Source organism: Trichomycterus rosablanca, chromosome 25 (genome assembly GCF_030014385.1).
Source record: "Trichomycterus rosablanca isolate fTriRos1 chromosome 25, fTriRos1.hap1, whole genome shotgun sequence".
Lineage (NCBI taxonomy): Eukaryota > Metazoa > Chordata > Actinopteri > Siluriformes > Trichomycteridae > Trichomycterus > Trichomycterus rosablanca.
In genome coordinates, this window is record NC_086012.1 from 6856596 (window position 1) to 6984370 (window position 127775).

Below are 127775 nucleotides of genomic sequence, written 5' to 3' on the forward strand. Positions count from 1 at the left end.
AAAGTTAATATCCCAAAAATAATACAAAATATAAAAACAATTAATTAAAATTCAATAATTATTACAAATAAATAAATACATGTTAAACTGTCCTAATAACAAAGACATAAATTGAAAAGGTTAATCCCTTAATAAATAAATAAATACATAAAGCATTAACCACCAAAAATAAAAAATTAAATAAACAAATGAATAAATGTATAAAGGATAAACCACCAAAAAAGAAATAAAGAAGGTTAAACTGTCCTAAAAATACATACAATAATTAATTACAATTAAATAATTATTACCAATAAATAAATAAAGTTTAAACTGTCCTAATAATAAATACATTCATTAAAAAGGTTAAACCCCCAATAAAAAAGAAAGAAAGAAAGAAAAGATAAATAAATAAATAAAGCATTAACCATTAAAAAAAAAAATTAATAAATTAATGTAAAAAGGTTAAACCACCAAAAATAAGGTTAAACTGTCCTAAAAAATAATAAAAATACAAAAAAATTAATTAATTAAAATTAAATAATTATTACCAATTAATAAATTAATGTTGAACTGCCCTAATGATAACTCTATTCATTAAAAAGGTTAAACCCCCAATAAATAAAAAAATAAAGAGAAAAAGTAAAAAGATAAATAAATAATGGTTTAACCACTATAAATCAATCACTCAATAAATTAAAAAATGTTAATGACCACCAAAGACAAATAACGAAATGAAGCAAAAAATTAATTAATTGATGAATTAAAAAAAAGGTTAAACCACCAAGAAAGAAAGAAAAAGTTAAACTGTCCACAGTCAAGTGAGCTCTACATTGCAACTAAAGAAAGCACCTGGTTAAAATTCCTTCACCAGAATTTGCTCTAACAGTTTGGGGAAGGCCCTTTTCCAACATGCCTGTGCCCATATGCACAAAGCAAAGTCAGTAACGCCATGATTTGACATGTGAAGACCCCCACTGGGATACTGGGACATTGGGATAAACTGCAGTGTCCGACATCAGTTCCCAGAAGAATAGAAATTGTCCATGTTCAGTCCATCCAGCTGTAGGTCTGCTGAGGAGCAAACTTATATGACACTGTGAAATCCCATACCCAGATGCAAATCAGATGAATCCAGGTTGCCATGGAGATCCTAAATTTTTTGACTGTGCACACACTCCTACGCTCTTTTGCATACTGAGACCCCAACGTTTCCAGATCGATATCTGAGAGCTGCCGGCCCACGTGCTCGTACGCGCTAACACCCGGGTGTCGCTTTGCCCTCGCTTCGCTGCTTCCGCTTGCAGAGCGCCGTACAGCACAGCACAGGCAGACTTCAGGGCTGTCACCCAGAATGCACTGCGGTGAGCGGCATGTGGTCTGCAATAAGCGGCTGAGTTCCTGTCTTGCTTTTAGAGGAAGCTCTGCGCCAGCACCACAGACAGGTAGGAGCAAAACTCTGGTGTACGATGGCGCTCTTTTAATTCGGGATGCTGTTTAGTTTAATTCCGGCTGTTTATTTACATGTTTTGTTCTGTTTAACGGTTTATTATTTGAGATCTATGCATAAAACAGAACTTAATTAGAATGTAAATTTTATTAAAGCTTAATAAAGCTTAATTAAGCTTAATAAAGCTTAATAAAGCTTAATAAAGAGCCACAACTTTTTAAAACAGTTATATTGTAGATGAATATGTGCTGTTTTGGTTGGGCACATAAGGCTGCTTTTATGTTCCATATATCAGTTTGCCATCTAAGAAATGATGATCACTTCCTGCTGGCTTTCTTTGTCTTTGTGTATGAAAATAAATAAATAAATAGATAAATATACAAGGTTAAACCACCAAAAATAAAGAAGGTTAAACTGTCTTAAAAAAAATAAATAAAAAAAATAATTAAAGTTAAAGAATTATTACCAATAAATAAAAACTGTCCTAAAAGGTTAAACCCCCAATAAATAAAGAAAGAAAGAAAGAAAGAAAGAAAGAAAGAAAGAAAGAAAGAAAGAAAGAAAGAAAGAAAGAAAGAAAGAAAGAAAGAAAGAAAAGATAAATAAATGAAAAAAGCATTACCCACCAACAATAAAAAAGTTAATAAATAAATGTAAAAAGGTTAAAACACCAAAAATAAAAAATATATAAAAGGTTAACTGTCCTAAAAATAATTAAAATAAATAAATTATTTAATTAATTAAAATTAAATATTTATTACCAATAAATAAAGTTTAAACTGTCCTAAAAATAAAAACATGAATTAAAAAAAGGTTAGACCCCAATAAATAAATAAATAAAGAAAGAAAGAAAGACAGAAAGAAAGAAAGAAAGACAGAAAGAAAGAAAGACAGAAAGAAAGAAAGAAAGAAAGAAAGAAAGAAAGAAAGAAAGAAAGAAAGAAAAAAAAGATAAATAAATAAAAAAGCATTAACCACCAAAAATAAAAAAGTAAATAAATAAATGTAAAAATGTTAAACCACCAAAAATAAAAAAAATATAAAAGGTTAACTGTCCTAAAAATAATTAAAATAAATATATACTGTTTAAACTGTCTTAATAATAAAAACATAAATTAAAAAAAAAAGTTAAACCTCCAATAAATAAAGTAGGAAAGAAAGAAAGAAAAGATAAATAAATAAATAAATAAAGCATTAACTACCAAAAATAAATAAAAAAGTAAATAAATAAATAAATTTAGAAAGCCTAAATGTGTTTATTATTTGAGATCTATGCATTAAACAGAACTTAATTAGAATTTAATTTTAATAAAGCTTAATAAAGAGCCACAACTTTTTAAAACAGTTATATTGTACGTGCTGTTTCGGTTGGGCACATAAGGCTGCCTTTATGTTCCATATATCAGTTTGCCATCAGAGAAATGAAGATCACTTTCTTTGTCTTTGTGTATGAAAGTCTTGACCTGTGAATTATACATTTGCATTTTATTATATAAAAGGGTCGTTTTCACAGCTAAAACTGGTTTTGTTAACTCATCCAGCAGTTTCCTTTAGATGGTGGTATGATTATTTCCCCCGGTACAGTGGTATTGATCAGGCAGTACAGGAACCGTTGTGCTGTGTCATGTTTAGAGCTCTAGTCCTAGATCGATTGAAAGTCAAATCCAAAATAGAGCAAGAACCTAATTTCACATTCAATTTCCTGTCCAGATATTTGGCGGAAGTGGACAAAATACTGGAAACACCACGTTAAAACGACCTTGCCTTCGGAACGACTGTCAGGATGTGAAATCTTACCACAGCTAAACACGACTGAGTTCTATTAGATTGGTTCTAATAACATTAAATATAGGAGCACTTTGTAGTTCTACAATTACTGACTGTAGTCCATCTGTTTCTCTACAAACTTTTTTAGCCTGCTTTCACCCTGTTCTTCAATGGTCAGGACCCCCACAGGACCACCACAGAGTAGGTATTATTTAGGTGGTGGATCATTCTCAGCACTGCAGTAACACTGACATGGTGGTGTTGTGTTAGTGTGTGTTGTGCTGGTATGAGTGGATCACTGTCCACTATTAGACACTCCTTTCTAGTTGGTCCACCTTGTAGATGTAAAGTCAGAGACGATCGCTCATCTATTGCTGCTGTTTGAGTTGATCATGGGCGCTGTTGGCTGGATATTTTTGGTTGGTGGACTATTTTCAGTCCAGCAGTGACAGTGAGGTGTTTAAAAACTCCATCAGCGCTGCTGTGTCTTACACACTCATACCAGCACAACACACACTAACACACCACCACCATGTCGGTGTCACCGCAGTGCTGAGAATGATCCACCACCCAAATAATACCTGCTCTGTAGTGGTCCTGACCATTGAAGAACAGCAAGGAAAAGGGGGTAACAAAGCATGCAGAGAAACAGATGGACTACAGTCAATAATTGTAGAACTACAAAGTGCTTCTATATGGTAAGTGGAGCTGATAAAATGGACAATGAGTGTCAAAACAAGGAGGTGGTTTTAATGTTATGGCTGATCAGATCAAAGAAAGAAAAAATAATACCAAGTTGCCCCAATTCCAGCTACTCAATCCACCACTGAGTGACAACACAAGGTCTTGAATAAGAACAAAAGCAGGGAACCCAGTAAAACCAAAGGGAGCTAAACAGGGTAAACAGCTGACTCCTACTCCAAGACCTTATGCCATTCATGTCAAGGATGGACTCTGCGTGGCAGCCGCGTAATAGGAATGCCACCATGACCGCATTTTAAGCAGCTCGCATCCAGGCCGGATTGCTTGTGGTGGACAACTATTACAAGGTAATAATACATAATAATGCCACCAAAAGAGCCAGTAAAATAATGAGCTAGGCAGAGGCCAGTGCCAAATAAAGAACTGCCTAGTAACGGAGTTGGCACTGTCAGACATCTGAGCCTCCATGCTACCTGCCAGCCTATACTAACAGGGCAGGTAGGCATAACAATGTAATTAATTCCTTCTGCCTATCTATACAATAGACTTAATTGCTTCTCTTGAGTTAAGCTCTTTTTCAAATCTCTCTTTTCGACTTCTTCTAGACTACTTTTACACTTTATAAACACAGCTGTTAAACAACAGGACATCTGTAAAGCAAGTCCATAAAGAATAATTAGAGTCTTAAATTAATGCTTCAGTCTGTCAGTACCAGAGATGCTCACAAGTCACAAAATACGAGTCCGAGTCAAGTCACGAGTCAATATAATTTACACAACATAACACGTGTTAAGGGGGTCTGGGAAAAAATGCTCAAACGCATGGGGGTGGGGGGGGTCAAGGTTAAGAACTGCTGCCCTATATAATACATTTTTATTAATAACTCACTTAAATTAAAATAAATAACAAAAAAACCCACACTTATTAATGTGTCACGAATCAAGCCTCTGTGCACCTGGAGTGTGTTTAAGTACCACGCCCCACTCTCCAGGAGCACATGCTGAAGCCAACGCCCCTCATTATGATTGGTCCCCGCTGCTATATTTTGTGTTTTAGTGTGTTTATTCAAGCCTTAAATTTTTCATATATTTTATGTTGAGAGTTTATTTAATGTTTATTGTTGCACCATGGGTCTGTATGTCCTGTGACGGCACGGTGGCTCGATGGGTAGCACTGTCGCCTTACGGCGAGAAGGTCCTGGGTTCAATCCCTGGGCGGGGCGGTCCGGGTCCTTTCTGTGCGGAGTTTGCATGTTCTCCCCGCGTCTGTGTGGGTTTCCTCCCACAGTCCGAAAACATGCAGTCAGGTTAATTGGAGACACTGAATTGCCCTATAGGTGAATGTGTATGTGTGTGTCTGTCTTGCGATGGACTTGCGCCCCAGGGTGTTATTGTGTGCCTTGTGCCCATTGAAAAGCTGGGATAGGCTCCAGCAAACCCCTCCCCCCGCGACCCTAATTGGATAAGCGGTTAAGAAAGTAAGTGAGTGAGTGACAGTGTATGTCCTGTACATTGCAGTATTGCCAATAAAGCAGACTAATGACCCACAGCTGCACCTCGTTAAAGGGGGATATAAGGAGGCAGTTGGGGACCAATTTTTGGAATCTGCTTTTACACGTACCACTCTCCAGGAGCACATGCTGAAGCCAACGTCCCTCATTATGATTGGTCCCCACTGCTAATTACCCACAGCTGCACCTCGTTTAAGGGGGATATAAGGAGGCAGTTGGGGACCAGTCTTTGAAGGAGTCATCTGGTTTGACTTCGCTCCTGTTAGTTCCAACTAGCTCCTGTCCGTTTACTCCTGTCTGTTCACTCATGTTTGGTTTGTCATGTCCAGGTTAAGTAGTCTTGTTTAGAAGTAGTCTTGTTCATGTTTTGTGTTAGCTAAGCATAGGGTTTAGGTTTGTTCAGGTTCATGTTTCATGTGTTTAGTAATTAGCATTAGCATTTAGCTTGTTTTGTCTTGTCTTGTTATTAATAAACATTTTGGTTTATACATCTCTGCGTGTGTGTCCGCCACTCGTCCCAATTAGCCTAGCCTAGTTCGTTACATCAGGTTTAAAGCTTATAAAACTCTTACTTTGTGTCGATTTTCCTTTAAAATTGTAGCATTGCTAGTTTAAAACATAATCAGTACAATTTTTGGAATCTGGTTTTACACGTACCACTCTCCAGGAGCACATGCTAAAGCCAACGCCCCTCATTATGATTGGTCCCCACTGCTAATTACCCACAGCTGCACCTCGTTTAAGGGGGATATAAGGAGGCAGTTGGGGACCAGTCTTTGGAGACTATTTGGTTTGACTTAAACTTATAAAACTCTTATAAAACTTTGTGTCAGTTTTTCCTTAAAAAATGGTAGCATTGCTAGTTTAAAACATAATCAGTAGAATTTTAGTTTGAAATCTTCTTATGGTTTTACACGTACAGCAGTTTATGTGAAATTATTATCACAGCACGATCCGTGATATGTTGACGCTACTCATTCAACTATAGTTCTGCTCCGTCTCAGTAAACCGACACTGCTAATTAAAGATGGCGGAGCACGAGGGAGGAAGCATGGTTTTTTTTCTGTTTCTTTTTGACTTTGTCACAGTGAAATGGCTTCATACTTCCTCTTGCTTACTTCCTCTCAGTGCAGTGAACTGTTAAAGGTTCTGTTTTTTTACTCTGTTACACACATATTATAACCGCTTTCTTTGTGTTGTGTACGGGTTTGGTTTTTAGGCCAGGAAGTGTGAACACAGAATGTGGAACTACGTTAAATGTGCATGATTTTGGCTTTGTAAAGCGGGTAGCAAGAATATATAAATGCACATCTACACTGATAACTGTCCTGTGCCCACTTTTTCTGATTCAGGGTTGGGGTCTCATGAAGTCGTAGGGTCCAAAAGTCAACAACATCAGATCTTTGAAGCATGTTACCCATAAAAATGCCTGTCATTGCCGCCCAGGTGGCGCAGCGGTAAAGTACGCTAGTGCACCAGAGTTGGGGTTCTGAATGCATCGCATTGAATCTCGACTCAACCTCTCCGACTGGGTTGGGCGGCAACTGTTGTTCAGGGTTAGAGGGTAGAGAGTCGGATCATAGGTCCTCATAACTGGTACAACTGTGGCGCCTGCACAGGGCTGAGGAATAATGCTGATGGGGGTGTGACCCTCCGTACACAGCGTCCATTAGTGTATGAACTCGATTTTTGCAAGTGAAAAATGCAGTCTGTACTGATTGCGTACCGGAGGGGGCGCAAGTCAGTTGAGAGGCGTCCTTAGTCAGCGTTGAAGGGTCGAACCAGTATAGAGGACGCAATCAGGGCAATTTGACACGACTAGAATAGGGGGGGGAAATGGGGGGGGGGGGGGGGGGGAGTGGGGGAAAGTAGATAATGAAAAAAAAAAATGCCTGTCCTTGATTTTTATCATATCAAAATATTTTGGCCACCCCCAACGAATTACAGGATACAGGATCATATGAGATGTCAGTTCAAGGCAGTATGAAGGGCAAGTACTTGTCATACTTGTTTTAAATGCAGTAGGTGTAAAGTCCTGAGGGACTTTGATAAGGACCAAATAATTGTGGCCATTCAAATTCTATTTACATTTAAAGCTTATCCAGATGGCCGCTCAGGTGGCGCAGCGGTAAAAAACACACGCTGGAACCAGAGCTGGGATCTCGAATACATGAACAACGATTGGCCTGTTGTTCACAAATGGGCGGGACTAAGCTGGATGGGGTCTGTCTCCCATGACTGGTGCGATTACGAGCTCTGCTGGCTGATTGATGGCACCTGCACAGAGAAGAGAAAAGAGTGCTCTCAGGGTGTGTCTCTCCGTACACAACGCTAAGCTGCACTGCACTCGTCAAAGTGCAGGGGATAAAATGCATACGGCGTGCTGCCCACGTGTCGGAGGGGGCATGGGGTGGCTTCGTTCTCCTCAATTAGAGCGGGGATCGGCATTTGTGGAGAAAAATAATAATAATTTAAAAAAGCTTATCCAGAGCGACTTACAGAGGTGCTTCCTCAGTAAACATTTTCTTACTCCAGTACATTCACATTTTCGGCATTTAGCAGGCGCCTTTGTCTAAAGTGACTTACATTATACAGTCTGAGCAACTCCGTGTCAACAGTGGCAACCTGGCAGTGGTGGGGTTTGAACCAGCAACCTTTTGCTTACTAGTCCAGTACCTTAACCGCTAGGCTACAACTACAACTAGACACTGGTCTGAGAACACAAATCTGCTAAAAGACGACTGGATGGAGGCATTTTAGAAACAGTCGTGGTTGCTACCTATTGAAAGTGGCCAAACAAGGGTCAAACTATGAACCGTAGGGTCAAATAGTAGCCGAGCCAAAGCTGTCACAATTGGTATTGGATGAATCTGATTAGAGTTGCATTTAATGTTGCTACTGTATCTTCTTCTGCTCTGTCTTAATGGTTTTTAGATTGTGTTCAGTGACAATGATTTTCTGAAGTACCCTCAAGTCCATGTGACTATATTTATTACTCATGCAATGCTGTGAGGTCTTAAAGGTCTCAAAGGTCACACATATTCAACAGTGTTCTGTAGCCTTGTCCTACACAGACTGAAATATCTCTAAAATCCGTGAATCCTTTCACAATATTATGCACGGTGGAAGGTAAAAAGCATAAATTACTTAAATTTGGCCCAAAGTGATCTTCGCTGAGCCTTGGTGGATCCTCCTTAAACACGCAATCAGGACCCCCGGCCCAAGGAGGGTCAAACTATGAACAATAGGGTCAGATAGTGGCCAAGTGGTGTCAACCAAGATTGCAGATAATAGTAACACTGTTTTGACTGCATATGGCCAAAAATTTGGCAGTTTCTGCTAGTACCAACAGGAAACGTGTTCTTGTCACCTGGCACTGTTTTTTCTGGTGTGTGCACATAGTTTGCATCATTCAAACTGACTGTCTTTACTCTAATTAAATTAGTAACACGGTGTGCTTCGGACTTTGTCACCTGATAATGAAGGTTTGCATGTTCAGCACGTACTATACTGTATATACAATGCTTTCTAAGAACACCTGTTCACTCCATTACACTCCATGGCTCAACACATTCCAGAAAAAGTTGGGATGGGGGCAATTTAGAGCTAGTAATGAGGTGATTGTTATCATGGTTTGGTACAAAGCAGCATCCAGGAAAGGCTGAGTCTTTGATGAGCAAAGATGATCAGAGGATCTCCAGTTTGTCAACAAATGTGTGAGAAAATGATTGAAATGTTTAAAAACAATGAACCTCAAAGAAAGATTGGAAGGGATTTGCATATTTCTCCCTCTACAGTGCATAATATCATTAAACCATTCAAGGAATCAGTGCGTAAAGGCCAAGGCCTCAGACGGCACTGCATCAAAAACCGCCACTCAACAATAGCTGATATAACCACATGGGTGAGGGATTACTTTAGCAAACCTTTGTCAAGCACTACAATACAGAGTTACATGCACAAATGCCACTTAAAACTTTACTGTGCAAACAAGAAGCCTTATGTTACCCATGTCCAGAAGCGACGTCGAGTTCTCTGGGCTCGGAGGCATCTAGGATGGACCATCACACAGTGGAAACGTGAACTGTGGTCAGATGAATCAGCATTCCAGGTCTGGGGCTGTGTCAGTGCCCTTGGCAAAGGTCATTTACACTTCTGTGATGCAGCATTAATGCAGAAAAGTACATCGAGATCTAAGAGCAACGTGCTGCCTTTAAGACGTCATCTTTTCCAGGGACGTCCATGCATTTTTCAACAAGACAATGCAAAACCACATGCTGCACACGTTACAAAAGCATGGCTGTGGAAGAAGAGGGTACGGGTACTGGACTGGCCTGCCTGCAGTCCTGACCTGTCCCCAATAGAGAATGTGTGGAGGATTTTGCACATCTTAAGACGTGTTTGCAGGAAGAATTTTCCATGCTGTCCCAACTGATTTGGGGTTGTATAATTTTATTGTCTTATTCTTTTAAAAGTGGATCGGAAATAACCATCAGGACCGAGATACTTTCAATGGAAAGTTTGACTGCTTTCACTCTTTCTCTGACTAAACCCTTCAGTATTTCTGTAACGACTATTATTTGATCTACAGACACGAGCGCCTGGATGAGTGGGAGCTAGGAAATAATTAAATACAGCCAAGAAATAGTTTCCTTGTGTGTAATATTTAAATGAATGAAGAAAGTAAGACAAATGGAGTCAGTAAGGGAGAAAAAACAAAAGAGAGAGACTGTTATTCTTACTCTGTGCTGGATTCTCACCCTTAGTATCGGAACTGAAGTGCGAATTGATGCCGACTTCACACCATGGCAGAAATAGCCTTGCTGAAACCCTAAAGCACATGTGTCAAACTCAAGGCCCGCGGGCCAAATCCGGCCCGCCGCATCATCTGATGTGGCCCGCGAGAGCTTAAAAGACGTATGATTGTTAATTGTGATGGTTCGAGTAGTCACAGAGACGTACTTACAATTTAATGGGACACCTGTGCCTTTAAGAGGCAACCGTTGACATCGTAGTCATGGCAACTAACTTTGGCCTTTGCTAAGAAGCCATGTGACTTTTACGTCTTAGCGGCAAAAGAACACGGGGTAGCATGGGTCAGTAGCGTAAACAATAATAAATAGACGTTAATTCACTTGCAATCCAATTCAGAAGCATCGCTTGTTAGTAGTAGACATTTATAGTCTCAGTTATACAGCGTTTCAGTTATGAATTTACCGTAATTCCGTAATTAAATACGGTTGTTACCGTTACTATAGCAATTACTATGTTTACACAAAAGGCTAGCTTAAATTTCATATTGTACTAGATGTAAACTTTTTTTTTTTTTTTTACCCCTTTTTCTCCCCTTTTTTAGCGCATCCAATTGTTCAATTAGCATCGTGCTTCCTCTCTGTCTATGCCGAACCCTGCCCTGACGGAGGTGATTGAAGCTAACCCGTATCCCCTCCGAAACACGAGCAGCAGCCAGATGCATCTTTGCCACCCACACATTGACGAGTTTGGCGCCACCTAGCGTTGCATGCGGAGAGACACACCCTAAGGGCACCCTCTCCCATCTCTGTGTAAGCGCCTCCAATCAGCCGGCAGAGAACGCAATCGCATTCTGACAGAAAGAGACCCACATCCGGTTCTTTGTCCCACCCCCCACATGAGCAACCGGCCAATCGTTGCTCATATAGCCACTCAGCTTCGAACCAGTAAAGCAAGGCTGGATTCGATACGACGCTTCTCAGAATCCAGCCCTGGTTGCAGCGCGTTTCTTTTTACCGCTGCGCCACCCGAGCGGCATACTAGATGTAAACTTAACTACAGCTATGTGCGTTACTGTATTTGTGTACGTTTTTTCTTGTTTTTACTGTTTGTATTTTGTAGTTTTACTTCATTCTGATGCACAGTGTTCAGTTGGGAAGCAAATAAAACCGACCTAACTGTATTTTGGAGGGAGTTGTCTGTCTGTCTGTCTGTCTAGCTGAGAAAGGAGGAAAAATCTTAGCGAGGGCAGAACAATCGTCTTAAAATACACGGTAAAATCGTACCGCTGACAAATTCTGCTACTTGGGCTCTACAGTCACCGGCTCTGTCTCCTTGGATGAGGAAATCAACTGCAGAATAAGCAAAGCAGCCACTACCTTCAGCAGGCTGACCAATGAGTATGGCAGAACAAATACCTTGCAACAAAGACAAAAACCCAGATCTACTGTGCCTGTGTGCTGAGTGCTCTTCTCTATGCCTCAGAGACATGGACTATCTACAAGGCACAAGAGCGAAAACTAAACTCATTCCATCTGCGATGCCTACGGAAAATCCTTGGAATTAAGTGGCAGGATCATGTGTCCAACACCAGAGTTCTAGAGTTGTCTCACCAATACTCCATTGCAACCATCCTAAGCAAAATGAGAAAGAAGTGGCTTGGTCATATCAAGTGGATGGAGGGCATTCGTATCCCCAAGCAGCTCCTGTCTGGTGCCCTTGTTGGTGGACAACGGCAACGAGGACGTCCCAAGCTGCGCTACAAGGATGTGTGTAAAGTCACATTGAACAACCTCCAGATCAACCCAGATGCCTGGGAGAAGATAGCAATGGACAGGAGCAAATGGAGAGAAGCAATCCACACAGGAGCAGTCTACAAAAGACAACAGAGAAGGAACCAAGAACTAATGAATCAACGTATGAAAAAACAGAGCTGCGTCTTCTTCAACACACCTTGGGATAATCTATCCCTGTTCCAAATGCAGTCGCCCCTGTCTTTCCAATATCGGAAGGATAAGTCAGGAACGGACGTGTCATGCATCCACAAACAGCTGCTAAGACCGTCCGTCAAGACGCAAGAGCCAAAGTAAAATCGTACATAAACTGCATCTCCCACGATGCATGCCGATTTTGACGACATCCCGCCAATACGTCTCTTGTGTTATGAGGCCGTGTCTGTGGTAAAGGCGTACAATATAAATGTAGATATGCATTATAAATATACAGAAAAACAACAAACTGTCCAAGATTTTTTCGGTACACTGAGAATGCTAGCAGGTTGGGTCGCCTCATCCAGTTGGTTTGAACAGCCTGAAGCTAACTGTGTTAGCTTAGCAAACGAAAACTGAGGTGATGTAATCGCAGTAATCTCTGTCTTTACCACTTTGTAATGTTGCCAGTCCTTTTCACCACACTTAAAAGATGTTTTGGCACCGAGGATACCAAGTGATTTAATGTTTCAGCTTTTATTTTGTCCCATTCCCAAACACGTCTTAAGATGTGCAACAGTACGGGGTCGTCGTTGCATTTTTCGTTTCAAAATTCTCCACACATCCTCTATTGGGGACGTCTACTGGGGACGTCCCTGGAAAAGATGACGTCTTGAAGGCAGCACATGTTGCTCTAAGATCTCAATGTACTTTTCTGCATTAATGCTGCCATAACAGAAGTGTAAATGACTTTTGCCAAGGGCACTGACACAACCCCATACCATGACACACCCTGGCTTTTGGACTTGTTCCTGATAACAGTCCGGATGGTCCTTTTCGTCTTTGGTCCGGAGCACACGGCATCCATTTTTTCCAAGAAAGACCTGGAATGCTGATTCATCTGACCACAATACACGTTTCCACTGTGTGATGGTCCATCCGATGCCTCAGTGCCCAGAGAAGTCAATGCCGCTTCTGTACATGGTTAACATAAGGCTTCTTTTTTGCACAAAAAGTTTTAAGTGGCATTTGCGCATGTAACTCTGTATTGTAGTGCTTGACAAAGGTTTGCCAAAGTAATCCCTCACCCATGTGGTTATATCAGCTATTGTTGAGTGGCGGTTCTTGATGCAGTGCCGTCTGAGGGATCGAAAATCACGGGCGTTCAGCTTAAGCTTAAGAGGAGTAACAGGTGGTTACAGAGATTGGGGAGTGCAATTGGTGCAGAGCCAGGGTATGAGGAACCAGGAAACAGGAAGTTTCTGCGACAATGTTTGGTCTGATTGGTTTAATAGAGAGCTGTTTACTTTGCGTTCCACATAGATTCCACTCTCATATTTTGCCAGGCCTCACCTCTAAGTCCGAAGTATTTAGACTTAATACCTAATACAACCTAATACACTGTCAAAACAGCACTGACGCACCCAGACATGGGGTATGTCTGAAAACCTAGTGAGCTCTCTATATATGACCATATTACACCTGTACTGGCTAAGCTGCACTGGTTACCTATCTCTTTGAGAATTAAATATAAATTACTTATACTTACATTTAAAACGCTACATGGCCTGGCCCCGGTATATTTAGCTGACTTACTAACGTATCACTCTTCCTGTCGCAGTCTTAGGTCCTCTGACTCTGACTTATTGGCTGTACCCAGGTTCAAGCGGGCTTCTATGGGTGGCCGTTCATTCACCTGTGCTGCCCCTCGCCTCTGGAATTCCCTTCCTCCGGCTCTCCGCTCTGCGTCTTCCCTCACTATTTTCAAATCTTTGCTTAAAACACTTCTCTTTACTGAGCATTTTTCATAGTTTTTGTATTGTATTGTAAAAGTATTGTATTGTATTGTGTTGTAAAATGTTGTAAAGCGTCCTTGAGCATTGAGAAAGGCGCTATATAAGTTTAACTTATTATTATTATCATTATTATTATATGGACGCATTTTAGGTCGTCCTTTAAGTTGCCTACTGCTGTCTACTAAGGTGCCTTAACTCTAAGCAGTAATCTGACTGAATAACGAGGGAGCAACCGATGCTTCCTTAGTGGTGAAGGCAATCCCAGAATTCAGTGCGGCACAACTTTTCTCACAAAAAATAAGTACAAATATGGGCACCCCCTAGCACACTAGCACTGAGATTGTGAACACCCTGGTTCGAATCTCAGGCTCAATTGGCAGTGCCTGCAGCAGACAAAATTGGCCACCAAGTCTGCCGGGTGGGAAAAGACCAGACTAAGTGGGTGGGGTCTTTAAATCCTTTAAAGGACCCTGGTTAGCAGACCAAGGCACCTGTGCATAAGTGGCTAAACCTCATCCACCTGACTGAGGATAGAGAGTCTATATGGCATTATGGACACTATAAAGCCAAAAGTGGGCTATCGCTCTTCTCTGCTCCCAACGCACCTGACCCAATTTAGGTGCATACAGTGGGGGGTAGCTCTCAAACTCACAAACAAACACACGTGTGTGTTTTATATACACCGATCAACCATAACATTAAAACCACCTCCTGGTTTCTACAAACACTGTCCATTTTATCAGCTCCACTTACCATATAGAAGCACTTTGTAGTTCTACAATTACTGAATGTAGACCATGTATTTCTCTACATACTTGTTTAGCCTGCTTTTACCCTGTTCTTCAATGGTGTGGACCCCCACAGGACCACTACAGAGCAGGTATTATTTAGATGGTGGGTCATTCTCAGCACTGCAGTGACACTGACATGGTGGTGGTGTGTTAGTGTGTGTTGTGCTGCTATGAGTGGATCAGACACAACAGCACTGCTGGACTGAGAATAGTCCACCAATCAAAAACATATCCAGCCAACAGCACCACTTAGGCAGCGTGCTGTGACCACTGATGAAGGTCTAGAAGATGACCAACTCAAACAGCAGCAATAGATGAGCGATCGTCTCTGATTTTACATCTACAAGGTGGACCAACTAGGTAGGAGTGTCTAATAGAGTGGACAGTGAGCGGACATGGTATTTAAAAACTCCAGCAGTGCTGCTGTGTCTGATCCACTCATACCAGCACAACACACACTAACACACCACCACCATGTCAGTGTCACTGCAGTGCTGAGAATGATCCACCACCCAAATAATACCTGCTCTGTGGTGGTCCTGGAAGAGTCCTGATCATTGGAGAACAGCATGAACGGGAGCTAACAAAGCATGCAGAGGAACAGATGGACTACAGTCAGTAATTGTAGAACTACAAAGTGCTTCTATATGGTAAGTGGAGCTGATAACATGGACAGTGTGTAGAAACAAGGAAGTGGTTTTAATGTTATGGCAATTGAGGGCCTAACAGTGGCAACTTAGCAGTCAAGGGGCTTGAACTGACAACCTTTTAAGCACTAGTCCAGAGTGTTATGTGTGTGTGTGTGTTGGTTGGCGTTTACTTTCCAACTGAAGTTTGATATCCAGAGTGACTAGCAGACATTAGTTTGTTTTCACCTTTCTTTCCTTCTTGCATTCTCCCCTCCCCTTCCTTCCTTCCTTCTCTCTCTCTCTCTCTCTCTCTCTCTCTCTCTCTCTCTCTCTCTCTCTCCCCGCCCAGAGGTGCTGTAACAACACTTCCTGGTGCTGCTGGTGGGCGGATTCTGCTTGCGCATGATTGGGCGCTCGTCTGGATGCTCTGCGCAGTACTGCTGTGCAGTCAGACTGCTGTTGCAGATTTTGCTTTTGCACACTCCCTCTCTCTCTCTCTGCCTTTCTCTCTCTCTCTTTCTCTCTCTCTCGCGCGCGCTTTTAACTGCACCGCCGAGGATCTTGGCTCTGGCCGGGGCTCTAGCACATAAACACACAGACACACAGTAGAGCCGCGAGAGAACACACACATGTTCAGCTAGCCGCGCTCTGTCTTTTCCCTTCTCTCCCACTTTGCCCGAGAATGGTCCGGCCGGTGCCTGGGGCTCTGCTGTCGTGGCCTGCTGTTCGCCTCTGATCACTGTATCACGCAAGCGTACGCTGGAAATTACACTCCGAGTCTGGTTGGAGGAAAGCACGATGTGAGAGGTAAGGATTTCCTGTCCTTTTTTTCTGCCCTCGTACCGCAGAGCCCGCCGCAGCACGTCTCTATACAGAAAGCCTGGAGGCAGCGCGGTGGTCGTGTGTGTGTTTGGATTTCTAAGGTTAGGGTGTGTACACGAGAGGTTCTTTCCAGGGTATACGAGTCACTCTGGTAGGTTAACGTTATCTCGCCGCACACACACACACGCATGTACATGTGTGTGTGTGTTTATCAGGAAGCAGAAGGTAGGTGTGACCCAGCTTCTGTTTTTCCTCTTGACTTGCTTAGATAGAAACGAAACGTGTTCGCATGAAGGAATGTTCCAGACTTTCTCCTTACACATCTGTCAGCCACATCTGTAGTGCATGAGACAAGGAGTTTCCAAGCATTGAGTAAATAACGGGAAACCTGTTGACTGTTGACTAGCCTAAAATAATAGCAGATCTGAATGGTGAGATGTTGAACCTCGGACATACTTAGGAATGCTGTGGAGGTTCTTGACTTCATCCTGTTGATGTTCCAATCAATTGATTAGTATAGAATGTGTGGGGTTAAATAATCCAAAAAAGACATGGTGCACCTATATATAATGAATTCCACATAGAACTGACCAGCTGTGATCATACCCATGGTGTTCCTCTCAAGATAGTCAAGGAGATCTTCTCATTTCTCAATAGTCCAGGATCTGTGCTTACTACACCAAGATATGCACCACAGAAGGTTGTAAAATCGAGACCCTATCCTAAATAATGGCATAAAGTTTGTTTAGACTCGGTCATAGAGCAATATGTGCTCTAGAATGTTCTATCAAGCTTCAATAAAGTTTAAATCTAGAGATTATTGAAGGCTGTGGAAGTTCTTCACTTCATCTTGTTGATTTTCCAATCAATCTTGATTAGTACAGGGTGTGTGGGGTCAAAAGAATCTCAAAAAAAGACATGGTGCACCTATATATAATGTATTCTACACAGAACTGACTAGTTGTCAACACATCCTGAGGGTTCCTCTCACGATAGTCAAGGAGATCTTTTCATTTCTCAATAATCCAGGATTAAGGCTTACTACACCAAGATATGCACCACAGAAGGTTGTAAAATTGAGGCCCTGTCCTAAACAATGACATACAGTTTGTTTAGACTAGGTCATACATCAATATGTGCTCTAGAATGTTCTATCAAGCTTGAATAAAGTTCAAATCTAGAAATTATTGAAGGCTGTGGAGGTTCTTGAGTTCATCCTGTTGATGTTCCAATCAATCTTGATTAGTACAGGGTGTGTGGGGTTAAATAATCTTAAAATATGGAACCATCAACAGAAAAACACTAGGTGCACCTACACAGAACTGACCAGTTGTCAACACATCTTGAGGGTTTAAGGCGTACCAATGGTGTTCTTCTCAGGATAGTCAAGGAGATCTTTTCATTTCTCAATAGTCCAGGATTAAGGCTTACTACGCCAAGATATGCACCACAGAAGGTTGTAAAATCGAGGCCCTATCCTAAATAATGACATAGAGTTTGTTTAGACTAGGTCATACAGCAATATGTGCTCTAGAGTGTTCTATCAAGCTTCAATAAAGTTTAAATCTAGAGATTATTGAAGGCTGTGGAGGTTCTTGACTTCATCCTGTTGATGTTCCAATCAATCTTGATTAGTACAGGGTGTGTGGGGTCAAAAGAATCTCAATATCAACATATCTTGAGGGTTTAAGGCATACCAATGGTGTTCTCCTCAAGATAATCATGGAGATCTTGTTTTTTCTCAATAGTCCAGGATTTGTGCTCACTACACCAAGATATGCACCACAGAAGGTTGTAAAAAAAAAGCGTCTTTGAGTATCTTGAAAAGCGCTATATAAATAAAATGTATTATTATTATTAAAATTGAGGCCCTGTCCTGAATAACGGCTTTGTGAGGTTCAGGACAGAGTTTGTTTAGACTAGGTCATAGAGTACAGTTTATTTTTGTAGATATTTTGTGGCTGTACATTCAGGACATTCAGCACTCATCATTTAAAGTGTCCATCAATCCTTGACGTCTGTGAGCTTCAACTTTTAACCAGCATTTCATGACTTTTGAGACTTCCCCATTAAAACATTACATTTCTAAGATTTGGCAACCATTATACATACAGTTCATGCACCTTGGCACTGTATTTCACTTTTTGGAAGTGTGTTGCCTCACTTGCTTTGAACTTTCACTTATCAGAGTATTATTATCTAAGCTCTTTTACTGCTGATACATCATGGAACTCTCAACCACGACAAACCTATACAGCTCTAACTTGCTTTCACTAAGGTTGTATGGTATTTATGACCAATCACAACCTAGAGTCTGCCTGCCACAGGAAGAGTCAGACAGCAGGCGAATATATAATTATAATAACATAGTAATAATATAGTATTGCTACACTTGTAGCACTTTTTATGTATTATTTTATAATTATTATTATTATTATTATAAAAGTATTTTATACGCTCTCGATACCTGTCTAAATTCTTACATGTATTAAAATGCTACCTACTAAGGTGCCTTAATTCTAAGCAATAATCTGACTGAATAACAAAGGAGCATCCAGTGTAAATAAATGATCATTGATTTTTAATTTGTATACAGGTGTACAGGCGTCATTCATTTCCAAATTTGAACTTGTCGGTGACAATTTAGCCATTTTCGGTACACAGATGGAGATGTTAGCTGGCATGCTACCGGGTTGTGCCACCTCAGAATGGCCTGAGGCTAGCTGTGTCACTTGTGTCACTGATCAGCCATAACATTAAAACCACCTTCTTGTTTCTACACTCACTGTCCAAATAGGAGCATTCTGTAGTTCTACAATTAATGACTGTAGTCCATCTGTTTCTCTGCATGCTTTGTTTGCCCCCTTTCATGCTGTTCTTCAATGGTCAGGACCACCACAGAGCAGGTATTATTTAGGTGGTGGATCATTCTCAGCACTGCAGTGACACTGACATGGTGGTGGTGTGTTAGTGTGTGTTGTGCCGGTATGAGTGGATCAGACACAGCAATGCTGATGGATTTTTTAAACACCTCATTGTCACAGCTGGACTGAGAATAGTCCACCAACCAAAAATATCCAGCCAACAGTGTCCCGTGGGCAGCGTCCTGTGACCACTGATGAAGGCCTAGAAGATGACCAACTCAAACAGCAGCAATAGATGAGCGATCGTCTCTGACTTTACATCTACAAGGTGGACCAACTAGGTAGGAGTGTCTAATAGAGTGCACAGTAAGTGGACACGGTATTTAAAAACTCCAGCAGCGCTGCTGTGTCTGATCCGCTCATACCAGCACAACACACACTAACACACCACCACCATGTCAGTGTCACTGCAGTGCTGAGAATGACCCACCACCTAAATAATATCTACTCTGTGGGGGTCCTGTGGTGGCCCTGACCATTGAAGAACAGGGTGAAAGGGGGCTAACAAAGCATGCAGAGAAACAGATGGACTACAGTCAGTAATTGTAGAACTACAAAGTGCTTCTATATGGTAAGTGGAGTCGATAAAATGGACAGTGAGACCACACACACACACAAACTTTGTACGTTTGTGTATCTGCTTTTTGCATACCTCGTGCACCAGCTCTCCACCCCCCACATGTAAACGACTCCTGACATGTTTAGTTGACACTTCCTAATAAGGGATGCGCTGCCTTTCAGCAGGATCCTGCCAGCCACTCCAGGATTCCACCGGGGCGTGCGGGGCGAGGGGTGTGCGCTCGCGTACGAGCGTCAAGGCGAGAGAGCAACGGCGCGTGAGGCGAGAGAGCAAGAGAGGGGGGGAAAGTGGGAGTGATGCAGGGCTTTTTGTTTCTTTTCGAGTGCGTCACACCAGTCAGAAGAAGCCATGTAAGTACTCGCGTCTAAATGCTAAATACGCGTAATGAAAACAAACCCTTGACTTTTCTGAGCGTGCTGTCGGGGATAGATACTGTGTATCTACGTCGTGGACGTGCTTGTGTCTCGCTTGCGTTAGATATGATTTCTCAACTTGGAAAATAATAGAAGAATTTAATACCAGGTAGTGTGGGCACAGTGTTTCGAGAGTATTAATAGTGCTGGTATCTTTTTGAGAGGTTAATCTGATCATAAAGATTAGACTGGGAGTGGTGTTTGTTTTGCCCCGTGCTTTAAGACGGACTGGGAGTGGTGCCTCTGTGTGTGTGTGATTCACACTGTTCAGAGAAAAGTGAAAGTCTTAATGAAGTGCTATCACATGCTCTTACAGGGAGAGGCACAAACGTCTCACTTTTTTTTTTTTTCGAAGGGTGTGCAATGTGGCAGATCATCGTGTTATTTCACACCATTAGGGAACGGATCTTCGGGTCGGATATTCCAATATTGCATGTGTTTGTTGCAGAGGTGGGTAGAGTAACCAAAACACAGTTACCACAGTTAAGTAAAAGTACAGTACATTGACTTCACACAGAAAGGACCCAGACCACCCCACCTGGGGATCGAACCTAGGACCTTCGTCCTGTGAGGCGACAGTGCTACCCACCGAGCCACCGTGCCACCGTGCCACCCCCCATTAATTGCAAATACATGACAAAAAGGTCACAATCCACATGGCGAAATGTTCTTGACAGACTTGGTTTTCCAAGTCTTGAGACGAACGCACTGTTCCATGCACGATGGATCTTCGAAAAGTTTCCGCACTTTTATATTTCCGTTGGAAGCGGCGAGGACGGGAGGAGTAATAATCGGTCGTGTCTGAGAGACTGAGAGAGAGCTTATAGTCCGGATTTAGCGCCATCTGATTTCCAACTTTTTGGCCCGCTCAGAGAAGCTTTAAGGGGAAGAAGATTTTCATGTGATGATTATGTGAAAGTAGCGGTTCATCAGTAGCTATGTGCTCAACCAAATATATTTTTTGCTGACGGCATTAAAAAAGTTGGTACGATGCTGGGAAAAATGCATCAGAAGGCGACCATGTAGAAAAGTGATGTCATTTGTTTGTGAAATTCTTAATAAATAGAGTTTTAAAAATGCGGAAACTTTTTGAAGAGCCCTCGTATTTATTTTTCAGTTGATGAGATCAAACTATTCTTATGCCAATGGGCAAATGGGCACAGATAAATATTTTTAGTATTCTAGTATTTTCCACACCACCAAATATGCAATCAAACTTTTAGTATGTATATTTTTGACCCTGGATGTTTTTAGAGACTTGGTGGTACTGGGGTGGCACTGTTACACAGCAGGTACTGTGTGTACTGTACAGCATCAAGGTTCTGGGTTTAATCTAAGCCCTCAGCCAATGTCCATGAGGATGTGTGTCCGTGGAACGTTTCCTCTGGGTAATCCACCTCTTAAATACATAGTTGTTGGTGAATTGGCAACCCTAAGCTTTAAGGGCTTTTTTCTGGATCCATAGAGGCGAATAAGAACAGATCTACAGGATCTATAAAGAAATCTTCCTCAATGTGTAACGGTTAAAATCAAGTCAATCAGACTACAAAGCCAAAGTTAAAGACAGACTGCACATGGATGGACATGTATGGCTTTTTTCAGGATTCATAGAGGCGAATAAGAACAGATCTACAGGATCTATAAAGCATAGTCACAAAAACACCCCCAGCAAGCTTTAAAGAACAGGACCCCCCTGTTCTTTAACAGGACCCCCCCCCCAGGACCACTACAGAGTAAGTACTATTTGGATGGTGGATCATTCTCAGCACTGCAGTGACACTGACATGGTGGTGGTGTGTTAGTGTGTGCTGGTACGAGTGGATCAGACACAGCAGCAGACAGAGACGATCGCTCATCTATTGCTGCTGTTTGAGTTGGTCATCTTCTAGACCAGACCTGGGCATCGTACGGCCAACCGGCCCGCATGAGGTCCGTGGCAATTAAAAATCAGACGTAAATAAATGTACATCACACATACAATATAACAGGCTTGTTTTGGACGGGAGCGCTATGTCTTTAAATTTCTTTAAGTTTCGTTTTACGTGTGTGCGAGTGTATCAGGCTTCACCGTAATGTGTCGGCGAACAGAACTGAGTGTGATTGACGGTCGAGTTTTTAACAAGACATGAACTTCTGAAGTATTTATTTACTGAAGTCAGATGTAAAGCTGGTTAAGGATCACAATTTAGGCTTTAAATCGCTGTTACGCTACTAAACGGTGAAATAAGAACATGATCGATGCAGAGCGTCACACCTGAAGCTTCACTAACTAAACTGCAAAAGCAACAAGGACTTTTTATAAAGTTTAACACATCCAGAAATGAAGCAGTCAGGACCAGCTTTGTGATTTTAAAAAGAATATCCAACAATAACAAAGGACTGAAAAACAGCAAATGAGGTAATTAGACTCCAAACAAAATAGTGTGAAGTTTAAAAACCTGCACATTTTGTTCACATTTGTTTTTGAAAAATTAGTTGATTAAATAGTGAAATAACGTTGATGTTTTTACTCTGCCTACTTCTTCTGATTGTAACATCTAAATAGTAACAGATTATCAGAACTGTACAATTTACTGCTTTTTATAAAGAGATAAAATTAATATTGAGCAGAATTAAGTTCACCTTATTGGTCCGGCCCTCCACAACAGTCCCAGTTTCTTATGTGGCCCCTTGGAAAATTTAATTGCCCACCCCTGTTCTAGACCTTCATCAGTGGTCACAGGACGCTGCCCATGGGGCGTTGTCGGCTGGATGTTTTTCGTTGGTGGACTATTCTCAGTCCAGCAGTGACAATGAGGTGTTTAAAAACTCCAGCACACACTAACACACCACCACCATGTCAGTGTCACTGCAGTGCTGAGAATGATCCACCACCCAGATAATACCTACTCCTAAACGTTGAAGAACAGCATGAAAGGGGGCTAACAAAGCATGCAGAGAAACAGATGGACTACAGTCAGTCATTGTAGAACTACAAAGTGCTTCTATATGGTAAGTGGAGCTGATAAAATGGGCAGTGAGTGTAGAAACATTTCGTGCTCGGTCCCGTTTAGCCTGCATGATGCGAGTCTGTGGTTTTCCCGCGCAATTGTGCCGCGGTTGAACTGCCGCCAGGCCGCAGGGTTGGGGGTTGGGACTTTTGCATACGTTAGAATGATTTAATAAGGCTTCTGCAAGTCAGATATGAGACTGTTTTTATGCAAACTGCACTTTCAAAGACTTTAATACATGTAACGACTGTATTATACCAGTACTAATGTTGTACCTGAAAATATAAAGAGTTAAAACACTTATAAGGGACAAAAAATAAAGTACATTTTACATTATTTTTGCGTAGTTGTAACGTATTAGGGCTAGATGGGACAAGAGGGGCGGACACACACGCAGAGATGTTAAAACAAAGGGTTTAATAATAATAAAAGACAAGACAAGTGTACACAAGAGGCGGCACGGTGGCTTAGTGGGTAACACTGTCACCTCACGGCAAGAAGGTCCTGGGTTTGATCCCCAGGTGGGGCGGAGTTTGCATGTTCTCCCTGTGTCTGTGTGGGTTTCCTCCGGGAGCTCCGGTTTCCTCCCACAGTCCAATAAGATAATTGGAGACACTGAATTGCCCTATAAGTGATTGGGTGTGTGTATGTGTGTGTGTGTGTATCTGCCCTGCGATGGACTGGCGCCCCGTCCAGGGTGTTACTGTGTGCCTTGCGCCCATTGAAAAGCTGGGATAGGCTCCCCCCGTGACCCTAATTGGATAGGCGGATAAGAAAAAGAATGAATGAATGAAGTGTACTCAAGACAAGACATACAAACACATGACCTATGCTAATGCTTAATATAAGAAACAAGAACCTAAACAATCCTAAACCCTAAGCTAAGCTAACACATGCTAACACACACCTGACTAACCCAAGACAAGAACTAGACTGAACACTAAACTAAACTTCTAAACATGGACTAACAAGAGACATGAACTAACAAGAAGCAAACCTGACGAACAATGACTGGTCCACAACTTCCTTCGTATATGTCCTATGCATTACACCTAAAACGAGGTGCAGCTGTGGATAATTAGCGACAGGGGACCAATCATGATGAGGGGCGTTGGCTTCAGCATGTGCTCCTGGAGAGAGGGGCGTGGCACATGTGCACATGAGGTCCGGGAGCACACAGGGGCTGGATTGTGACAGCAACAAAAATGGCATCCATGGTGGGGCTTTAATGCACAAACCAGCGCTGACCAAGAAGAACACAAAACATCTAGATGACACCCAAGACTTTCCCAACGATTAAACCCTGACTTAAATTTAAGATTCCACAGCAGCACTATGCAGCAAGGTGACTTACAAAGACACTAGGGCTCTAATTTAACCAGGAGTGACAAATGTACTGACATCTCGCCAAGGGCTCAGCGACAACTCTTACAGGAGGTCACAGAAGATCCCAGAAAACGTCAAAAGAGCTAAAGATGTCTTCAGCCTCAGTTAAGGCTCAGAAACTGTAATACACCGATCAGCCATAACATTAAAACCACCTCCTTGTTTCTACACTCACTGTCCATGTTATCAGCTCCACTTACCATATAGAAGCACTTTGTAGTTCTACAATTACTGACTGTAGTCCATCTGTTTCTCTGCATGCTTTGTTAGCTCCCTTTCATGCTGTTCTTCAATGGTCAGGACCACTGACATGGTGGTGGTGTGTTAGTCTGTGTTGTGCTGGTATGTGTGGATCAGACACAGCAGCGCTCCTGGAGATTTAAACACCTCACTGTCACTGCTGGACTGAGAATATTCCACCAATCAAAAATATCCATCCAACAGCGCTTCATGGGCAGCGTCCTGTGACCACCGATGAAGGTCTAGAAGGTGACCAACTCAAACAGCAGCAATAGATGAGCCATCGTCTCTGACTTTACATCTACAAGGTGGACCAGCTGGGTAGGAGTGTCTAACAGAGTGGACAGTGAGTGGACACGGTATTTAAAAACTCCAGCAGCATTGCTGTTTCTGATCCACTCATACCAGCACAACACACACTAACACACCTAAATGATACCTGCTCTGTGGTAGTCCTGTGGGTGTCCTGACCATTGAAGAACAGGGTGAAAGCAGGGTAAAACGGTATGTAAAGAAACAGATGGACTACAGTCAGTAATTGTAGAACTACAAAGTGCTTCTATATGGTAAGTGGAGCTGATAAAATGGACAGTGGGTGTAAAAACAAGTGTATATTGTCTTGTTTGTGTTTCTGACTTGTGTTCTGTGTTAAACTAGTTCGTATTGGTCCTGGAAATGTAACTATCTGAATCTTTATTTTGTAATAAATATTACTTTAAGTAGGTCAGCAATAAAAAAAATTAATGCTAACAGACCTGCTAACTACAACCCGAAACCTTTTCAGTGGCCTCACTATCCTGGAATCATTTGAATACCCACTCGGATGGTTTTAAACCTCTAACCTCAAAGACTTAAAGCTTAAGGACTGAAATTCGAAGCTCTCTAAATGGTTCGTGTCCAAAGTCTCTTTTAAAAGTGGAAAAAGTCTAGCGCTGACTTTAGTGCTGTAATGACTAATTCCACCCAAACAGTCAACAATCTGGGAAACGGTTTCAAATAGCAAATATAATGGCTCCTTTTTTGCAGTCCTGGCAACCCTGACACTCATTACAATGGCTGGTCTGTGTTACTTCAATAAACATTTATTTATCACTGTGTAACAAGTGTAACGTGTGTGTGGTATTAATAAAATATCTCTGGCCTCAATTAGACTGAATCAGGACGTGTTGGTTTGTTAACTACTTGCAGGATTGTGACATTTTCGGTCTGAAAATGCGTAAACAGACCTTAAGGCCTGAATGATACAGCATGTTTTCTCTCTCTCAGTGCCGCCGTCTCTCTTTTTTCTCGCTGTATTTAGTTGTTTTGCATTTTTCTCTCATGGTCTTGGTCTTTAGTGCTTCTGTGAAGTGTGTGGGGGTGTTAATGCAGATCTACATGAGAGCTGTCTGTATGTATCTGGCTGTACATTAGATACATTCACTGTGCATGCAGTGTTGCTTTTTACAGCTAACATTGCTTGTTTAAAACCACCTCCTTGTTTTTACACACATTGTCAATTTTATCAGCTCCACTTACCATATAGAAGCACTTTGTCGTTCTACAATTACTGACTGTAGTCCATCTATTTCTCTGCATGCTTTGTTAGCCCCCTTTTGTGCTGTTCTTCAATGGTCAGGACTCTCCCAGGACCACTACAGAGCAGGTATTATTTAGGTGGTGGATCATTCTCAGCACTGCAGTGACACTGACATGGTGCTGGTATGAGTGGATAAGACACAGCAGCGCTGCTGGAGTTTTTAAACACCTCACTGTCCCTGCTGGACTGAGAATAGTCCACCAACCACAAATATCCACCCAACAGCGCCCCGTGTGCAGCGTCCTGTGACCACTGATGAAGGTCTAGAAGATGACCAACTCAAACTTTACATCTACAAGGTGGACCAACTAGGTAGGAGTGTCTAATAGAGTGGACAGTGAGTGGACACGGTATTTAAAAACTCCAGCAGCGCTGCTGTGTCTAATCCAATCCACTCCACTCCCATACCAGCACAACACACCACCACCATGTCAGTGTCACTGCAGTGCTGAGAATGATCCAACACCCAAATAATACCTGCTCTGTGGTGGTCCTGACCATTGAAGAACAGGGTGAAATCAGGTTAATAAAGTATGCAGAGAAATAGATGGACTACAGTCAGTAATTGTAGAACTACAAAGTGCTTCTATATGGTAAGCGGAGCTGATAAAATAGTGTGTGTAGAAACAAGGAGGTGGTTTTAATGTTGTGGCTGATCCGTGTATATAAATACATAAAATCACTTGTCTGAGCAAAAGTATTTACACCCTCACAATATATGCTTGCACACATACACACAATCACCAATCATATTTTAGAAATACTGAAATGGAATGTCGATGGTGAGCCAGGCCTTCGGATCCAAGATATACATGACCTCACATTTACTTTTAAATGTACAGCATTTGGTAGACGCTTCAGTCCAAACCAAATTGCAATTGTGATACAATGCGAGCAAATGCTAAGGGGCCCAACTTTGGCGACCTGGAGGTTTGGCTTTGGTCCAGTGAGCTAATACCGCCCCTCACGAATGCTATTTTGACTTAATTGGCACAAATTCCCTAAAAATCTTGTGTAAAGCCTTCCGAGTGTGGGACGTCAAAGCCAACAAGCTTATAATCAGGTGTGTACATACAAGAATTAACATGTTTGCTGATCATATATCATCTTATCAAACCACACCTCTGTCCTAAAATGACCTGCGCTAAAACCTTCAAAGCCCATAGCGCCGTGTGTACGATTCCCATGTGTGTTTAATCTTCAAGGTTTATCTTCACCTCATCTTCAAAGATTATTTGCGCTGGAGGTCAGTTAACAGCTCGTCAGCTGTTTATGATCAGGACCAGAAAGGGGGAGATTCCAGATGCCAAGATTTGACTGTTGCTTTTGCAGCTATAACAGGCACTTCTGTGATGAAATGTGTACAGGTCAATACGTGCAATAATGCAGTATAACGGCAACTGATATACCGATCAACCATAACATTAAAACCACCTCCTTGTTTCTACACTCACTGTTCATTTTATCAGCTCCACTTACTATACAGAAGCACTTTGTAGTTCTACAATTACTGACTGTAGTCCATCTGTTTCTCTGCATGCTTTGTTACCCCCTTTCATGCTGTTCTTTAATGGTCAGGACCCCCACAGGACCACTACAGAGCAGGTATTATTTGGGTGGTGGATCATTCTCAGCACTGCAGTGACACTGACATGGTGGTGGTGTTAGTGTGGGTTGTGCTGGTATGAGAGTATAAGACACAGCAGTGCTGCTGGAGTTTTTAAATACCGTGTCTGCTCACTGTCCACTCTATTAGACACTCCTACCTAGTTGGTCCACCTTGTAGATGTAAAGTCAGAGACGATCGCTCATCTACAGTATTGCTGCTGTTTGAGTTGGTCATCTTCTAGACCTTCATCAGTGGTCACAGGATGCTGCCCACGGGGCGCTGTTTGCTGGATATTTTTGGTTGGTGGACTATTCTCAGTCCAGCAGTGACAGTGAGGTCACAGGACCACTACAGAGCAGGTATTATTTAGGTGGTGGATGATTCTCAGCACTGCAGTGACACTGACATGGTGGTGGTGTGTTAGTGTGTGTTGTGCTGGTATGAGTGGATCAGACACAGCAATGCTGATGGAGTTTTTAAACACCTCACTGTGACTGCTGGACTGAGAATAGTCCACCAATCAAAAATATCCAGCCAACAGCGCCCCGTGGGCAGCGTCCTGTGACCACTGATGAAGGTCTAGAAGATGACCAACTCAAACAGCAGCAATAGATGAGTGATCGTCTCTGACTTTACATCTACAAACTAGGTAGGAGTGTCTAATAGAGTGCACAGTGAGTGGACTGCTGTGTCTGATCCACTCATACCAGCACAACACACACTAACACACCACCACCATGTCATTGTCACTGCAGTGCTGAGAATAATCCACCACCTAAATAATATCTACTCTGTGGTGGTCCTGTGGGGGTCCTGACCATTGAAGAACAGGGTAAAAGCAGGTTAAAAAGATATGTAGAGAAGCAGATGGACTACAGTCAGTTGAACTACAAAGTGCTTCTATATGGTAAGTGGAGCTGATCAAATGGACAGTGAGTGTAGAAACAAGGAGGTGGTTTTAGGTTTTCATGTATGAGTCAAAAAGTCGAGTGTTGCTGTATCTACTGGCCGTATGTCTGCCTACACTGTTTTCCCTCACACTTCATATCAGAACTCGCTAAAGCAAGAGCAGCTTTAACCACAACTGTACATTCAGTTTAATAACGAGAGCCTTAATTTTGTCACAACACAAGAAAATAGAGAACCTTAACTTGATCTGCTTACTGAGATGCTTTCTAGAGGACCACACACACAGATTTAGAGCTTGCTGCTACACGACTGTGGCTACTACTGTGAATTTTCACAAAACAGGACCACAGAACATGATGTGCTTCAACTTCCTTCCAGTTTAACCAACAATCCAGATGTTTTCCTCCAAAGTGATGTACAGTACAGTTAGGACCGAATACCATGCAAGCAGTTGAGGGTTAAGTGTCTTGCTTAGGAGCTCAACAGTGGTTGGACCAACTTGAACCGACAGCCTTCTGAATACTAGTCCAGTATTGTAGTAACCACTGCCCTGTGTGAGGTCCATGAAGACATGGTTTGACATCAATGTTGAAGAACCTGAAACCACCTCCTTGTTTCTACACTCACTGTCCATTTTATCAGCTCCACTTACCACATAGGAGCACTTTGTAGTTCTACAATTACTGACTGTAGTCCATCTGTTTCTCTGCATGCTTTGTTAGCCCCCTTTCATGCTGTTGACCTCCACAGGACCACCACAGAGCAGGTATTATTTAGGTGGTGGATCGAGGAGCCTGCGCAGAACCCTGAACTCAACCCCACTGAACACCATTGGGGTAAAACATGTCATGAACCAGGCCTTCTTATACTACTGCAGGGCTTGACTTCACAAGAATAGGCACAAATCTATCAGCTCCATTAACCATATAGAAGCATTTTGTAGTTCTACAATTACTGACTGTAATCCATCTGTTTATCTGCATGCTTTTTTAGCCTGCTTTCACTCTGTTTTTCAATAGTCAGGACTCTCACAGGACCACTACAGAGCAGGTATTATTTGGGTAGTGGATCATTCTCAGCACTGCAGTGACACTGACATGGTGGTGGTGTGTTAGTGTGTGTTGTGCTGGTATGAGTGGATAAGACACAGCAGCGCTGATGACTGAGAATAGTCCACGAACCAAACACGTCCAGCCAACACAGAGCCCTGAACTCAACCCCACTGAACACCATTGGGGTAAAACATGTTGCGAACCAGGCCTTCTTGTACTACTGCAGGGCTTGACTTCACAAGAATAGGCACAAATTCCCACGGACAGGATTCAAAACCTTCTAAAAAACCACCCTAGAACATTAATTCACTGTCTTACACTGTTTTACATTCACTAGGCAAAAGGTAGAAAACACCCTGGACAGGTCGCCAGTCCATCACAGGGCACACACACACACACCTACACACACTCATACCTAGGATGATTTTAGTATCTCCACTTAATCTGACTGCATGTCTTTGGACTGTGGGAGGAAACCGGAGCACCCAAATGAAACCCATTCAGACACTGCACACAAATAGGACCCAGACCATTCCACCTGGGAATCGAACCCAGGACCTTCTTGCCATGAGGCGACAGTGCTACCCACCAACCCACCGTGCCACCACATCCCAGAACAGTGGGGGGTATTATAATTATAGGTGTAAAGCTATTAATAATTAATAATCCACTTGGGTCATTAGAATAATAATGATTTATTGTTTTGGTTGCCAGAGAATGCTTTTTTAAAAGCCAACTGGCAACATGTTTTCGTAAATAATATTATTCACATTGGCTAACATTGTACACACAGCATATGGCATGCCATATATGGTAATGTGTGCAGTCTTCAGTTCCTTTTAGAACTTTTGACTGATGAGGGAACAAAACAGCTATCAGTGACATAGAAAGAAGAATATTAATCATTTGGCATATCAGCTGGTACATATCAGCATGTGTGGGTGTATAAAAGTGCTATACATGGCCAAAAGTATGTAGTTATCCAATGGTTCCTACCATTACTACCACTGGGGTACCTTAAATCGAGCATACAGCAATCCAGTCTCCATGGATTACATTTCACACTACAATGGGTCAGATCAAATAAGGGGAGGCACAGTGGCTCGGTGAGTAGCACCGTCACCTCCCAGCAAGAAAGTCCTGGGTCAATTTGTCTTCCGCTGCTGGGGGATCCCCGATTGCAGAGACGCCTCTCTATCTGCCAATCAGGATTCTTACACAGCATTTAAAGACCCCACCCACATAGTCCGGCCATCCCGCCCTAGCAGAACCAATTATGCCCGCTCGATGGCGCCCAGCCGACCGGTGGAAACGCCGAGTTTCGAACCGAGGAGTTTAGAATCTCAGCGCTGGTGTGCTACTGGAATATCCCGCTGCGCCACCCCTTCTTGTTCACCAATACTTCGACAGATTCGCACATGAGGCTCACGCATGGAGAGTCACGCACTGATCTTCACATTCCTTCACTTCTGTTCGGGTGCTTCGGGCTACTAACCAGGGTTCTCACACAGTGTTGAAGACCCCACCCCCTTTTTTGTCCGGTCTTTTCCCAACCAGCAGACCAGTGGGCAATTTTTTTGTCTGCTGCAGGTAGAGGGCGCCCAGACAACCGGTAACAGAGCTGAGATTCAAACTCGGTGAGTTTAAAATCCCAGCAATGGTGTACTAGCAGAATATCCAGCTGCGCCACCTGGGCGCTGCCTAAAATGATGGTGGAATGGTTTTGTTTTGGCTACTTTCAGTGAAATATATCTTAATGCTATAGCATACAATCACAAAACTCAGCACCTGATGAAACAGAATGCCGACTGTGATCCCGGCTTTAGCACCCAACCTTACTAATGTAGTCAATGGGCAGTTGTAGCCTAGTGGTTAAGGTACTGGACTAGTAATTAAAAGATCACTGGTTCAAGCCACACCAATGCCAGGTTGCCACTGTTGGGCTCTTGAGCAAATCCCAATACCCTTAATTGGTTAGACAATAGTATATACAGTGTATCACAAAAGTGAGTACACCCCTCAAATTTCTGCAAATATTTCATTATATCTTTTCATGGGACAACACTATAGACATGAAACTTGGATATAACTTAGAGTAGTCAGTGTACAACTTGTATAGCAGTGTAGATTTACTGTCTTCTGAAAATAACTCAACACACAGCCATTAATATCTAAATAGCTGGCAACATAAGTGAGTACACCCCACAGTGAACATGTCCAAATTGTGCCCAAAGTGTCAATATTTTGTGTGACCACCATTATTATCCAGCACTGCCTTAACCCTCCTGGGCATGGAATTCACCAGAGCTGCACAGGTTGCTACTGGAATCCTCTTCCACTCCTCCATGATGACATCACGGAGCTGGTGGATGTTAGACACCTTGAACTCCTCCACCTTCCACTTGAGGATTTGCCACAGGTGCTCAATTGGGTTTGGTCCATCACCTTTACCTTCAGCTTCCTCAGCAAGGCAGTTGTCATCTTGGAGGTTGTGTTTGGGGTCGTTATCCTGTTGGAAAACTGCCATGAGGCCCAGTTTTCGAAGGGAGGGGATCATGCTCTGTTTCAGAATGTCACAGTACATGTTGGAATTCATCTTTCCCTCAATGAACTGCAGCTCCCCAGTGCCAGCAACACTCATGCAGCCCAAGACCATGATGCTACCACCACCATGCTTGACTGTAGGCAAGATACAGTTGTCTTGGTACTTCTCACCAGGGCGCCGCCACACATGCTGGACACCATCTGAGCCAAACAAGTTTATCTTGGTCTCGTCAGACCACAGGGCATTCCAGTAATCCATGTTCTTGGACTGCTTGTCTTCAGCAAACTGTTTGCTGGCTTTCTTGTGCGTCAGCTTCCTTCTGGGATGACGACCATGCAGACTGAGTTGATGCAGTGTGCGGCGTATGGTCTGAGAACTGACAGCCTGACCTCCCACGTCTTCAACCTCTGCAGCAATGCTGGCAGCACTCATGTGTCTATTTTTTAAAGCCAACCTCTGGATATGACGCCGAACACGTGGACTCAACTTCTTTGGTCGACCCTGGCGAAGCCTGTTCCGAGTGGAACCTGTCCTGGAAAACCGCTGTATGACCTTGGCCACCGTGCTGTAGCTCAGTTTCAGGGTGTTAGCAATCTTCTTATAGCCCAGGCCATCTTTGTGGAGAGCAACAATTCTATTTCTCACATCCTCAGAGAGTTCTTTGCCATGCATGAGGTGCCATGTTGAATATCCAGTGGCCAGTATGAGAGAATTGTACCCAAAACACCAAATTTAACAGCCCTGCTCCCCATTTACACCTGGGACCTTGACACATGACACCAGGGAGGGACAACGACACATTTGGGCACAATTTGGACATGTTCACTGTGGGGTGTACTCACTTATGTTGCCAGCTATTTAGACATTAATGGCTGTGTGTTGAGTTATTTTCAGAAGACAGTAAATCTACACTGCTATACAAGTTGTACACTGACTACTCTAAGTTATATCCAAGTTTCATGTCTATAGTGTTGTCCCATGAAAAGATATAATAAAATATTTGCAGAAATGTGAGGGGTGTACTCACTTTTGTGATACACTGTATACAGTATATACATACTACATACAGTATATATACGTACATACTAAATATATATATATATATATATATATACACATATTATATATATACAGTGTATCACAAAAGTGAGTACACCCCTCACATTTCTGCAAATATTTCATTATATCTTTTCATGGGACAACACTATAGACATGAAACTTGGATATAACTTAGAGTAGTCAGTGTACAACTTGTATAGCAGTGTAGATTTACTGTCTTCTGAAAATAACTCAACACCCAGCCATTAATGTCTAAATAGCTGGCAACATAAGTGAGTACACCCCACAGTGAACATGTCCAAATTGTGCCCAAATGTGTCGTTGTCCCTCCCTGGTGTCATGTGTCAAGGTCCCAGGTGTAAATGGGGAGCAGGGCTGTTACATTTGGTGTTTTGGGTACAATTCTCTCATACTGGCCACTGGATATTCAACATGGCACCTCATGGCAAAGAACTCTCTGAGGATGTGAGAAATAGAATTGTTGCTCTCCACAAAGATGGCCTGGGCTATAAGAAGATTGCTAACACCCTGAAACTGAGCTACAGCATGGTGGCCAAGGTCATACAGCGGTTTTCCAGGACAGGTTCCACTCGGAACAGGCTTCGCCAGGGTCGACCAAAGAAGTTGAGTCCACGTGTTCGGCGTCATATCCAGAGGTTGGCTTTAAAAAATAGACACATGAGTGCTGCCAGCATTGCTGCAGAGGTTGAAGATGTGGGAGGTCAGCCTGTCAGTGCTCAGACCATACGCCGCACACTGCATCAACTCGGTCTGCATGATCGTCGTCCCAGAAGGAAGCTGACGCACAAGAAAGCTTGCAAACAGTTTGCTGAAGACAAGCAGTCCAAGAACATGGATTACTGGAATGCCCTGTGGTCTGACGAGACCAAGATAAACTTGTTTGGCTCAGATGGTGTCCAGCATGTGTGGCGGCGCCCTGGTGAGAAGTACCAAGACAACTGTATCTTGCCTACAGTCAAGCATGGTGGTGGTAGCATCATGGTCTTGGGCTGCATGAGTGTTGCTGGCACTGGGGAGCTGCAGTTCATTGAGGGAAACATGAATTCCAACATGTGCTGTGACATTCTGAAACAGAGCATGATCCCCTCCCTTCGAAAACTGGGCCTCATGGCAGTTTTCCAACAGGATAACGACCCCAAACACAACCTCCAAGATGACAACTGCCTTGCTGAGGAAGCTGAAGGTAAAGGTGATGGACTAAACCCAATTGAGCACCTGTGGCGCATCCTCAAGTGGAAGGTGGAGGAGTTCAAGGTGTCTAACATCCACCAGCTCCATGATGTCATCATGGAGGAGTGGAAGAGGATTCCAGTAGCAACCTGTGCAGCTCTGGTGAATTCCATGCCCAGGAGGGTTAAGGCAGTGCTGGATAATAATGGTGGTCACACAAAATATTGACACTTTGGGCACAATTTGGACATGTTCACTGTGGGGTGTATTCACTTATGTTGCCAGCCATTTAGACATTAATGGCTGTGTGTTGAGTTATTTTCAGAAGACAGTAAATCTACACTGCTATACAAGCTGTACACTGACTACTCTAAGTTATATCCAAGTTTCATGTCTATAGTGTTGTCCCATGAAAATATATAATGAAATATTTGCAGAAATGTGAGGGGCGTACTCACTTTTGTGATACACTGTATATAGTGGGGGAAATAAGTATTTGATCCCCTGCAAAGACTTGAACAGTCTATAATTTTTATGGAAGGTTTATTTTAACAGAGAGAGACAGAATATCAACAAAAAATCCAGAAAAAAAACATTAAATAAAAGTTATAAATTAATTTGTATTTAATTAAGGGAAATAAGTATTTGATCCCCTACCAACCAGCAAGAATTCTGACCCCCACAGACCGGTTATGTGCCCATGAGGCACACAAATTAGTCCTGTCCCTGTATAAAAGACTCCTGTCACAGAATCAGTTTCTTCCGTTCAAATCTCTCGACCACCATGGGCAAGACCAAAGAGCTATCAAAGGACGTCAGGTACAAGATTGTAGACCTGCACAAGGCTGGAATGGGCTACAAGACCATCAGCAAGAAGCTTGGTGAGAAAGAGAGCACTGTTGGTGCGATAATTCGAAAATGGAAGAAATACAAGATCACAGTCAATCACCCTCGCTCTGGAGCTCCATGCAAGATCTCACCTGGTGGGGTAAGAATGATTCTGAGAAAGGTGAGGTCAGTCCAGAATTACACGGGAGGAGCTTGTCAATGATCTTGTCAATGATCTCAATTCTTTAAAAAAAAAAATTTCTCATTTTTTCTCTCATAGTTGAAGTGTACCTATGATGAAAATTACAGACCTCTCTCATCTTTCTAAGTAGGAGAACTTGCACAATCAGTGGCTGACTAAATACTTTTTTGTATTTATATATACACATACATACTACATATATATATATATACATACACATATACTGTATATATACAGTATATGCTACCCACTTAGCCACCGTGCCGCCCAAAGCACTATATATATATATATATATATATATATATATATATATATATATATATATATATATATATATAGTGCTTTGGGCGGCACGGTGGCTAAGTGGGCAGCACTCTCGCCTCACAGCAAAAAGGTCCTGGGTTTGATCCCCATCATCCGTGTGGGTTTCCTCCGGGTGCTACGGTTTCCTCCCACAGTCCAAAGACATGCAAGTGAGGTGAAATGGAGACACTAAATTGTCCATGACTGTGTTTGACATAAACTTGTGAAGTAATGAATCTTGTGTAATGAGTAACTACCGTTCCTGTCATGAATGTAACCAAAGTGTAAAACATGACGTTAAAATCCTAATAAACAAACAAACAATAAACATGCTTTAAAAGTCCTGCTCTTTGGTGCCCACAGACCTCCAACCACGTAGCATCTTCTGAGTCTTCAAGAACATCCAACCCTAAATGTAAGAAGGTCTTTGACTGGGACACGTTCAACATCTGTCTTGCTCCCACACAATACCTTTATTGCTTGGCAGCGATGCAAATCAAAAGCTTCATGTCTGGACGTGATTCTGCTTTAATCGTCACAGCAAGGCTGATTTCTTTCAGCGGAGCAGGACGCGTGCAGGTGCTGGCCTGCTCGCGGAGAACACAGTGAACGGGAAATAAGTTTGAACACATTACCGTAAGGAAAATAATTAAAGAGGTTTTTAAAATAGTTTTCACAGGACTGTATGCACTTAAATCATTTTATCAGCTCCACTTACTATATAGAAGCACTTTGTAGTTCTACAATTACTGGACTGTAGTCCATATTTTTCTCTGAATGCTTTGTTAGCCTTAGCCACCTTTCACACTGTTCTTCAATGGTCAGGACTCTCCCAGGACCACCACAGAGCAGATATTATTTAGGTGGTGGATCATTCTCAGTACTGCAATAACACTGACATGGTGGTGGTGTGGTAGTGTGTGTTGTGCTGGTATGAGTGGATCAGACACAGCAATGCTGCTGGAGTTTTTAAATACCGTGTCCACTCACTGTCCACTCTATTAGACACTCCTACCTAGTTGGTCCACCTTGTATATGTAAAGTCAGAGACGATCGCTCATCTATTGCTGCTGTTTGAGTTGGTCATCTTCTAGACCTTCATCAGTGGTCACAGGACGCTGCCCACGGGGTGCTGTTGGCTGGATATTTTTGGTTGGTGGACTATTCTCAGTCCAGCAGTGACAGTAAGGTGTTTAAAAACTCCAGCAGCGCTGCTGTGTCTGATTCACTCATACCAGCACAACACACACTAACACACCACCACCATGTCAGTGTCACTACAGTGCTGAGAGTGATCCACCACCTAAATAATACCTGCTCTGTGGTGGTCCTGTGGGGGTTCTGACCATTCAAGAACAGCATGAAAGGAGGCTAACAAAGCATGCAGAGAAACAGATGGACTACAGTCAGTAATTGTAGAACTACAAAGTGCTTCTATATGGTAAGTGAAGCTGATGAAATCTAACTTCTGTAATAGAGCCCTAAATTCATAATCCAGATCTAATCTATCAAATGTAAACAATTGAGAGATAAACGTGCTGTTAGTAGCCCAGAACTTTTGGTGTGGAAATCACCTTGCTAATGTGCTGTTAAACAGCGCTAACAGTGCTAACAATGCTAACAATATGTATCTGTAGCATTTTAGACTGTTTTATTCATCGTATACAATTCCAAATATTAGAAATCTGCTTGTATTTGATCAAAACAATAAATACATTTAAATACAGTTATTACACATTTCAGACTAAGATTTTTTAATCCTAATTAAATGTAAAAATGTAATAGATAAATTGCAGCAGCAGCAGCTTTATGCTAGGTTATGCTAGCTAGGTAAACTTTTAAAAAAGTTTTTTTAAAATGTAACCTTTTGTTATAGGTTGCAATTATTACATATAGACTGTATAGTTATATTATTTATATATACATATATACAAATTTATATTTTATAATAAGAAAAAGACTATTTAGAAATATAAGTATGGTAATAAATGTAAATATATTTAGTTTATGAATGTATAATATATAACCATGAGCTAAAATATTAGGCCTGAAGGAGTCCTGTGATACCTGATACCTGGACGTTACCAGAAGGTCCTTCAGCCTCTTTCTGTTGTGAGCTGGATCATCCTATGGTGCATCCTGGTATCATCTTTTCCGTGTCTTAATGACACACATGTGCAACAGGATCTGCCGGACCAGTGGACAATCTTCTTTATATATTTATTTATTTATTAAGATTTTAACGTCATGTTTTACACACTGTACAAACTGTAGTTACCTCTTACACAAGGTTCATTAGTTCACAAGTTTATGTCAAACACAGTCATGGACAATTAACCTGACTGCATGTCTTTGGACTGTGGGAGGAAACCGGAGCTTCCGGAGGAAACCCACGCAGACATGGGGAGAACGTACAAACTCCACACCTGGGGATCGAACACAGGACCTTCTTGCTGTGAGGCGACAGTGCTACCCACTGAGCCACAGTGCCGCCCCATGTCCAGTTCTAATGACTACATCCCTTTGAAGGTGCGTTTAATGGTGGACAGGAGTTCAATGCACGAGGTGAACCATTCACTTCATCACTGGTATTAAGATGATCTGTAATTTAGTCCACAGTAGCTTTTCTATTGGTTCGTACCAGACACCAGCCTTCATGTCCTCTGGCATCAATCAGTCTTGGCCACCTAACATCCTAACTGCTTGGCTTGTCCATCATCAGACCACTGTCTGTGAGCATTCACCATGGCTGCCTGTGAGCACTTCATGCTGTTCGATACAGTCATCTGGCCATAAGGATTTGGACCTTATCAAAACGACTCAGGTCTTTATGCTGTCCATATATGCTTGCCCTATATTTCCTAAATTGTATCTAGTTGTGCCTAGTTATATATTTTTATATTAGATTTGTATCTTATTTTTATTTTATTTTTGCTGCTGATCTCCTTGAGAGCTATCACACAAAGTATTGTTGTATAACATTTACATTACATTTAAATTTTTGGCATTTAGCGGACGCCTTTATCCAAAGCGACTTACAGTACACTGTTGAAGCAATTGAAGGTTAAGGACCTTGCTCAAGGGTCCAACAGTGGCAACCTGGCACAGGTGGTGCTTGAACCAGTGACCTTTCGATTACTAGTCCAGTACCTTAACCACTTAACCCTACGAGCGCCCTGACATTGTATAACCACAATAACAATAAAGCCTATCCTGTCCTACCATACCCTACCTTACCCTACCCTACCCGTATACTACAAGTCACTACCATCAGCCCAGCATTATATATATATCAGACTGTGACATGCATAATTATTATGAAATAGGCATTGATATGTACATTTCTTAGAGGTGGTCCTAATGTTCTGGCTCATCTGTGCATAATATACAGTACAACTCCATTATAATATATAAGTAGCATAAAAATATAATAATATATATGTAATATATTAGATGTAATATAAATATGCCATATACAACTACAATGTAAATAAACATACATTCCACCAGATACATTACACGCTATATGGCCAAAAGTATTTGGACAACTGACAATGAACTAGTGGTCAAAAACAAATGGCTTTAATATAGATCCCTTCAGTTGAGAAGACTTCTCACATCAGTTTCAAGTATCGCTGCCGGAATTTGTGCCCATTCAGTCAAAATATGACACCATATTGTATGGTTGGGCACTGATGCTGGTCAAGAAAACTTTATTTGAAGTTCCAGTTCAATCCAAAGCTGTTCAGTGAAGCTGAGGTCAGGACTCTTTATAGATCTTGCTTCATGCACAGGGGCACAATCATGCTGGAACAAGAACGGACCTTTCGTAAACTGTTGCTGCAAAGTGTAGGCATATAATTTCCATTATATTATTGATTTATTATGCAATTATGTTAGCAACTGTTGTGTAACTTTTGTCCAAAATCTCCCAGTCTCAGCTTAACCCGTACTTAATTCTAAATTCTAATTTAAGATGTTACAGTACTTTGTTTCCAAATGCAACCTGATTAGCATGCACAGTGGCGCACTCACGCTTCCTGGTTCAGTGACTGTTATCGCCCCAACTGTTCAGGTTCCAAAGGTTCATCCTGTCTGTATACTGGAGGTTATTTGAGGTGAATGATTGGTCTGCTGTTTCATTTTATACCTGGTGGATCTGAGGATCTAAGGTTCTTTTACAAATGTAAGTTAATAAAAGTATAATACATTTTAAATGCAGGTTTTAACATTTATTTACATTTACATTTATGGCATTTAGCAGATGCTCTTATCCAGAGCGACTTACAGAAGTGCTTCCACAGTGAACATTACCTTACTCTAGTTTAAGTAATCAACAGTCCAAGAACACAAATTTGCTAAAACCTTTAAAAGAAATGAAAGGGTGTTAGTAAGTAAGTACATGTCAGCTTAAGTGTTTAGTAAAAAGGTGGGTTTTTAATCGTTTTTTAAAGACAGCAAGAGACTCAGATGTTCGGACAGACAGGGGAAGTTCGTTCCACCGCTTGGGTGCCAGTACAGAGAAGAGCCTTGATGCTCGTCTTCCTCTAGTCCTGGGTGAAGGATCAAGTCGAGCGAGACTAGTGGCTCGGAAGTTGCGTGGTACAGAGCGGGGTTTCATTAGACCACGAAGGTAGCTTGGGGCTGGTCCATTTTTGGCTTTGTAGGCGAGCATCAGTGTTTTAAACTAATTGAGTGCAGCTACAGGAAGCCAGTGAAGAGAACGCAGCAGTGGGGTGATGTGGCGGTGTTTAGGCTGCATTTTGAATGAGCTGCAAGGGTTTAGTAGCTGACATGGGAGCTCCTGCCAGGAGGGAGTTGCAGTAGTCCAACCGTGAGATTACAAGTGACTGGACCAGAATCTGGGTAGCTTCCATGGAGAGAAATGGTCGAATCTTCCTGATGTTCAAGAGGAGGAACCGGCACGATCTTGTTATGTTGGCTACATCAGAAGAGAAGGTCAGCTGGTTATCCAGGACAACACCAAGGCTGATTGAAACAGCAAAGGACCATCCCTAAACTGTTGCTGCAAAGTTTAAGGCATATAATTTCCTGTCAGCAACTGCTGTGACTGAAACACATGAATTCAAAAATTAAACCTAGGGTCATATTGTATATAATTGTATCCGTCTGGGTATATATTGTGTAACTTACACAAACTCATCTCAATACCACTACTGGAACGAGTGGTACTTTCCATTGACAAGCACTGGCTTATAGGCAGCCTTCAAATAAAAGAAACCCCAATTAAGCGTTTTATCTATATATTTTTTATAAAGTCCACCTTAAAAATATAAAATAACAAAAAAGGACGACCAACACAATATTAGGGAGGTGGTCATAATGGTATGCCTTATCGGTGTATATGGACATTTACATTTTTGGCACTTTTATCCAAAGCTTAAGTGTCTTATCTATATATTATTTATAAAGTCCACCTTAAAAATATAAAAGAACCTACAGTAACTTCATAGCAGATGTATATGTTCTAATAGTGTATATCCAGCTTTCATGTTCCCTTTTTTATTTCTCTCTGTATGTTGGCACATGGCCTAGAATCGCATTCGCAACATAGTTGGGTCTGATTGGCCAGCCAGCGTCATGCAACACATTTGAGAAAGAGGAAATGACCTCGCTCTCTGGCTCACCCGTCCTTCCTTCAGCTCTCTATCTCTTTCTATATCGTTCTTTAAATAGATCTGCTATGGCTCGCTGCTGAGTGCTGCGCTGTAAGTGATACGCTATTAGAGCTGATTTTCCAGAGCCTCGACCGACGCTGTTAAATTTGCACACTGCTACTCAGTGTGTGTGTGTGTGTGAGACTTCCCGACACAGATCTGACAGAATGCTTTATTTGCTTTAGCTGATAGTGTTATGTAAACTGCTCAGCATTTTTGCCATTTTTGGACGGATAAAACGTTTGTGCAGCTGGACAGAGGCAGAGCGAGATTGAGAAATGCGTCTCAAATGTAGACAGAGCGTGAAACGGCTAGAAAGTGAAAGACAGAGGACACTTGCACTGCTGTTTCAGATGTCCGGCGCATATACAAGTGACAATTGTGGTCTTTATAATCATCTAAATGCTGTCACATGGTAACAGAGTCAGTATTTTTATATAGACACTGCTTCTACTCAGCTATTTAAGCCCCACCCACTGCTGTGGCATGACTGACTGGAGATAAACACACTGAGCATAAAGCACAATTTCTGCTACACTCAGAATATACACCGACCAGGCATAACATTATGACCACTGACAGGCTAGACGACTGGGTCAGAGCATCTCCAAAACTGCCAATCTGCAGTGGTCAGTATCTATCAAATGTGGTCCAACGAAGGAACAGTGGTAACCCGGTGACAGGGTCATGGGCGGCCAAGGCTCATCGATCCACGTGGGGAGCGAAGGCTAGTCAGTGTGGTCCGATTCAACATGAATCAACATTCTGATGAATCACGTTTTCTTTTACATCACGTGGATGGCCGGGTGCGTGTGCGTCGCTTACCTGGGGAACACATGGCACCAGGATGCACTATGGGAAGAAGGCAACCCGGCGGAGGCAGTGTGATGCTTTGGGCGATGTTCTGCTGGGAAACCTTGGGTCCTGCCATCCATGTGGATGTTACTTTGACACGTACCACCTACCTAAGCATTGTTGCAGACCATGTTCACCCTTTCATGGACACAATATTCCCTGAGGGCAGGATGATGCGCCCTGCCACAAAGTGTTGACTTTGAGGTGGCCTCCAAATTCCCCAGATATCAATCCAATCGAGCATCTGTGGGATGTGCTGGACAAACAAGTCCGATCCATGTAGGCCACACGTCACAACTTACAGGAGTTAAAGGATCTGCTGCTAACACCTTGGTGCCAGATACAACAGCACAATTTGAGGGGTCTGGTGGAGTCCATGCCTTGGTGGTTCAGGGCTGTTTTGACCAACACAATATTAGGAAGGTGGTCATAATGTTATGCTTTATCGATGTATATGGACATTTATCCAAAGCTACTTAAAACTGTATCCGTATACACTGCAAGGAATTGAGGGTTAAGAGTCTTGCTCAAAAGCCCAACAGTGGCAAACTGGCAGATGTGGGGCTTGAACCAACAACCTTCTAATTACTAGTCCTTTACCTCAACCGCCCGACTGCTTCTTTTGTAATCTGAATTTGCTAAGACATATCTTTCTTAAATGTTTATCCCTTTTGTCAATGATGTGTTCATTAATCTCCTGCTCTTTCTGTTTCAGGTGGGTACTGAAGGTAGTGCCCTCTCTTGCTGCAGCTTGGACCTGCTTATAGTGCCAGTCCCTGCTTTTTGCCATCTTGCTACCCAAGCCAGGCCAGGACTTCGCATTCAACCCTAAGATCCTGCAACCCTTGCGAGTTTTGCGGACCCTAAACTTTACAATACGCCAAGACGTGCCAAGCGGAGTGAGAATTACTCGGAGTCTGAATATTTTCCCACTCTAAGGAAGAAAAAATCAGCCCTGAAGCTATCTTGGCGAAGAGTATTTGTTTTCATTTCTGCCTGGGAATCTTTGGCGTATCCGCGTCTTGCCGCCGAACCCCTACGCGCTCTGTCACTCCGTTGAGGAGTACACTCTACCTTGATTGTTAAACTGAGACCGGCAAAGAGAGACATCCACAAAAGGACGTCCGGCAGATCTTCTGACCTCGAAGACACACGTACAGGTCCGTGCTTGCCATGGCGATGAACATGAGCATGGCACATATCCGCGACCCGAAATGGCTGACGCTGGAGGTGTGCCGCGAGTTCCAGAGGGGCACGTGCTCACGCACGGACGGCGAGTGCAAGTTCGCCCATCCGGCCAAGAGCTGCCAGGTGGAGAACGGAAGAGTAATCGCCTGCTTCGACTCGCTCAAGGTAAAGCCAGCATTTTTATTAGTTATTAAATACATGATATATGTCCATAATTATGTGGACACCTGATTGGCTGCCTGGACAACACAATTTAAAACCATGGATATATGGAAATCTGTGTGTCTGTTGGACGCCTATTCAATCAAGGATCAAGGATGTTAGACAAGAAACCCTCTCCCAACGATCCAACTGACAATCCAATTCTTTCTAAAGTCGTTTTGTATGGTTGTGGTCAGTTCTCTGTCCAGGCCAATTGAGATTCTTCCCACCAAAGTTGTCAAACCATGTCCACCTGGCAAACTGTTGCCAGAAACAGTTACATAATCAATTATTAGAACCAGTGCTTGTATACCTTTGGCCATAAAGTGTATATTGATGAGCCTTTTTGAAGCTGACTCTGGTTGGCAGTATCAGTTGGGTTAATAGACGGTGCAAGACGCACACACACAGCAACTTCAGACTTGACTCGGACCTCTTTCAAATGACTCATGACTCGCAACCAAATGACTTGTAAACAACAAGAGTCCATAGCGTCAGCATGTTTTAACGTTAGTTACGTGTGACAGTATATATATATATATATATATATATATATATATATATATATATATATACATATATATACAGTGTATCACAAAAGTGAGTACACCCCTCACATTTCTGCAAATATTTCATTATATCTTTTCATGGGACAACATGAAATAATATAACTATATAACTTAGAGTAGTCAGTGTACAGCTTGTATAGCAGTGTAGATTTACTGTCTTCTGAAAATAACTCAACACACAGCCATTAATGTCTAAATAGCTGGCAACATAAGTGAGTACACCCCACAGTGAACATGTCCATATTGTGCCCAAATGTGTCGTTGTCCCTCCCTGGTGTCATGTGTCAAGGTCCCAGGTGTAAATGGGGAGCAGGGCTGTTAAATTTGGTGTTTTGGGTACAATTCTCTCATACTGGCCACTGGATATTCAACATGGCACCTCATGGCAAAGAACTCTCTGAGGATGTGAGAAATAGAATTGTTGCTCTCCACAAAGATGGCCTGGGCTATAAGAAGATTGCTAACACCCTGAAACTGAGCTACAGCATGGTGGCCAAGGTCATACAGCGGTTTTCCAGGACAGGTTCCACTCGGAACAGGCTTCGCCAGGGTCGACCAAAGAAGTTGAGTCCACGTGTTCGGCGTCATATCCAGAGGTTGGCTCATGGTCGTCATCCCAGAAGGAAGCTGACGCACAAGAAAGCCAGCAAACAGTTTGCTGAAGACAAGCAGTCCAAGAACATGGATTACTGGAATGCCCTGTGGTCTGACGAGACCAAGATAAACTTGTTTGGCTCAGATGGTGTCCAGCATGTGTGGCGGCGCCCTGGTGAGAAGTACCAAGACAACTGTATCTTGCCTACAGTCAAGCATGGTGGTGGTAGCATCATGGTCTTGGGCTGCATGAGTGTTGCTGGCACTGGGGAGCTGCAGTTCATTGAGGGAAACATGAATTCCAACATGTACTGTGACATTCTGAAACAGAGCATGATCCCCTCCCTTCGAAAACTGGGCCTCATGGCAGTTTTCCAACAGGATAACGACCCCAAACACAACCTCCAAGATGACAACTGCCTTGCTGAGGAAGCTGAAGGTAAAGGTGATGGACTAAACCCAATTGAGCACCTGTGGCGCATCCTCAAGTGGAAGGTGGAGGAGTTTAAGGTGTCTAACATCCACCAGCTCCGTGATGACATCATGGAGGAGTGGAAGAGGATTCCAGTAGCAACATGTGCAGCTCTGGTGAACTCCATGCCCAGGAGGGTTAAGGCAGTGCTGGATAATAATGGTGGTCACACAAAATATTGACACATTTGGGCACAATTTGGACATGTTCACTGTGGGGTGTACTCACTTATGTTGCCAGCTATTTAGACATTAATGGCTGTGTGTTGAGTTATTTTCAGAAGACAGTAAATCTACACTGCTATACAAGTTGTACACTGACTACTCAGTTATATCCAAGTTTTATTTCTATAGTGTTGTCCCATGAAAAGATATAATAAAATATTTGCAGAAATGTGAGGGGTGTACTCACTTTTTTTTTTGACCGCTGTGCCGTGATTTATCGTGTGCTTTTATTTTGCAAAGAAAACAAAATGTATCAGTTTAAGCTTTTAACTGGAACCTTCTTGTTACGGAAATTACATTCATTTCCACAATGACTAGGAAAGTAAAGGCACTAAGTAAAACGACAAAATACAGTCGCTAATCTGTTGTTGTTCTATCTGAACGTACATATTATTTGTTTACTTCTACACTACATTTCCAATATATGTTTTGTGTAGATTATATTGACTCTAGCCTAAAGACTCGTGACTTGACTCGGACACGTATTTTGTGACTTGTGAACATCTCTGCTTCTAACCACAAAACTGCTTCAGTGTGTTCGCTTGTCCGTGTGATCATCAAGAAAGCACAAGTGCGTGCCCCATACGGTATTTTTAATCCAGTTAGAAGGTTAGGTGTGTTAACTGATCTAAATGATGAAAACAGTTCTGCTAATGGTAGATAGAGTATCAGACGGCAAGGTTTGGAAATGATTGAAGAGCTATAATTAGAAAGTCAAAGATGCCTCACACCACCAAATCTATGAACCAGCTGGACAGGCAATAGGACCCAGTGATCAAGCTGGAAAACCTATTCTAAAGTAGTTTTAAAGGGTTGTGGTCAGTGGTCTGTCCAGGCCACCAAAGTTGTCAAACCATGTCCTCTTGGCAAGCTGTTCAATTATTAGCACCCATTTCTGTAAACTTTGGGCCATAAAGTGTATATTAATGAGCCTTTTTGAGGTTGACACTGGTTGCCAGTATCAGTTGGGTTAAAGGATGTCTCAACACTTAACATTGTGACCAAATAACTCAAGACTTCTTCGGAAAGTGTTGGTCCATGTCCCATACAAGTGTGTGTAAACTTTTGCCTTTAACTGTCATTTAATCCAGCTAGTTAGAAGGTTAGGTGCATTCAACTGACTGATCTAAATAATGACGACAGTTCTCGCTAACGGTATATAGAGTATCAGACTATAATTAGAAAGTCAAGATGCTTCACACAGCGGTGGCGCAGCGGTAAAAACACACGCTGGAACCAGAGCTGGGATCTCAAATACATCGTATCGAATCTCAGCTCTGCCTGCCGGCTGAACGTGAACAACGATTGTCCTGTTGTTCAGATATGGGCGGGACTAAGCCGGATGGGGTCCCTCTCCCAGGACTGGTACAATGATGGCGCCTGCACAGAGATGAGAAAAGGGTGCTCTCAGGGTGCGTCTCTCCGTACACAACGCTCAAAGTGCAGGCGATAAGATGCATACGGCATGCTGCCCACGTGTCGGAGGGGGCGTGGGTTAGCTTCGTTTTCCTCAATCAGAGCAGGGATCGATTGGTGGAGAAGAAGCATGATGCAATCGGGCAATTGGACGCGCTAAAAGGGGAGTAACACTGGTAGTAGCTTTCTAGCTAACGACAAATAAATAAAACACAACAAAACAATACAGGTAGCCAACTGTGCTACTGATTTGTCAATGTTTAGCTTTCAATCCCATATCTATAAAGGTTTGGTTACATTAGTTACTGCTCAAATTATACAAAATGATTCTAAGAAGCTACACACATCATAATTACAGTGTAGCCAGACTAGCATTTAGCAACTGAAACAAACACCAATTTCTACACCTACTTATTTCTGGCACAGTATTACCCATCAGCCCGCCATGCTTCAAACTGCAGCTATAATTACTCGACTAGTATGTGTGAAATGCCATGAAGAAGCTTCATTAATGTGCTGACATTTTTTTAAATACTGTAAGCTAGCGTTAAAGATTTACACTTGTTCAAGTTTTGCACTTAAAATATATTTTGTTTTACTTTGTTTGTTTCATCAAAGTTCCCTGTATACATATTTACACGCCTACTTCTCTACCAATCAACAGCTCCCCTTCAAAATCTCCTATTAACAATACACAACACATAGTGTTTATATTGGCAGTGGTAGCTCAAAGGTCAAGATACTGGACTAATACTTCTAAGATAGCTGGTTCAAGACCCACCATTGCCAGGATGCCTAGCCCTTAACTGCTTGGACTATATTCAGGCACAGTTCTAACTAGCTTAGGATGAAAGCATGTCTGACAACTTAGAGTTAGAGTAGGCCAATCAAAAAATTACTGTTACAAATTTTAAACGGTTAAATTTGCCACTGTTATTTTACCAATTCAGGGTATTTTGCATTATATATTAATAATATAACAAGCATAATTATATTCTAATAATAATAAATCGCTTACTCATTGTGTGTTTTACCACCAGTTAATCCTATTCAGGGTTGTGAAGGGTACAGTTCAACAGGCAAAAAGTAAAAACACCACAGAAAGGATGCCAGTCCATCACAGGGCAAACACACAGACTCGGCACAGAAGGGACCTGAACCGCTCCACCTGGGAATCAAACCCAGTGATACCCACTGAGCCACCGTACTGCCATAATAATAATGAAATTAATAATAATAATAATAACATTATTATTATTATTATTGATACTACTACTAATAATAATAATTATTATTATAATTACACAAAAAATATATAACAATAATAACAATTTATATAATAATATATAATAACTTAATCAATACTAGTAATATTAACAACAAAAATAATTATTATATAATATTATTATAATTATTAATATTACACAAAAAATAACAATAATATAGCAACAATATAATATTTTATAATAATACAATGCTAATATAAAAATAATAATTATTATATTTTTATAACTATATTACACAAAAATTAAATAACAATGATAACAACAATGCTAATATTACAATATTAATAATAATAATAATTATTATTATTATTATTATTATTGATACTACTGCTAATAATAATTATAATGATCATTAGACAAAAATCTAACAATAATAAAAATGTATATAAATGTATAATAACATTTAATAATAATACTTGAATATTAGTAATATTAACAATAACAATTATTATATAATATTATTATAATTATTAATATTACACAAAATTATATAACAATAATAGCAACAATATAATATTTATTCATAACAATAATAACAATAACTTTATAATAATATTATTATTGCTATTCAAAATTACACATTAACAATAAAAAACAGTGCTATGTTATAATTATTATTATTATACATATTTTTATTATTATTATATTTTTATTTTAATTACTAGATTACACACAATTTAAATAACAATTATTATTATGAATAACAATTATTATTATTATTATTATTATTTTTGTAATATTATTATTATTATCATCATTATTATTATTATTGCTGCCCTGTGATGGACTGGTGACCTGTTCAAAGTTTTTCCTGCCTTGCACCCAATAAATTGAACCCACTGCCACCCTGGTCAGGATAAAAATGTAAACATTTTAATTTGTTTTGCAAGACTTTTTGTTCATATTCTCGTGGGACCGTCTGTAACAACATTTCATCTGAAGAAAGTCTGTACAAAGGTTTGTTATGAACGCTGCCTTGTTTAATCCTGGTGGAGTTGAACAAGTCGTCAGATGTCTCGGAGGTATTTTAGTACCGGTTTATTTACTGTTCGGCGATCAGGAGAGACTCTGCAAATCTGACATCTAAAGATATACCTGTTAAACAAGTTATGCCATGCATATGGTATATGTTTATTCTGCACCGTGTGTGATCTGTTCTCCACCCTCACATGACACAAATTTAGATTACATGCTAAATGCTTTGTAACCACTATGTTGTGTTTGTGCGCAATTTAGACCAGTTGGGGTTTGGAACACAGCCCATGTGAGTTTGTTGCTTCGTTAAACAAACAGTTAACATATCACTGACCTTATAAGACTTCTCTTTCACTCACATTTACACTAAAACTGTCTTTTCACAGGGCTGTAAGAATTTGTGCCTATTCATTCAAAACAGTAAACAACATTCAACAACAACGTTCCAATTCATCCGTAAGTTCAGTAGGGTTGAGGTCAGGGCTCTGTGCAGACTATAGAAGTTCCTGCACATGTTCCTCTATGTCTTTTTGAGCCATAAAATAAAAATGCAGTGTTCCTTACATTTACTTTGATTGCAGACAGTTTGAACCCAAGATATTTCATGTTTTATCTGCTCAACTTCATTTCATTTGTTTACAAACATTCTTGCATTTCAGGCCTGCAACACATTCCAAAAAAAGTTGGGACGGGGGCAATTTAGGGCTAGTAATGAGGTGAAGAAACTACATAATGATGTGATTCCAAACAGGTGACTGTAATCATGGTTTGGTACAAGAGCAGCATCCAGGAAAGGCTTTGGAGTCTTTGATGAGCACAGATGATCAGAGGATCTCCAGTTTGTCATCAAATGTGTGAGAAAATGATTGAAATGTTTAAAAACAATGAACCTCAAAGAAAGATTGGAAGGGATTTGCATATTTCTCCCTCTACAGTGCATAATATCATTAAACCATTCAAGGAATCAGGAGGTATTTCAGTTCGTAAAGGCCAAGGGCAAAAGCTTAAGCTGAACGCCTGTGCTCTTCTATCCCTCAGACGGCACTGCATCAAGAACCGCCACTCAACAATAGCTGATATAACCACATGGGTGAGGGATTACTTTAGCAAACCTTTATCAAGCACTACAATACAGAGTTACATGCACAAATGCCACTTACAACTTTACTGTGCAAACAAGAAGTCTTATGTTAACCATGTCCAGAAGCGGCGTCGACTTCTCTGTGCTCGGAGGCATCTAGGATGGACCATCACACAGAGGAAACGTGTATTGTGGTCAGATGAATCAGCATTCCAGGTCTTTTTTGGAAAAAATGGACGCCGTGTGCTACGGACCAAAAACAAAAAGGACAATCCAGACTGTTATCAGCAACAAGTCCAAAAGTCAGGGTCTGTCATGGTATGGGGGTGTGTCCATGCCCTTGGCAAAGGTCATTTACACTTCTGTGATGGCAGCATTAATGCAGAAAAGTACATAGAGATCTTAGAGCAACATGCTGCCTTCAAGACGTCAACTTTTCCAGGGACGTCCATGCATCTTTCAACAAGACGATGCAAAACCACATGCTGCACACATTACAAAGGCATGGCTGCGGAAGAAGAGGGTACGGGTACTGGACTGGCCTGCCTGCAGTACCGAAACATTCGACAACGACGGCCCCGTACTGTTGCACATCTTAAGACGTGTTTGCAGGAAGAATGGGACAAAATAAAAGCTGAAACACTAAATCACTTCGTCTCCTCAGTGCCAAAACGTCTTTTAAGTGTGGTGAAAAGGAATGTCAACATTACAAAGTGTTAAATGCTTTACTGTCCCAACTTTTTCTGGAAGCTGTTGCAGGCCTGAAATGCAGGAATGGATGTTTATTAATAAACGAAATGAAGTTGAGCAGATAAAACATGAAATATCTTAGGTCCATCCTGTCTGCAATCCTTTTGCATTTTCCATACTGTCCCATTTTTTTCTGATGGGGGGGGGGGGGGGGGGTTCAAGATGTTCATGCTAGTGTGTGGTTCTGATGGAGTGCTTGCTTTGAGTGTAAATTTCCAGACTGTCCTTTGCTGCTACTGTGGTTTTAGCATTTAGTGGTTTGTGTGTTTGAACTGAGACAGATTTGAAATAGAGAACTGGGCTGTAAATCATGCACATCTGGATCTTTATCGCCGTCCTTTACGGTTTTGAATGGAATTTGAACTCTGTTGAACGGTTCTGTTGTTGCGTGTTATAGTTCTGCGGTTGCTAATAGATGTGATCCCATTGTGTACATGTGTATATATGTGTACATATATATATATATATGATATAGATATGTGTGTGTGTGTAGCCCGCACTCTGAGCGCCACTTCCTCCCAGAGCAGTGGGGAATGCCACTCTGTAATTTTCCATCTATTTTTGCACAGCAGGAGGAAGGCAAACACCCACATGTGAACACACACAGACATATACACCAATCAGCCATAACATTAAAACCACCTCCTTGTTTCTGCACTCACTGTCCATTTCATCAGCTCCACTTACCATATAGAAGCACTTTGTAGTTCTACAATTACTGACTGTAGTAATCCTTTAACTCTGTTCTTCAGTGGGCAGGACCCCCCATAGGACCACCACAGAGCAGGTATTATTTGGGTGGTGAATCATTCTCAGCACTGCAGTGACACTGACATGGTGGTGGTGTGTTAGTGTGTGTTGTGCTGGTGTGAGTGGATAAAACACCTTTGAAACACCTCACTGTCACTGCTGGACTGAGAATAGTCCACCAACCAAAAATATCCAGTCAACAGCGTCCTGTGACCACTGATGAAGGTCTACAAGATGATTGACTCAAACAGCAGTAATAGATGAGCGATGGTCTCTGACTTTATATCTACAAGGTGGACCAACTAGGTAGGAGTGTCTAATAGAGTGGACAGTGAGTGGACACTGTATTTAAAAACTTCAGCAGCGCTGCTGTGTCTGATCCACTCATACCAGCACAACACACACTAACACACCACCACCATGTCAGTGTCACTGCAGTGCTGAGGATGATCCACCACCTAAATAATACCTGCTCTGTGGGGGTCCTGACTACTAAAGAACAGGGTGAAAGGAGGTTAAAAAAGTATGTAGAGAAACAGATGGACTACAGTCAGTAATTGTAGAACTACAAAGTGCTTTTATATGTTAAGTGGAGCTGATAAAATGGACAGTGAGTGTAGAAACAATGTTATGGCTGATCAGTGTACTTGCACACATGCATCAAACTGGCAGTAAAGTGTGTGGCAAACCTGACCACCACACAGATGTTTTACTTAACAGACACACATGACGTGTGTGTGTGTGTGTGTGTGTGTAGACAATTCCAAAATAATCTAAGAGAATAGATTCAGGGCAGATGTAGACAGAGAAACATTGTTGTTTGTGCCCAGCGACTGGTCCACAGCCAGTGTATGAGTGATCAGTATGTAATGGTTTCCTTTAATGGGCTGATTCTTACTGGATGGAAGCAAGCCATGCTTCTGCTGACTAAGTCTAAGTAATTTAACACATGCACACACACACACATGCACACACACACACACATGCACACACACGCACACGCACACACACACACACACACACACACACACTGATCAGCCATAACATTAAAACCACCACCTTGTTTCTACACTCACTGTCCATTTTATCAGCTCCACTTACCATATAGAAGCACTTTGTAGTTCTACAATTACTGACTGTAGTCCATCTGTTTCTCTGCATGCTTTGTTTCCCCCCTTTCATGCTGTTCTTCAATGATCAGGACCCCACAGGACCACTACAGAGTGTGTTAATGTGTGTTGTGCTGGTATGAGTGGATAAGACACAGCAGCGCTGCTTTTAAAAAAAACAATGCATTTTCTCCCCTTTTTCTCCCTCTTTTAGCGCGTCCAATTGCCCAATCGCGTCATGCTTCCTCTCCACCTATGCCGATCCCTGCTCTGACCGAGGAGATCGAAGCTAACCCCCTCCGACACGTGGGCAGCAAGCCGTGTGCATCTTATCACCCACACATTGACGAGTGTTGTGCCACCTAGCGTTGTGTACGGAGAGACACACCCTAAGAGCACTCTTACCTCATCTCTGTGTAGGCGCCTCTAATCAGCCAGCAGAGGTCGTAATCGCACCAGTCTGACAGAGAGAGAGAGAGAGAGAGACCCATATCCGGCTTAGTCCCGCCCATCTGAACAACAGGCCAATCAATGTTCATGTGGCCGCTCAGCCTCAGCCTCACTTACACTGCTGGACCGAGAATCGTCCACCAACAAAAATATCCAGCCAACAGCGCCCTGTGGGCAGCATCCTGTGACCAAGATCTACAAGATGACCAACTCAAACAGAAGCAATAGATGAGCGATCGTCTCTGACTTTACATCTACAAGGTGGACCAACTAGGTAGGAGTGTCTAATAGAGTGGACTGTGAGTGGACGTGGTGTCTGATCCACTCATACCAGCACAACACACACTAACACACCACCACCATGTCAGTGTCAGTGCTGAGAATGACCCACCACCTAAATAATACCTGCTCTGTGGTGGTCCTGACCATTGAAGAACAGGGTGAAAGCAGGCTGAAAACAGTATGTACAGTCAGTAATTGTAGAACTACAAAGTGTTTCTATGTGGTAAGTGGAGCTAAAAAACGTAGAAGAGATGCACACTTGCTAAGCAAGAAGGATTAAAAGTTCACGGGTGGAAAAGCATGCGGATGACGTGAGGGAAAGACCAGGCCGTTTCCTTGTCTCTAATGAGAAGCAGGCGAGCCACCATGTGGAGCACAGAGCCGCTAACAATAACTCTCTGTGTAAAGCTGAACTCAATCCCCATAAACGCATATTTACGCTTCAGAGTTTTTAAAAAGTGTACTTACATTTACAAGGTACCCGTTTATGATGCTTGTATTGTAAGGATGTCAGCAACTGAATGATTAGAGGAGTGAATCCGCCCCATAGTGTTTTCGTTATTTAGTCAAGGAGGCATTTCTAAGGATGGGTAGTGGTGTTGGACAATAGGGTTAACATCAGTCTGTGTAGAACACTCACTGTCCATTTTATCAGCTCCACTTACCATATAGAAGGACTTTGTAGTTCTACAATTACTCTACATACCTCTTTAACCTGCTTTCACCCTGTTCTTCAGTGGTCAGGACCCCCACAGGACCACCACAGAGCAGGTATTATTTAGGTGGTGGATCATTCTCAGCACTGCACTGACACTGACATGGTGGTGGTCTGTTAGTGTGTGTTGTTCTGGTATGAGTGGATCAGACACAGCATTAGACACTTAAAACTTTACTGTGCAAAAAAAGAAGCCTTATGTTAACCATGTCCAGAAGTGGTGTCGACTTCTCTGGGCCCAGAGGTATCTACGATGGACCATCACACAGTGGAAATGTTATTTAAACCACCTCCTTGTTGTACACTCACTGTCCATTTTATTAGCTCCACTTACCATATAGAAGCAGTTTGTAGTTCTACAATTACTGACTGTAGTCCATCTGTTTCTCTGCATGCTTTGTTAGCCCCCTTTCATGCTGTTCTTCAATGGTCAGGACCCCCACATGACCACTACAGAGCATGTATTATTTAGGTGGCTGATCGGTAGTGGTGTGTTAGTGTGTTTTGTGCTGGTACGAGTGGATCAGACACAGCAGCGCTGCTGGAGTTTTTAAATACCGTGTCCACTCACTGTCCACTCTATTAGACACTCCTACCTAGTTGGTCCACCTTGCAGATGTAACGTCAGAGACGATCGCTCATCTATTGCTGATGTTTGAGTTGGTCATCTTTGAGACCTATATCAGTGGCAGAACGCTGCCTACGGGGCACTGTTGGCTAGATATTTTTGGTTGGTGGACTATTCTCAGTCCAGCAATGACAGTAAGGTGCTGCTGTGTCTGATCCACTCATACCAGCACAACAAACACTAACACACCACCACCATGTCAGTGTCACTGCAGTGCTGAGAATGATCCACCACCTAAATAATACCTGCTCTGTGGCGGTCCTGTGGGGGTCCTGACCATTCAAGAACAGCATGAACGGGAGCTAACAAAGCATGCAGAGAAACAGATGGACTACAGTCAGTAATTGTAGAACTACAAAGTGCTTCTATATGGTAAGTGAAGCCGATAAAATGGACAATGTGTGTAGAAACAAGGAGGTGGTTTTAATGTTATGGCTGATCAGTGTACCTGTAACTTGGAGGGATGTCCACATACCTTTTGTCATAAAGTATATCAATAACTGACCAAAGTGCAGCCTGGAATGACTTTCACAGCTACAGAAGCTTTGACTAAAAGAGGGGGGCTAGTAAGCAATGATATCATAGAGGAAGCTGGAGAACTTCAAACAGAAGCCAAAAGAATGTTCCATTCCCTCTTAGTTCCTTCAGGCAGCCAGTAAACGTTTCCTTATGAAGCCGCAATTCTTACGTATTGTTTTCTAGAATATTCTGTGATCTTTAATATCCTGGATTCTAAAACATATTGTGATTGACAAACCTAGATCAGAAAAAGTTGGGACAGTACGGAAAACTCAAATAAAATAAAAATGCAGTGTTCCCTACATTTAGATTTTGGCAATTTAGAGCTAGTAATGAGGTGAAAAATCTAAATAATGATGTGATTCCAAACAGGTGATTGTAATCATGTTTTGGTACAAAAGCAACATCCAGGAAAGGCTGAGTCTCTGATCAGCAAAGATGATCAGAGGATCTCCAGTTTGTCAGCAAATGTGTGAGAAATTGATTGAAATGTTTAAAAACATTGGATATTTCTCCGTCTACGGTGCATAATATTATTAAACCATTCAAGAAATCAGTGCGTAAAGGCCAAGGGTGCAGGCTTAAGCTGAACGCCCGTGATCTTCGATCTCTCAGACGGCACTGCATCAAGAACCGCCACTCAACAATAGCTGATATAACCACATGGGTGAGGGATTACTACAATACAGAGTTACATGCACAAATGCCACTTAAAACTTTACTGTGCAAAAAAAGAAGCCTTATGTTAACCATGTCCAGAAGCGGCGTCGACTTCTCTGGGCTCGGAGGCATCTAGGATGGACCATCACACAGTGGAAACGTGAATCCAGACTGTTATCAGCAAGAAGTCCAAAAGCCAGGGTCTGTCATGGTATGGGGATTGTGTCAATGCCCTTGGTAAAGATCATTTACACTTCTGTGATGCAGCATTAATGCAGAAAAGTACATTGAGATCTCAGAGCAACATGTGCTGCCTTCAAGGCGTCATCTTTTCCAGGGGCAACAAGACGATGCAAAACCACATGCTGCCACACATTACAAAGGCCTGGCTGCGGAAGAAGAGGGTACGGGTACTGGACTGGCCTGCCTGCAGTCCCCAATAGTCAACAATGGAGTTCAATGGAGTGCCAACAGGACATCGTAGTTTGGATCTCTCTCACTCACGTATACAGTATACACACATGTTGTCAGGGTCACATTCCGAAATTCCAAACCAGATCTATGTGATGTTTGTATTTCATTCCTGACTCGCTAAACCTGTCTATTACACACGTCTGTCACTTAAACATTAGCAAAATGTTGAACATAGGCATATCGCGTCAACGCTCAATGCTGAATGTATGTAATTATGTAAGTACTGTGTATGTAAATATGTAATTACTTCTTATGTCACCTAAGGGAACTCATTTCCATCACACGCCCACACACAACACACTGATGGCATTAGTGGGAGATGATGGGCATGGCTGTGACAGACGGCAAAGGGATTATAATGCTTTATCAAATTAGAGCACACAGTAGGTCCTTTCTGTTATAAAGCGTTCTGTTCTCTGGTCCTTCCCAAGAAGAAGTAGTGCACGCATGTGCAGTAAATTAACCTCTGGATAGATTGCACATTGTGGCACATCTGCCCAACAGTCCACTCACAGAAATCAACTTAATTTCATTTATTAATAAACATCCATTCCTGCATTTCAGGCCTGTAACACACATTCCAAAAAATATTAGGACAGTAATGTGTTTACCACTTTGTAATGTTTCCATTCCTTTTCACCACACTTAAAAGACGTTTTGGCACCGAGGAGACCAAGTGATTTAGTTTTTCAGCTTTTATTTTGTCTCATTCTTCCTGCAAACTTAAGATGTGCAACACAAAATTCTCCACACATCCTCTATTGGGGACAGGTCAGGACTGCAGGCAGGCCAGTCCAGTACCCGTACCCTCTTCCTCTGCAGCTGTGCCTTTGTAATGTGTGCAGCATGTGGTTTTGCATCGTCTTGTTGAAAAATGCTGGACGTCCCTGGAAAAGACGACGTCATGAAGGCAGCACATGTACTTTTCTGCATTAATGCTGCCATCACAGAAGTGTAAATGACCTTTGCCAAGGGCACTGACACAGCCCCATACCATGACACACCCTGGCTTTTGGACTTGTTGCTGATAACAGTCTTTGGTCCGGAGCACACGGCGCCCATTTTTTCCAAAATGACCTGGAATGCTGATTCATCTGACCACAATGCACGTTTCCACTGTGCGATGGTCCATCCTAGATGCCTCCGAGCCCAGAGAAGTCGACGCCGCTTCTGGACATGGTTAACATAAGGTTTCTTGTTTGCACAGTAAAATTGTAAGTGGCATTTGTGCATGTAACTCTGTATTGTAGTGCTCGACAAAGGTTTGCCAAAGTAATCCCTCACCCATGTGGTAATATCAGCTATTGTTGAGTGGTGGTTCTTGATGCAGTGCCGTCTGAGGGATCAAAGATCACGGGTGTTCAGCTTAAGCTTGCACCCTTGGACTTTACGCACTGAAATTCCTCCTGATTCCTTGAATGGTTTAATGATATTATGCACTGTAGAGGGAGAAATATGCAAATCCCTTCCAATCTTTCTTTGAGGTACATTGTTTTTAAACATTTCAATCATTTTCTTACACATTTGTTGACAAATTGGAGATCCTCTGATCATCTTTGCTCATCAGAGACTCAGCCTTTCCTGCATGCTGCTTTTGTACCAAACCATGATTACAATCACCTCATCACATCATTATTTAGTTTTTTCACCTCATTACTAGCCCTAAATGACCCCAGTTCCAACTTTTTTTGGAATGTGTTGCAGTTCTGAATGAAGGAATGGATGTTTATTAATAAATGAAATGAAGTTGAGCAGATAAAACATGAAATGTCCTGGGTTCAAACTGTCTGCAATCAAATAAAAGTCAGAGTAAATGTAAGGCACACTGCATTTTTATTTTATTTGCATTCATGATACAGTCTCAACTTTTTTGGATTTGGGGTTATAGATTAAATTCTACAGTATAAAGCTTAAATCGAGTTCTACAGTATAAAGCTTAGATCAGGTTCTACAGCATAAAGTTTAGGTCAAATTCTACAGTACAAAGCTTAGATCATGTTACACAAAGCTTAGATCAAATTCTACATTATAAAGCTTAGATTAAGTTCTGCAGTACAAAGTTTAGATTAAATTCTACAGTATAAAGCTTAGATCAAGTTCTACAGTACAGAATTTAGATCAAATTCTACAGTATAAAGCTTAGATCATGCTACACAAAGCTTAGATCAAATTCTACAGTAGAAAGTTTAGATCAAATTCTACAGTATAAAGCTTAGATTAAGTTCTGCAGTACAAAGTTTAGATCAAATTCTACAGTATAAAGCTTAGATCAGGTTCTACAGTACAGAATTTAGATCAAATTCAACAGTATAAAGCTTAGATCAAATTCTACAGTATAAAGCTTAGATCAGGTTCTACAGTACAGAATTTAGATCAAATTCTACAGTATAAAGCTTAGATCAGGTTCTACAGTACAGAATTTAGATCAAATTCTACAGTATAAAGCTTAGATCAGGTTCTACAGTACAGAATTTAGATCAAATTCTACAGTATAAAGCTTAGATCAAATTCTACAGTATACAGCTTAGATCAGGTTCTACAGTACAGAATTTAGATCAAATTCTACAGTATAAAGCTTAGATCAAGTTCTGCAGTATAAAGCTTAGATCAAGTTCTACAGTACAGATTTAGGTCAAATTCTACAGTACAAAGCTTAGATCAAGTTATACAGTACAGAATTTGGATTAAATTCTACAGTATAAAGCTTAGATCAAGTTCTACAGTACAGAATTTGGATCAAGTTCTGCAGTATAAAGCTTAGATCAAGTTCTACAGTACAGATTTAGGTCAAATTCTACAGTATAAAGCTTAGATCAAGTTCTACAGTACAGATTTAGATCAAATTCTACAGTATAAAGCTTAAATCAAATTCTCCAGTACAGAATTAGGTAAAACTGTAAAAGAGAAAACAGAACTAAGACTAAACATTGCAACATTTCTGTCTCTATCTCAATCCAGTTACCACATTCTGACTGTTACTCAGTTGGCACATTACTTTTGTGTCGTGAAATGAAAAACAAACGGGTTTCTGCATTTCGTATCTGACCACATTAACAGTCGTGTATTTGGCAGTCAGGCATTTGAAGGTGGAAAGTGGACGCGTTTTAAAACGCAGTGACTGTTTTGTAATTCTGATCAAAGTAAAAGAGCAAGAGGGACCTCTGTTGCTAGGTTACCATTGCCTTTGCAGACACAACAAAGTGGTGCATGCAGAGTTGGTCAGTGTGTGTAGAGGTGTGTGTGTAAGGGTATATGTGTACATTAGTGTGTGTGTGTGTGTGTGTGTTTGAGGTAGAAAAAGATTTTTTTTTAAAACAACAAAGACGTTAATTGGCTAACATTTAAATCCGTTTAAAGTGAACAGGTATAATCTTTGACACATCTGGTAGAATGGGTGCCACACAACAACATGGGTATCTAGATTACATCCCTACCTTTGCTTACTATATTACTTGTTGTCTCTGTGTCCACATGCCTTGTGGATCCAGCAACACCCAAAAACTACAACCCTGATAAGAATAAAGCACCTACTGTACAGGCCATGCAACCATGTGTCCAGGTCATTTGAGAAACCCAGAAACTGGAATACACCCTGTACTACACACACTGCCTTATTCATTGGTACAGTACAGAGTTTAACACAAGTTCTACAGTATAAAGCTTAGATCAAGTTCTATAGTACAAAATTCAGCTCAACTTCCACAGCATAGCTTCTATATATGATGTACACAGTGGCGGCTGCTGGTCTTTCAAAGAGGGAAAGCTCATTGTCGGCTTACATCATAAAATTTGTCAATTTATTTACACATAAATTCTGCCCTCAAGAAAATGGCCTGAAATGGGTTGCAGTTTGTCTTTCGACTTCACTCGCAAAATCCGCGATGGGACTGAAGCACCTAGTGATTAAGTGACTAATGAAGTGTATTGCTTTGGCAATACGAATGTCCCTATTTGTCATGCCAATAAAGCTTCTTTTGAGTTTGAGTTTGAGAAGTGACGGTGTAGCACTCAAACGAGCTGTCAATCAAAACGGGATTCAGCCTTTCCACTGATCCTCCAATCATCTAGCAGAAGCTCAGCGTCCACACCCGCCCACAGCCCCATTCACCCCCAGAGACGCTCAGCGTCCAGGGGCGGGACAAAATCGAGGCATTTATCCAAGTTTCGGAGCATTACAAAAAAAACCTCAACGCAGTCCCATAGAAGTGAAGAGACGCTCAGCTTCTGCGGGCAAATGCATTGACGCTACGGGAATGTATGAGTTAAGTTAAGAAAATCGAGTCGATTTGTGATAATTAGCTGATTCTGAACGAACTCGTCTTCGAGATATACGTGTTCTAACGCATTTGTAGTCAATGAAATGTTAACACAACTGTACATATTTGACCATTTAATTTAATTAAGCTGAGCTTCCCTTGCAGTCTTAGAGAAATCGCCACTGGATGTACACTATATTGCCAAAAGTATTCGTTCGTCTGCCTTCGCACGCATATGAACTTAAGTGACATCCCATTCTTAATCCATAGGGTTAAATATGATGTCGGCCCAACTCTTCTATTTTTGGGAGCATGAAATTGTCCAAAATCTCTTGGTATGCTGAAGCATTAGGAGTTCCTTTCACTGGAACTAAGGGGCCGAGCCCAACTCCTGAAAAACGACCTCACACCACAATCCCAACTCCACCAAACTTTACACTTGGCACAATGCAGTCAGACAAGTACCGTTCTCCTGGCAACCGCCAAACCCAGACTCGTCCATCGGATTGCCAGACGGAGAAGCGTGATCCGTCACTCCAGAGAACTCGTCTCCACCGCTCTAGAGTCCAGTGGCGGCGTGCTTTACACCACTGCATCCGATGCTTTGCATTTGCTTGGTGATGTAAGGCTTGGATGCAGCTGCTCAGCCATGGAAAGCCATTCCACGAAGCTCTCTACACACTGTTCTTGAGCTAATCTGACGGCCACATGAAGCTTGGAGGTCTGTAGCGATCGACTCTGCAGAAAGTTGGCGACCTCTGTGCACTATGCGCCTCAGAATCCGCTGACCCCGCTCTGTCATTTTATGTGGCCTACCACTTCGTGGCCGAGTTGCTGTCATTCCCAATCGCTTCCACTTAATAATAATACCACGAACAGTCGACTGTAGAATATTTCGTAGCGAGGAAATTTCACCACTGGACTTGTTGCACAGGTGGCATCCTATCACGGTACCACGCTGGAATTCACTGAGCTCCTGAGAGCGACCCATTCTGTCACAAATGTTTGTAGAAGCAGTCTGCATGATGCCTAGGTGCTTGGTTTTATATCATGGGTGAGTGAATACTTTTGGCAGTATAGTGTAGTTAGTCTATACTTGTTTAGTTCTAGTCTATAGTAAGATACAAATTGCCCAGACTTTGTGTTTGTTTGCCAAGTACAGTATATGAATATTACATAATATATTAAAGTGTGTATAGTGACTGGTAACTGGCACTGTTGCGCAACAAGTAGGGTGGATGGGTACACAGCACCAGGGTCCTGGGTATCTGGGTTTAATCCTTACCTCTGTCACTGTCTGTGAAAGGTTCGGCATCTCAGAGGGAGGACCGGCTCCTCTAAATCATCCCTAGGTGAGAGAGTGTGTTTTTGCAGCGCAAAGCTCTTTCCCTTGGGTGGGAGGATGATTACAGAGGTGGTGACTCAGCTTCCTGTGAAATCGAGATTGGGAGTGGACAGCATTTCCTGTGTGTTAAAGTGCTGAGTCACAGAGTTCTGGGATCGAGGAAATCCATTCTTCTAACTTATCATTCCTTCTGAGAGAAAGAAAGAGAAAGAAGAGAGAAAGAGAAGATCATAGCTTGTGACTTGCCATGTAAATAGAGATGTGTGACTGCTCCTATTAAAAAGTACATACGGAAGTGGTTCCTTATCAAGGTCGGAATGTAAATACCAGAACTGTCACCTTATGCTGAGTCTGCCATGACTTAAACGCAGCTAAAATAAAAGTGACACTGATCACAGTCAAGTGAGCTTTAGGTGACCATGGGCCTAAAGGATACCATGCAAGAAAGAAGCATGACATTGCTGTTTGTAGAATACTCATAAGCTTTAGGTGTTGGCTTCTTTTCCAGTAATAGTCAGCTTGCTTGCTTACTATTGTGCAAAAATGATGACAAGAGCACACTTAGAGAACTCATCAGGTCGTATTTTGTCTAAGCAATTGGGGGTTAAGGGCCTTGCTCAACAGTGGCAACCTGACAGTGACGGCTTGAACCAACAACCTTTTTAATTATAAGTCCAGTACCTTAACCACTAGGCTACAACTGACTACAAGAAAGAGGATCTAAGGTTTCACTGAGACTCACATTACTGGATTCAGAGTCCATGACCCTGTCGCCGGTTTACCACTGTTCCTTCCTTGGACCACTTTTGATAGATACTGACCACTGCAGAGATGCTCTGACCCAGTCGTCTAGCCATCACAATTTGGCCCTCGTCAAACTCTCACATCAACTTTGAGGATCAAATGTTCACTTGATGCCCACTAACAGGTGCCGTGATGAAGAGATAATCAGTGTTATTCACTTCCCCTGTCAGTGGTCCTAATTTTATGCCTGGTTGGTATATTGCCCTTTGCATGGTCCTGATTTGAATATAATTTTCCCATGCTCTATGGCAATCTCTGCTGGTTGCATGGTACCCTCCTTGGCCGGGTATTTTACATTTTCATTTTCAGCATTTAGCAGACAGATTTACACAGTGAGCGGAACACAATGAGCAATTGAGGGTTAAGGGCCTTGCTCAAGGACCCAACAGTGGCAACTTGGTGGTGGCGGGGCTTGAACCGGCAACCTTCTGCTTACTAGTCCAGTACCTTAACCACTGAGCTATCACTGGCCCCGTATCACAGGTAGGGCTACAGGCTGGCACATCGACCGTTGGCAGATTTTTACAAAGAGCCTAAAAATGAACAGAGGACCATGTTACTTTCTCTTTATTTTTAGTGTCTTGTGACGGCGCCTTGACTAGAAAGTAGGAGTCGCGATGTTGTAGTGTTGACTCCCCATCTAGCCTTGTTTTCCTCAGACACGGCCAATTGTGTCGAATAAGAAGAAGAAGATGTACTTTATTTGTCATATATACATATACAGGTGTACAGTACAATAAAAATTCTTTCTTCACATATCCCAGCTTGTTTGGAACCTGGGGTCAGAGCGCAGGGTCAGCCATCGTACGGCGCCCCTGGGGCAGACAGGGTTAAGGGCCTTGCTCAAGGACCCAACAGTGGCTGCATAGCAGAGCCTGGATTTGAACCACCAATCTTCCGGTTGATAGCCCAAAGCTCTACCCAGTAGGCTACCACTGTCCCCACCATACATGAACCACCATGTATTTGCTTTAGGATTTGCATTAGCTCAAGCAACTATTGCACTATTATAATAGCTTGCTAACCACAACAAGTAAGGCACATTGGCAATAAGGTTCCAATACAGCAATGTTATACTTTTTTTTATCCCTTTTCCACCAACGCGGAACAGTTCCGGTTAGCAAACTTGATTTTGAACAGGTTCCAGAGAGCAAACTAGCGTTCTAATCTGGCACCACAGAATTTTATTTTATTTTTATTTTTTTTTTCTCCCCCTTTAGTGCATCCAATTGTTCAATTTGCATCGTGCTTCCTCTCTGTCTATGCCGAACCCTGCCCTGACAGAGGAGATCGAAGCTAACCAATATCCCCTCCGATGCATTTTTGCCACCTACACATTGATGAGTTTGGCGCCACCTAGCGTTGCATGCAGAGAGACACACCCTAAGGGCACTCTTCCTCATCTCCTGTGTAGGCGCCTCTTAATCAGCCGGCAGAGGTCGTAATCGCATTCTGACAGAGAGAGACCCACCCCCTCCGGTCTCCAATCCCGCCCCCCCCCCCCACCTGAACAACAGGCCAATCAGTGTTCATATAGCCGCCCAGCCTCGACCGGTGAAGGCAGACATGAGAAGCTGCAAAACAGCTGTTCTGTTGTCTCGTATGAAGCTTAATGCTGCACTTCCATCATTTAAAGTTCACCTGACTGAATTCTGAGCCAGTTTGCCGCTGATATTCGCTGATATTTTCAAAGCGCCTCAAATGAGATAACCTGTGTGATATGACGTGGTAAAGTGACCAGTTTCAGCTTTTTTATGTTTATTTTTACACTTAACAGGGAATAGATATGTACAAGTCATGTCTGTGTACAGCACCTCTGAGGTTCAAACCTGGACCTGGTGTTATAGACCGAAACTTGCTTTTTGCATGGTCCTAATTTGAATATAATTTCCCCACGCTCTATGGCGATCTCTGCTGGTTGCGCGGCCGAGCAGGGGCTGCAGGCGGGCCACACCTGCTCCGACACATGAGGCCATTAATTGCATTTTTACATCGACCGGGGACAGATTTTTCTCTTGTGTTTCTTGTGACGCTGCCTTGACTAGACGGTAGGAGTCGCTGTTGTAGTGTTGACCCCCCCATCCAGCCTTGTTTCCCTCAGACACGGCCAATTGTGTCGGATAAACGTCCGACTAGGCCAAGCGCAATACATTTAACATTTAGACATTAGCATATGCTTTTCCCCGTTCAAGGACCCAACACCGGCAATGGGGCTTCAATCCTCACCATTTTGATTAATAGTGTATTACCTTAACCGCTGAACCTCCACGGCCCCTGTGTCCTATCATGTATCAACTAGACTGTGTGCGCAGTTATTGCAAGGTGTGAATTTCAGAGTGAATAAAATTGCAGTGATTCAGCAGAACAGCTGCACCATTAAGCATTTTAAAGTTGGAGTAGCGGGATGAGTTGAACCAGGATCGGGTTCACCGTGTTGACCAAGCTTTTCAAAACACCATGCTCTAAAATAAGCTCGATTCAGACACCAGTCATTTGTGAAATGCTGCCTGAGCGAGGGATTGTTTTTCTAGGGAACCTGAACCAAAATTGGGTCCTCAGACATTTGCCCATGAATTTGCCTATAATCTATATGAATCTATTTTTATCCATCCAGTGTTTCTTACTGTCTTATGAGGGGTCATTGTGATCGCTGTTCCAACACCTACACATGTTCAGTTAACTGCCCTGGGCCTTGTCACACCTTTCCTAAATATTTTTCTTCCTTAGACACAGTACATGCTCAGACCCGCTTTGACCTCAGTCTTTATAACACTAAACCTCTTAGAACGTTTTAATAATCACACTATAAGTCCTAAATCTTGCTGGACAATAGATTATAAATCCATAGGGATTGATATGGAATTGCAAACATTCTTCTAAAAGAGCTTTTGCATATTTGTTCCCATTAAATAAATACAGCATTTGTCAGTCCAGTGTTATATGAAGTTGAGGTCAGGGCTCTATCAATCTATCTATCTATCTATCTATCCATCTATCCATCCATCCATCCATCCATCCATCCACCCACCTACCCATACCCAACCACCCACACACCCACTGAACCACCTACCCACCGAACCACCTACCCATCCATCCATCCATCATCTCACTATCTATCTATCTGTCTATCTATCTATCGTTCCATCCATCCATCCATCCATCTACCCACCCACCCATACCCAACCACCTACACGCCCACCAAACCAAACAGTTATTATCCTAAACAAAGAAACCTGTGTTTACCTAAGTCTCCCAACACTTCAGCACCCCCCATGCAGAAGTACATGGCTTAGCATAAGCTGGAGTGTTTAACGTCTGCTGAAGACATTAGGGAACATGGCCCCTCTTCATACGTCACACTATTGGGGGGGGGATGGGGAGAGAATGCTGATAACAGCACATCCAGCTTTATACATCCAGCTTATGTCTCTCACTCCAGTGTCTATATTTATCCTGTCTGCTTCTCATTCTCTTATTTCTTTTTATACTGATCCCTTACTAATATCATTATCCTGACTACACCAATCAACTCTTTAAGCCCCTTATATGAAAGGCAAAAATAACGTAATGTTGTAATGCATTGTATTAGTACAGACAAGAACAATCCAATATAGGACAGGACTATTTTAATCCAAAGACGGGACATTCTGGCTAATAAGGGACCATTGGAAACCCAAATTTCAGTCGTCTAATCTAGGCTGTGTCTGGAACTTTCTGGCAGAGCTGGTGAAAAATACACTGATCAGGCATAATGATATTGTGCTGGTTCCCCTTTTGCTGCCTAAACAGCCCTGCAACTGTGATGCACTGTGTATTCTGACACCTTTCTATCAGAACCAGCATTAACTTCTTCAGCAATTTGAGCTACAGTAGCTCGTGTGTTGGATCGGACCACACGGGCCAGCCTTCGCACCCCATGTGCACCAACGAGCCTTGGCCGCCCATGACCCTGTCGCCGGTTTACCACCGTTCCTTTCTTAGACCACTTTTGATAGCTGACCACAGCAGACCGGGAACACCCCACAAAAGCTGCAGTTTTGGAGATGCTCTGACCCAGTCATCCAGCCATCACAATTAGACCCTTGTCAAACCATTTTTCCTGCTTCTAACACATTTTTTTTATTATTTTCTATTATTCCCACTTTTTTCCCCCAATTTTTCTCCCCCACCCTCAATCTAGTCGTGTCCAATTATCCTGAATGCGTCCTCTATACTGATTCGACCCCTTCACCGCTGACTGAGGACGCCTCTCAACTGACATACGCTCCCCTCCGGCACGTACAGTCAGTACAGACTGCATTTTTTCACCTGCACGAGTCGAGTTCATACACTTGACGGGCACTGTGTACGGAGGGCCACACCCCCATCAGCATTATTCCTCAGCCCTGTGCAGGCGCCATCAGTCAGCCAGCAGGGGCCGCAGTCGCACCAGTCATGAGGACCTATGATCCGACTTTTTACCCTCTAACCCTGAACAACAGTCAATCGTTGTTCATGCCGCCCAATCCCAGTCGGAAGGCAGAGCTGAGATTCGATACGATGTATTCGAAACCCCAATTCTGGTGTGCTAGCGTACTTTTTACCGTTGCGCCACCTGAGCGGCCTAACACATCAACTTTGAGGATAAAATGTTCACTTGCTGCCTAATATATCCCACCCACTAACAGGTGGGTTTAATCATTTTCTGATTTAAATGTAATGTCCAGTACTAAAAGTGTGACCAATTTCCTTCCAGATTGGCTGTGCTAATAGCAACTAGCTGTCGGTCGTCTTTCTATTCGACGTAGCTCCATTAAATCTCCAGTAAATCATGGTTATTATATTACATTGTAAAACATTTGGCTAATATTAAATGATTTACTTTTAATGCATTTTTCCCAGTTTCCCTCCAAATCTAGTCATATCCAATTACCCGATTGCATTTTGCTACCTCTACTGCTGCTGACCTCCACTCCTGACCCCCTCTGACACGTGTGCAGAAGCCGACCGCTTATTTTCACTGTATTCCTCCATCTCATTGTGCAGACGCCATCGATCAGCCAGCACAGGTCATTATTACAGCAGCCAATCATAATTGGACGAGCCAGTCGTTGTCTGTATAGACGGCCGACCTGCTGATGGCAGAGCTGACATTCGAACCCGCACGCACTATGTAGTCGGTCAGTCTAATAATGACACCATGCGTAATGCAACAATGTGACATGCTATTTAGAACCGTTTTATGTGGTTTGGGACACAGCCTAAAATGAAGGTGTTTATACTTTGTGCATTTGGTCTGATCTGCATACATGGGACGTCTGGGAGACTAAAGAGGGGAGGTATTTCCAATTTGCATATTCATAAAAGCATTTAGAAATAAGATGTGTAGATGGGCCGCTCAGGTGGCGCAGCGGTAAAACACGCTAGCTCAACAGAGCTGCCATATCAAACTCATCGGTTCGAATCTCAGCTCTGCTACTGGTCAGCTGGGCGCCCCCTAGCTGGCACAATTGGCAGTGCCTGCAACAGACAAAATTGACCACAAGTCTGCTGGGTGTAAAAAGACTAGACTAAAAAGGGCGTGGGGGCTTCGATGCTGTGCAAGGAGCTTGGTTAGTAGCCCAAGGTGCCTGTACAGAATGCTGTACCAAAGTATGGGCGAATAGTAATCGGCTTTTTAAAATTGGGGAAAAAAGGGAGAAAATGCATAAATTAAATTATATATATATATATATATATAATATAAAAATATGTAAATATAAAAATAAAAAATAAATAAATATAAAATAAAAAAAATAAAATATAAAAGAATAAAAATAAATAAATAAACAAATCAAATAAAAATAAATAATAATACTTTTTTTTTACTGTTTTTTTATTGGTCATTTTAGAAACACCTAGAAAGACCTAGAAAGAGTTGTGTGACTGGTTACTGTGCATTTTACAGCCCTGCATCTCGCGGTAGTAAATGTTTTTCAGTGGTTCTATTGTTGTACACCACATTTTCGATTTTTTCAAAGAACCTTCCTGTGTTAAATGGAGCAAGGTGCATGACGCATAATGTCGGCCTCAGAGAAGCAGAGAAACTTACGAGTTATGTTTCAGGGTGGCTGGAAAATGATCGGCTGTGTTTGTTATCTTTTTTTAATGGACTTGTACTGATACTAAGCAATTCACAGCCTAAGATAAGCAGATAAACTCTAGGGCAACTCTGATAATTCAGGTAAATATTTAACATAAATAACTGAAGTGAAGTCGAAGGATTGCGATTTGGATTTACACTTACACTGGACACTTTCTTGTTCAGGGGATTATCCAGACAGCAGAAAATCATACAGATGTGTCAGAAGCTTTGACTTATGTTTACATTTAACATTAGAATGAGAGAGAAGTGTGATCTGAGTAAATGTACCCGTAAAACGATTGTTGGTGCTGGTAGACAGGCTGGTCTAAGTACAGAAACTGTTGATCAACTAAAACACTGAGTTGCAGCTCTGCAAGCAAAAACAAGAAATAAAGACTATAGTGGGCACAGGTTCAACAAAAACTTGCTCTATGCCTGGTCTTGACTCAACGTTGGCTGTTTGTGGACCCAGACTCAAGTTCTTTCGACTATCTTGACTAGTACTTAATCTTTTGCTCATAGTGGTCACGTGACTTGGCTACAGATCTATACACTGATCAGCCATAACATTAAAACCACCTCCTTGTTTGTACACTCGCTGTCCATTTTATCAGCTCCACTTACCATATAGGAGCACTCCATGGTTCTACAATTACTGACTGTTGTCCATCTGTTTCTCTGCATGCTTTGTTAGCCCCCATTCTTCAATGGTCAGGACCCCCACAGGACCACAACAGAGCAGGTATTATTTGGGTGGTGGATCATTCTCAGCACTGCAGTGACACTGACATGGTGGTGGTGTGTCAGTGTGTGTTGTGCTGGTATGAGTGCAGCACACACAGCAGTTAAATACCGTGTCCACTCACTGTCCACTCCTATTTATTTAGTCTACCTTGTAGATGTAAAGTCAGAGAAAACGGTCATCTATTGCTGCTGTTTAAGTTGATCATCTTCTAGACCTTCATCAGTGTGGCGCTGTTGGCTGGATGTTTTTGGTTAGTGGACTATTCTCGGTCCAGCAGTGACAGTGAGGTGTTAAAAAACTCCGCTCATACCAGCACAACACACACTAACACACCACCACCATGTCGGTGTTACTGCATTGTTGAGAATGATCCACCACCCAAATAATACCTGCTCTGTGGTGGTCCTGGGAGAGTCCTGACTATTGAAGAACAGCATGAAAGGGGGCTAACAAAGCATGCAGAGAAACAGATGGACTACAGTCAGTAATTGTAGAACTACAAAGTGCTAATATATGGTAAGTGGAGCTGATAAAATGGACAGTGAGTGTAGAAACTCACCAAAACTGCCACATTGACTCATATTGACCAGCTAGACGTGTCTTTACAAATGAGAGTCGTAATCGTTTGTTGGGACCAGTACCACTGCTGCCCCGTATCAATAAATGTGCCCTTGTTCCAGCACCACACATAGTCACGTGGTACGTTTGGAACAGCTCTACACATGACTGTCATGAGTATTCACAGTTTGAAGGCCTCTGGGCTGCGTAGGCTGTGTTTTAACCACACAGACAGCCCATGCTTTTGTACTCTGTTTAAGAAGTGAGTGATATTTCCTCATCTTGCTCATTTTGCATCCTGTTGCAGAGAGCCGAGCTGTTGTTTGGTTGTGATGCAGGTCTTCCTGTTTGAATTATGGTTATAAAATCAGTATGATACCAAAAACCACCAACATTTAATGATACCACTTGGACGCTGTGTGTTAAAATATGTGAAGTGTGTGTTAGGCTGACTGTTGACCTACACTCACCCCCTTTACTCTGTTATGCGAAGTATCACATGAGTGCATTAGTACTGTAAACAGATACCAATTTTCAGTTCCTGCATGGTGGAGAGCTTTTTGTTTTGTCGGGTCTCTCGGTTGGGGGAAGGGTGAGACATGGCATACACTTGGAGGATGACAGGAACACTCCAGGCATTACTATGTAAGCAGACCTGGGGGGGGGGGGGGGGGGGGTAGTCTGAGAAGGACAGGGGTACACAGATATGATCAGAATAGGAAACTCATGCTTTGCTGCAGCCTTAGTTCTAGTCCAATATACTACAAGGCCAAAAGTATGCGGACACCTGACTATGCAAGCTTGAAACCCTTATGTCTTTACAGATCTACACTGATCGGCCATGACATTAAAACCACCTCCTTGTTTCTACACTCACTGTCCATTTTATCAGCACTTTATAGTTCTACAACTACTGACTGTAGTCCATCTGTTTCTCTGCATGCTTTGTTAGCCCTCTTTCATGCTGTTCTTCAATGGTCAGGACTCTCCAAGGACCACCGCAGAGCAGGTATTATTTGGGTGGTGGATCATTCTCAGAACTGCAGTTACACTGACATGGTGGTGGTGAATTAGTGTGTGTTGTGCTGGTATGAGTGGATCAGTCACAGCAATGCTGCTGGAGTTTTTAAACACCTCACTGTCACTGATGGACCGAGAATAGTCCACCACCTAAATAATACCTGCTCTGTGGTGGTCCTGTGGGGGTCCTGACCATTGAAGAACAGGGTGAAAGCAGGTTAAAAAGTATATAGAGTAATAGATGGACTACAGTCAGTAGTTGTAGAACTACAAAGTGCTTCTATATGGTAAGTGGAGCTGATAAAATGGACAGTGAGTGTACAAACAAGGAGGTGGTTTTAATGTTATGCAGCCAGAGCAGCCACAGCAGTTACCTGAGGGACAACAATTGGCAGTGCCTGCAGCACACAACATTGACCACTAGTCTGCTGGGAAAGCAAACACCATAATTAAAAATGGGTGGTTAGTATCCCGAAGGCGCCTGTACTGAAGTGGAGGAACGTGGAGAACAGCAAGTGACTCTCCATGCGCAGGACTGGTCGGTGGATTGCGTATGCATCGGACGGAGCATGTGTCAGGCCTCTTTGGTTGCAATTGGGGTCCCCAGGACTAATTGGCTGCGCTAAATTGGGAGAAAAAATTGTTTAAATAAAATATAAAAATATTTATATCATTATATTAGGTAGCGCAGCAAGATATTCCGCTAGCACACCAGCGCCGAGACACTGAGCACCCCGGTTCGAGTCTCAGTTCGGCCACATGATCAGCTCTGCCTGTCGGCTGAGGCTGAGCGGCCACATGAACAACGATTGGCCTGTTGTTCAGATGGGCGGGACTAAGCCAGATGGGGTCTCTCTCTCATGACTGGTGCAATAACGACCTCTGCTGGCTGATTGGTGGCGCCTGCACAGAGATGAGAAAAGAGTGCTGTCAGGGTGTGTCTCTCCGTACACAACGCTAAAGCTGCACTGCACTCGTCAAAGTGTAGGTGATAAGATGCATACGGTATGCTGCCCACATGTCGGAGGGGGCGTGGGTTAGCTTCGTTCTCCTCAATCGGAGCAGGGATCGTGATGCAATCGGGCAATTAGAAGTGCAAAAAAGGGGAGAAAATGCATAAGGAAAAATATATATACAGTATATAAAATAAAGATTGTGTTACCTGGCTGATACACTGCACACAGTGAGATTAAAAGTTCCACAAGACTTTATGAGTCTAGCAGATCAAGGATTTACATTTTATTAGGGCTTTTTGTGCAACTCTTCCAAAAAGCCCTTGCTTTAAAGCCCTTTGGTGCACTGGGCGTATTAAACACTGCATTTTAAATAATGAATCGTTCACAGCTTAACATTAGATTTAAAAAAAAAGGTAAAAATCATCAGTTTGGGGACTTTTAGACGTTACTGAGTGCAGGTGCGGTGGTGCACTCTTTTGCATGTTCAGACAAGAATAGACATACCCTAGAAACCTTCAGATTTGCATGCGCACATACATGCAAAAAAACAAATGTGACCTAAAAATATGTGGGTCACAGATCCATTCAGATCCGTCATCAGCTGAATTAGTGCTGCACAAACAGGACTGAAAGGCTGTCATAATTATATAAAATAAACACTAGGGATAATAATGTGATCTCTTAATCCGGTAAACACAGATGGTGGTTCATTGCGGGATCAGACACCGTGACAGTCGTGTAAACCAGGGGTGTCAAACTCAAGGCCCAAGTCATTTGATGTGGCCCGCGAGAGCTTAAAAGACGTATGATTGTTGTGATGGTTCGAGTAGTTACAGAGACGTACTTGTAATTTAATGGGACACCTGCGCCTTTAAGAGGCAACCGTTGGCGACTAACTTTGACCTTCGCTAAGAAGCCATGTGACTTTTACGAGGCAAAAGAGCGCAGGGTAGCATCAGTAGCATAAACAATATTAAATAGACGTTAATTCTCTTGCAATCCGATACTGTAAGTAACAGAGCTTTACACTGATCAGCCAAGACATTAAAACCACCTCCTTGTTTCTATGCTCACTTTCCATTTTATACCCCCCTTTCATGCTGTTCTTCAATGGTCAGGACCCCCACAGGTGGTGGATCATTCTCAGCACTGCAGTGACACTGACATGGTGGTGGTGTGTTAGTGTGTGTTGTGCTGGTATTAGTAGATCAGGACACAGCAATGCTTTTAAATACCGTGTCCACTCACTGTCCACTCTATTAGACACTCCTACCTAGTTGGTCCACCTTGTAGATGTAAAGTCAGACACGATCGCTCATCTATTGCTGCTGTTTGAGTCGGTCATCTTCTAGACCTTCATCAGTGGCCACAGGACGCTGCCCACGGGGAGCTGTCGGCTGGATATTTTTGGTTGGTGGACTATTCTCAGTCCAGCAGTGACAGTGAGGTGTTTTAAAACTCCAGCAGCGCTGCTGTGTCTTATCCACTCATACCAGCACTAACACACACTAACACACCACCATGTCAGTGTCAATGCAGTGCTATCATGATCCACCACCTAAATATTACCTACTCTGTGGTGGTCCTGTGGGGTCCTGACCATTGAAGAACAGCATGAACAGGGGCTAACAAAGCATGCAGAGAAACAGGTGGACTACAGTCAGTAGTAGAACTACAAAGTGCTTCTATATGTTAAGTGGAGCTGATAAAATGGACAGGGCCACCATAATGCAGATATGGCCCTCTATGAAAATGAGTTTGACCATAATCTTCTGAGACAGAGACCCAATATGGAGGAATCGGATTATTATTGCTATACTAATGTAATGATCTGCTCTTTTTCCCCATTTCTCCCCCACTTGCTTCCCTTTCCCCACCCTATCAACCTGTCTCTCGATTTAGGGCCGCTGTTCCAGAGAGAACTGCAAGTACCTGCACCCGCCTCCCCACCTGAAGACGCAGTTGGAGATAAACGGGCGTAATAACCTGATCCAGCAGAAGAACATGGCCATGCTCGCCCAGCAGATACAGCTTGCCAATGCTATTATGCCTGGCAGCCAGCTTCAGCCAATGGTGAGGCTCCGTTCCGACTATAGATGACATTTAACAGCACTTTACATATTAAACACTCAAAACCTGTATGATTGTTATATGTATAACCATGTCTTGGTTTGTGATTATATCGATTGACTTTCGGGACCTGAGGACCTGGGTTCGAATTTAATCTGACCATGCTCTCCAAAGAGGTTCTTTTAATGTGTTTGGATCATCTCCATGTACTAGAGCTGGGCGATTCCTGAATCACCCGAGTTAATGATTCGAATCTTTGTACTGAATCAGGAATCACGAGTCCTAGGTCTCAATTAACCCGGATCCTATGAGACTGGCTGCTGCTAAGTACACAAAGAAACACCGTGGACTGTGATTTGGCTGAACCGACTTTACTCCAGTCTGTGAATTTAAGTAATAAGTTAAATATTTCAAAAAACAAGCGGTTAAACACACTGGTGTTCATTATGTGGCTGATTTTTTGCACGTGCTATTATTATTATTAATATCAGTAGTAATGCAGCATATTTTCTTTTAAGCAAAACAACAACAAAATATAGTTATTATTATTATTATAAAAATGCAAATGCTTACTGGCTACTTTAGGACTATACCACTTAAAGAGTATCATAGCCTTTCCCCATGGTAATTTATTGACTGTTTGTTTTGGTGCCACTGTGGCTGCCTGACTGGGTGAAGTTATCATGGCAATTGTGGTTGACCATCCCCCTTGATCCGTTAACATACCCATCTGATTGATATTTGGATGCATTTTCATGCAGTAAATCAATCGCAATCAAGATACCAAGTGACTCAAGTGAACCGGATCACATTACTGAGTGACTTAACCCGAGTCCATAAAATGAACCGAATTTACCACCACTACCATGTACTCCAGTTTCCTCCCAACTACCAATAATATTAGTTAATATTTGGATTTTTGGTCTTCCAGGGTGCATTTCTGTCTCACACCCAGTGTTTTGTGGATGGTTAAGAACCCTGACCATTACAAAAAGATAAATGAATGATAAGGGAATGAATAAGTTAGTTATGTTTGGGTCAATCTAGCCATAATATAGCAGAAGTCACATTTTTCCTTCTTAGAACCTGGACTTAATGTGTAACCAGTTAGAACTGTGGTGACATTTCAGTGCTTGCTGATCCTGTGTCAGACTAACCATACATTAACACTAGCAGGCGACAAGTCCAGTCATGCTCATGTTTTGTCTTTGTTTGGCATGTAGAGAGCCTCTGCTGCTGCACTGACCAAAAAAAATCCTAAGGCCAAAAATGTAAACAGTCCACTGAAAAGCATTTGCATACCATTGTGCTATTCTTGAAACAAAAAGACAGCATTATGAATGCCAAAACACTTTAAAATTAGGTTAAACCCAAAAAGAACCTGCAAGACGTTGGATATGGCACGCACAGTTGTATACGATTGGTTTAGTAGACTTACAGGAGCCGATTTTAAGCATTTATTGTTAAATGACATAATGCATGATTTTAATAAAACTAAAAAAATCTGTGTTCAGTGCTACTTGATAGCTTGTCGGTTGCTAGCATAAACACAGGGTAATAATAAGCTAGTCAGCTTATTAAGTAAAAAGGAAGTGAGCCCCATCATATATGGTAAATTACCTTTTTATAACGTTAACTTCACAATTTCTGGTGAATTTATAAACATAGTATTCAAATATATTAAAAGAAACATAAGCTAATGTTGTCTATTACCAGTTTCCTAGCCAGCATGCTAGGAATGCATGCAAATTATTATTCTGAGCTGCTTTTTAAACACTGTTGTGTGGTTTGTTGCTTCATGACACATTTTTACTCTGGAAAAGAACTGTCTCTCAATAGCTTGTAGCTGGCTAGCATAAACACTGGGTACTAATTAGCTAGTCAGCTTATTACGTAAAAAACAAAAAAAAGCAGTAAGCCCCACAATATATGACACAATACACCATGTTTTAGAACACAAAATACATAGTATCTGGTGCATTTATTAACATACTCTACAAATGTACTAAAAGGAATGTTAGCTAATGTTGTTTATTAGTAGTATGCTAACCAGCGTGCTAAAATGCCACAAAATAACATCAAATTATTGCTGCTTTTTAAACCAGCTTTTAGTCTAGGCTGCTTTTTATTTAAAAATAATAATCTAAGCTACTTTTTAAACACTGTTGTTTGGTTTGTTGCTTCATTAGCATACACACAGGGTGATAATTGGCTAGTCAGCTTATTAAGGAAAAAAACAGTAAGCCTAACAATATTTGACACATTACACCATGTTTTAGAATTCTAAATACATAGTATCTGGTAAATTTATTAACATACTACACAAATATATTAAAAGAATCATAAGCTAATGCTGTCTATAAGTTGTATGCTAACCAGCAGGCTAATTTGCCATGAAAAATACTTTCTGCCACACCGAAGCTGCTTTTTAAACCATGAACAAACAAAAAAAGTGTTCCAACCATTTAGTAACAAAGAAAGAAAATCATTAAATTGCTGAGGCTTTCATGACATACATAAATATATTAATTAAATAAAATAAAATTAATTTACTAAGTTTATCAATTTATTAAGTTTCACAAATAAATTATTGTAGTTACTAAATATTAAAGATGAACTGTACAGTACTGCTATAATGCTAATATGATCAAATAGTGGCCTTCCTGGTCTTTGTTGCCTAATCTAAGCAAATAAAATACTGATACATGTAATACGACATCTGCATGTATTTTATTTTTAAAAGCCAGTATTAAAAGTACCATTTTTCTATAAATATAGTGTCATAAACATTGTTCTGTCTCTGTGCCACTTGACTCCGTTGAGTTCCATTGAGTTCCATTATTTTTGCATTATACACTAAATGCTTTTAGATCCTCAAACTAAATGATATAGCATTGCATATATAATCATAATTCAACAAAGAAAATTAGGCAACGCCTACAGTATATCACCCATTTAAAAAAAGTTAGCCTAACTACTTCCAGACGCCTCTGATAAGTCTTTTGCATCAGCGTACAAGAGTTTTTGCCAACTGTTTTTATTTATCTGTGTATCTATTTAGCCACATTGCATGGCTTGGGACATTGTAGGGCTTGGGAGCATGAACTTCTTGTTCATGATCCTATAAAAGCATCCCAACTGAGTTTAAGTCAGGACTTTGCCACTAAGAAACCTAGGCCTAGGCCACTGAGGAACACTAATCTAGTTTCTTTTTTCTTTTTTTTTTTATATTTTGTTTATGCATTTTCTCCCGACTTTTTAGCGCATCCAATTTCCCGATTGCGTCATGCATTTTTTTCACCCACACTAGACGAGTGCATATATGCGAATCAGCCTTGCGTACGGAGAGACACACCCTGATCAACACACTTTTCCCCCGCCTTAGTGCAGGCGCCATCAATCAGCCAGCAGAGGTCGTAGTTGCATCAGTCACGAGGAGTCCCTATCCGGCTTAACACCCCACCCCTATATGAACAACAGGCCAATTGTTGGTCATGTGGCCGCTCAGCCCAGCCGGATGGCAGAGCTGAGATTCGATACGATGTATTCGAGATCCCAGCTCTGGTGTGCTAGCGTGTGTTTTTATCGCTGCACCACCTGAGCGATACACTTGCTCTTGCTTTGGAATGTTTTCTTGTTGCATTACCCAATTGCGCTCGAGCTTTAGATGACAGACTGATGACCAGACATTTTCTTCTGGATTTCTTGGTAGAGTCCAAAATTGGTTGTAACAAGTAATGTTTACGTTCAACAAGGCCAGTAGTATTGAAGCCTGGATGTGTCTAGTTTAATGTAACTAGTGTGCTGAATTGCTGTGTAATTAGGATAACCTTAGGGATTTAACCTTAATAAAACAGTATTTAGTAAAGAAAAGGCTACACTACATGGGTAAACAGTATGTGGACACCCCACATTGGTTAACAAGTAACCTAGCAGGTACACAAAATCGAATATATAAATAAAGTGTGTGCACTCTACCCCCATCTGCTGCTTTGCATGACACACTAGTCCATGAACTGCTGCAGGCTAGCACATGCCCTGCATTTGCTTATTTACACAGCCAGCAGTGACTTTCTTACAGAGAGCTTTACCAAGTAGACAGCATTACCATATGTGTTCTTGGTACTTTTTGACTGCTCATGCCACTGCCCTGACCAGACAGGAAGTAAATACCACGTGTCTGTACGTTATGCCACGTTCACACTACACGATTTTTGGCCAGATTTCGCTCGGCGACTGGTCGGGGCTAGATTCGGGTTAGATTCGGCGACCGGATTGAGATTTCTAGCATGTCAGATATCTGATCTGAGTTGCACGTCTGGCAGTGAGTGCTATGTCGAACAGCCAATGAGAACGCAAGATACAGTGTGAGGGGAAACGCAGGAGAGGAGTGTAAACAGGTGGGACAGGGGTGTAATATAGTTTATATCAGAATACACCGGCACACACACATTTTACAGTATTTCTGACCTGATCGTTCTCTACAAAACACCAACGGTGCATTGCAAAAATATTAATTAACCTTCAACTTACTATAGAACAATCCATACTGTTCGTGTTGCCAAATCCACTCAGATTCATTTATTTTTCCTCCTTGATATTACGCTGCACATCAGCGCACAAACACTTTGATCGCTCGCTACTTGTTGACGTGCATTTTTGGACGTAGTATCATTAAACCCCTCGTCACTTCTCGCGTTTGTTTTCGTGACAAAACGTACTTTGTGAGAGCAGAGAAGCTCGCCTGCGATTCCAGTTGGTGACGGATCGTGTAGTGTGAAACCCCCTATCGCCGATCAGTCGTGTAGTGTGAACTGTACAGCGACCCGACAAATCAGAAAGTCGTGTAGTGTGAACTTGGCATTAGCCATCCAGGCTGGTACCACCCTAGGGTGGCCAGCCGTCCGGCTTTGGGTCGGACAGTCCGGTTTTTCAGCTGCCAGTCCTCCGCCCATGCAACGCTAGGACGGACACTTAAAAATCCTCCTTTTGGAGTGAACTGGTTACATTTTTGATCAATATTATCTGTCATTGGCTCAGGTAAAAACAAATGCTCGCCCACTACTGGCCAATCGCAGAAGGTCCGCCCTCTAAATGCTAGTCTGTGATTGGGTGGTTGAATTTCATTCGCTCTGTTCTGCATACCTCTACTTCAGTCAATTAGTAAACTTTTGGAGGCAGCGAGGAACAGACTTAAATATCAAAAGTAATTTGTTATCGAATTCTGTTGCAGTATCATGTCCCCCTGTTCCTGGTATGACGTCCTCCTTTTGGGGGTGTCCTTTTTGTGACTATGAATGTGGCCACCCTATACCACCCCCAGAACTCGAGCCCAGGCCTCAGCAATGGTGGTCCAGTGTTTAAGACTTAGTCTTTAAAATCTGACATGAACTGATTTAGTTTCTTGTCTCGCTTGTTGTCTTCTGCAGCCTTTATTCTCAGTCGCACCGAACCTAGCCACAAACGCCAGCGCGGCAGCAGCCGCAGCAGCAGCAGCTTCGTTTAACCCGTACCTGAGTCCCGTGTCACCAGCGCTGGTGTCCACTGCTGCCGAGATCCTGCCCAGTGGACCAGTCCTGATCGGAGGAAATCCTGCAGCTGTGGCCCCTGTGACCTCAAACGCCAGCTCGGCTGCCCAGAAGATGCTGCGCACTGACCGCCTAGAGGTATGACAAACGAATACTACAATCTCAGTTGACTAATAGCACAACTCTCAGTGGGATTCATACTGGTTTAATACTGTACAATCAGCCAATCAAAATGACCAGGATGACAGAAAATCTTCACAATCAGGCTGGAGAGAAATAAGAGCGGCGCTGTTAAGGCGTCAGGGTTAGCTATGAGCTAATCCATCTTCAGAGAGGGAGAACATACCTTGTCACTACACAAAGTCAAACAGTGAGCTGGACGTTGTCCAAACACTCTTAGTTCGCTTAGAGGTGACAGATTAAGCAAGGAGGTACTTTTAACTCATACTTTTAAATTAAAGGACTATAGGAGCACTTTGTAGTTCTACAATTACTGACTGTAGTCCATCTGTTTCTCTACATACTTTTTTAACCTGCTTTCACCCTGTTCCTCAATGGTCAGGACCCCTTTACGTGGTGGATCATTCTCAGCACTGCAGTGACACTGACATGGTGATGGTGTGTTAGTGTGTGTTGTGCTGGTATGAGTTTTTAAATACCGTGTCCACTCTATTAGACACTCCTACCTAGTTGATCCACCTTGTAGATGTAAAGTCAGAGACGATCGCTCATCTATTGCTGCTGTTTGAGTTGGTCATCTTCTAGACCTTCATCAGTGGTCACAGGACGCTACCCACGGGGCGTGTTGGCTGGATATTTTTGGTTGGTGGACTATTCTCAGTCCAGCAGTGACAGTAAAGGGTTTAAAAACTCCATCAGCGCTGCTGTGTCTTATCCACTCATACCAGCACAACACACACTAACACACCACCACCGTGTCAGTGTCACTGCAGTGCTGAGAATGATCCACCACCCAAATAATACAATGCTCTGTGGTGGTCCTGGGAGGGTCCTGATCATTGAAGAACAGCATGAAAGGGGGATAACAAAGCATGCAGAGAAACAGATGGACTACAGTCATTAGTTTTGTAGTAATTGTAGAACTACAAAGTGCTTCTACATAGTAGATGGAGCTGATAAAATGGTGTAGAAACAAGAAGGTGGTTTTAATGTTATTGCTATTTACAAACAATCCCTAAATGTACAAAGAGAGAAAATTGAAGCAGAAGGAAGGGAGTAAAATCGTACTGTATTATAGGGTATCGTGAAACAGATAAAAACCTCAATAGTACAACCAAAGTTGGGTGTTGCTGCCCCCTACTGTACATTTAGAAACTGTGTATCTGTTTCCTAAAGTAAAACACACTCGCTGTATGGCCATGACCTTGTTAGACATCTCAGTCTAGAACCATGGTTATTTATATTGGGTTAGTCCTTATTTAAAGCCATATAGCCTCTGATCTCTGGAGGATTTGTATTGTGTCTGTGGGAATTTGTGCCCTTAAGTCAACAAAGCATTTGTAAGGCCAGGAACTAACAGTAGACAAGAGAGCCTGGTTGCAATCAGCATTTCAATTAATCCTAAATGTGTTTAGTAGGGTTAAGGTAAGAGCTCTGTGTAGACCATTGGATTTTCTTTACATCATACCAACTAAACCTGGTCGTTTTGGACCTCTGTAGGGGGGCAGTAATCCTGGAACAGAAAAGGATCTTCTCCAATTGGGTTGTCACAATATTTTTGGCCAGCTTTATGGGGTAACTGTATAAGCTTCAATGTGCCTAAGATGCTTCATGGAATACAACAGAGGAATTGTAATACTGGAAAAGACCACTCCCATCAGGATAATACATACAGTGTATCACAAAAGTGAGTACACCCCTCACATTTCTGCAAATATTTTATTATATCTTTTCATGGGACAACACTATAGAAATAAAACTTGGATATAACTTAGTCAGTGTACAGCTTGTATAGCAGTGTAGATTTACTGTCTTCTGAAAATAACTCAACACACAGCCATTAATGTCTAAATGGCTGGCAACATAAGTGAGTACACCCCACAGTGAACATGTCCAAATTGTGCCCAAAGTGTCAATATTTTGTGTGACCACCATTATTATCCAGCACTGCCTTAACCCTCCTGGGCATGGAGTTCACCAGAGCTGCACAGGTTGCTACTGGAATCCTCTTCCACTCCTCCATGATGACATCACGGAGCTGGTGGATGTTAGACACCTTGAACTCCTCCACCTTCCACTTGAGGATGCGCCACAGGTGCTCAATTGGGTTTAGTCCATCACCTTTACCTTCAGCTTCCTCAGCAAGGCAGTTGTCATCTTGGAGGTTGTGTTTGGGGTCGTTATCCTGTTGGAAAACAGCCATGAGGCCCAGTTTTCGAAGGGAGGGGATCATGCTCTGTTTCAGAATGTCACAGTACATGTTGGAATTCATGTTTCCCTCAATGAACTGCAGCTCCCCAGTGCCGGCAACACTCATGCAGCCCAAGACCATGATGCTACCACCACCATGCTTGACTGTAGGCAAGATACAGTTGTCTTGGTACTTCTCACCAGGGCGCCGCCACACATGCTGGACACCATCTGAGCCAAACAAGTTTATCTTGGTCTCGTCAGACCACAGGGCATTCCAGTAATCCATGTTCTTGGACTGCTTGTCTTCAGCAAACTGTTTGCGGGCTTTCTTGTGTAGTAAATCACAGTAAATCTACACTGCTATACAAGCTGTACACTGACTACTCTAAGTTATATCCAAGTTTCATGTCTATAGTGTTGTCCCATGAAAAGATATAATAAAATATTTGCAGAAATGTGAGGGGTGTACTCACTTTTGTGATACACTGTATACACTATATTGCAAAAGTATTCGCTCGTCTGCCTTCACGCGCATATGAACTTGAGTGACGTCCCATTCTTAATCCATAGGGTTTAATACGATGTCGGCCCACCCTTTGCAGCTATAACAGCTTCAACTCTTCTGGGAAGGCTTTCCACAAGGTTTAGGAGTGTGTTTATGGGAATTTTGGACCATTCTTCCAGAAGCGCATTTGTGAGGTCAGACACCGATGTTGGACGAGAAGGCCTGGCTCGCAGTCTCCGCTCTAATTCATCCCAAAGGTGTTCTATCGGGTTGAGGTCAGGACTCTGTGCAGGCCAGTCAAGTTTATCCACACCAAACTGGCTCATCCATGTCTTTATGGAGCTTGCTTTGTGCACTGGTGCGCAGTCATGTTGGAACAGGAAGGGGCCATTAAGAGTTCCTTTCACTGGAACTAAGAGGCCGAGCCCAACTCCTGAAAAACAACCATAATCCCCCCTCCACAATGCAGTCAGACAAGTACGGTTCTCCTGGCAACCGCCAAACCCAGACTCGTCCGTCGCAATGCTAGACGGAGAAGCGTGATTCGTCACTCCAGAGAACATGTCTCCACTGCTCTAGAGTCCAGTGGCGGCGTGCTTTACACCACTGCATCCGACGCTTTGCATTGCGCTTGGTGATGTGAGGCTTGGATGCAGCTGCTCGGCCATGGAAACCCATTTCATAAAGCTCTCTACGCTCTGTTCTTAATCTAATCTGAGGGCCACATGAAGTTTGAGGTCTATAGCGATCGACTCTGCAGAAAGTTGGCGACCTCTGCGCACTATGCGCCTCTGCATCCGCTGACCCCGCTCTGTCATTTTACGTGGCCTACCATTTCGTGGCTGAGTTGCTGTCATTCCCAATCGCTTCCACTTTGTTATAATAGCACTGACAGGTGACTGTGGAATATTTAGTAACGTGGAAATTTCACGACTGGACTTGTTGCACAGGTGGCATCCTATCACAGTACCACGCTGGAATTCACTGAGCTCCTGAGAGCGACCCATTTTTTCACTAATGTTTGTAGAAGCAGTCTGCATGCCTAGGTGCTTGGTTTTATACACCTGTGAACATGGAAGTGATTAGAACATCTGAACTCAATGATTTGGATGGGTGAGTAAATACTTTTGGCAATATAGTGTATATTTTAATGTATGTGTGTGTGTGTGTGTGTGTGTGTGTGTTCAGGTGTGTCGGGAGTACCAGCGCGGTAACTGCTCCCGCGGCGAGACGGACTGCAGGTTCGCCCACCCGGCCGACAGCACCATGATTGACTCCAGCGAGAACACCGTCACTGTGTGTATGGACTACATCAAGGGCCGCTGCTCCAGAGACAAGTGCAAATACTTCCACCCTCCTGCACATCTGCAGGCCAAGATCAAAGCAGCACAACACCAGGTGAACCAGGCCACTGCCAACGCAGCCATGGTGAGTACGGGAGGTGCACGTGCGCCAGCGTAGCCGCGTGCACAGCTTGACCCTCTTATTTATATTATACGTACTGCATTATATTATAAAGCGACAGGCACAAACAGTGTACACACACTATGGACAAAAGTATTGGGACACCTGTTCTAATGACTGAATTTGAGTGTTTCAGCTATGACAGGTTCCGGTGGGGGGGGGTGCTGGAGCCTATCCCAGCTTTTCAAAGGGTGCAAGGCACACAGTAACACCCTGGACGGGCCGCCAGCCCATCGTAGGGCAGACACACATACACACACCCAATTCAGTGTCTCCAATGAACCTGACTGCATGTCTTTGGACTGTGGGAGGAAACCGGAGCTCCCGGAGGAAACCCACGTAGACATGGGGAGAACATGCAAACTCCACACAGAAAGGACCCGGACCGGATCGCCCCGCCTGGGGACCGAACCTAGGACCTTCTTGCTGTGAGGCGACAGTGCTACCCACCGAGCCACCGTGCCACCCCTAAATGAATTATATAAATTAAATAATATGCTTCCAAATGAGCAGCAACAGTTTAGGGAAGGTCCTTTCCAGTTCAAGCATGGTTGTGCCCCCTATGCACAAAGACAAAGAAAAGCTTCATTTTAACAGCTTTGGAATGAACTGGTACATTAACTGGCACTTTCTTGACCAACATCAGTGCCCAGCCATACAAACACTGTCATGTTTTGACTGATTGGGCACGAATTCCCACAGACATACTTCAAAGTCTTGTAAGTAGTCTGTTGTTATAGCTGAATAGATGACATAGTGGTCACTCTATTTTAATACTATTTGTTTTTGACATTTGTCCAGGTGTCCAAATACTTTTGGTCCTATAGTGTACACTTGTAAGGATCTTATTTCAAGGCAGTATGGGGCTTTTACTGATCTTTAAAGTCATTCTAGCATCTTCTTAACATGTAAATTAGACCTAAATACACTATAAAACCAAAAGTATGTGGACAACCCTGTTTAGGTTCTTTTCTGAAAGGTGCTTTCCTGTTCCAGTATTATTACACAAAGCAAGGCCCTTAGACCTCAACCTTATTCAAGACTTTTGGGATGAACTGGAACATACACCGATCAGCCATAACATTAAAACCCCCTCACTGTCCATTTCATCAGCTCCACTTACCATATAGAAGCACTTTGTTGTTCTACAATTACTGACTGTAGTCTATCTGTTTCTCTACATACTTTTTACCCTGTTCTTCAATGGTCAGGACCCCCACAGGACCACCACAGAGCAGGTATTATTTAGGTGGTGGGTCATTCTCAGCACTGCAGTGACACTGACATGGTGGTGGTGTGTTAGTGTGTGTTGTGCTGGTATGAGTGGATCAGACACAGCAGCGCTGCTGGAGTTTTTAAACACCATGTCCACTCACTGTCCACTCCTACCTAGTTGGTCCACCTTGTAGATGTAAAGTCAGAGACGATCGCACATCTATTGCTGCTGTTCGAGTTGGTCATCTTCTGGTCACAGGACGCTGCCCACGGGGCGCTGTTGGCTGGATATTTTTGGTTGGTGGACTATTCTCAGTGAGATGTTTAAAAACTCTGATCCACTCATACCAGCACAACACACACTAACACACCACCACCCTGTCAGTGTCACTGCAGTGCTGAGAATGATCCACCACCCAAATAATACCTGCTCTGTGGTGGTCATGTGGGGGTCCTGACCATTGGATTTGTAGAACTACAAAGTGCTCCTATATGGTAAGTGGTAAACCTTTTCATAGAATTGTCCAGCCAGTTCATAAACAGGTGTCCACATACTTTTGACCCTACAGCGTATCATATTATAAATGTAAGCAGTATCTCTTGTCAGAGTCTTGATCCTAATAACAACCCTAGTGTTTCTGAGCACATGCTCCTCATGTTTCATCATTTTTTCCTAATATTTTCTTTTCATGTGAAAGTATGTTCACTCATTCTGCAGGGTGCAATGTGAGCATCTTAATAGCGACTACTACACAGCGTGGATTGTGGGTGGTGTTATGTCATTTATTTTGCTATTACTAGACAAGTTCTCCTGTCGAATCTGACCGTATGACGTTCCCGATGTAGTTCATCTACTCTAGGGTCCTAAATGTTGTTTTGTTCCTTTACGGTGATCTGGCATAACATTATGACCACCTTTCTAATATTGTGTTGGTCCCCTTTTTGCTGCCAAAACAATCCTGACCCGTCGAGGTATGGACTCCACTAGACCCCTGAAGGTGTGCTGTGGTATCTGGCACAAAGATGTTAGCAGCAGATCCTTCAACTCCTGTAAGTTGAGAGGTGGAACGTCCATGGATTGGACTTGTTTAACCAGCACATCCCACAGATGCTCGATTGGATTGAGATCTGGGGAATCTGGAGGCCGAGTCAACACCTCAAACCGGTTGTTGTGCTCCTCAAACCACATTATGGTGCTGAAAGAGGCCACAGCCATCAGGGAATACCGTCTCCATGAAAGAGTGTACATGGTCTGCAACAATGCTTAGGTAGGTGGTACGTGTCAAAGTAACATCCACATGGATGGCCGGACCCAAGGTTTCCCAGCAGAACGTCTTCCCATAGTGCATCCTGGTGCCATGTGTTCATACATGATGTAAAAGAAAACATGATTCATCAGACCAGTCCACCTTCTTCCATTGCTCCATGGTCCAGTTCTGATGCTCACGTGCCCATTGTTGGCGCTTTCGGTGGTGGACTCAACATGGGCACTCTGACTGGTCTGCGGCTATGCAGCCCCATACTCAACAAACTGTGATGCACTGTGTATTCTGACACCTTTCTATCAGAACCAGCATTAACTTCTTCAGCAATTTGAGCTACAGGAGCTCGTCTGTATGCATCAATGAGCCTTGGCCGCCCATGACCCTGTCGCCGGTTTACCACCGTTCCTTCCTTGGACCACTTTTGACAGATACTGACCACTGCCAACCAGGAACACCCCACAAGAGCTGCAGTTTTGGAGATGCTCTGACCCAGTCGTCTAGCCATCACAATTTGGCCCTTGTAAAACTCGCTCAAATCCTTACGCTCGCCCAATCAGTGTTATTTACTTCTGGTCATAATGTTATGCCTTGTCAGTGTTTTTTTTATATATTAAAGCACATGTAGATGTCACATCTGTAAAAAATAGTACAAGCTGATTCACTAACAGGGTTTATGCAGGATGGCATCATTCAAAAACTCCCAAGAATCAATGTAGTAGCAGTAACGACGCAGTAGATACACAGACAAGCCAAAACATTATAACCGCTAACATCTAAAATGTGAATGTCAATGGCTATTTAGTAACAACTGTCCATGTCACGGTCAAGGATTTATTAAATGTTAAGCTGGTAGTGATTCCTAACTGTATGCTCAGACCGGCAGCGATTTTCACCTCTTGTAGGCCGATTTGCTGATCGCTCATCAACCTGTGTTCACACCGGAAGCGTCATCATGGCTTGGTTGCCATGGTTTAGTTGTAGCCAAGCGAAAAATAAATTAATGGGCACTTTGGTGGTGCAGCGGTTAAACACGCTAGCACACCAGAGCTGACATCTCAAACTCGTGCGTCCGTAACTCAGCTCTGCTACCGGAAGGCTGGGCGCCTACACAAACAATAATTGCCTCATCTGTCAGGAAGGGTTCCGGAGGGGATGACCGGAGGGTACTTGACTAGTAATCAGAAGGTTGTCGGTTCAAGCCTCACTGCTGCCAAGTTGCCACTGTTGAGCCCCTAAGCAAGGCCCTTAACCCTCAATTGCTGGAATTGTATTTTGTCATAGTTGTAAGTCGCTGTGGATAAAAGTGTCCGCTAAATACCAGGTTTATACAGGTGTACAGTACAACAAAAGTCTTTCTTTGTGTATCCCAGCCCAACAGTAGCAGCATGACAGAGCTGGGATTCGAACTCTCAACCTTTCAATTGATAGCCCAAAGCTATAACCATTACACTGTAAAGGTCAGTGGATGGTGACCTAGGTGAGGAAGCTCCTACCACCATTTCACCAGAACTCAACCCACTATATCAACCAAAATTAAAAAATTGCATTTCAGGCCTGCAACACATTCCAAAAAAAGTTGGGACGGGGGCAATTTAGGGCTGGTAATGAGGTGAAAAAACTAAATAATGATGTGATTCCAAACAGGTGATTGTAATCATGGTTTGGTACAAAAGCAGCATCCAGGAAAGGCTGAGTCTTGATGAGCAAAGATGATCAGAGGATCTCCAGTTTGTCAACTCAAAAAAAAGATTGGAAGGGATTTGCATATTTCTCCCTCTACAGTGCATAATATCATTAAACCATTCAAGAAATCAGGAGGAATTTCAGTGCGTTAAGTCCAAGGGCGCAAGCTTAAGCTGAACGCCCTTGATCTTCGATCCCTCAGACGGCACTGCATCAAGAACCACCACTCAACAATAGCTGATATAACCACATGGGTGAGGGATTACTTTGGCAAACCTTTGTCGAGCACTACAATACAGAGTTACATGCACAAATGCCACTTAAAACGTTACTGTGCAAAAAAGAAGCCTTATGTTAACCATGTCCAGAAGCGGCGTTGACTTCTCTGGGCTCGGAGGCATCTAGGATGGACCATCACACAGTGGAAACGTGTATTGTGGTCAGATGAATCAGCATCCCAGGCTGTGTGCTCCGGACCAAAGACAAAAAGGACCATCCACACTGCTATCAGCAACAAGTCCAAAAGCCAGGGTCTGTCATGGTATGGGGCTGTGTCAACATTACAAAGTGGTAATGCTTTACTGTCCCAACTTTTTTGGAATGTGTTGCAGGCCTGAAATGAAGGAATGGATGTTTATTAATAAAGGAAATGAAGTTGAGCAGATAAAACATGAAATATCTCAGGTTCATACTGTCTGCAATCAAATAAAAGTCAATGTAAGAAACTCAGTGTCCCAACTTTTTCTGATTTGGGGTTGCAGAATTAAAAGACCTGCTGGTAACATCCTGAGCCCAGATACCAAATTACACCTTCAGAGGTCTTGTGAGGTCAGAGTGGACTTAATGTTTTGGCTTCTCAGTGTAAATTAATATAACACAAGGGCAGGTAACAATCTGATATGCATTTTGCACCATGGCTACATTCAATATGATGACATTTAGGACCCATGCAGATTTATGAACATTAAAACTCTGTTATTGTTGTTGTTTTTATTGTAATTTATATGAATAACGCTTTACAACTGTTTATTTTTGGGCCCTACTGTAGTTTGTGTAGTTTAAAGTGCTAATGGACTGTATAGCAGTAGATAATATTTACTAAATAACATTAATGTGCATGTTAAGTCCTAATATTCCTTTTGTACACTGCATTCAAATGATTTTTTTTTTGTTTTTTTTCTCACCCACCCAAAATGCACTGCTGCCCCCATGATGCACCTCTGCTTGCTGTTTATGTTTATGCGCTTGAACCCCATTGGCCCATTGCCATCATGTGCTCGCTGCCTGCTAATTAAGACGGCTGTCAAATCACTGAAGCGACCCCTCGAGGCCACCTTTGACCTGGTACTATGACCTTTCACCTTTTTGGCTTGGCATGTTGCTTTGTTGTAGTGTCTTAACAAGCAGTAATTTGCTAGCGCTAGCGTAGTCTTTTAATTTGTATGTTTCTTTACCGCCTTTATGTTTTTCTTCCTACTGCTGTGTTAGTAACTTATAGTGATCAACTGATTGTGGATAATGAATGATTTGGGGGGAAATGGACCAACTGGGGTGTTAAAATCATTAAAAATATCAAGGGCTGCATTTTCTTTGGCACTTCTACCTGTTTTTTTTGTTGTGTTAAAGCATTTTATCATTATACAAGGGCTCAGGAATGTTAAAATGTTCTGTTTCAGTCCTTAAATGGGTTTTACAGGTAAAGTCTCAGTAAATTTAGGACAAGCCATGTTGGTGTGCCCATAAATGATGTTACTAGAGTCAGAAAGAACAAACTGTGTGGGGAGCTAGTAAAAGATTATAATCCATTTAAATAGATAAGATAGATAGACAGACAGATAGATAGACAAATAAACGGATGGATGGATGGATAGACAGACAAATATACAGACAGACAGACATACAGATAGATAGACAGACAGACAGACAAACATACATAGACAGACAGACAGATAGATATAGAGAGATAGATAGACAGATAAACGGACGGACAGACAGATAGACAGATAGACAGAAAGATAGACAGATAGATAGACAGACAGACAATTAGATAGACAGACAGACAGACAGACAGATAGACAGACAAATAAACAGATGGATGGACGAACAGACAGACAGATAGAGATAGATAGATAGATAGATAGACAGACAGACAGACAGACAGACGAATAAACTGATGGATGGATGGATGGACGGACAGGCAGACAGACAGACAGGCAGACAGACAGACGAATAAACGAATAGATGAATGGATGGATGGATAGACAGGCAGGCAGGCAGATACACAGACAGACAGGCAGATAGACAGACAGACCGACAGACAGACAGACAGATAGATACACCTTCACCTTCTCCACGTTTTATTATGTTACAAACTCATGTCTGGTTTCCTCCAGACCAGACGCTTGGTATTCAGGCCAAAAAGTTCAATTTTGGTTCCATCAGACCAGAGATCTTGGTTCTCATAGTATGAGAGTCCTCTAGGTGCCTTTTGGCAAACTCCAAGCAGGCTGTCATGTGCCTTTTACTATGGAGTGGCTTCTGTCTGGCCACTCTATCTATCTATCTTCTCATGTACTTGCTGTGTAAAATGCCCGTTTAGTTTGTGCAAAAACATACCCAAATTGCACCTAAAAGAAGGAATTAACAGGTCCACGTCTCCCTGGTGGAACTGGCCTGGGTGGACTGGTCTACAGACACAATACAAAGTGCCAGAGAGAGCTTGGCGTGTTTCTCTGTGTGGCTGGGAATTGGATATGACTCAAAAAGCATTAAGAATTCCACAATCAGATCATCACATAGGTTATAGCATAAGGACAGAATCAGATGTACTAAACTAAACTGTGGTGTGAAAGCTCTTGTGTGTGTGTGTGAGTGTGTGTGTGTGTGTGTGTGTATGTGTACATTATCTACATACTTTATATCTTCAGTGTCTGTGTAGTGCATGTTAAGTAGCTCTAATGCATGAATAACCGGGTAAACAGGGTAACAGATGCAGCTACGTGGCAGCAAAGCTACACCACTACACCTAGCGACAGATATTAACTTGCGTTTCATACTGCGCAATAATCATGGAGAAAGCAGTGCAGCTTTGTTTTATTTGTTTTCTAGTCAAAGTCAAAGTTTTAGGTTCCTTTTAGTCCCTTGCGCTTCACGTGCTCTGGCGCCAGCTTATCTGGCATTGTACAGTTAGCGCAGATGTTAATATAGCGAATATAGCGAATGTATGTATGTACAGGTTGAGTCAAAAGTCGCAGGACACTCTTTTATTTCAGAAACGAAAGGGAAAATGACATATCTGAATACCCTAGCAAGTAAGGGTAAGGGGGCCTATCTTTTAAGGCTATGTCCGGAACATGGCCGCCATCTTGAAAGCCGCCATATTGGATCAAGGGCAACTTTTTCCAATGGGAAGGTGGTCAAGTAGCATATCAACGAAGACCAGGATTTTCTCAGAAATCGATTGCCGCAATCAGATTTGCAGTATCGCTTGTGGTTCAAAAGTTATCAACAATTAGATAGATAGACAGACAGAGAGACAGATAGAGAGATAGACAAACGGACAGATGGACAGACAGACAGATAGACAGAGAGATGGACGGATAGATAGATAGATAGATAGATAGATAGATAGACAGACAGAGATAGATAGATAGATAGATAGACAGACAGACAGAGTGATAGATAGACAGACAGAGTGATAGATAGACAGACAGATAGATAGATAGACGGACGGATAGACAGACAGAGAGATGGACAAATAGATAGACGGACAGACAGACAGAAAGACAGACAGACAGACAGATAGATAGACGGACGGACAGATAGATAGATAGATAGATAGATGGATGGACAGACAGACAGATAGAGAGATAGACAAATGGATGAATGGACAGACAGACAGATAGAGAGATGGACGGATGGACAGACAGACGGATAGATAGACAGACAGACAGACAGAGATAGAGTTACAGACAGACAGATAGATAGACGGACGGATAGACAGAGATATGGACGGATGGACAGACAGATAGACAGATGGGCGGACAGACAGACAGATAGATGGACGGACGGACAGATTGATAGATAGACGGACAGATAGACAGACAGATAGATAGACAGATTGACAAACAGACAGACCAACAGACAGACCTTCTCCATGTCACATACTCATGCCTGGCTTCCTCCAGACGTGACGCAAAAGTTGTGACAACCCCCGGGAACGTTCCCTGTGATGCACGGCTATTTGACGTGTTCAGTGTGTTGTCCCTGGTGCTGAACACAGTGCTGAAGGCGCTGGATCCAATCGTTATGAACCCGCATGAGAATCTCTGAAGAAATGCTGTCACAAGCCTCCACCATGCGGTGCTGTTTCTCAGCATACACAATTTGTTTGAGATGACCCCAGAGATAAAAGTCGAGTGGTGTGAGGTCGGGTGATCTGGGCGGCCATTCCACAGGACCACGACGGCCAATCCGATGACCAGGGAATTGAATATCCGGCCACCGATGACCACCTGCTCCGTAGTGTGGTGGAGCCCCATCCTGTTGGAAATAACAGGGGAAACTGCCATCTTCTGTCAGAATGGATGGGAACACTGTTTCCTGTAGCATTGTCAGGTAGCGCTGAGCAAAATGGGTCCGATTACACGGGTGCCCCATATTCCACACCACACCATAACCTTCACATCACCTACGATTTTGGTGTCTGCCATCCAGTGAGGGTTTTCGTCACTCCAGTACCTCACGTTCTGGTGGTTGGCCTCATCACTGAACAGAACGCCCTGTGCGGATGCGGGATCCCGTTGATGTTGGTCTTCCACCCAGGTGCAGAACTCGACACGTCTATTAGGGTCATCCTCTGATAGTTTCTGTTGCATCTGGATCTTGAAGGGGTGCCACTTATTGGTATGAAGAATCCGTACAAGGGATGACCGGCTGACACCACATTCTGCCGCGAGACGTCGCGTGCTGCGTCGTGGACTTTTCGCAAAGGCTGCCGAAACCATTGTTGAGGTTTCTTCGTCGGTAGCGGTCTTCGGACGGCTAGTTGTCCACAGTCCCGGTTTCTCTGAATTTGGCTATTAGGTTGTGAAATTGGTGGTCTTTCTGGGTGTCGGTTGTTGAAGTCTGCGGCTATGATACGGCAGCTGCGTTCCCCCGGACATCTCTTCTTGGGCTGCTCAGGTGGCGCAGCGGTAAAAACACAAGCTGCAACCGGAGTTGGATCTCGAGTACGTCGTATCGAATCCAGCTCTGCCTCACCGACCGAGGCTGAGCGGCTATATGAACAACGATTGGCCTGTTGTTCCGATGGGCGGGACTAAGGTCGGAAGTGGGTCTCTCTCTGTCAGAATGGTGCAATTACGACCACTGCTGGCTGATTAGAGGCGCCTACACGGAGATGAGGAAGGAGTGCTCTTAGGGTGTGTCTCTCCGCACGCAACGCTAGGCGGCGCCACACTCGTCAATGTGTGGGTGGCAAGATGCTCACGTGTCGGAGGGGATGTGGGTTAGCTTCGATCTCCTCGGTCAGGGCAGGGATCGGCAGAGAGAATGCGTGATGCAAATTGGGCAATTGGATGCGCTAAAGGGGGAGAAAAAGGGGAGGAAATGCAAATTTCATCTTCAGTTACCTGTAATGAACAACAGAAGTTTTGAACTTTGTGTTGATATCTTTTGAACCACAAGAGATATTGCAAATCTGATGGCAGCAATCGATTTCTGAGGAAATTCTGGTCTTCTTTGATATGCTACATGACCACCTTCCCATTGGAAAAAACTTGCCCTTGATCCAATATGGCGGCTTTCAAGATGGCGGCCATGTTCCGGACATAGCCTAAAAGATAGGCCCCCTCACCCTTACTTGCTGGGGTATTCAGATATGTCATTTTCCCTTACGTTTCTGAAATAAAAGAGTGTCCTGCGACTTTTGACTCACCCTGTATAATTTAGCGAGTGTGTGTTTAGCGATTTAACACTTATATTTTTTGCTTGTGGCATAGTCATTTATAAGCTGCTGCTTGCCTGCTGTTTTGTTTACGTTCCGGTTTCTTTATTTTACATTTTTGTGCCTCGATGAAATGCCATCTGACGATAACTCATCTTCTCTTCCCTTTCTTTCTCATTCCACCCTTGTGCAATGTGTTTTCCCCCCTCACATAAAGCAGGGCCTCCCTCATAGCATAATGCCTCCTTTGTCAAAGAGACCAGCCCTTGAAAAAACCAACGGTGCCACCGCCATGTTCAACGCCAGCATGCTGCAGTACCAGCAGGCGTTGGCTAACATGCAGTTTCAGCAGCATGCTGCGTTTATTCCTTCAGGTAGGGACCTGACCTCACATCATCTGATGTATTTACATGTAATGTAGGAACAAAAACACATACACCAGTATGCTATACATACACTATATGGATAAAAGTATTGGGACACTCATTTTAATCTTTGAATTTGTATGTTTTAACAGCATCAATCACTAACAGGTGCTAACAAATGCTTACAACTTAGCCGCTCAGGTGGCACAGCGGTAAAAACACACGCTAGCACACCAGAGCTACATCGTACATGTGACTGAGCGACCACATGAACAACGATTGGCCTGTTGTTCATATAGGGGTGGGGTGCAACTATGACCTCTGCTGGCTGGTTGATGGCGCCTGCACAGAGGCGGGGAAAGAATGTGGATCAGGGTGTGTCTCTCCGTACACAGTGCTGATACGCAGCTGATCTGAATTGTGAACTTTGGGGCCATACTAGCAATACAGTGGTTGCCTATTGGGTAGAGATTTGGGCTATCAGTTGAAAGACTGAAAGTTCCAATCCCAGCTCTGCCATGCAGCCAGTGTTGGGCCCTTGAGCAAGCCCCCTAACCCACGCAGCTCTAGGGGTGTCGTACAATTGCAGACCCTACACTCTGACCCCAGCTTCCAAACAAGCTGGTATATGCAATATATGTATACTGATCAGTCATAACATTAAAACCACCTCCTTGTTTCTACACTCACTGTCCATTTTATTGCCAGTGCATGTAAAAGCCCTAGCCCTGTGGTAAAACATCTTCAAGAACCTAAAACAACCTCCAAATCCTGCGGAATTCAACTTTTTCAAGGCACAATACAGTATTAGTACATGATTATTCAAATGTTAAATCTCTCAACGTTTAAAAATGTATTTAGTTTACATATAAAGTCTGTTATATTTGTACCATATGCACCATTTTATGTAGAGTATATCATGTTTATCCAGGTCTGGTTTTAGACGTTCACTCTGAGGCTCTGATTTACTGAAAAACACCAACAGAAAGCTTATTTATTTACTGGATATTTTAAATGAAACAAAATCATAATTTTTATAGATGTCCTCTTGTCCTAATAAATATGTTAAATAGTGAATTAAATAATAATAATAAATATTAATTTTTTAAAATTGTTCCATATTTTTTCAAGCAAGAAAAAAACTCGCTCAGTATAATTTAATAATAATTAGTAATTAATTAATGAATAATTAATGTTGCTTTACTGTTTACTTTGATTGAGCTAAACTACATTTTTTATTGTTTCTAAGCTAAGTGCATTTTTAAAAAGGACTCTTAACCGCTTATCCAGTTCGGGTCATGGGTATGGGGGTTGGGGGATGCTAGAGCCTATCCCAGCTTTTCAATGGGCGCAAGGCACATAGTAACACCCTGGACGAGATGCCAGTCCATCGCTGGGCAGACACACACACACGCACCCATTCACCTAGAGGGCAATTTAGTGTCTCCAATTAACCTGACTGCATGTTTTTGGACTGTGGGAGGAAACCGAAGCTCCCGGAGGAAACCCATGCGGACATGGGGAGAACATGCAAACTCCACACAGAAAGGACCCGGACCGCCCCGCCTGCTGTGAGGCGACAGTGCTACCCACTGAGCCACGGTGCCACCCGTTTTGAGACACAACACACCCAGGACAGGTCGCAAACACATACACACATACACATACCGACATACACCTAGGGGGACTTTAGTAGCTACAGTTTATCTGACTGCATGTCTTTGGATCGTGGGAGGAAACCGGAGCACCAGGAGGAAACCCACACAGACACGGGAGAACAGGCAACAAGTCCACACAGAAAGGACACAGATCGCTCCACCTGGGAGTCGAACCCAGGACCTTCTTGCTTTAAGGCAACAGTGCTACCCACAGCATAAGTCATACACCAATCAGGCATAACATTATGACCACCTTCCAATAAACAGCCCTAAACCATCGAGGCATGGACTCCACTAGACCCCTGAAGGTGTGCTGTGGTATCTGGCACCAAGATGTCAGCAGCAGATCCTTTAACTCCTGTAAGTTGTGACGTGTGGCCTCCACAGATCGGACTAGTTTGTCCAGCACATCCCACAGACGCTCGATTGGATTGAGATCTGGGAAATTTGGAGGCCAAGTCAACACCTCAAACTCGTTGTTGTGCTCCTCAAACCGTTCCTGAAGCATTTTTGCTTTGTGGCAGGGCGCATTATCCTGCTGAAAGAGGCCACAGCTATCAGGGAATACCGTCTCCATGAAAGGGTGTACATGGTCTGCAACAATGCTTAGGTAGGTGGTACGTGTCAAAGTAACATCCACATGGATGGCAGGACCCAAGGTTTCCCAGGTAAGCGACGCACACGCACCCGGCCATCCACGTGATGTAAAAGAAAACAGGATTAAACAGACCAGGCCACCTTCTTCCATTGCTCCTTGGTCCAGTTCCGATGCTCTTCCGATGGCACTTTCGGTGGTGGACAGGGGTCAGCACGGGCTCACTCAAATCATCAACTTTGAGGATAAAATGTTCACTTGCTGCCTAATATATCCCACCCACTAACAGGTGCCGTGATGAAGAGATAATCAGTGTTATTCACTTCACCTCATAATGTTATGCCTGGTTGATGTATATAAATACTTACTGCAATGGCTCAAAACGAGGAGGGAAATCCTCTGGCTACAAAACAACCCAGTTGAACACATGCAAAATCTAATTTACATTCATTTTAATAATCTTTGTGTTGACATTTTCTCAGTAAGTCAAGAGCCTCAGACACATGCTGTATGCTAATATGCTGTTATTGTAACTGTTAAAGACGTAAAGTCCTAGTTCTGTGAGGTACCTGTCATTTTTACATGCTAAATATTTCAAATGTGATCACTGTCTTGCTGAACCTCACACTTCCTCTCACTTCCCGACCGTAGACGACACATTCCACCACTAATCTGTCTTCATTTGTGAATGTCATGATTCCCTTTAGTGTTTAATTTGTCTCCCTCTGTTTGCCGTCTCTCTTTAATCTAACCGACCTTGTGATGGGCTGTTTTGATTCTTCCCCTTTTTTTCCCCCCCAAATCCACTTCCTGTTGCAATGCATGATGGGCAGGCTCAATATTGTGCATGACTCCTGCAGCCAGTGTGGGTAGGTCTTCTCGCCTTCCTCTCTTTTAGCTGCTTACATGCTAAATTCAAAAATACCAAATCAGGACAGCAATTTTTATATTATTAATAATTTAGATGTATAGTGTAAAAATCCACCAGTATTAATTTTATTTAATGCTGTAGCACAAATTTTGGTGCTTTTTATTAGATACATGCTTATAAAAACACTAGGTAAACAGCTTCCTGTTGTGATTTGATGTTCGTTAATCTATATTAATATTCTAAGTGATGTCATAATTCAATATTTTGGGCCTAAAAGTCTGAGTCCACTACGAATAAAACTGTTTTCATTTGTTAAGAACAAAACAGCTAATGTAACGAACATTTTAGTTGTCTCGTCGGGTTGAAACTTGGCACATGGCACTTACATGAACAACGATTGGCTGTTGTTCAAAGGGGGTTGCCGGAAAAGACCTCATAACTGATGCAATTACGGCCTCTGCTGGCTGACAGAGGGTGCCTGCACAGGATAATGAGGATCAGGGTGTGTCTCTCCATACACAAAACTGATCCGCATATGAACTCGCCTCGGGCAGGTGAAAAGATGCAGTCGGGTAATTTACAGAAAATATGGTCTCTTGCACAGAGATGGTGAATAATGGAGATCAGTGCGTATGTACTGATCCCTGTGTGAAATTAAAGGTGAAAAAAGAAGTTTGGCTGATAAACACGTATCAAAGAGGGTGTGTGTTAGGTACAGCCCTCTATGGTCGGACGAGGGGTCTGTAGCAATAAAGTAGATACTATTGGAAGAAATACATATAGGAGGGAGGGTTGTGTCATGAAGGGCTTCAAGCATAAAACTGTGGCAAATCAAGAATGCGGACCAGAATATAGAAGTAGGCGAATGAGTTAAAAAAAAAAGGACAATATGAAAGTATCTTGGCTGCAAAACAGCACACTTATTTCGTGAACACAGCATTATATTTGACATTAATTCATCCTCTTAATACAAGCATGTGTCTTTAAGCATGACAAAAAGATGCAGAAATTATGGGCTTATTCAGGGACGTAACTACGGGGAGGGGGGGGGGGGGGGGGGGGGGCAGGTGAACTGGGGCGTGGGGGGCCCTCCACAACGAACTCAACCCCCCACCGCACTGCCCCCCTATTGACTGCACATGCCAGGTCATTATTAAGTGAAATATTAAAATAATATCAGAATACATGTATATATATGAAAATTTGGGCAGCACTGTGGCTAAGTGGGTAGCACTGTCGCCTCACAGCAAGAAGGTCCTGCATTCGATCCCCAGGTGGGGCGATCCGGGTCCTTTCTGTGCGGAGTTTGCATGTTCTCCCCGTGTCTGCGTGGGTTTCCTCCGGGTGCTCCAGTTTCCTCCCACAGTCCAAAAACATGCAGCCAGGCTAATTGAATTGTCCTATAGGTACCTAGCTGCTAGGGTGCATAAACCAGTGCATTGTAGTGCCGGTCCCAAGCCCGGATAAATAGGGAGGGTTGTGTCAGGAAGGGCATCCGGCGTAAAAACTGTGCCAAATCAATATATATATGAAATTTGTTGAGGGGGCTCAAAAAATTGTTTGCACTAGGACCCATGAGCTCCTAGTTACACCTCTGGCCTTATTATAGGCTTATTATACAGTATAATGTCATATTTAATTTGGATTTTTATTAGTAGACCTGCTCCTTATTTATAATTGACCAAACAAACATATTTTTTTCAGAAATGTAATGTCAACCTTTATATATTTAGATGCTTTACAATATAAATATTTGATGTTAATTATAGCGATTTATAAATTACTGAATATTTAACTAAAAATTGTGGTTTGAAATAAAACATATATTTAATACTGTATTTATATAAACCTGAACATTATGACAAATTAACTGTTAGACTTATGACTGCACATCTGTAGAGTAAATATTGCACAAGTGATTCAATGAAAACAGTTCGTAGTAGTGGAATCAGACATTTGGCTGGTATAGACTGTATGCTGCTTGTCCTGTCTCTAATGAAAAATACTTTTCTCATACCATGTTAACCTCCAATAATACAGTTTGTGCTGGTTAAACCCTATAAGAAAAATCACCACTGGTAAATCATCACCAATCAACAACATTTACCACATCTGTACCATAGGTATTGTTTTTTTTTTAATGCATTTTCTCGCCTTTTTTTCTCCCCCTTTAGTGCTTCCAACTGCCCAATTGCATCACGCTTCCTCTCCACCTATGCCGATCCCTGCTCTGACCGAGGAGATCGACGCTAACCCACGCCCCCTCCAACACGTGGGCAGCAAGCCGCATGCATCTTGTCAATCACACATTGACGAGTGTTGTGCCACCTAGCGTTGTGTACTGAGAGACACACCCTAAGAGCACTCTTTCCTCATCTCTGTACAGGCGCCTCTAATCAGCCGGCAGAGGTCGTAACCGCACCAGTCTGACAGAGAGAGAGAGACCACCTCCGGCTTAATCGCGCCCATCTGAACAACAGGCCAATCGTTGTTCATGTGGCCGCTCAGCCACCGATGTATGTACGATGTATTCGAGATCTCAGCTCTGGTTGCAGCGTGCGTTTTTACCGCTGCGCCACCTGAGCGGCACCATATGTATTGTTAACAACAACAATATGGTTGATGCTGACCAGGATGTCAAGGCAGATCATTCAAAGACAGACACGTTCGATGGTGATGTCAAACTTGACTCGACTGTGCACTTGAATACCGTTAGTATCACTGATGTTCATCAGCATCTTAAATATAAATTAAGATCCATTCCAGTTTCCTTTTAAAATACAGTACAATCTTGTGACGTCACACAGTCAAACTAGCCCTATCTATATTGGCACCAATTTTGATGCAGACAATTTTTCCACGTCCCAGCAGCGTCTTATTTATGGCGGTTCATGGCAAATGACAGTGAAAGACAAGTGATTATTGTGATGTCAGAGTCAAACTAGTCCTGTCTAAATTGGCACCAATTCAAATGTTTTTAATAGTTTCTTTTGAATAAAAGCGTGTTTTTAATAATTTTTGCCATAGAAACCAAAAGATAAAGAAATTGTTAAACCCCTACACAATAACACTGTGCTAACATGCGTCTTTCTGTTTATATTGTGTAAAAAAAGGATGGTTTACCACTGGTGATTTTAGCATATAGCAAGACCTTCTCCGTCTCTGTTCTTATTCCCTACCCTCATACACACCTCTTTCTCACAAATGTACACCTGTTAGCCACACTCGTTGGTATGTGTGCTGACATGATTTTCCCTTCTGAAAAGTACCCATGATGCACGGCGCTTCACCGGCCACAGCAACCACGTCCGCCACTAGTGTTCCCTTCGCAACTGCAGCAGCCAATCAGGTTTGCCCCCTTTATGGCTCTTTCTGTTTTTTTTCCCTATCTCGATTGTTCTCTCTTGCTCACTACAAAGCCTGAGGAGTTAATCTCGACTTGTTAATCTTAAGGGGCTTTAAGTGTTCCCTGTCGTTTCAATTCGAAATAATTTCAACATCAATAGCAGATTATTTCTGTATTGATTTGCTTTTAGTACCTCTTAATGTTTTTGTTGTGTTTTGAACTGCATAGTACAATATTTTAATACAGTTCCTGTCTTTTTCCATTTTGAGGACTCTTCTCTATCAAAGCTGGCTACCAACGAATACATGCAATTGGTACGTACAACGATTTTTACCCCTGAAAGTCTTGGAAAGTATTTAACCCATTTTTGTTATTAAATATACTGTCAGTGCATCTACACTGATCAGCCATAACATTAAAACCACCTCCTTGTTTCTACACTTGCTGTCCATTTTATCACTTACCATATAGGAGCACTTTGTAGTTCTACAATTACTGACTGTAGTCCATCTGTTTCTCTGCATGCTTTGTTAGCCCCCTTTCATGCTGTTCTTCAATGGTCAGGACCCCCACAGAGCAGGTATTATTTAGGTGGTGGATCATTCTGAGCACTGCAGTGACACTGACATGGTGGTGGTGTGTTAGTGTGTGTTGTGCTGGTATGAGTGGATCGGACACAGCAGCGCTGCTGGAGTTTTTAAACACCTTACTGTCACTGCTGGACTGAGAATAGTTCACCAACCAAAAATATCCAGCCAACAGTGACCACTGAATAAGGTCTAGAAGATGACCAATTTAAACAGCAGCAATAGATGAGCAATCGTCTCTGACTTTACATCTACAAGGTGGACCAACTAGGTAGGAGTGTCTAATAGAGTGGACAGTGAGTGGACCACTCACTCACAGTATTTAAAAACTCCAGCAGCATTGCTGTGTCTGATCCACTCATACCAGCACAACACACACTAACACACCACCACCATGTCAGTGTCACTGCAGTGCTGAGAATGATCCACCACCCAAATAATACCTGCTCTTTGGTGGTCTTGGGATAGTCCTGACCATTAAAGAACAGCGTGAAATGGGGCTAAAAAGTATGTAAAAAACAGATGGACTAAAGTCAGTAACTGTAGAACTACAAAGTGCTTCTATATGGTAAGTAGAGCTGATAAAATGGACAGCCTGTGGAATTCATGGGGGCGCCACCTCACAACTTACAGGAGTTAAAGGATCTGCTGCTGACATCTTGGTGCCAGATACCACAGCACACCTTCAGGAGTCTAGGGAAGTCCATGCCTCGACGGGTCAGGGCTTGTTTGGCAGCAATAGGGGGACCAATACAATATTAAGAAGGTGGTCATAATGTTATCCCTGATCGGTGTATATTCTAAAAACAGTGAAGCTATTTTAACCAGTTGACCTACAAGTTTATTAGTGCAAGAGCCACTGAAATCAGGCATTTTTTAACTATTTTAGTGTCCAACTAACAATACCAGCAATTAAAAAGAATAGAATGTGCATGATGTGTATTTCATTTGATATCTGCTGACCAAGAGTATAATTAATTCAATTCTTTGTTTCTTTATTTTAATGTGAGCCAGCAGCAATGTTTGAAACGCTAATAGTTATATTATAATATGGTACCAATGTTCTGTGTTTTGTTTAATTTTTAGATTCCAATAATATCTGCAGAGCATCTGACTAGCCACAAGTATTTGACTCAGATGTAGTCGGAGGGCAGACCTGTAAGTGTCTTTTAGCTTTTACTTCTAAATACTTTTCTCTTGGCTTTACCTGATGTTAGGAAAATGTGTTTCATCTCCAATATAATTATTATTTGTGGACTTGTTTGTTAAGAGAAAATGCTATGTAATTCCATATAAAAAAATACATTCTCAAAACCATATATGACAAATTATATAAGCATAACTGGACCAATACTGCCCTTGTAAGATATTAAGAAAGCAAACATACATATACAAACGTATTTTTTGTATGGAAAATGCAAATAAAATAAAAATACTTTGACTTTTATTTAATTGCAGACAGTTTGAACCCAAGACATGTTTTGTCTGCTTAACTTCATTTCATTTGTTAATATACCTCCATTCCTGCATTTCAGTCCTGCCACACATTCCAAAAAAAGTTGGGACAGGGGCAATTTAGGGCTAGTAATGAGGTGAAAAACTAAATAATGATGTGATTCCAAACAGGTGATTGTAATCATGGTTTGGTACAAAAGCAGCATCGAGGAAAGGCTGAGTCTTTGATGAGCAAAGATGATCAGAGGATCTCCAGTTTGTCATCAAATGTGTGAGAAAATGATTGAAATGTTTAAAAACAATGTACCTCAAAGAAAGATTGGAAGGGATTTGCATATTTCTCCCTCTACAGTGAATAATATCACTAAACCATTCAAGGAATCAGGAGGAATTTCAGTGTGTAAAGGCCAAGAGCGCAAGCTTAAGCTGAACGCCTGTGATCTTCCATCCCTCAGACGGCACTGCATCAAAAACCGCCACTCAACAATAGCTGATATAACCACATGGGTGAGGGATTACTTTGGCAAACCTTTGTCAAGCACTACAATACAGAGTTACATGCACAAATGCCACTTAAAACGTTACTGTGCAAAAAAGAAGCCTTGTGTTAACCATGTCCAGAAGGGGCGTCGAGTTCTCTGGACTCGGAGGCATCTAGGATGGACCATCACACAGTGGAAATGTGTGTTGTGATGTATCAGATGAATCAGCATTCCAGGTCTTTTTTGGAAAAAATGGACGCCGTGTGCTCCAGACCAAAGACGAAAAGGACCATCCAGACTGTTATCAGGAACAAGTCCAAAATACAGGGTGTGTCATGGTACGGGGCTGTGTCAGTGCCCTTGGCAAAGGTCATTTACACTTCTGTGATGCAGCATTAATGAAGGAAAGTACATTGAGATCTTAGAGCAACATGTGCTGCCTTCAAGACGTCGTCTTTTCCAGGGACGTCCATGCATCTTTCAACAAGACGATGCAAAACCACATGCTGCACACATTACAAAGAGGGTACGGGTACTGGACTGGCCTGCCTGCAGCCCTTACCAGTCCATATTTTGAAACAAACCATGTGACAACGACGGCCCCGTACTGTTGCACATCTTAAGACGTGTTTGCAGGAAGAATGGGACAAAATAAAAGCTGAAACACTAAATCACTTCGTCTCCTCAGTGCCAAAACGACTTTTAAGTGTGGTGAAAAGGAATGGCAACATTACAAAATGGTAATGCTTTACTGTCCCAACTTTTTTGGAATGTGTTGCAGGCCTGAAATGCAGGAATTGATGTTTAATAATAACTGAAATGAAGTTGAGCAAATAAAACATGAAATATCTCAGGTTCATACTGTCTGCAATCAAATAAAAGTCAAAGTGAATGTAAGAAACTCTGTGTTTTGTATTATTTGCATTTTCCTTACCTGAGGACTTGAATCTGCTAACAAGATCCCCAACAAGCTTATGGTCAGGTGTCCACTACTTTTGGCCATTTAGTGCATCTTTTTGACTACTGTTCCTGCCAAACTCTTGATAGAGCTGATAGTCAATGAAAGGATAAAAATGTACAGTAATGTTACATAATTGTTTTCTTTCTTTCAGGTGGAATGAATGTGCTGATCTCCAACCCGGGGAAACATAATAATGCCAACACATATTTACACACAAGTCTTAAGAAGAGTCAGTTTATTCCAGTCCGATTTGCCCTCGTGGTATCACTAGTTCACCAGTATAATATTTAATGGACTAGTTCATGACATCTATATGCAGAAATATGGAGTGCCCTTTGAAGCGATGTGTAGAATTTGGAGGAATAGATACATAGTACATACAACAGGCTTAGCCAACTTATACACACCTAAAACCGTCTGGTGGTGTCATGTTCACTATACATATGAAGTGTGGTTACACCACTTTTGATGTTTGCCTTGATACCAACAGACATTATATAGAAGAATTAATAGATTAATTATTATTTTATATTTCAAATTTATGTCATTAATAATACATTATATATGGTAAACTGAGCTGATTTCCCATACACAGATCATATCTAATCTAATCCAAAAGTTAGACCCGGACTATAACCAGCACATCAAGTATTACAGCATAGTTATACAATATTAGCTATAATAACCAATCAAAATAAGGATTTTGTGAGTTAAGTAGTATGAAACCACTCTAAAAAGCACGTTTAGGTGTGATGGGAACATACAGAAGCGAAACACAAGTCACCTTCTAGTCTTAATATATTAATGTATGTTTATTGTAGGGGTGTAACGATACAAACCATGATATATATTCCAATATTTCCAATATTAACATGGAAAGTAGCACCTTTAATGTTTTTACCAGTCCAAACTGGTATTTTAAATATAGATCTTCATTTAAATCAGTGGTCCCCAACCACTGGGCCACACAGAAAGAATAAATCATTAGAAATCGCTACAAGAGCAATCAAATTTCCAAAACCCTTCGGGTGTTATTATCTCCGATCACCACTAGGTGGGAGCAGCGTCTCATTGCATCGAAAAAAGCTCAAGATTCACACTTATTTTCCATTCTATAGTTCTTCTATTTTAAATCCTCCCACCCCCGCTGGTCCGTGAAATTATATGAAACCGGTCTGTGGTGCACCGCTGATTTAAATAACCTGAAATATGTACACAGAAATAGAAAGCTACGTCAAAATTAAAAGCACAATACGTTTAGTGCATAAACGTTCCACAGTTGTTTTGCCTTTTAATTAAATTAACAATTTCAGTACAGCCAATAAGTTTTCCCGGTTTTTGTTTTATAGCTTTATGTTATTTATGTCACCATGATAGTTTTTTAAAAAATTAGCTGCTCAGGTGGCGCAGCTGTAAAATACGGTAGCACACCAGAGCTGGGATTTCGAATGCATCGTATCGAATCTCAGCTCTGTCATCCGGTTGGGCTGGGCGGCTATATGAACAACGTTTGGCTGTTGTTCATCCAGGGAAGGGAAATGCCGGATAGGGGTTCCTCATAACTGATGCAATTACGACCCCTGCTGGCTGATTGATGGTGTCTGCAGAGACAGAGTAGAGGAATATTGCAGGGTGTGGCTCTGCCTGCACAAAGCTGATCTGGAGCCTATCCCAGCTTTTCAATGGGCGCAAGGCACACAGTAACACCCTGGACGGGGCGCCAGTCCATTGCAATTCAGTGTCTCCAATTATAACCTGACTGCATGTTTCTGGACTGTGGGAAGAAACCGGAGCTCCCGGAGGAAACCCACGCAGACACGAGGAGAACATCTACCGCCCGCCTGGGGATCAAACCCAGGACCTTCTTGCTGTGAGGAGACAGTGCTACCCACCGAGCTACCGTGCCGCCCTGGTAGCAAACTAGTAAGCATATTTGGATGTGTATGTGCACTGGTATATACATTTCGGGGGTATATAGGTACTGCCAGCACACTGTTACCACTTCACCAGCCATTTTTACTATTACGTTTGTTGGAATAATATACCGAGAGCCATTAGTGTTCTCAAATAGGATATTCCACCAGCACTGGTTTGTCCAAACTGGTTTTAGCCCAAAATCCCGTTTAAAATTGCATCCATTTTTAAATACGACAATGTAAACCATTCCAATCCAAGCCAGTATGTTTACATCTACACTGTGTTTCATATTGCTTAGATATTGCAATAAGAACGCAGTTTAATGTATCGTTACACCCCCAGATTATATCTACATTGGTTGAACACCCCAGCTTAAGAGAATTGTAACACACCATATTTATTGCCTACATGTCAATGCCTGTTGATCTACCTTAAACTAGAAATAACCAACGTTGGTTTAATAAGTAGTCATAAGCACTTCTAGTATTTCTGAGCGTCGTTATTTTCTAACATTTAATTCTAATAAAGGGTAGCTGATTCGTTTTTTGGTTTGCAAAAATGTGAAGGTGCACCTTGAACGAATAGATTTTACATGGCACAATGCATCCGATGTAAATCCTTTGCTGCATTTAAAGTTGAGACCTCTAGTTAAGATAGCATATAGAGGAACGTTCAGGATAAGCGAAGACTATTGAATGTTTTGCGATAAAACCAGAATCCTTTACAAAGCACATTTTAGCAAGCTTCGCGAGACAAGACGGGCTTATTCATGGAAAGTGTTATATCGGCAGTGTTATTCTGTTTACCAGAGATTGTTTTTATATATCATTTCATTTTTTAATTTTATTATTTGTTAAATGTTAATTCTTTTATTACTTGTTATGTCTGTAATGCTTTCGATGGTTCCATTCAGCCTTAGATTTAATTTAGCCTGACATTTCCACGTGCAGGAAAACAGGGTCGCCTTTTGTTTCCTGTTTGTTTGATGGAATGGCTTTTTATTGAATTGTGAAATGGAAAATGGGTTGACGTGATCGCTCCGTGTCTCTGTTAGCCCTTTTCCACCGACGCGGATCCGGCTTCGTTCCGGTTCGCGGACTTGATTTAGAACCGGTTCAGAAAAAAAGAGGTTCCAGACAGCAAACTAGTGTTCTAATCTGGCACCACCAAGAATACTCTGTTTTTTAGCGTGAACCGTGACGTCATGTGTGGGCGTGTCACAGTGTAGAGGTTTGGGTGCTTTCACATGAGAAGCTGGTAAACGGCTTTGGCGCTGAACTTTCATCTTTTAAAGTCACCTGATTACATTTTGATCCAGTTTGCTGCTGATATTCTCGACGCGATGAACTGTGTGATATGACGACCCGGACAGTACGAACAACACTTAGCGTGAAAAAACACACGCTGGAACCAGAGCTGGGATCTCGAACACATCGTATCGAATCTCAGCTCTGCCTGCCGGCTAAGGCTGAGCGGCCACATGAACGACGATTGGCCTGTTGTTCAGATATGGGCGGGACTAAGCCGGATGGGGTCTCTCTCTCATGACTGGTGCGATTTCGACCTCTGCTGGCTGATCGACGGCGCCTGCACAGAGATGAGAAAAGAGTGCTGTCAGGGTGTGTCTCTCCGTACACAACGCTGAGCTGCACTGCACTCGTCAAAGTGTAGGTGATAAGATGCATACGGCATGCCGCCCACGTGTCGGAGGGGGCGTGGGTTAGCTTCGTTCTCCTCAATCAGAGCGGGGATCGGCATTGGTGGAGAGGAAACGTGACGCAATCGGACGCGCTAAAAGGGGAGAAAAAGGGGAGAAAATGCTTAACGTGGCTTGTTGTACTAAAACAATGAGCAGTGAATTTGGGCAGTACAGAGCGCTTATAACCAGTAATAGTGGAGAGAACTTGAGTGTTTCTGTGTCAGACACGTTACGCTTTATTTAGGTGAAGCTTTTTCGACTTCCCTGAGAAGCAGACTCAGAACCCCGAGCTGCATAAACACCACACCAGTTCCACAAAAACTGGTGGAAACGCAGGTCGGTTCTCTACAAAGCACCAAGGTTCGAAGAAACCTGAACAGAACCGGTTCAAGAACCAGAGTTCATTTGGTGGAAAAGCGCTATCAGAGCTTGGAATAAGAAACTCGTTCGACCTTGTTGATTAGTTACAGATTTGAATATTGATGTTGATTTTTGTTTTTTATGTATATGGGAAGAGCAGATTTATTTGGTTCAGTTTTCTTGCGTACAGATTCTGTGCCATGCGTGTGGTATTTTATCATTTCTAAACATTTCAAACCGCCTTTAGCCTATGTACAGCCAAAAAAGATCATGTTTAGTTTCAGTTGTGCCAAAGGTTTTTATATATATATAGATATTTGTGGGTTTAGAGTCTATAGTGAGAGATATGATGGTCTGGGAATAAAGCTATTTCTAATTTTCTGAAGAATGGGACTGAAGTAGAAATTCTAGCCTCCCAGTTAATCTAGATCGGTAGAAACGAAATGTCTCAAGTCTACTTTGGAATGCAGGATTGTGTGGATTAAGGTTGGGATCAATTCAATTCATAATTCAAAATGTACACTGATCAGCCATAACATTAAAACACTCACTGTCCATTTTATCAGCTCCACTTACCATATAGGAGCACTTTGTAGTTCTACAATTACTGACTGTAGTCCGTCTGTTTCTCTGCATGCTTTGTTAGCCCCCTTTCATGCTGTTCTTCAATGGTCAGGACTCTCCCAGGACCACTACAGAGCAGGTATTATTTGGGTGGTGGGTCACTCTCAGCACTGCAGTGACACTGACATGGTGGTGGTGTGTTAGTGTGTGTTGTGCTGGTATGAGTAGATAAGACACAGCAACGCTGCTGGAGCCGCTGACTCAGGACACTTCTCAACTGACACACGCCCCCTCCGACACATGCTCAGTACAGATTGCATTTTTTCACCTGCACGAGTCGAATTCATATATACCGATCAGCACTGTGCACGGAGAGCCACACCCTGATCAGCATTAGTCCTCAGCTCTGTTTAGGCGCCATCAATCAGCCAGCAGGGGTCGTAACTGCACCAGTTAATAGGACCCATGATCTGGCTTGCCCCTAACCCTATGAACAATAGCCAATTGTTGTAAATGCAGCCGCCCAGATGTATTCGAAAACCCAGCTTTGGTGTGCTAGCGTATTTTACCGCTGCGCCACTTGAGCGGCCGCTGATGGAGTCACTGCTGGACTGAGAATAGTCCACCAACCAAATATATCCAGCCAACAGCGCCCCGTGGGCAGCATCCTGTGACCACTGATGAAGATCTCAAACATGACCAAACCGAACAGCAGCAATAGATGACCGATCATCTCTGACTTTACATCTACAAGGTGGCCCAAATAGGTAGGAGTATCTAATAGAGTGGACAGTGAGTGGACACAGTATTTAAAAACTCCAGCAGCGCTGCTGTCTGATCCACTCATACCAGCACAACACACACTAACACACCACCACCATGTCAGTGTCACTGCAGTGCTGAGAATGATCCACCACCTAAATAATACCTGCTCTGTGGTTGTCCTGTGGGGGTCCTGAGCATCGAAGAACAGGGTGAAAGGGGGCTAACAAAGCATGCAGAGAAACAGATGGACTACAGTCAGTAATTGTAGAAACAAGGAGGTGGTTTTAATGTCATGGCTGATCGGTGTATCTGTACATAGAATTGATTGATCCCAGCCCCGGTGTTACTGCTGTTCCTTCACCGAGGCCTTAGATTTTAGATTTAAGACTTTAGATTTTAGATTTTAGTTTTTAGTTTATAGTAGCGTGCTCACCTACTCGTTCATTCACTCATAAACGTTTTATTCTTTATGCATATTTTATATCTTAATCAGTTTAACACATACCGCTCTTGTTTACTTCATCACGTCGGATATAATCGATGATACATTGCATGTTAAGTTTGTGTAATTCATTTTTGGTTGTTTTGTATTCTCACTTTTGTATTTGCTCATTTTTTAGATTTGTACATTTGTTTTCGGGGGTTGATGTTCCCCCCGTCTGTCTGTTCTAGTCAGTTTTTAGGAAAATGTTGTACATGTTTGAGCGTTTATCATTTTTCTCTCTTCTCTTTAAATTGGTTTGAGGTGAAAATCAGTATATATTAATTTAACAAATTTTACTTTCTATGTAACAGATCAAGATTTTGTTTTTTTTTAACCTTACGGATCATGTGCAGGCAAACTGTATCCATTTCAAAATTGTATTTTGATATTCCGAAATATATCCCTGATCGCCAGGCCAAAAATGAGCAACGATATACAATATATATATATATATATATATATATAAAGAGAGAGAGAGGATTTTAAATCTATACTTAGATTAATATTTACTTAGAATACATTGTAGGCTGCATAAGAGAGAGTTAAAGAGAGATAGAGAGAGCCAGGACCCGAGGAACGAAGGTCGAATTTTGCACTTGTGTACATAGTCGATATAAAACAAGGAAAAAAAAAAAAGTAAACATGTATAATATTGAGAACTTATTTTGAATAATAAAAGATTCTATGAGAAATTTTGTTAGGATAATTTAAGGAATATTAGATGAATAGACCAGCTAAACTGAATTTGCTTGCAAAGGTGGCACAGCTCCTTTTATTATGACTTCAAACGATCACTTTAAAGAAAAAAAAAAAAAGAATAATAGCTGAGCATCGCTTCGCCTTAATCATACGTGCTGCCTGTCATTCATACCTCAGTGCTGACGTTTTGGAAAGTCACTATGTACAACGTGTCCTTCTGCTAGAATTGGAAGACTTCCAGTGTATGTACACTATATTGCCAATAGTATTCGCTCGTCTGCCTTCACACGCATAAGAACTTGAGTGACGTCTCATTCTTCATCCAGAGATTTTAATATGATGTCGTCCCAACTCTTCTGGGAAGGCTTTCCACAAGGTTTAGGAGTGTGTTTATGGGAATGTTTGACCATTCTTCCAGAAGCGCCTTTGTGACGTCAGACACTCTCCGCTCTAATTCATCCCAAAGGTGTTCTATCGGGTTGACACACCAAACTCGCTCATCCACGTCTTTAAGGACCTTGCTTTGTGCACTGGTGCGCGGTCATGTTGGGAACAGGAAGGGGCCATCCCCAAACTGTTCCCACAAAGTTGGGAGCATGAAACTGTCCAAAATCTCTTGGTATGCTGAAGCATTAAGAGTTCCTTTCACTGGAACTAAGGGGCCGAGCCCGACTCCTGAAAAACAACCCCACACCATAATCCCCCCTCCCAAAGTACCGTTCTCCTGACAACCGCCAAACCCAGACTCATCCATCAAATTGCCAGACGGAGAAGCGTGATTCGTCACTCCAGAGAACACGTCTCCACTGCTCTAGAATCCAGTGGCGGCGTGCTTTACACCACTGCATACGACGCTTTGCATCGCGCTTGGTGATGTAAGGCTTGGATGCAGCTGCTCATTCCATGAAGCTCTCTACTCACTGTTCTTGAGTTTGGAGGTCTGTAGCGATTGACCCTGCATCATGCATTTTGCACAGACGCCTCTCTATCTACTAATCAGGGTCATCTACTTGCACTGCGTTTGAAGACCCCACCCACATAGTCCAGTCATCCCGCCCTAGCAGAAACTTGTCTGCTGCAGGCACCGCCAATTATGCCCGCTAGATGGCGCCCAGCTGATCGGTGGCAACGAGATAGAGGAATATCCCGTTGCACCACCTGGGCACCCAGATGCTGTTTCTTGTTCGATTACATTAATTTGTCCTTTAATACAGTGGTTCTCAAAGAGGGGGGCAAGTGACCCTCAATTAATTGAGAAGAGTAAAAAATAATCACTTAAATGATGGCGCCCAACCAACCAGTGGCAACGCCAAGGAGTTTAGAATCTCGGCGCTGGTGTGTTAGAGGAATATCCCACTCCGCAACCTGGGTGCCCCCAATCAATTTCGTCAGTTTATTTTGTACATTGCGTGTACATTTAGAGTATATACATGCACTGGATGTATATTAAATGAATGTCAATTAAATGTCTGTACATTTCCAAAACGTCAGCTGTATCCATGCCAGGAATCTGAAGTAGGCAGCAAATCATATACATGCTAGCATTATGTCTTATTGTTGTGGAGAAAAACAACAAACTACCTTTACAATAGAAAAAAAACTAAGAAAAAATTATTTGACTCAGTTCTGGATGTCGTTTCCTGCATGTAGAGAAAATCTTCCATGATTAATTCTACCAAGTTCTCACGATAACAGTGTCTTCACATCACATCACTCGAAATCTCAAAAAAAATGGAGGTAAAAACGACCGGACATGCTAGCGTCAGCCTTACACAAGTCGCACTTAGCACCCGTGCCTTCAGCAGGCAAAGGTCACCCAACGAAACGAAACAAACGCAATGAATGTAATGTAAAGCTTCTGATCTCCATTCGAAGTTTTGAGTCACATACAGCTGCTGAACAAGTGCTAATAAACCAAAGCATCACTCTCTCCAGACCCCTGTACAGACCCTACACTAACTGTAGTGCGTCTGACCCGGTGACCCCACGGGTGGTCCCTCCCTGCTGAAAGCACCCGCTTTAATCAACGCTTCACGCTTCTCATCTAATCTCATGCCCACTTTGCTTACATTCTTACGCTGTAAGACCTTGTACTATGTTTTCAAATGTTTTATGCACATTTATTATTGTTTTATTTGACTCTTGCTGTTATGAATGAATTAAAAAAAAAAAATAAAAACCAAAACAGATTTCAACTGAAAAGCAAGGTGTGTTTTTGTGTCTCTCTCAGTCCTAAAAGTTTCGAATCAGACGTCCCACAAGTTACTACGACGGCGTATTAGGGCCACTTTGAAGAATTTTTTTTTTTTTTTTTTTCGATTTTGAGAACTAAGTCGTATAAGTTTTGATTTTGAGAATAAAGTCGAAATAATTACAAGAATAAAGTCGAAATAATTACGAGATTAAAGTCGAAATAATTACGAGATTAAAGTCGAAATAATTACGAAAATAAAGTCGAAATAATTATGAGATTAAAGTCGAAAAAATTACGAGATTAAAGTCAATATAATTACGAGATTAAAGTCGAAATAATTACGAGATTAAAGTCGAAATAATTACGAGATTAAAGTCAAAATAATTATGAGATTAAAGTCAAAATAATTACGAGATTAAAGTCGAAATATTTACGAGATTAAAGTCGAAATAATTACGAGATTAAAGTCGAAATAATTATGAGATTAAAGTCTAAATAATTACGAGATTAAATAATTACGAGATTAAAGACAAAATAATTACGAGATTAAAGTCGAAATAATTACAAGATTAAAGTCGAAATAATTACGATTAAAATCAAATTAATTACGAGAATAAAGTGGAAATGATTACTAGATTAAAGTCAAAATAATTACGAGAATAAAGTCGTATAAATTTCGATTTCGAGATTAAAGTCGAAATAATTACGAGAATAAAGTCGTATAAGTTTCGATTTCGAGATTAAAGTCGAAATAATTACGAGATTAAAGTCGAAATAATTACGAGATTAAAGTTGAAATAATTACGAGAATAAAGTTGAAATAATTACGAGATTTAAGTCGAAATAATTACAAGATTAAAGTCAAAATAATTATGAGATTAAAGTCAAAATAATTTCGAGATTAAAGTTGAAATAATTACGAGAATTAAGTCGTATAAGTTTAGATTTCGAGATTAAAGTCGAAATAATTACAAGAATAAAGTCGAAATAATTACGAGAATAAAGTCGTATAAATTTCGATTTCGAGATTAAAGTCAAAATAATTACGAGAATACAGTCGTATAAATTCCGATTTCAAGATTAAAGTTGAAATAATTACGAGATTAAAGCCGAAATAATTACGAGATTAAAGTAGAAATAATTACGAAAATAAAGTCGAAATAATTACGAGAATAAAGTCAAAATAATTACGAGATTAAAGTCGAAAAAAAAGTCGACTTTAAAAAAAGTTATCACATGAAAATCTTCTTCCCCTTAAAGCTTCTTTGAGTGGTACAAAAAGGTGGAAATCAGATGGCGCTAAATCTGGACTTTAAGCTCTCTCTCAGTCTCTTAGACACGACAAATAACTACTCCTCCTGCCCTTCCAAGTAAAATATAAAAGTGTGAAAACTCATTTTTTAAAACGTGAGGTCAGGCACTAATGTTTAATAAAAAAAGGCCTGATATGCAATTGGGAAGGGTGGCACAGAAGATCCTGGGTTGGGTTCCCAGGTGGAGAGACCCAAGTCTTTTCCCAGCAATCTGCTGCACCTTATACACTATTATCACGTTAAGCTCATTGCAGTGCTAACAATTGGGTTGAAAAGTGTACAGTTAGTAATTGTACACTTACAAAGTTCATCTATAGGGTAAATTATAGATGTAGCAAATAATATCTGTTATACACCGATCAGGCATAACATTATGACCACTCTCCTAATATTGTGTTGCCAAAACAGCCCTGACCCATCAAGGCATGGACTCCACTAGGCCCCTGAAGGTGTGCTGTGGTATCTGACACCAAGATGTCAGCAGCAGATCCTTTAACTCCTGTAAGTTGTGACGTGGGGCCTCCATGGATCAGACTTGTTTGTCCAGCGCATCCCACAGATGCTCGATTGGATTGAGATCTGGGAAATCTGGAGGCCAAGTCAACACCTCAAACTCGTTGTTGTGCTCCTCAAACCGTTCCTGAACCATTTTTGCTTTGTGGCAGGGCACCCTGACTGATCTGCGGCTATGCAGTCCCATACGTAACAAACTGTGAATCACTGTGTATTCTGACACCTTTCTATCAGAACCAGCATTAACTTCTTCAGCAATTTGAGCTACAGTAGCTCGTCTGTTGGATCGGACCACACGGGCCAGCCTTCGCTCCCCACGTGCATCAATGAGCCTTGGCCACCTATGACCCTGTCGCCGGTTTACCACTGTTCCTTCCTTGGACCACTTTTGATAGATACTGACCACTGCAGACCGGGAACACCCCACAAGAGCTGCAGTCGTCAAGCCATCACATTTTGACCCTTGTCAAACTCGCCCATTTTTCCTGCTTCTAACACATCAACTTCTGTGATAAAGAGATAATCAGTGTTATTCACTTCACCAGTCAGTGGTTATAATGTTATGCCTAGTCGGTGTATTTGGATATTTTATGTAGTGCACATCAGCTGAAAGAGAGAAAAGGGCTGAAACCCAACACCACTGTTATTAAATATATATCATTTAAGATTCTTTTTATCGTGTCTCCATCTACTATACACAGCACTCTATTATGATTGTAAATTGAGCTAATATGATTTAGCATCGTGACAAAGAACTAATATGTAATAAAGAGTTTAGCCTGCAGATGGCAGCTATACAACACTAAATTAGCAACCTTCTGAAGCTACTCCATTGTATACAAAATACATATCTTTGAACAGCCCTAGCATACACACTGATCAGCCAGAACATTAAAACCTCCCCCTTGTTTCTACACTCACTGTCCATTTTATCAGCTCCACTTACCATATAGAAGCACTTTGTAGTTATACAATAACTGACTGTAGTCCATCTGTTTCTCTGCATGCTTTGTTAGCCCCCTTTCATGTTGTTCTTCAATGGTCAGGACCACCACAGAGCAGGTATTATTTGGGTGGTGGATCATTCTCAGTACTGCAGTGACACTGACATGGTGGTGGTGTGTTAGTGTGTGTTGTGCTGGTATGAGTGGATAAGACACAGCAATGCTTATGGAGTTTTAAAACACATCACTGTCAATGCTGGACTGAGAATAGTCCACCAACCAAAAATATCCAGCCAACAGCGCTCCGTGGCCAACTCAAACAGCAGCAATAGATGAGCGATCGTCTCTGACTTTACATCTACAAGGTGGACCAACTAGGTAGGAGTGTCTAATAGAGTTGACAGTGTGTGGACAAGGTATTCCACTCATGCCAGCACAACACACACTAACACACCACCACCATGTCAGTGTCACTGCAGTGCTGAGAATGATCCACCACCCAAATAATACCTGCTCTGGGGTGGTCTCTGGGGTGGACCATTGAAGAACAGCATGAAAGGGGGCTAACAAAGCATGCAGAGAAACAGATGGACTACAGCCAGTAATTGTAGAACTACAAAGTGCTTCTATGTGGTAAGTGGAGCTGATAAAATGGACAGTGAGTGTAGAAACAAGGAGGTGGTTATAATGTTAAGGCTGATCAGTATATATTGTGTCATTTTGTGGGGTCAATAATTGTTAATAACAATAATGCCTCTTGCTCTTGATTCCCACACGGCCATCTGCTGCAAAAACATCTCTTTCTATAACATTTCTGTATTAAATACAACTTTCCAGGTAGAAAACAGTTACAACTCAACTTTGTGCTTGGCTCACTGTGGCTGTGACTTTGGCTAGTTTAACCTAGAGGGAGTTATTATGCTATCCGTCCTGCTCTCAGCAGGCAACGTGTTAAATATTTAAAGGTACTTGACATTGTAAAGCTGAGCCTGCATGCGGTGTTAAGTGATTTTATGCATGTACTACTTCACACTACTTAAATCTAGCTCCAGACACCTGCAGATGAACCTGAGATATTTCATGTTTTGTCTGATCAACTTCATTTCATTTATTAATAAACATCCATTCCTGCATTTTAGACCTGCAACACATCTAAAAAAAAGTTGGGACAGTAAAGCATTTACCACTTTGTAATGTTGCCATTCCTTTTCAACAAACTTAAAAGACGTTTTGGCACCGAGGATACCAAGTGATTTAGTGTTTCAGGTGTTATTTTGGAGAAAATAGACCTGGAATGCTGATTCATCTGACCACAATACACGTTTCCACTGTGTGATGGTCCATCCTAGATGCCTCAGAGCCCAGAGCTTCGACGCAGCTTCTGGACATGGTTAACATAAGCCTTCTTGTTTGCACAGTAAAGTTTTAAGTGGTATTTGTGCATGTAACTCTGTATTGTAGTGCTTGACGAAGGTTTGCTAAAGTAATGATACTTTGTATTACAATCACATGTGTGTTTATTTTATTTGTATTTTCCATACTGTCCCAGCTTTTTCTGATTTGGGGTTGTACTTCTCGGAGTGAAGAGACTATTGTTAAAACCCACATTATTTTTGCAATGCTGTACAAAATCAGGAAGTATATTTAGTATTTAGACATTTTTACCCTCCTACCTCTGGGTTGCATAACTTCTTAAGCCCCACATAATAAGAGCATTAGACTCAGCATATTCACTCTTCACAGACTAGGGTTGCCACCTACTGTATGTCTCACAAAAAACTGGGACATTGCCATACTGCTGACCGACCGACCACTTTTGCTGCTTTGCCCCCGTGTTTAATCAAAAGTTTGACTGAGGTAGCAGAAAGTGGATTGCCCGGGGTTGTACTTTTCCTTTAATCCAGTCCTTACTAAAGTATCATTTTCTTTTTGACTGGCTTGTCAAAAAGGCTTGTCTCAGTCTCTCTGTCCTTCATCCTGCCACCCCTGTTAATTAATGGCCTTCTCTTGAGAATAACGTTACCATTAATTAGCAGATTTATTACAATTTGCTATCGTTAACTGCTGCTTTGATGCCCAGCTTCTTACTCCACAGGGACCCTCAGGAAGCTAACTGATTGACTGCCTGATAAAACGTGGGAAGGTGTGCAACAGAAACCCATGGTCATTTTCGACCAACGTCGGAACTCCCAAGTACCAACTACCAAGATTGACTGTTAAAAAGAATGACAATCCTGGGAAAAATGGTACAGGCAGCAACCCTATTACGATAAGATGTATTCGAAATCCCAGCTTTGGTGCACTAGCGTGTTTTACCTAAGCGGCCTAAGTGCTCATTTTAAAAGCACTGTAGTAAGAATAGTGTGAAGGTGAGCAAGCGTTCAGGCTGATTCTCTACAGTGTGGACAGACAGACAGAAAGGACAGAGAGAGATCAGAATTGGTGGCTTAACACTGATCCTTCATGATCTTCTACTGGACGTAGAGACGAACAACACTTATCGATTCACTTCAGCAATCAATGATGTGTCATTGTCATTGTTCAAAACACAATCACGTACACATTCTTAGAAAGAAGGGCTTGTTCTCAACCAGTAATGGATGTTCCTGGTTAAAATGGGAGCTTTAGAAAATTAGCAAGCAATGCCCCAGGAGATCCTGCAACACTGGCGTTTTATTGAACTCATTTGCCATGTGTGCTCGTTCTTATGAGAGCGATGCACTGCTCTCAGCGGTCCGTCTCTGAGGCTCATTAACTGAGGGAATTTTGGGGAAATCAGCACTTCGGGGCACTCTGGAATAGTTTCCCACCTGGGAGTGCAAATTGTGACGGTCTCTAACGGCTCACTCAGATGACACACTTACACTTACTTAAAGGCCTGGTCATATTAGAAACCTGTTGTGACTGAAAGGGAAAGAATTTAGCTAGAAATGGTTTGTCATTGTTGTTTAGTCCACAATTTAGCAATTATTTATTAATTGGTTGGGGCTAATTAGCATTTTTTTTTACTTCTCTGGGTCGCTGTTAGCTAGGTAAGCTAATTAGCCCCCTGCAAACAATATAATACATTTAGGATTGTAATTTAGCATCCCGACTGACTTCAAATCATGTTTATTTAAGGACCTACGCTGGGTAATTGTATTAAATCTTAGCGTCTGACATTTGGAATCGACTGTGTATCAGTGTGACGCATGAACCCTTCCGAGATGAACACAACAGAGCATCTTTTTTGTAGCGCAGTTGCTTATCGCTAGAAATCCCTGCTCACTTATAAAAGCCAGTAGATCCGCAGTAGTTTCCAGAGGTCCAATCAATTTCGAACAGACTAAATTAGCTAACAACAAAGCCTTGCTAATCAAGCAATGAGACGACTCAGGTGTTTAACAAGAATAACGCTAGCACAGCTTCCAGGTCCGCCTGGGTCATCCCCAGCTGTTCTTGGGCCAGCTCCTGGGTCTGCCTGCTGATCTTCGCTCAGTGTTATCTGCCTGAAATACACTATATTGCCAAAAGTATTCACTCACCCATCCAAGTCATTGAATTCAGGTGTTCCAATCACTTCCATGTCCACAGGTGTATAAAACCAAGCACCTAGGCATGCAGATTGCTTCTACAAACAAGTAGGATGATAGGATGACACCTGTGCAACAAGTCCAGTCGTGAAATTTCCTCCCTACTAAATATTCCACAGTCGACTGTCAGTGGTATTATAACAAAGTGGAAGTGATTGGGAACGACAGCAACTCAGCCACGAAGTGGTAGCCACGTAAAATGACAGAGCGGGGTCAGCGGATGCTGAGGCGCATAGTGTGCAGAGGTCGCCATCTTTCTAAAGAGTCAATCGCTACAGACCTCCAAACTTCATGTGGCCTTAAGATTAGTTTAAGAACAGTGTGTAGAGAGCTTCATGGAATGGGTTTCTATGGCCGAGCAGCTGCATCCAAGCCTCACATCACCAAGCGCAATGCAAAGCGTCGGATGCAGTGGTGTAAAGCACACCGCCACTGGACTCTAGAGCAGTGGAGATGTGTTCTGTGGAGTAACGAATCACGCTTCTCCGTCTGGCAATCCAATGGACGAGTCTGGGTTTGGTATGGATGAACAAGCTTACTCTCAAGTCCTCCTGAATTTAATCACTGGCGAGATGCATTCTAAAAGGTACTGAATACAGGGAATGAATACGATTGTACGATCCTTTAACTCCTGTAAGTTGTGACGTGTGGCCTCCATAGATCGGACTTGTTTGTCCAGCACATCCAACAGATGCTCGATTGGATTGAGATCTGGGGAATTTGGAGGCCAAGTCAACACCTCAAACTCGTTGTTGTGCTCCTCAAACCGTTCCTGAACCATTTTTGCTTTGTGGCAGGGTGCATTATCATGCTGAAAGAGGCCACAGCTATCAGGGAATACCGTCTCCATGAAAGGGTGACATCCACATGGATGGCAGGACCCAAAGATTCCCAGCAGAACATCACCCAAAGCATCACACTGCCTCCACCGGCTTGCCTTCTTCCCATAGTGCATCCTGGTGCCATGTGTTCCCCAGGTAAGCAACGCACACGCACCCGGCCATCCACGTGATGTAAAAGAAAACGTGATTCATCAGACCAGGCCACCTTCTTCCATTGCTCCGTGGTCCAGTTCTGATGCTCACATGCTCATTGTTGGCGCTTTTGGCGGTGGTCTGCGGCTATGCAGCCTCATACGCAACGAACTGTGATGCACTGTGTATTCTGACACCTTTCTATCAGAACCAGCATTAACTTCTTCAGCAATTTGAGCTACAGTGGATTGTCTGTTGGATCGGACCACACGGGTCAGCCTTCGCTCCACCCGTGCATCAATGAGCCTTGGCCGCCCATGACCCTGTCGCCGGTTTACCAATGTTCCTTACTTGGACCACTTTTGATAGATACTGACCACTGCAGACCAGGAACACCCCACAAGAGCTGCAGTTTTGGAGATGCTCTGACCCAGTCGTCTAGCCATCACAATTTGGCCCTTGTCAAACTCATTTTTCCTGCTTCTAACATCAACTTTGAGGATAAAATGTTCACTTGCTGCCTAATACATACCACCCACTAACAGGTGCCATGATGAAGAGATAATAGTGTTATTCACTTCACCTGTCAGTGGTCATAATGTTATGCCTAGTTGGTGTGACTATTCACTTTCCTATTATACTTTTATTACTCTTAGCCTTTATTTCTAGACCTCATTTATCTCTATTTCAGACCAATTTTATCCAAGCTGGCTGTTAGGCCGACCTCAAACCCCCTCAACACCTTGAAATCCTGTTGTGTGAAGGCCCGTGGGTAATGCGGGATGTCTATACAATACTTTAAAGTGAGTTTACTTGCTTCATGCAATGTTTTGAGTAGCTCCAAGGTACAAGAAGATGCATTGAACATTAGCTGACTACACATCATACAAATTCTTGTTACATTAGTTACATTAGCCATGTAGCTAGCAGGCACTGTGAGTAAAGATGAAATATAAATTATGATTGGGTGATTTTATTTCTGTATTTTTTAAGATTACAAATAATTATTATTTACAGATTATTATACCCTACTTTATTTTTGGGACATGAGATAAAACAGGCTAATCTGGATTTCTTTATTGTGAAACTCCTACCCAGGCTAACAGATCAACCAGCGAGGGAAGAAATCACACTTGACAAGCCATTACTCTTAAAACAAATGCAGAATCGAGACATTAAGAGCGCTGCTTTTGCCCAAGGCGAGAGTCGTGCTCACCAGACCACGGAATCGTGCATTCCATTACGCAGTACACAGCGCTAGGAGGTATGCGGCGCACAGGGACGCAGCGAACAATGAGACCGGGTGAATATTTCAGAAATTGTCCAGAGCCACTGTGACTCAAGCTGATGGGCGTACCTGCCTGTGCATCAGGTTTCCCTCTTTGTGCATTATTTGAATAATTTAGGAGACATTGGGTTGGATTTCATCAGCAAGTATGATCTAGATGCAGCATATTGACGGAAGGTGCGGAGTTCACCCGGGGAAACCTGGGTAAACAGTAGTGTCCTAGATTGTATACAATACACTTTTGTAACTGATGCTGTAGCACATGGTGAGACTGTTCAGTTTCGGACAGCTTGCCACTGTTGGGCCCTTGCGCAAGGCTCTCAACCCTCAATGGCTTGCAATGTACATTGATCAGCCATAACATTAAAACCACCTCCTTGTTCCTACACTCACTGTCCATTTTATCAGCTCCACTTACCATATAGAAGCACTTTGTAGTTCTACAATTACTGACTGTAGTCCATCTGTTTCTCTACATACCTTTTTAGCCTGCTTTCACACTGTTCTTTAATGGTCAGGACTCCCCCAGGACCACCACAGAGCAGGTATTATTTAGGTGGTGGATCATTCTCAGTACTGCAGTGACACTGACATGGTGATGGTGTGTTAGTGTGTGTTGTGCTGGTATGAGTGGATCAGACACAACAGCGCTGATGGAGTTTTTAAGTACCATGTCCACTCACTGTCCACTCTATTAGACACTCCTACCTAGTTGGTCCACCTTGTAGATGTAAAGTCAGAGACGATCGCTCATCTATTGCTGCTGTTTGAGTTGGTCATCTTCTAGACCTTCATCAGTGGTCACAGGACGCTGCCCACAGGGCGCTGTTGGCTGGATGTTTTTGGTTGGTGGACTATTCTCAGTCCAGCAGTGACAGTGAGGTGTTTAAAAACTCCAGCAGCGCTGCTGTGTCTTATCCACTTATACCAGCACAACACACACTAACACACCACCACCGTGTCAGTGTCACTGCAGTGCTGAGAATGATCCACCACCTAAATAATACCTGCTCTGTAGTGGTCCTGGGAGAGTCCTGACCATTAAAGAACAGCATGAAATGGAACTAACAAACCATGCAGAGAAACAGATGGACTACAGTCAGTAATTGTAGAACTGCAAAGTGCTATATAGTGAGTGGAGCTGATAAAATGGACAATGTGTGTAGAAACCTACATATTTTTTTACTTACCTATTTTTGTCACTAGGGTGGTACCTTCAAATATATTATACCATATCTTATACCTTACAATACACTGTTGTCCCCTAAATGACTGATATTGTCATATGTTAAAATATACAAAAAGAAGGGCGCTCAGGTGTTGTAGCGGTACGATACACTAGCCCATCAGTGCTGAGATCTCGAATCTCAGCCCTGCTATTAGCCGACTGGCCGCCTACACAGTGTCTGTAAGGTGCTGAACAATGGCTCAACAGGGTTTCCTTATAACAGCTGCAATTACAACCTCAGCCTGCACAATGAGACGGGGGATAATGGGGATCAGTGCGTGACTGTCCATGCACAAAAGAAATCCTTATGCAAGTGAAAATATGCACACTCACTCGGTCAGAAGTGGAGGTCTGCAGCAGTAGAGACAAACTACAATTGGGTAATTGGGGGGTGGGGGTGGACACAAACACAAAATACAAAAAAATAGGTACAAAGAATTCCCAAGCCACAAAAGATACATTTTAGAGCTCTGATTCCAGAGAATTCAGTGGCATGACATCAACAGTCCATGGCCCTCCTTTTAAATGTACCTCCCAGTGGCTATACTGAGCACCAGCAAGGCCCTCATCAGGGTGTACAGCCCATAAAAAATTATAAAGGTGCATGAATTGTTAGTATTTCTTAGTATTTGGGTATTTGTCATTGCCTATAATCCATGTGATCCCAGCATAACTTTATAATACTCCAAAGATCATCTTGTAATGTAACTCAGGGTTTTTCAAACCCGGGGTCCCAACCCCTAGGTGGATAGCAAGCCAAAAAAACTAGGTCACAGTGGGCGCCCAGGTGGGGCAGTGGGATATTCCACTAGCACACCACACCTGTTTGAATCTCGGCTCAGCACAAATTGGCCACCGTGTCTGCTGGGTGGGAAAAAGAGGGTGGGGTCCTCAAATGCTGTGCAAGGACCCTGGTTAGAACACAGAGGATATATAGCAATATACCCTTGGGATCCACAGCAGCGGAGGACAAATTGGCTACGCTAAATCAAGAGACAAATGGAGAAATAAATAAATGCATAAATAAACAAATAATAAATATAGTAAATTATTATCATAATAATTAAATTAACTTGTACACAAACGCCCCCTTGTGGAGGCTTTATGTTACATCTTGTACATCTATTACATCAGAGAGAGTAAAATGCATTGTGTTGCCTGGGTCGCATCAAAAATCATGGGCAAAATGTGGGTCGGTGATGTAACTGAATGCTGGCCTTTCACTGTCTTCACGTGCTTCCATTAATGCTTGATGGGGATTAAATCAAGTCTCAGTTAAAGAAAGTCCATGACAGTCAGAACTCCTTTATCTTCACTGATCTTTAAATAGCTGTTACAAAGCTTTGAGGTATGAGATCTGATATAAAAAACAAGCATTCTCACTAGTGGTCTTAGGGGACATTAGGAAGATGAGAAGCATTTTGCGCTTCACTTACCGCCAGGCTGGGCGCAAATTGTCGCTTTGCTCGGTGCTTGGCTCAGCTGGCGCAGCGGTAAAACATTCTAGTGCACTAGATCTCGAACTCGCGAGTCTTTGCTACAAGCAGGCTGGGCGCACATACGGACAGTGATTGGCTCGTCTGTCAGACTGGATTGTCTGAGGGGATTCCTCATAACTGATGCAATTATGACCTCTGCTGGCTGATCGACGGTGCCTGCATAGGGGTGGGGGATAATGGAGATCAGTGCGTGACTCTCTGGGTGCTTCGTCCCACCTCAAGCAGGTAAAAAGATGCAGTCGGCTACTGCACACGTGTCAAGAACGCGAAATGCAATTGGGTAATTGGATACGATACGATAAATAATCTTTTGTGTGTTCACACTACACAATCTTTGCCCTGATTTTCGCTCGCCGACTGGTCACCGCTAGATGTGCCGGCTCGGAGGCAACTCAGCGTTAGCTCAGGGCTCGAAACTCAGTTCTCAATCGCTATGTGCGAACTGTTCAACAATTCGATCCAAGCAGCTCGAGTGGCAGCGAGTGCTATGTCAAACTACAGCCAATAAGAACGCAGGATACGGGGTGAGGGGAAACCCGGGGGAAGAGTGGGACAGGGGCATAATATAGTTTCTATCAGAATACATCAGCACACACAAGTTTTACAGTATTTCTGACCTTATCGTTCTCGACAAAACATAATACCAACAATGCATTGCAAAAATTATTTATTAACCTCCAACTCACTACAGAGCAGACTATCCCTGCTGGTCGCGTAGCCAAATCCACTTGGATTCATTTATTTTTTTCTCGTTGACTTTACGCTGCACATCAGCGCACAAACAACTCTGATCGCTCGCTTCTTGTTGTCGTGCATTTTTTGACGTGGTATCACTAAACCCCCCGTCACTTCTCGCGTGTTTTTTCGTGACAAAATGTAAGACTCCTGAATGCAAGAGATCCAATTGTGTAGTGTGAACTGTCCAGCGATCTGAACAACTTGAAAGTCATGTAGTGTGAACTTGGCATGAGAAGCAGTGCAACATACTACATAGCCAACTGGGTGCCTACACAATGTCTGTAGGGTGCTAAACAGGGTTTCCTTATAACTGCTGCAATTACAACCTCAGCCTGCACAATGAGATGGGGGATAATGGGGATCAGTGCGTGACTGTCCATGCACAAAACAAATTCCCATGCAAGTGAAAATATGCACACGTGATGGTTGTTACCCTGCTCAGTCAGGAGTGGAGGTCTGCAGCAGTAGAGGCAAACTACAATTGAGTAATTGGATACGACTATATTGGGGGGGGGGGGGGGGGGATTGGGGAAAATGCCAAAAAAGTAACACAACAAACAACTATTTACGGGCTCAAAGAAGCACAGTGGGCAGCTAAGCAGCAGCGTTACACTCCACTTTGCCACATATCATGTGAACATCTGGCACTTATATTTAGGGATGCATCGATACCATTTTTGCCCAACCGAGTACGAGTACAAGTATTTTTGTACTTGCCGATACCGATACCAATACCTATTTAGAATACTGTTTTTTTTTTTTTAAACAAAAACACACGTGAGAAGTGATGAGAAGTTTAATGATACCACATCCAAAAATGCACGTCAACAAGTAGCGAGTGATCAAAGTGTTTGTGCGCTGATGTGATGAAATCAAGGAGGAAAAATAAATGAATCTGAGTGGATTTGGCAACACGAATAGCATGGATTGTTCTGTAGTGAGTTGGAGGTTAATAAATATGTTTGCAATGTTGGTGTTTTGTTGTTATGTTTTGTAGAGAACAATCAGGTCAGAAATACTGTAAAACGTGTGTGTGTGCCGGTGTATTCTGATATAAACTATATTATCCCCCTGTCCCACCTGTTTACACTCCTCTCCTGCGTTTCCCCTCACACCGTATCCTGCGTTCTCATTGGCTGTTCGACATGTCACTCATTCCCAGTCGCACATCTGAGATCAGATATCTGACGTGCTAGAAAACTCGTGCGCTCGGTGAGCCGGTCGGATCGAGTCGTTGGATAGTTCACACTTAGCGATCGAGAGCCGAGTTTTGATCGCCGAGCGAACGCTGAGTTGCTCCCGAGCCGGCAAATCTAGCGCCGACCAGCCGCCGAGCGAAAATCAGGGCAAAAATCGTGTAGTGTGAACCAGGCATAACGCAGCAACGTGCACTAGGCACACGGTATCGGATGTTTAGTATCGGAGCCTCGTTTGCGAGTACGAGTACGAGTTAATGAGCGTGGTATCGGGAAAATACCCGATACCAGTATCGGTACTCATGCATCTCTACTTATATTAAATATTAATTTAGCTCAGTCAAATAATCTGTCACTTTACATTCTCGAAAAAGAAAATGTAAGTAAATTTAAAATACTTTAATTAATATTGGTACTATTTAAAGAAATAAAATGTGTATTATTATTATTGTTGTTGCAATGAATCATTAATAATCAGGCATCACCAAAAGACCAGTTTGCTGTTTCCATGACTGATACAAACAAGTGCAGACAACCGTATCCACAATGACAGTGTCCCTTCGTTTTGGTCACACACACACACACACACACACACACACACACACACACACACACACACACACACACACACACACACACACACACACCTCAATCCATCCAGATGGATTCTTCTCACTTAGCACAGAGCTAGAATAAGCCACCGGTGAGAGACTGCAGTTATTTTAGTCGTCCCACATCTCTCGCCTGGAATCTTTATTATTCTCTCTTACCCTAATTATTTCTCTTTTAACCCTCCGTTGCCCCCCCCCCCCCCCCCTTTCAGCTTTGCTTTCATTACTCCCTCTCTGCGAGTCCTCCA

At 42.3% G+C, this 127775-nt stretch overlaps 1 protein-coding gene across 11 annotated transcripts; it reads left to right on the plus strand.

Annotated features, from left to right (window-relative positions):
* Positions 1 to 1361: 1361 nt before the first annotated feature.
* LOC134302523 (muscleblind-like protein 1) lies at positions 1362 to 107689 on the plus strand. 11 transcript variants are annotated; one of them, XM_062987647.1, is made up of 12 exons: positions 1362 to 1424; positions 43185 to 43822; positions 74502 to 74672; positions 80099 to 80335; positions 84264 to 84503; positions 89999 to 90046; positions 94867 to 95023; positions 98101 to 98136; positions 101405 to 101487; positions 101754 to 101798; positions 103158 to 103229; positions 105121 to 107689. In XM_062987647.1, exons 2-11 carry the CDS (start codon positions 43643 to 43645, stop codon positions 103212 to 103214), a joined length of 1254 nt encoding a protein of 417 aa, XP_062843717.1. In that variant the 5' UTR covers positions 1362 to 1424; positions 43185 to 43642; the 3' UTR covers positions 103215 to 103229; positions 105121 to 107689. The 11 variants fall into 11 exon arrangements, with proteins under 11 accessions (XP_062843717.1, XP_062843715.1, XP_062843719.1 ...); XM_062987645.1 differs by lacking the exon at positions 1362 to 1424 and adding an exon at positions 15787 to 16111; XM_062987649.1 differs by lacking the exon at positions 1362 to 1424 and adding an exon at positions 15787 to 16111 and having other exon boundaries at positions 101772 to 101798.
* The last annotated feature ends 20086 nt before the right edge of the window (positions 107690 to 127775 follow it).

Excerpts from the sequence above, each read along its gene's own strand:
- LOC134302523 (XM_062987647.1), top strand. The coding sequence starts at position 43,643 with ATGGCGATGAACATGAGCATGGCACATATCCGCGACCCGAAATGGCTG. Across the intron at positions 43,823-74,501 it reads CCTGCTTCGACTCGCTCAAG|GGCCGCTGTTCCAGAGAGAA; the intron begins GTAAAGCCAGCA and ends CTCTCGATTTAG. Across the intron at positions 74,673-80,098 it reads GCAGCCAGCTTCAGCCAATG|CCTTTATTCTCAGTCGCACC; the intron begins GTGAGGCTCCGT and ends TGTCTTCTGCAG.